The sequence below is a fragment of the Danaus plexippus genome, chromosome 6 (genome assembly GCF_018135715.1).
Source record: "Danaus plexippus chromosome 6, MEX_DaPlex, whole genome shotgun sequence".
Taxonomy (NCBI): Eukaryota; Metazoa; Arthropoda; class Insecta; order Lepidoptera; family Nymphalidae; genus Danaus; species Danaus plexippus.
In genome coordinates, this window is record NC_083540.1 from 4,524,563 (window position 1) to 4,660,280 (window position 135,718).

Sequence of the window (135,718 nt, forward strand, 5' to 3'; positions counted from 1 at the left end):
CCATTGTGTTATTAACTTTTCATTTTTTTAATACAAAACCGTTATTAGTAATACACTCATTATAATACGTATACTTTTTTTTATATAATTCGTATCTTTTTGAAGCTTGAGACGACACATAAAGTATATAAATTTGATTAGTTATTACTTATAAATGAAACCTGAATGAAAAATACTAATAGTAATATTTATACGAGCGTACCTGTCTTAAGTACATACAATTAATAGGCAAATGTAGACAATACTTCACTTTAATTTTATTACTTTGAAAAGCACATTATAAAGTTATATTCATAAACAAAGAAAATTAAAATAATCCATGAGAACTTAGGAGTTGAATCTGAGGTGTACTTGACTGGACAAAGGGTTAGCCCCCTTCAATCTAGACAGTGTCATGAGTTCGCAGCGACTGACGCTAGAGGACGCTAACCTTTGCATTTGACCTGCAAGTCTGGATTCGTCAATTTACTTCTAAAGGTGAATGACACCTGAAACATGACGTTATCAATAAAATCGATCAAACACATTTCAATTATTCAATTAATTCATCCATATTTGTTTAATACATTTATTTCTTATATTAAATTACTTTTATTTATTGAATCCAAAACATCATATCAAACATTTCTTTCCGTTAAATACAACGTATCAGAAACAGAAAGCCTGTATAATTGAAACCAATTATAATATCAATGCGAAAAATTTCACCGCGCCCATATTATGAAATGCTGTCAGATCAAATTAGTATATGTTTTAATGTATTGATTTGCCCTCATTTATTAGCTTGACCCGAATGGATGTTCGTTAGGAAAATTTATGCTTTAGATTTTATATCAATAGTCACTTGATTTTTGAAAAAAAAAATTGTTTAAAAAGAAATTTTACGAGAAAAAGAAATTCTAAATATTTATTATGTTTTATTTTTAATTAACATTTGTTACAATTGTACAAATTGTTACAAATCAGCTAGACCTTTCCATGTTAAAAACATTAAATATTTCTTTTGAGCTCTTAATTATAACGGAAGAGCAAGATTAAAAGCAAGGTTAAGTGTCATAGTCGGCTTCAATTTAATCATGCATCGTTAAACATATGTCAAGATCAAGACATTCGTTTACTTTTAATTTTTCTTTTATATTTTACTCTTTTGAGTCTAAGAGAACTCACACCGCTGTTTCAAATATCAAATATAACACTTTAAAAGACATTTTTTACTGTTTGGAAATATGATTACTAAATGTAGAACTATTTCAAAGATTCATTACAATACCTAATAGTGGAATATACAACTTAAAATATTCCTTTTATCTCACATTGAAAATATATTTGATTATAAATGTAATTAATTTCTCTGGATATATGTAGTAAAGTAAAGTAAAAAGTGCGTGTCACACGCCATCTACCCACATACTTTTACGTTCAAGTGGTTTCTTAACTGCGATTTATTTAATTTTTTAATATTCTCCATAATACAAATTTAATGGACGAATGTTGCCTCTTACATTTTTAATTATAATTAATTAGTTTCTGTAACAACATTTATGAAACATTAGATATGAGACATGAGTAAAAACTTCGTGAAATAATTTAATATAAGGAGAAAATAATTATACATATGTATATAACACTCAGTTGAAGTTCACTTATTACTACTTTGAATTACTTATGTTTATAATTAAGAGAAGAAGTATCATAATACATAATTTGATCAAGGTTCTAAATATATACATACACCTAGCTACACTTTTGCGATTTCAGATTTACATCTCGTATATTTCGTTATGTTAAACATTGTTACTTCGTTGAAAACTTGAACACCTCCTTCAAAGGTCAGCGACCATTTTGAAAAGAAAAAGAAAACGAAATCCAACATCTTACTGAAAATACCGTTACAAGTTAAAAGTTTTAAAGTAAGAAAGGAAAAGAACTTTTCACTGTAAACATATAGAAATATTGGATATGTAAAATCAAATATGTATATAACAAAGATACATCGTACATAAAAAGTTAAATTATTAAAATATTTAATAAATTTTATAAAATTATTATAAACGATTTGATAACAATTGCTCGCTTTAAAATGATTGTAAAAACATTTCATAGTATGAGAAATATTAATTGAAATTGCGATTGCAATCTAATTTGTATAGTCCTAGAGTATTTTTAAAGATCAAAATCGTTTTAGTTTAATCTTCACATGACGTTCGTAAGTTCTGATGTTTGTGATAAATAAAATATCAACAAATATTATGGAATAAATTTCAGACTTAACGTAATCTGTGTCAAATATGTAACTATGGTTAGCAACATTTACCTGTGGAACAAACTCTTGACTTAAGCTGTACAGCTAATAATAAAAGTGTTAAAGAACAATCCCAGAAAATATACATACATGCAAATTGTTAGACTTAGTATTAAGTAGCTTATATACTATACAATAAGTAGAACATTGTTTTTAATATAGGCATGCGAAATAGTTATAAACATTGTTACATTTTGTATGAAAATCCGATTTGAATCAGTTTCATTGATAGCGCACAGCGAATTCAGTTTGCGGGTGGGTTCAGATTACTTCAGATCATATTCAACCGCTAGTTTCCCCAGAGAAGGGTTGCGAGGGATGTATTTCTCGTGAGCATTATCTGAACCATGAAGGTATAATTATCCCGCTATTGAGCAAATACGCTAATTACCGATAAGTCACCTATGACAAAATGGTAAAATATAATATTTTCTTTAATTTAATGCGTTATTATAAAACTGTTTTCAAGTGCCGTTAATTTGTAACTCCTTAGAAATATCACACCAAATATCATCAAATACATGACCACTGTGTGTGTTAACATCGTTGTATCGTCGAATGTATTAACATATTAAATAAGTTCTAAATGGGTTCACAAGAATCTTATATTCAAACAGCGCTTGTGAATGATTGTACCTCGGTACAGCTATGCAAAGCGTAGTCGGTCTTTAGTGTGCTACGCATAAAACTTATAATACAACCTCAACAATGCACGAAAGCTGTACTAGGAAGGATGCCTAGCAGACCGTACATCGTACACCGCCACGCCGTCTACCCCCCAAACTCCCCAAATCCCCCCGCCAACTCCCCACTTAACTATCTTTCAGAATTTCATTTTCCGCTTAATACAGTGATGGCAGAGGCTGATTTTAATTTGTATTTTGCATGTTATTGTTGTTGCAAATATCATTTGTATCTATTTTCGTAACGACTTCCTAATGTTATAATTGAAAAGGGTTTGTTACAATTGTTTTGAACATCTATATCTGGTTGTGAAAATAGAGTAGGTAATAATATATTTCTTTAGTTATTAACTTCTGCAGTTTTTCTAATTAACGCGTTATAAGAATTAAAAAATAGGAATAAAGATATCTAACTAGAACTTTGATTATAGCTGGGGGCGCCTTGATTCTTTGTAGGGAACTGTGGAGGTTTTTCATTGACTCCACCGAGCCTTTTGAGGCGGTGGAAATTATTTTCCCAAGTCCAAACTGCGTCTCGCAAAGTACACACGACCACTATAGAACTCATCTGCAATCTGTGCTGCAAACACCATAAGGGCTGAATTTCAACTCGTTAGCCGCCAACTATATATACCTTACTTGTATGTATAGTCGGATGCGCCGCGCCACTAGTTTTGCGTGTTAAAACATTAATCATTTTTAAAACTCATTCTACATCACATTAATGTCTTTAAGGCAAGTTTTTAACGACATACATAATTTTGACAATTGAATATACTGATCTTTACAGAATTTAGAAATCTTATTCGTCGGAAGTGTTAATATTTTTTATTCATCACTTAAAAGTATTAATACAGAAAATGTTGTATAGAATAAACAAAAATTCAATTTGCAGATTGATACGAAATAAAAATACAGAAGACGTTTGTATTCATAAATATAACATACATTTTCCGGTAGACAGAAAATTGCTTGCAATGAATATGTATCGGGTCCTTGTTTCTTACAAAAGAGAGCAACATTTAAATAGAAAGGCATTAAAAGGGTGATTTTATGAGCTTTCTCCTGAAAGCGATACGAGACGCTGCAAAATTTTTAACAATGAAAGTTTCAGTGACCTTTATGTTGAAATGATTTTAGCTTGTAATTTATAATTGCTCTTCTCTAAACTAATAACTCGAGTTACAGTCAAGAAGGTAGTACTAGGCACAATGTGAGTAATTGGCGAAAGAGGTTCTAAAACTGTTCGTGCGCTATAAATCCGCTTAGTAGGATCCCTAATTGAGTTTAACTTGATCTTCAATTCATTTACACGTCGAATTCAGATAACGTTATCCAATGATGTATTTGCTAGTTAAGGATATTTCAGATTTAGTTCCCATTCTACATCATAAAGAATAATAATATCTTTAAAAGAAAACAACTTTAGAAAAATTAATAAGTTAAATTTGATTACATATAATTGATAATATTCTTTATATATTTCTTACGATGTTACTAATAGTCAATTAAGTAATTTAATTAGGCTTTGTCAGAACTTCCTAATTTATTCTACCGTTTGTTCACCATAACTTATCTACATACTACATTCATAGCTTCAAAGTTTCATTATTATTATAAAACAATAATAGTTTCCGTACTCCCATCAATTCGCAAGTCACGCGGCGCCGCACATTTCCGTTTCACGGATGATTTTCCTGTACTGCGCCCCTACCACGATTTCGAATCGTCGAATAAAACACACTTTCCAGTTTTTCATTCATAAATCTCATCAAAAGAGAGTATAAACTTAGGAATATGAGTGAATAACTTAAAACTCTCTATGTTTTGTTTGGTTTATGGTAACGCGTGGTAAGAGTACGGATATTGGACAGCTAACATAAAATAAATAGTTGTCAATTTGGAAACACGTCTTATACTTTTTGAGTGTCATATTAAAAATAGCCCATTTACAAAGAACAAGAGTTATATAGGTACCTACTTATATATTGTAAAATATGAAAAGCGATTTGTTAGAACTGTCTAATACTCACAATGGATAGTCAAGAAAAGTTATTCTAGTAGAAAAGATATAACAAAAGTCAATAAGTTTACAAGTACCGATCGTGGCTTTATAATAGACTATTGTATTTCAGGTCTGACTCAATCTCGTGAGAGGGATAATCTCTAAGGCAGACATCCTCGTCTATATTCCGAAGGAAATTATGGAATACGGTCCCATCCTTGTCGGGAAATAGTTTTGTCAGTTTTGCACATTTATTACTTTCGCTAAGAAAGGAAAAGTAAGTTGAAATTTTTATAACATTTTAAATTATTAAATAAGTATTATATTCAATATTCACTGCCATATTTCTTCTGTGTCTCTTGTACTTTAACGTAGGTATTCACAGTTGCAATTATTTTAAATACATTCGAAGAAACCAATCGATTGTAATAGGAGTTGCTTTCCTAATCCTGTACAATTTACCGACTCCGAAGACCTTCCCAAGTCTTCGCCAATCCCGACATTTGCAAGCTAAGTCCCTGCATTTTTGCGACTTCACTTTAACACAGATATTGTACTGGTTTCCTTGAAATGAATCAACGTAACTCAGAAAGTTTTTTATATATTATCCGTTCACATTTCTTTATACAAGCTAAAGAGTAAAATCAGATAATGTGCAAATTAATATTCTTCACTCTAAAAACACAGGTACAGCATAAAATAAGAGGAATATATCGTTACAGCTTTCACATACTTCAAGATTTCCTCCTAATTTATGAGTTAAAGAAGTTTACGTCAGATAAATGAGCTATGATTTTTATTTTATATATAACATACCATAAATCGTTTCTTTGTTGGCAGGTTCCGGTACAGCGCTGCAGCGCGGCGGCGGGCTCGAGACGGTCGGTCTCACAAATCAATGTAATGTTCTGTAAGCAATCTGAAAGAAAGGCACGTCTAGACGTCCTGCGTTCCAGCATCTGAAGAGTTATATTGATATATCAAAGCTACTGCAATTAAGTTTAACACCTTTCCTGAAGTCCTTTCCCTCTTGATTATCGATGTTTTTTGTACTAAACATTCAAACAAACAAAACCTTTGTTAACATGTCGTTGATATAAATATAGCTTAATATATATATTATTTCAAAATGATAGCTGAGGTTCATATTAATTTCTGTTTCGTTATTTCATTTGTATATGAGAGAGCGTTTCAGTCTACTTGATACAAAGTTTGTTTATTAACTCCCCCTTTATGAGGCAAAGGGGGGAGTTAAAAATCATGTTTATAACAAACTCCTCCGATGGAATGTTAAATTAAAGGATCTTAGAAGCCACAGATAAAAATGGTTTCTTTGTTAAAAAAAATATTTTCGTATATTAATAGATATGCATTATAAACTAAAACATAGAAAAACTTAAAACCAGAAAAAATCTTATTTGTATAGTATTAGCGGCAGTACAAGATTAATTGTCTACTATTTACATACCTGTGTACCTACAATAGAAAAATAAAACATACTAAAGTTACAAATCTTGCTTTGTCTTACCTTCATTTGTGTTACGTATTTTTTCTTGACTAATTTTATGATTTCTAACGGGAAATGGTCTATGATTTTTTTATATTTTAATACAGTCAATAATTCTGATTTCAACGGTTTAAATTATAAGTGATTGCGGTATTAATATGACATTATTCCTTTGTCTCCAGAGTACATCATATAACATAATAAACTTAAAAATTCTTTACCTTTTGTCTTTGATAAGGTTTAGAAAGTGAAGCCCTTCTCTAAGACCTTATTACGATTATTAAATAAACTATATTGCAATTAAGTTGATAATAATATTTTTAACAAAATAGCTTTTTAGTGACATCTAGTGTTACTAGTAAAGTGTTTTAGTAATACTAGGATTCTGAACGACAAGGAATGAAGAATCAATAAGAAATTAAATAACCACTTGAAATAATTACCTTACTTCAGTAACAGATTTTATTGTAGAGCCTTCTATAATAAAATATTTAATAAAATTTCTGACAGAGACCTCTAGCGGTCTCAATTACACCTATTGCGCTTCTTTTTTTTTTAACCGGAATTTGTTTGCTTCATTGTGTGATAGATGTCGCTTTGGAGAAAAGATCTTAGATTCTAAATATGTAAAATTAAGTACGCTGATTCAAACATTAGTCATATTTAGTTCAGACATGTTCAAAAATAATATAATCGTAACAATTATTCATAAATATATTCATAGCTGATGTTCAAGTATGTAATATTGCATTTAGATAAAAAAAGTTATGTCCTAATGTTTATCTCAAATTATTTTTAAATTGTTGCTTTCTATTTATATTAATGATAAGCATAATATAGAATATGATCCATTTAACTAGATGTTTAAACTATAAACATCTTATTGTTTCAAATTAACTAAATGTTCCTATCGTTTCAGACTCACTCCAAAATATAACATTAGAATCATTATTTTATAAATGTACATAAAACTCTTTTTATATTTAAGAAAATAATAAAAAATATAAGGTTATTCCTTAATGTAACTCACAAATTTGCGACTACGCATAAGCGACGAGGTGGCCGAGTGGTTAAGGCGTTGGACTGCTAATCCAATGTGCTCTGCACGCGTGGGTTCGAATCCCATCCTCGTCGATCCTTTTTGGAAATACTTATATCTAATTTAAAAACTAAATTCATTATTTTTTTGTAATTTATATTGCTGTTACACGTGCAGCTTTGACAGCGTCACCGAGCTAGATTAAATAATAATTATATTAATGTTGAAAAATTATACATAGAGTTTAAATAATAATCGACCTACAAGGTCAAGGTCATATACAAAATATATCATTTATTTGAGAACATGTAATTGAGAACAAGATGCTCTTTAATTTTATAAATAAATACATCATGTCTAAATAAGAACAATAACTCCAAAGAAATATATAAAACAATTATATTTCATACTTATAAAGCCGAAAATTAAACACAACCTGTTCAGAGTTTTACAATTCGTATTTAGAATGACTTTCTTTTTAAACTTTTATGCTTTTACGATTATGTCTTAAATATTTTATACATAAATTTTAAAACTACGTTCTTCCTACAAAAATTTTGGAAAATGTAATAACAATGCTTACAGATTTCGCCATAATCATCGCTATCTCTGTAATCGCCTGCGGAAAAACAGATACACCTACCTGCCTAGATAATAACAGCCAGTATGGCTATCAAACTTTACGAGTTTATCTAGACCTGCTTTTTATTATCTTATCGAGGAATACTGCCCTTTATTTTACAAGTCGTACCAAGGTATGCATTCGGTGATACAAGAGAACAATTGGTGAATATTTAATATCGGTTTTATAATTTTAATCCGTTTTCTAGATTTTTAATTCGAAATATGATACTGTAAGTGATAATATTGGTTCTACTGACTGTTTTTATACGATATTGTGTTTGTGATTGCGTAAATTTTAAAGGTAAATTTGATATTTTATTATTACTATTGTATATATGTCCATCACTTCTTGGTTTTGTAAAATATACACATTGTAACGTTAAGTAGATAGTTAAAAACTTTTTTGGACATCTTTTTTCATTATTTTTCAACCATTCACTCAATTTTCTTTAAGAGACTAGCATGTTGGTGCAGTGAAAGTGTTCTAATTTTATCTTGTATAGTCCACATGACCTACATTGAGACTTTTTCGTGTCCTATTAATCTAGTCAACAGTCATTTTTAGACAGGTTTAACAATTACATGTTTTTTTGTTTAGGTAATACCCACTCATGTTAAATGAAATATTTTTATTCAAAAACCTACCTGAAAGTATTCTTTAATTTAATTTGTATTTTTTTTTAGTTATAACTATCTTAAATGATAAGAAAACAGTTTCAAGGATAGTCGATTGTGTTACAAAAGAATAAAATAGGAATTCACAACATGTAAAAACTGTATGCTTATTCTAAGTATCAAGTATGTACAGGCATACATAAGAATTTTGAATCATAAATTGTCTCACTTTATCCCTAGTATTAACATAGGTTATTGATCGTGGGAAACGTGAAACTATTCGTATGTAGTGTGACGATATGAATCCTTAGAGAACTCACTATAAGTCAGAGTTTAACAAAGCCTAGATAACTATACAAATAAATATTTTTTTTACATGCCGAAACTAACGTCGTCTGTAAATAGATGTTGTAAGCATTTTTTAAAAAATATATAATCAGCCTGCCACTCCTTAACATTACTGATAATTAATTGTTAAATCGTTTACTTTTATCAAATGACACATGCACATACTATTCTAAATTCGTACGTGTAGTATGAATTTGTTGGATTTTTTTATCAATTGCGCTACTTAGCTCTTTTATTTCGAACAACAGATAGTGATGAATCGATAGATAATGTGCTTTGAGCTCTAACAACATTAAAATGCATAGTCACATTCCATAACAATATCAAAATTTTCATCTTTTCATCAATTTTATATTTTTATTTAAATATAATTTAAATAATAGTATGGTAACACATTTGATTTAAATATGTTTGATTTCCAATTAATTTAAATTGCTTCAACTGATTGAAATGTATATGAAAAATAAGATTTAATTTCTCCTCAGATTTTGCCAGCATGTTTTGGTTAACAGTCTTCGTGTTGGCTATTGCCGCTAAAGTGCAATGTCAGTTAACTGCACAATCGAGTGTTGCACCAGAGCTCAGAGAATGTTACACAGATCGTTTACTCATAGACAGAAATAATTTACCACCGATGACAATGCAAGTTTTAATAGATATTATACAACAAGTGGAGGACAATCCTAATGTGAACGTGGATTTAAGACAACTTGTTATTTTGCTGCTTCAAACGTAAGGCATTAGAAGGATATATAACATTATCAATACAATGAAAGTATATTCTAAAGATGTACATTTATGAGGAGTATGGTTATAGTTTTGATATGTAATAAAATTTATGTTAATTTAATTTTCCAATCGTCATTCTATGCTTTGAAATGCTTACAAATAAGAGTTAGCAGGAACATATAAAAGTAAACGACATAGTTTTGAGTACACAATACTGTAAAAAACAAGAACAGAGACCGTTAAATTACTAACAAACAATTTTTTTCACAGATATCGACAAGATGGTATTGAATATCATCAACCAGAGACGAACTTGGCGTCACCGGGCGTTTTGCCATTCTCCCCTACTTTCCATTCGTTTCATCGCCACCGGATTGTTCAATCCAGAATAATTCAGGGAAATCAACAAGTCCTAGCAAATAATACTCTAAATTCATATCTAAAGGTTGCATTAACATTACTTATATATAAAATTAATGACAGTTAAAATTGTTTCTCTTAAATTATATTTATTTATTTCTTTACAGTGTACTCTCCACCATATGTTTTCCACAGTTGTGGATGCTCGGCTACGTGGAAATGAGAATCAATGTAATCAGCTTTCTCAATATCGAGCTTTACGGACGAGCCGTGATTTAACACAACGTTTATTGAAAGATGACGTTGAAATCTTGGACTTGAAAGCTATGTTAGTAATTAAATGGAGTTTTTGTAACAAAACTTACAGATGATATCCACTAATACTCCTCGTCAGAGACTAATATAGACAAATATATACGATATTTTAGTATTGAAATGTAATAGTTTAATATTCTTAAACATTCAGGTCCTCTGTAGATACAAATGGACAAATGAGGCATTATAATCCAAAAGATGACGTAGAATACAGTGGCATGGATGGTTTAAAGTCTGAACGTCAGCTTCTGGGTGACAGCCAATGTCCACTTTTAGGCGGTGTGGTATATACAAAGTGGGGTGCAGTTTCCGCTGGAAATGTGCTCGCCGGTATAGCTGGTGGGGCCCAATTACAAAGAGTTCCAGTGAGGGAACTTGTAAAAGGATCTGTTCTTGAACACCCCAATGTACAAGAATTTGTTACATCTACATACCCAACTACACTCTCTGGTACATGAAATTGTATTATTTTAAGGTAAATATTTGACTGCTTGAGGCAGTTATAATTCAAAGTTATTTTTTTCTAGGCGACTTAGCGGAAGCTGTATTGATTCAAACAAGGAGAGGGAACCCTTCAGTTTCTATCGGCGCAGCTGGTAACTGGAACTCAACAGAGGCACCGAGATATTTTATGCTACACAGCAGAACAAACTTGGAGATGACTGACCCTGAAATTAGAGGAGACGTAGATGGATTTGTTTTGGGCTCTATTGTAACTTCAGCACTTGAGTCTTCCAGTTCTTTAAAATTGTCGCAACTTTTAGATATGTATTACAGTCCAAGGGTAAATATCTTTTCAATTTTTTTTAAAGGTATTTGTTTTCAAGGGACTAATACTGAATTTTATCATTAAGAACGGAGTGTTCGACCCATCGAGAAGGGCATGCAATCGTCGCGATTTAATTCAAGAATTTATAACTAACAGCAACTTACCCACTTTAATATCTGAGACGTACACATTTAGTGCTGTTTTGGATACCAATATGCTTTTACCTGGTACTATAATGAGGGGGCTGCAGGACCCGGTTGCTAGTGCAGTTAATAACTTCCAGACGTACACATGTTAGTAAGGTTTGATATATTTAACGCATGCTATTATTGTTTTGTTTATGATGGTCTCTGAAGTAAAAAATTGTTACAGCTAATAACCTCAATGACCTCAACTGCGTTGTGAGTGAAACCTCGACTGATTACAGACTTAAAACTAATCTCTACATCGTTCTTGATCTGTCCTGGCCATATCAATCGATATATCCTGCTATTTCACATCTATTAGACAGTATTGAAGTGGGAAAGTATGGATCAAGTGTAACTCTATTAAACGCCTTCGACGGTAGTGTTATCGTAAACACAACGTTCTCCTTGTCTGAATTCCATTCTAACTATACACAACAGATACATTGGTCATGTAAGTCTATATTTATTGGTCTATTTCTTTAACAAGATTTTTCTTTTAACAAAAGTAGTGTGTTCAAAATATGAATATATCTTTAATTGAGGTATCAAAATTAATTAAAAATATATTTCCTTTCTTTATAGAAATATCGAAATGAATGTAACTTGACTCTCATTAGTTACATATATATTTAATTCTTGTTTGTCATCTGTGCAAAATTTGCTAAATGAATGTAGGCACCTAACTGATTGTAATTCTTTTAACAATTTTTATATTTTATCCAGTACCCTCTGGTGTTAACCTTGAAAGTACATTAACAAGTATTCGTATATCAATGCACAGTCGGCTTGAAAATGAAAAAATAGCTAACTACGTCGGTGGAAATTCGACAGTGCTTTTATTCCTCATCAATACAGCTATAAACAATAATCAAGCTGTTTGGGAGCAAACTAGAATACTTAACGAAACGGTGCCTGGTAAGCATTACTTAAATTGATAGAAAGATTTCTGATACAACAATAGTGACAGTGAAAACTCTAAAACCCAAAATATAGTTTTATTTAAATTTATGGTCCTATTTCTAATTGCAATTAATACTTTCTGTTGATAAATATTTTGTTTATTACAGATCTTAGAATATTGTTTGCAACATCAACGAATCAATTCGATAGGATTTGGAATTTAGTACGCGATATGCATAATGATATCAGTGTCATCTCGTTAACTTCAGATGGGACGAATGTTGAAAATAATATGCATACAGTTCTGAGAAATATTAGAAAGGGTGAGTTATAGTTGTTTAAAAAATAAATACTATGAACAATCCATTATGTACGGTTTATTATGTCAGAAACAGCCTTCTATCGCTTGTTTGTAGCAAAAACAGAAGTGGCTTATTAATCTTCCTATTTTCCAATTACCAGTTGGACGAAGAGTGATAAATCCAGCCTGTGGATCTACTTATTCCGACACATCGTCTGGAACTAGACAATTTGACGACTACGTTGAACCAGGCTACGTTAACTTTTATTCAGTTTCTCCGAATTACTTCTTCCATAACAATGATAATAGAAGAATTCGCATTTCAAGAGCGGGAGCAGGAGTTGGCAATCTTGTAGTATGTTGGTCCAGAATTTATTCTCAGCCCAGGTAAGAAACTAATAATTGTATAATGTGGAAGAAAAGTGTCTATAAAGTTCAACAAATTCTGATAATGTTTAATTTGAATCGATGATGTATTTTAATGTCTTCTATTTAAGGCAAAATTCGTCGGTAGTTGTGGTCGAAGACAATGCGGTAACGTGTGAGTCATTGACGTCTGGTAACGTGGAAATTAGATTGCAACACCTGTGTAGTGGATTCTACACCATAAACTCCTGTCCATTCTTCTATTTCTCCGTACAGTCCGTTGTACCAACACCAGCGACATTATCTGCAGTTTGTACAGGTAAAATATATATTATTATATGTCACTTTATTACATTCAGCCAAACTAATTAGACTATATCACTATCTCTGTTTCAAATCATAAAGAAACCTATAAGTAATTTAAAAAAATGTTCTAAATCGTGTAATTCGGTATATAAATATTAAATACAAACCTAATTCTAAAATTCAAGCCGTCAGGGTCAAATTAAATAATTATCAAAAATGGTTAATACCTTCTCTTCTTTTCTAGAAAACGCGTGTAGATTCCCATACAACATCAGGTACCAAGTGCAATTGGAAGAATTTGGATGTTACAGTAGCGGAGTCTCTATTGGAGTCAGCATAAGCCTTCTTCTTCTTACAATTTTCTTTAATGTCCTTTAGTTTGTGTTAAGATTTTAGAGAATTTATATTTTATTGTGTGTATATTTGGATAATGTATAATTATAATAATACACAACTATCTTTAAACACTTATATCGAAGAGAAATAAAATTTTCATTAATTTATTTTTTAAGATTGATTTAATTTCGGTTGAAAATACGACAGCCCTTTAATTTATTCATATATGTATATGATATAATGTCATTCACAATACTTTACCTGGTAATTGCTTTTATTTATAGGTACCTATCGTTTTAAGCGCCGCCTTTGTAATCATTGTTATATTTTGAATGACACAGGGTACATAATTTAAAATTTAAAATTATGACTTACTTGTATAATTTTGTATTAAGTTTTATATGCTATAATTTAATTTTTATATAAGAATTATACAATGTTAACATTAAGTGTACTGTAATATGATTACTTGGAAATTAACGTTTACAGGTTTCTTAATAAAAATATTATTTATTAGGGTTTATAGCTTCTTGCGTAAAATTTCTATACCTAATAAATTTTATTGAAAAGTTTTCCAATTTCGTTTCTACAACCATATGTACAATGGCTACAGTCTTAAATGATTATATTAATCAGATGACCTTTAAAACATTTAATATTACAATGATTATTATAACAAAGAACTAGTTGAACGAAACGACTGTAATCCGAAATAGAGCCGATCCGAAATGTAGTAAATCCGAAATACATATATTTAGTTTAATTTTTTTTTTATTTTGAATTTCTTTCTTTGTATAGGAAATGACAAATACACATTTTTTTAGTGCATCAGTTTCAAAAATTTTAGAGTAAGTAATAAATGAAATTCAATTCCCCAATTCATATTGCAATGAATAATGATTCATATTACAAAAATATTTCATGGTAATTTGCTTAAACACACCGTTTGAAATTAAATTAATATTAGTCATACAAATCTTATTTATACACTCATTGCTGTAAATACCGATAAGCTACCGGTCAAATATTTTCAAATAATATTATTTTTCTAATAACTCTTAGTGTACTTAATTTGGTAACATTAATAAAATATCTCTATAAACGTTTAGTGTCAAATGCCATATAATTATAATTCGAGTACATTATTATATAAAATGTTTTTGGTTTTAACATTGTTTAAATCTACGCTTTATCAAGTACCTACCTAGATACCTTTACTTTCTAATGTTATCTTTATGTTTCAGTATTATAATTTTACAAAGTCATGAAAAGAATATGACATTTATAAAGTTCGTTATAAATTTACAAATATATAAAATAAATTATAAATTTTCAAGTAACTTGCGCAATTGCAGATAAATAGAAAATGCAGAAAATAAAACAATAATTTAAAATCCTAATCAAAAATTTTGTGATAGTATAGATATTGAAATAATTACTTCTGACATTTTGATAACTGACTCTGTAGACGTCGTGAAAATGCAAACGTCAAATTAACATTTGTTTACGAAAGGCAATTTTCCAAATAATTATAACAAAAGCAATGTCTGCCGAAGATTGTGACTCTTTTGATCGTGGTGATAATGATGGCCAAAAGTCTGATAAAATGTTTACTCTCAAAAAGTGGAATGCTGTAGCTATGTGGAGCTGGGATGTGGAATGCGACACTTGTGCAATTTGCCGCGTTCAAGTTATGGGTGAGTTTTAATAAATTGTTACTTTATTAAGCTCTAAAATATAGTCCCTGTCAAAACAAATATCTAATATAACAGGTGTTGTTGCGTTCAGCTGGAGTAGGTAGGATAAAAATCATTTAATTTTTAACAAAAGCAGCCATTATGATAATATCTTTCTAAATATGTTATTAATTGTTAATACAAATATGTGAGGATCAGAGAAGTTACAGACACTAAGACATTATAATAATACACATTTATAATTTTAATTGTAAAAAATGAGTGACTAGCTTTTTAAATATTACTTTTATTATTTAACTTATTATTACAGCGCTTTCAACCATCTCCAACAATAAAATTTTTGAAAAACTAGACAAAGTAAATATAAATAGGACTTATGTTCCAGTTCATACAGAACTACATTCACATTTTATTACTTTTAAAGAATAAGAAAGGCATAAACAACTATTCTTAAAAGTGACTTGAATTAAGGCTCATGTCTAATAATTGTTTTATAATGATATAATACAAATTTTCAGTGATACCGTCTTAATGTACCTATATATTTTTTTAAAGTTGTTTAGTTAGGCTTCATCAACTGCACATTAGTGACATACTCTTAATATTCAAGACTTCGACTATTAAGTAGTTAAGGAATATTTTTAAGGATTTTTTATATTCTATTTTGGTAATTATAAATTTTGTATTACATATAATAATAATAATAGGAGCTTTTTCAGTTAGCATGCATAGGTGAAATAAATTGGAAAATAGCTATAATACTTAATGCACACATTCACATATATTTACATATGTACCCATGATTACAGCATTATAGAATATACCATTTTAATGGCTGCTAGCCATACATAAAGCTCTTTTCAGCTCACACCTACTCATAAGTCTACTGCTAACACAACTCTATATGATATTAACTAGTTTTTGCCTGTGACTTCATCTGTGGTAGTTGTAGAATTAGAAATGTAGAGCTGACCGGGTGAACTCTGTTCCTCCTTGAAGGCAGAAAATGAGAACATTTTGGATTTTATCAACTTTTTCTTCTTTTTCATTCAGATGAAAAGTATCCTATGTACTTCTCCTGGTTCTAGGTTATCTCTCCATCAATTTTCAGCCAAAGCTGTATAGCCGTTCTTGATTTATAAATAGTGTAACTAATACGACTTTCTTTTATACATAAAGATGATAGAGTTAAGTAACTTGTAATGCACTTTATTTGCTCAATATAACTACATTCTTTGTTTACTAGAAGTTTGTAAGACAATTTCGACATATCTTTACTGCTCTAACATTAGGTGAATTGTTAGAAAAGTGCACTCCTTCAGAGTCAAACATGTTTCAACAAATGCAACATAATTTTTTTTTTGAGAAATGAATATGTAACTGTAACACATTGTCCACACACAAAAACCATATTATTAATTTATTATAATTATAATTAAAATTTATCAATTTGTGGTAAATTTTATGAGCTATTTGAAATAAAGATTAGTAACAATATATGTATATTAAGTAATGATTATATATGTTACTGTTAATTCATAAGTCTTAGTTGATTTAAATCTTGCATATTTTCAAGACAATAACAATTTGTAAACTTATCTCAATTTTATGGTCTCAGTGTGTTCGAAATATGTGTATGGTTACCTAAATGTCAATTAGTAGAAATACTAGTCGCAAGTAATCGGTAGAAGCAAAAGAGAAAATAACACAAATTCATTTATATTATTTGTACACCAAATTAAATAGACCGCTTAAGAAAAAAATTATAAATCTGTTTATAGGTCACAATTACTTAGTTTCTTGTACCGATATGATTATTTTTTTTGCCAGCACATTAACACACCTACATATGTATGTATATATAAAAATGGCTCTTTATGTCGGATATGTTTTGTACAGTATTTCTACAGTATAAATTTTTAATAAATTCTCATTTTTTTTGTTCGTTTAATTGTGAAATATGTTAATATATGTGTATAATTTTTTTAGAAATTACTTTACTTTTAAGTAATAGGGAAAAAAAATTAATAACTGTAAGATAGTTTTTAATTTGTTGTTTAATTTTATCCTTATCTTATAACATTTTTGGAAATTTTAATATTTAACTTATGAATATTCAATAATAAAACAATAATAATTTATTAACACAAACTAATTACAAGTCATTTTTTTTCCTACATATAAGTTTCTTTTTCTATCAAATAGGTTGTCAAATATCTCCCTTCTAATTTCGCGGCTATGTACAAAACGCTACAGAGCTCATATATGGCAATGTTATATATTATTTGAAAGGTCTTGACATAACCTAAAAAACGAAGCAATGCATGATTAGTTTGGATATTGCGTTCAACAATTATAGACGTGTAAACATGGATTTCACTAACCCAAAATTCGCGCTAATTTAAAGTTTTCCTTCGTTAAAGGCAAATCCGCTAAAGAAACGTTTCGTGAGACGTTCCTTACCTAACCTAACGACACCATGGATGAGCCAGCCGGCGGAAGACCGGTGACGACGAACAACGATCAAATCATGGAAAATATCGAGTTACACCGGTATGTGGCAACTCGTGACATCGCCCAGGAGATGGCAGTTAGTCACCAAACCATTTTAAACCATCTGCAGAAGGCTGGATACAAAAAAAAGCTTGATGTTTGGGTGCCGCATGATTTTACTCATAAAAACCATCTGGACCGTATCAAACAGTGGCCAACACTTGTCAATCCCGGACGGCCAGGAAGGTTTTGCTGTGTGTTTGGATTGGGATTGGGATCGGAAGGGAATCATCCACTATGAGCTGCTCCCATTTTGGCCAGACGCTTAATTCTACCATCTACTGCGAACAACTGGATCGCTTGAAGCAGGGGATCGACCAGTAGCGTCCAGAATTGGCCAACAGGAAGGGTGTAGCGTTCCTCGACGAAAACGCCAGCCCACACACTTCGTTGATGACTCGTCAGAAGCTACGGGAGTTCGGATGGGAGGTTTTATCGCATCCAACATCGAATCGCATGGAACAGCGTCAAGTGATTACCCCCTGTTCCTGTCCATGGCGAATGCCCACGGTGGTGTAAAGTTGAATTCAAAATAGGCTTGTGAAAAATGGCTGTCCGAGTTCTTCGCAAATAAGGAGGGGGCTTCTACGAGAGGGGTATTATGAAGTTGCCGTCTAGATGAAAACATTATTGAACAAAACGGCGTATATCTGAACTAAATACGACCACTGTGACACTTTTAGTAAAGCATTGAATAAAAAGCAAAAAAGCGGAAGGGAGATATTTGACAAACCATTATATAACTGAATATATGTAAATGTACATTATAATTTTAATCATCTATAAAAGATATGACTTGGTTATGGCTTTAATATATTTTCTAATAAAATATATCCTTACAATATTTCTCAAATGCTGAAAACTACTAAATTAAACTGCTTATATATTATTAAAAATATATCAAGTATCATAGTTTTTGTGTAACATATTTTCATACTAAATCATTTCTAAAAGTACATAAAATTATAGTCTTTAAAGGCCTAGCATCCATTTGGTAGGGGTTTTATGTTCGCAATTGAACTCATCCTACGTGACCTCGCTTTGGTTCCTGTCATTTTATTCTCTATTTGTTCAAGGCTTTTACCCCTGGTCTCGGGCACAAATACTATAACAAAGAATAGTCCAACAAAACAAATGCAACCAAATAACCAAAACGTACCAGCTGGCCCGATGGCTACTAAGATATTGTGAAATGTTTTTGTAACAGCAAAAGTGCATAACCAATTAAAAGCAGTAATCATAGACGCGGCGCCACCTCTAATTTTTGCTGGTAAAATTTCCCCCATCATTAACCAAGGTATCGGCCCGAAAGCCAAAGAAAATCCAAGTAAATAAAACATCACACTTGTCAGCGGAAGCCAACCTAAGTTGGTGACATTCATATGTAATGTGTCTCGAACGTAAAAGAACGTTCCTAGCACTATGAGCGTCACGGTCATTGTTACCGAAGAAATGTAAAGTAGTATTTTGCGTCCTGTTCTGTCTATGAGAGCAGTTGCTACGAATGTTGAGATGAAATTGACTAATCCGACAATAATTGTTGATAAATTACCATCTACGGAACTGCCTGACATGTTGAATATTTTGACTGTGTAGAATATCACGGCGTTAATCCCGGAGAGCTGTTGGAAAAGCATGAGACCCAGAGCTATCAATATAGATTTCAAATATTTCATTTTTAAAATGTCTTTAAATTTCAAATCGCTATCAACTTCAGCGTCTGAAAGAGCTATATCACGCATTTCATTATCTATTTTAGTATTTTTGCCCCTCAACCATTGAAGAGCTTTACGAGCTTCTTCATTTCTTCCTCGTAACATGTACCATCGCGGAGTTTCTGGGATCATAAACATAAGAATAAGGAATGGAATTGGCAGCGACGCCCCTAGGTATGCTAATTGTGACCAATCAAGGTATTTTCCAGCAATGTAGCAAATTAAAATACCAATATTGCCAATTGCTGTAGGAAACAGACCTAAAGTGCCTCTCACTTCGGGTTGAATTGTTTCTCCGAGGTATACCGGAAAGGCTAGTGATCCAATACCGACACATAATCCACATATAGCACGTCCTATAAGTACCAAATGAACAATTCTTGCAGTAGCTATTAAAATCCAACCGACGAAGAAGGGTACAGCTGTGAGTAGTATAGTTTTTCGCCGGCCAATATAGTCAACCAATGGACCGCCAAGCACACCACCGGCTAAAGCCGCTAATGGCATTAATCCACCAACCCAACTTGCCTGTTAATAAAGAAAATAAAATTTTATTTAATGTCCACTATATAAAGCATATATGAATATACAAAATATTAATTTATTATATTCATAATGTTTTGCAATTTTTGTGAATATACCAACGTTTTACTATAACAGTTAAAATAATTATTTTATTAAGATATTTTTGATAAATGATGTACGTAGAAAAATTCTTAATTCTTTCAACACTTAAGCTATTATCACCATTTATAGTCACTGCAACTTAGAAACATGAAGATTGGTAGATTGCGATGTTCTTTGTATTGTAGATTGCGAAGTATAAAGACTAACACAATTTCAATCAGTAACTTCAATAGTAGAAAAAGCGTACTTGTTCCTCAGTGACGGATATAGTTGTGCTATTTTCCATGGTGACGAGGGCAGGTGACGTGTAGGCAGTGGAATAACCAACGATCATGGAACCCATAGACACTGCGACGGCAGCTAACACCTGAAGTTGTTACCACAAGCTATAATTTTATTAATATTTATCTGTATATGTATATGTATATGAGAGTGTATAACTTTATAAACAGATGAAGCATAATGGCCTTGGAAGCAAAAATAAAAAGCCCTTTTTTGTTTGAGACCTATTGATATAAAATATATCAAGATTTAAGAGTCAATCACAAATACTATAGATTTTTATTGCACTAGAATGACATTGTATTAAAAATTAACTCTTAGAAATTTCATACAGTAAAAAACTTCAGCTATAATTAAAATTTGCCAGTAACTAATTAAAATGTTTGTAATACTATAAGTCATACGAGGAATATGACGTAAACGGCCAATTCTGTTGGAGGTGTGTACCAACAGCCTGACATCAATTCTAACAATCACAAACAATGATTGCTTCCAATTATTACAGACTGCATGCAAATGACACCACATTATTTACTTTTCCAACAGATTTATTGCCTCGGAGGGAATTTTTGCTATGATTATTTTCTTTTCCGAATTGATAACGTAACAAACCGTGTAAAATCGACGCGTGTATTCAAACAACAAGCATATTGTTGTGGTTTAAATTTAAAAAAAAAGAATTTTTATTTAGAATATATGAATATGAATGCTTCCATAAAACCGAATTTTACATTTTATTAATAAGGTTGTGATACATTAGATAATTTAGTATTCCGCTTCTATGTATCTCCTTTTATATAATATAATTAAAAAGTATAGTAATGTTATACATAATTATCGTAGATTAGAATGTTTCTTAGATTATATATAAAATTAAAAACTATATATAAAATCATCTCCCTTTATAGAATTATATACTTGACTAGATATAAATAATTCAAAATACAAATCTAGTGTAAGCTTTCAGCGTTAATGTACGTCGAAAGAAAATGTTCGCTAAAGAATAACTAGCATCGGGCATACATGTTCAAATAAAAAGTAACTAGATATGAGAACTTACCTGAGAAAATGTATATTTCGGCTTAACATATTCACTGCCACTTACAACTATGCTGTAATGAGTGTCGGCTCTCATTAAAATCTTCATTTTAAAAAATTGTTATGTTACTCATAAGAAATCACATGGGCAATTAATATAATCGTTAAATTCGAAAGATGTGAATCTCAGAAAGCGTAGTGTATAAATGAGCGGCTCTCGGCGCCCAAGCAATTTATATGGCCACAAATTGATTGACAAAACTGATTGTCTTTCGAGGCTACTGTTCAAAAGGTTTCTGCTTTTTACAGTTGAAATTCACAATATTCGTAACACATAAATTATGTATTACAACATAATGCATAAATAATTATACATTCAGTCGTGATGACCTAAGATAAATTGTGATGATATATTTCTTTTAATTATTCAACGTTATGTCTTAGAATATAATTTTAACATTTCATAGTTACATAATATTAATTCCTTAGAATTACTATTTTTGGAAACGACTTAATTTACGATCGCAATTACCTTAAATCAGTAACATATTCCTTGTTTTTGTAATAAATATCAAGCGATTGCCATTTAATACATGCTCTGGAGCAAAAAAGTCGGTCTCAGCATTATGAAAAGAAAATTCCAACTTAAACGTTGAATCACCATAAGTATTTATGATATAATTTCTGCCTCAATCGCGTTTCAGTAAGATTTTAATACGGGCAATATTTTCACTAAATTCTATATATAAATTTGTGTAAGCATCTATGTCTATATTAATTGTTCAAACTGAAATCACTGAACTATTTTTAATATAATTTTAATTTTATCCATCCAATAAGGGGGAATAATGTATGTATTTTCTATAAATACAATTCTGTTGGGAACTTAAGCTAGCGAAGTCGAATGAAAAATATAATGTCATATTTTCTTTTATTTTTCTAGTCAATGTAATTGGGAGTGACGAATTTGATTTGTGTGTTCGTCTTTTACTCTAGATAAGACCAAAAATAAAAACCGGTTTAAGTAAAATTTTACTTATGAAGCTGAAACACCTATTATTACGATTTTAACATTAAAACATACATAGGTACTTTTGATTTAATTTATTCTAAGGCATCCTTACTGAAGGACTGGTGAAAATTATTACTATACTCTTGAATCCGCAAAACATTTTGCATCAAATATTTTAATATAAGTATATTCAATTATTTTTTCTTTAAATGTAAGAATCTAGTACTATACGTTCCTATTTACTTTTATCGTCTTGTTGATATATCTCTATTCATGAACCCATAGTTATAAGTTACCAAGAATATGTTTCTTTATATACCGCTTTTTCTTACTAACATTAAAATAAAAAAGTCCCTAGCTTGGCTCTTACACCGGGATATACTCTATTTTTAAAAACTTTTATATGATTAATTTGCTCTTTGAATCTTCACTACTTGGGTCCTACGTATTTCATAGATTTTCATACAAAGACGTCACAGAACACATGTTGTTTGTAAGTTTTCTGACTGTACTATAAACAGGTTTTATGGTTGTAATCAATGTATGGCACATAACTTGACACATTTTATTATATACTAGATGATACCCGCGACTTTGTCAAGGTTGTTGTTACGTTTTTATTATTATATGAAATGAAGATATTGCTATATTTTTTTAGTTTAGTTAACTTACTAACACTTCTAAAACTAAAAAAAATTGTTCGTAATCTGTCCAGTATTTGTCCTGTGATGCACAACCGTAGACGTATCATTTCATTTATATGGACATACATGTTGAGTTTAAATTGCGGATAAAAGCATAGATGCAATACCTTTGTGTATTTGATCTTCAATACATTGAGATAATTTCAGAAGAAATAAGTCATCGTCTTGGTAGTATAACCGAACCGTTTGCAGCGTGTTTACGTCCACATCCACATGCTTATCAATTTTCAACTAAAGACTCAGTCATAAGTTACTTCATTTCAAATTCAAGTGTAAGATGTTCCTTGATCTCCATCCCCATATATTGCACAGATTTTTGCATTGGGTCTTTCAAACGTCGAATATTCCACAATGGTTTAATCACCTAATCCGTTAAGCAACGTATCCATTTTGCCATCTTGGGTATTAGTTATTGGTGTGCATCTTACGAACAGAAATAGAGGAAAGGATTTTTAAAGAAGTACAACTGTGACTCCCTATATACAAATAATGTGAAGAGAAATATATAAAAAAGTTTAGAATGTATATCATATAATAATATTAAAAGGTAACATTATTGGTGAAACTTGTTTAAACAAGTACGTTTATTATTTATTAGATGAATTTTATGATTATATCTTATATTCACTATTATGTCTACATATTAATATATGAATGTTTATAATCGCAATATGTAACGAATATTCTGCGTCATGTTTAACATTTAAAGCACATAATATTCTTAATGAAAATATTCTATTCAATAAAAACTGTTCCGCTACTTGTCATATTTTGTATTAATATTTTACTTAACAAATTTTGTCTAGACTAGTTCATAGGACCCAAAATATTGTTTGAGAATTATAGAAAATAATTATAATAAATTCAATTTTAAAAGACGATTGCATTGCATATTTTTTTTAACTATATACACGGAATACAAGGTACGCTAATCGGGTGGAAAATAAAACACAAGAGTTCGTGTTAGTAACATGTGTAATACAAGTAAAATAAATATTGACCCCCGTAATATACGAAGTCTCTAAAGTTCTTATCGTTAAATACGGCCTTTAACACAACGCACGTCGACTAACAATAAATCACTAAATGTATTTGTCATGATCGAAATAGAACTATGTTAAGACCATAATGATTGTTAAATTAACATTCGTATGTTTTATACAAAAATATTGTGCCTCAGATATTTTACTGGGTTACATTGATATAAAGAGAAAGCCAAATGCCTTAAGCGTTGTACACCAACATTAAACCTTATAATTGTTTTAACACTTATTTACAATATATAAGGAACTATTTTTTACTTAACTAAAATTTCTACGACTAAATCTATGAACTAGTCACACTCTAAACGATCCAAATCAGTCTTCATACACGCTTTTAAGGCGTCACATAAAACATTTCGCCCAGTATATATGTGTACAATATTACGTCAATAAACACAGGAGCTATAATTTACGTCCTGAATTGTTACGTATTTATCACAAAATTTTATAAATTTATATTAATGTGTTCTAACAGCCGCTATTCGGTTTGTTTGTCGCTGCTGTGCGTACTTTACGAGAGCCCCCTGTTAGTTTCTTCTCGATTTCTTCTAAACTCTTCCCTCGGGTTTCAGGTACGAAAAATATTACGAAAAGTAGACCAATTATACATAAGACAGCGAACATCCACACCGTACCGTACATTTTAATTATCAAAATTATGTTACTGAATGATTTGGTTACAATGAATGTGCATGTCCAGTTGAATCCGGTCGCTAATGAAGCAGCAGTACCGCGGATCCTGGAGGGTAGGATTTCTCCTAACATGAGCCATGGAATAGGTCCGAAACCGATAGAAAATCCAAGTACATATATAACAAGACTAGCTAGAGGCAGCCAGCCAACGCTGCTGACATCCGTACCAGAGTCTATCAAATAAAAGTATGCTCCCAGAATAACCAATGTCACGATCATTGCTGTAGATGAAATATAAAGCAACATTTTCCTTCCTAATCGATCGATAATGGCTGTTGCGATGAATGTTGACACAAAGTTGACAATTCCAATGATAATACTGCTAAGATTTTCATCAACAGTACTGCCAGCCATCTTGAAAATTTTTGATGCATAAAATATCACAGCATTAATTCCGCTTAGCTGTTGGAACAACATCAAGCCGAGAGTAATAAGAACTGCTGGTAAATATTTCCTAGAGAATAATTGGCCGAAGGTATTCGCTCCCCTTGTAAGATCAGATTCAGCTTGTGACCGTGTGAGTTCTCTCATTTCCTTGTCAGTGTTAGCATTTTTTCCTCTCAACCACAGGAGCGTTTTGCGCGCGTCTTCAACTCGGCCTCTTGCTATATACCATCTAGGTGTTTCTGGAGTGAGGATCATAAGTAAAAAGAATGGAACTGGCAAAGCCGCTCCGAGGAATGCAAGTTGTGACCAATCCAAATAAGTCCCAGCGAAGAAAGCCAAAAGTATTCCGGTGTTACCGAACGCTGTCGGTAGAAGTCCTAAAGCGCCACGAACTTCTGGTTGTATTGTTTCCCCCAGATATACAGGATAGGCGAGTGTCCCAACTCCCACGCATATACCGCAGAAAGCTCTTCCAGCAAGCACCATGTATACATTCACGGCGTTCGCAATCAGCATCCAACCAATGAAAAATGGTATAGCAGTGAACATTATAGTTATCTTTCTTCCAAAGTACTCTATGAAGAAACCTCCTGCGACACCGCCGACCAAGGCAGCCAGGGGCATTAAACCGCCAATCCAGGTCTCCTGTAGAATACAAGAAATGATAAGTATTTTGATATGACGAAGAATATTAAAGGATTCTTATCTTTAGATTATTACTTGATATTAAAAATCTATCGCTCTGATATGATTTGTACTGACCTCTTCGGTGCTGATTGTCATTGTTTTGTTCATAGTTTCAAAAGCCGGAGATGTGTAGCCTGACGAGAATCCCACAATCAGAGACCCCATTGATACAGCGAAAGCAGCTAATATCTGAAAATAATATAAATATTCAGCTATATTTTTAAACAATTCTTACATACATATTTATAAATCGTCATAAACCTCAAATAATGAGATATTCGACATTTAAAATGAATAAATTATACTCCGTAGAAATATGGACGTAGTTTCTAAGACTTAGAACTTGCATGTCTGGACTCATGCCTCGATTCAAGCTTATATGTAGCTTGCTAGCCTTCAAATACAGCTATAACATAAGTGTATTTTGCTAAGCAAACACCATAAAACGAAACAAGGTTTACTAAAGCCCTTAAAGTCACTATTACTTACACAGCGTAAAAAACTACTTTTATAAAACTTCCTTGAAATATAGTTAGTCATAAATAGTAAATAAATATACACACAGAATTTTATTCTACAAAAATTTTTATACTTTTGAGCAGTTTTCATTAAAAAAATAGTTGTTAATAAATACAAATAATTCTCTAAGTACGATTTTAATTGGATTCTTATCAATATGCAATCTTGATTAATTTACTACCTTCATAAAAAAGCGTTAAATGGAAAATTTTGTGGAATTTATATATGCACTATTACTACAAACGATCTCTGAACGTACAAGTATGTAATAAATTGTTAGTCTACCAACCTGTGTCCACAGATACAACCGCTGAGTGGTGACACCATACGGGGGTAGGTCGCCATTGATGGTGTGATCAGTTTTTACTTTATTGCTATCCAAACTTAATTGCTTCACGTATGGCTGAGAATTACGTAAGTTCTCCTCTTTGGTTTCCAATTCCATTTTGTATTTGAATTCGTTCCCGAGACTGATCTGTCTTAATTGCTGGAAGTGACGGCGTGTTTTCTCAAAGGCGTCCTGTTCGTCCTCGCTGCTGCTCTCCGTAGATTCAATCTCAGGGATCGTTGCGTAATTCGGCGCAAGCGTTCCCTGGGAACCGCATGAGGTCGCAAGAGAAGTGCAGGTAGTGGATGCTGAGAGACTCGGTCGTGTTGGTACCCTCGCGTACTTAGGCCCACGCGAACGGTACAGGCGCTCCTCGTCTTGTTGCCTTTGATGACCCTGCTCGCTTCCACCCTATACAGAATTATAACGTCAATTATACTGATAATAATACCGTAGAGCCCTAATACATTATAAAATATACTTTAGCTTTAATTTAGCCAACACTAACTTTTAAATGGTCAAACTCGATCACAACATAACAATCACTGATGTAGACATCCGCAAACAAGTCCCATTTATTTTATACACTATCTTATGTGCGTAAGACTGTCATAATGATAAAGTTTTGAACTTAGGCTAGGGTCAAATAAAGAAAACATTGCTTATTGACCACAATCAAGCATTTACCGAAAGCATGTTCCGATAACCTAATTAAAAATAATACCATGAACCTGTCACTTCCGAGCGAGATCAAAGGTTCTAACAATAATGTTTTTATCTACATAACAATGGTTTAAATAAAACTGAATGGAACGTACCACTGTTTGCGAATATTCAATTCAGTTTTAACGTTCATATCGATTTTGGATGTTATCAGGCAGCTGTCGAACGATGTAATGATGTTTATAAAATACAGTTCTTCGTTCTTAAACGAACCTGTCAGCTGTTATGTTATAAGAATAAACATCCATGCGTTCGCTTTGTTCACATTTAAAAAAATACAAACATTGCTATTTATTTTAACGTTTGTCTTCAATTAAATCGATTGGGCTTTTATGACAATGATAAAATATAATATCTTTGGAGAAATTACCTCTGATTCATCACTAAATGTCTTATAATTGTAAATTTTGTAATATTTTTATTTTATATTATTACATACACTAAAATTTCCGTTAACTTTGGTTTGTTGGTTGTTTTAAATGTGGCCTTTTCTTTTAACTTTCATAGCTAAAACTCTTCTATATTTTGGCATGATAAATATGTTGTTTAGTATCATTTGACTTTTATTATCTATAATGACATTTAAATATTTGGAAAAGGTTTGATGTGATATCTTTTTAAATTATTATTTGCGTAGTTCCTATAAGTCTCATACTATCTTTTTTTTATTTATATTGTTAGGTGCCTTATTTACCAAGAATTATTATGATGGCTTTGAACTTTCGTGTAAGGGTCAGTAAAAGTATCACGTGCCTGATCATGCATATTGCGATTGAAATGTGTTTTAAAAATATAAGAGATGTTTCCTGTATTCAGGATTTATAACAAATTATGGAATCAGCAATTTTGTTTTTCCAATAAAATCGTCTTTTGTTTTTTGATACAACCTAATATTAATTAAAATATACCCGGAAATATAATTCGTCGTAATGGATAACATTTAATTCCGCCGTGTCTCAACTTTTGGAAATGTAATTTCGTTTCGTATATTGGTGTATTCCTGTACAATGATTTTTATATATAGGCAGTTTCAATAGATTTAATCAATATAAAATAGGTCCGAATAAATAATGACAGCTGGTTTTATAAACAAACAAGCGATGGCCTATATTGATGTATTTTAATTATGTAAATTCTTTGTTTTCTTCCAACAATATAGTACATATTTAATTGTAATTTTAAAATATTCTATTATAAAATATTCAAATGGACCATGTAACACATTTTATTTAAATATATTGAACGGTAGAATAAAATATTAAAAAAGAGCCATCTAGTGAAAAATTCCAAAATTATCAAAACTAATTGCATAGCAGATGTCTACGTATTTATTCACACGATGGCGCTACTGTGGTACAAGGACACGTTGCGCAGGTACGCGATCTATTATCTCGAACCTGAAACGGCTGTACAATTTAATTGCAATTTAAGTGTAATTCGTGTTTAAGTAATAATGGTTTAATGATTAATAAAGTTTGTTTTACTAATACTTATATGATGTGTATAATATATGCTTTAAATCTGTGTAATCTATTTAAAAAATATTTTGTATTTCCTAACACGCTTCTCAAATTTTAGTATACTTATAACTTAGTTCTTAGAAAAAATACATTTTTTTTATTTGGAATCATGTGATGCTATTATTCTTGTTAATGCAACTTATGGTAAATTTATTTACACGCTAATATTAATAGCTAAAGCTGTCGAGTCTGAAGCTAACTATATTCCTTGCAAGTCAGAAATTTATGTTAATTTATACAATGTCATTACATTAACTCTACGTTCCAATTGCATTATAATATTTTTTTATTTAATTAAAATAAATTGCCGTTCTAGGTCGACTATATAGTTTTCTTTTTTAAAAAAAATTATACATTTTAACCTTTATTACGTGGAACATAAAAAACAATATTTTAAAGTGCAATGTTTTTAGTTTTATGCTTGTAGTCGCTAGGCAACGTTGAGTGAAGGTCCTGTTCTCCGACCTCTTGCAGTCTGAGTCTCGATTTTTCCAGAGCTTTCTGAACGATGGTGAAAGCTTATTGTAACCAAAATACCATGATACCTATTCATTTTCTTAGAGATAGTGTTGGCTAATAGCAGACATTTTTTCTTCTCTATGGTAGTAACTGTTTATGACTTACCATTTCAGTAGAGAGCTGTTTCAGGTATCCCATAATCTTCCCCATCGCCATCGGGTTATTATTCTTGTTGAAGCTCATGGTGATCACTTCACTATTTACAAAATTGTCCTAAATTATTATCAAGGTACGTGAAAATGATAGTGTCTTTGCGGTGTAACACTAATAGAAGCCAAATTTTTTCTTTTATACTCAAAAAGTTTTTTTAAATCCAGATTCAATAATTAACACAAATAAATAAAATCACTGCACTCGATAGTTACTGTGAAATGTCTAGAACGATGCAACTACTCGCTAAATTTGACACAGTTAAACGATGTTTAAAAATACGTCGTGTTTCGAATTCACGAGAGAAAAAATTGTTTTCATTCAATGAAATTTCTATTTCGCGCCTCTGTGCTGTAAGTATGCACAACATTCAGGTTTTTTAAAGGATGCTCAACAAACTAAAATGTTGGCAAAGCGTACCGTATGCCTTAGAAATCAAGTTATCTATTGAAACTTGCAGATGGCAGCGCAGTGTTTTATAGAAGGTTGGTAGCGCACGGCGCGGCGTCGAATGCCCGACACCCCCTCTCCCTCAGCCCCACCCCTCTCCCTCCGTTACATTGCATTAACGTTTACACTTTTGTATGTAGGCGTGCATTTTCAGAAGTGTGTGTGCACTCCCACCAAACTTACCTGATTGAATATATACAATATTTACTCTACCAATAAACGTAACACATCAAACAATTTTTTCATAATTTTTATAAGGTCAAATCGGATGGAGGCTAGTTATTTAAATACATGATTATAATTCAAACACCAATAAATGGATGAATGTTCAGCAGTTTTAACTGGTAACTAATTTAACCCAGTGTTTTAAGTAAGGAAAACGGGTTCTTCCATTATCAACGTGAAACAAGGTCAGCTTATGCATATTCATGGATAATTTTAGATGTAATTTCTTATAGTACAATTAGACTTAAGAATAAATATTATATATCAGTACCAATTTTTTTTATCTCTCTTGGCTCAAACCAAATTCCAGTTCCTATCATCAGGTAGAGTCATAGTTGTAGTTTAAGCAACAGATGTCTTACGTTTTCCTTTTAAAATGATCCGTATCGATAAAATATGTATCCCTTATCAGTTAAATGAAATTATTAAGTTCAATTAGAAATATGAAAGGAATGGAAATATAATCGAATCCGTCATGACTATTTTTGGCATGTTAAGTTTATTTGCATACCATTTAAATCATTAAACAATCAGACGTATGCTAATTTACAATTTTTCCATCTGATGCAACCGTAACATGACTTACCACATACTTTATTTCAAATTGCCCAGTTTTAGGAAATAGTGACGTATGTTTAATAATACATTATCTTCTTATTACATCTTCAACATTTAAAACAGTTAGACACACCTCTGTTTATTGAATCATCATTTTCTGTTTAAAATGTAAACGTGATAAAAATATATGCATTAGCTATATAAATATATCAGCAAAAACAAATCTAGACGTGCTATTTCTGCATGTTTTTGTTGCATTTTAAGATAAATAATTTAAAGAGGCGTGTCGTCTACGTCATTACACTGACCTAAGGAGTTGGCGAACCACTTAGAGTATGTTCTTGTTGGATCGCTTTAGATAAATAATATTATATTATAACTATACCTCTTTATACTACAGAAATTTTCACACATTTTACGATGAAATAGTTCTTTCAAAACATCTCAACAAACGACTCGGATTAGATCTTTAATGAGATTATGTTAAAGATTACAGGCTTTTCATTCCATTAATAAAAGAGACATGATATAATACGTTCATCTATTTCTGTGCTGGTTAAAATTCAAATGTTTCTTGCAATATATATCAGGAAGAAAACAGAAGTCGCAATTAACTGCAATTCTTAAGGTAACGAAATGCAAGAGTTTGTCTTCCTAGATAGTTCTTTTAATATTGACGTAATTCAAACACGGAAATTGCAAAATTTATAATGCAGAAATATAAAATCAATGGTAATGAGAATCACATGAAAAAATAACTTAATAACATAAAAGTTGAGGAAACTGATAATAAAAAATATAATTTAAAAATGTCTATTAAGTATTATTTGAGCTTCTATGTGAGAGTGTAAGATGCGTTGCACGTGTCCTATGTCACGTGCGCTCCCAGACATTGGATTAGTTGCATTGATGAAAGCTTCATGGGTGAGTGTGTGAGGATGTGTGGGTGAGCCGCGCCTCCACACAAACGGGTACGAGCTTTCGTCACATCAAACGTCAAAGCTTCGGTCACGCGTCTTAAAATAGAGTTACCGCGTGACTCTAGCAACGTTCACAATGCAATTTTGAAGATCAAGGTGCAACAAATATTTTTACTAGTATGTAATATAACTAACGATTGATTATTATCAGATCACAACCGGTCTTTATCGAGAGTTTTATACAAAATTGTATTATTGTTCGTTTGTGTCAATGAAGTTTTTTTTTCGCATATGCTTTGAATGATTTTACACTTTTTAATAATTAAATAAATCTCGTCAGTCCAATGGCCTCGAAGACTCGACTTCTTCAGATGGTTTGTAAATGTCACTAGAACTTGATAGAATAGACTCAGAGGTCTTTAAATAAAAATAAAAAAAATCCTTTTAAATGTCAATAAGGCTCCATTTATATATATATATATATATATATATATATATGTATACATAAAGCTCATTCGTATGCTGGTTTTTGGGATGTATATCGTCACATAAAATATGCGATTACAAAATCTTTGTAGAACAAACATCTACTGTCTCGATAACGTTATAATTTTATTTATACTTATTCCTCCGTTAGCTCCATTACTTGGTATTCGTCTTCGACGCAGTTGGTGTGGACGCACACATCCGACTTTTCTACACGTATTCAAACACACACAAGCATATAGAATAAACTCGAAAAGTTACTGGAATAATATTAATGTGAACGGCGGCCGAGACTGTGGGTTCCGTCGATTTTCTCCAGCAAGGTTTTTGCGGTTCGAGTGTTGAAAGCTGTTTTATAGTAGTTGAATGAGCGCGCTCTGCTGAATAAAACTTTCAAACTAGTATATAAATTAATCTACGTAATTTAAATTCGTTAATAAAATGATTCAATGTGCATATTGACCGGTGCAATAAATTAAAGGTTTTTACAGATAAATTTGCTCGTAGACATTTTAAATGTATAGTAACTAGCGAAGAGTTATGTTTATATGAAGCACTGATCGTATGGGGTTGGTTTTGCAACTTCACATGTTTGGTTACTTTCCGAGACGATATGATAAAAGATAATTTATCATCATATTAATATGCAGATGCATGTGTCACGCGTCTCGTTAAAACAGCAGTGTCTTATCTTATCAAATAATTCAGATAAAACACTGATTAAAAATTTCCATCACATTCTTAGGAAACGGAAGCTAAATTTCCACTTCAGTTTTGGATTTCATTAGAAAAGCTGAGAAAGTAAGCGAGTGTTCTCGTTGATTAAATGAACGATAATTTTTCTCCTTCCTTCTAAAAGTTAAAAGATATTATGTATTTGGAATACTCCTATTAAAATTATATCGTTCCTAAAGATAGTTACAGGCATCGGTGCGTTGTAAAACGTTTATGGTTTCTTCGTGAATATCAAACATCTTATTAGAATGCAACCGATGAATTCCGTATTCACCTCCTAGTTTTCCGACAATAGAAAATAGATGAATATATGTATAAGTTATTGTGGGTCTTATTATTTATGAGATCGAATATCGAGATTTGTTATATGCATGATAAATCTGGATGTATCTCTACAAACGAAACTTCGAGATAAATGCTATGTATTAAACACTGACTTACCAACACATGAGTCACGATGTAATTTTGTCGGATTTTTTGATTATTTCATAACATTAAATTTAAGCTCTACTGCCTTGTGATAAGAGTTAATGGTAAAAGACGCGTTCTTTAGGTACAGGTGGCGACGGCCGTCCTTGCATCAAGGTGCACTCTTGCGTAAAGAGTTACATACAGAGTTGGCCGAATGCGTAAGATATGAATAGGAAATTGATGAATGAAGTTTTTATATCATCGCTTTTATTATCTGTAATGATTGTACGAAACATCTAAAGCACTCATGGAAATAATAATAAAGTTATCAAAAAGTCCAAACATTATAACTATTGTTAATTTTGCAAATTTGTCGTTCGTGCTTGTATTGCACCGTTATTTGAACCTCTTTAGAATAACAAAGTTTAGTATTATTTGCCCGAATATTGATTTATTTATTTTTTGTTTCTTTCGTTTCCAGTATGCTTAGTACAAGTTTCCAACGTCACACTGAATACGGTAGTACTTTCCGTTTTTCATTATGTCATTCAATAATTTAATAACTTTCAATAACGAGTAAAGATTTATGAATAAAATAATAAAAAATAGTGGAGTCCCTCCGTGCAGCAGAACTGAAACATCGCAATGTAGAAATCAATTTTGAGTGAACTCATACTCCGTCTCTCTCTATTACTCTTCCGCAGGAGCGTTGAAAATTTAACGCAACCTCGTTTATAGTCGCATTAGAAGTTTCACTTCAAAAACTGTAAATGTTAAGCTCCGTATGTAGTGAGGCTTCCAACTTGGTATCGACGTACATCCTGTGACTTCTACTCTTACGAGGCAGGAGATCAGCTTCCTTTATTACCAATATCCATATCGAAATACAAGTCTTTTCTTGATACGTTGTCATCCTTAAAAAAAAATACATTAAATTTAGTTATTCATTTCTTTATTAAAATGTCTTAAAAATAAATAAACTATTGAATTTTGTATTATTTCTCAATACTTTTGATTTTGTTGTTATTTTTCATAGATTTTAGGACTTATATATTTTATCTTAGTGTATGCTCTTTTATCATCCCAGTGTTAAAGTGTTCACAGTTCAGTTCAGGAGTCCATACATCCTTATAGTGTCAGTTAAAAGTAGGAGTAAATACATAGTAAATTAATTTTTAATATTTCCGTGTATGTGCACAATTGTCTGACTTCTATTTATTAATATATATAACTTTACGATATCACAAAGATTCTAAGGTCAATATAGAATCGTGTTATAGAAAAGTTATCGGCATAGCTATAATAGACATTATACCTTTTATTTGCTAGTTACATACCTAAAAAAAACTAAGATGCTTTCCACTTTAGACATTACTAGTTATCTTACAGTCTGGATACAATTTAATATATATATTATTTGCTTAAATAAATATTTACAATTAAAGAACATGCTTTTTTGTTAATAATATCAATTTTACGAGATATTTTTACCATCTTTCGGGCCAAAGTTTATGAAAAATAAAATCAACTGTCACAATATAAACACGCTACAATGAATAATTTCCGTTTTCACTTTTTAAAACAATTGAGTTATTATTACATCGGTTTTTCCTTGTAATTGTTTTCGTTTATAACTTTATTAATTTAACTTTATCACATTAAAATTTTCCTATTACATTTAACACAAAAATTTTACAAATATTTTCTCGACACATTTGATGTAATCATGTAATCATTTACTAATGTTTACTTCATTGTATTATCCTTGTTTGTGTGTGTTTTCTTAAATATTTAGCAGTTAGAAGATTAATTAGTACCGCGATCAAAAATTACGTATAATGATATTATGTAAATGGCTGGTTATTTCATTGTTTGGACTTGGTAAACTAAAGGCCGAGTTGTTATTAATGAAAAAAATATTTTAATAAAATGTTCACATTTGTTCTTATAATCGATTTATGTTTTTTTTATTTAACTTAAATGCTCAAAATTATCATTTCTTTTATTTCTTTACTACTAGGAAGCATGAACTCTACTGTACTCTACTTCTGTTCTTATATATATTATATGATTTATAATATTATTGAAAAATATATTATGAAACGAAATAAGACGTTAATTTATTAGCTATTAAGAAAATAAACCTGCTAATGCAATCGTGTTTGCGATCACGCGATGTCTTGTAATGGCGCCATTGGCTGAAGCGCTTATTCAGTTTTGCTGACTGTCTTTGTACGCAAAAAAGTTTTTATATGTCATAGGATTTCTTTTTTATTTTAACTATTTGAAGTTTTTTCGACTCTTAACTAAATTGATACATGTTATATCAATTAATTATTTACGTTAAAACATTTTAATTTCGCCGTGTCTTTTCAAATCTTCGTTTAAATTAAACATAAATACTTAAGAGTTTTAAGAAAATTATACGAAAAGGAAAGAGTAAGTAACCATAATCTTATGATTTGTATATATTCCAATATATAATCTATATATTCATGTGAAGCAGGAATAGTAAGTATATATCCGTATATTGAATTATGAAAACGTAAATTCCCTTTTATAATGAGCTACATAAATACATATATTAGCATTTAAAACTATAATTTATAGTCATATATCGACACGCACACAAATGTTATACATGGACACGAACATATAGATTGTTTGTGTCAAAGTGTAAAACGAATCGTTCCAAATACTCCATTACGTATATCGGATTGCATTAGTGTGGATATGCAAGTACTATAGGACCTCTGCAATGGCTGTTTTCAATGAATTATTGAATATAAATTGCTGTTGATTTTCTGTACATAAACAATAAATAATTTCTAATAATTACACTACTCGCCCGTACTGTAATTAAAATAAATTGCTCAAAAATGAATTATGTTAAGAAATATGAGAATTGCAGCGACTCGGAATTAATAGCATTGATATGAATTAATTGTAAAAAAAATGCACTGTTAGCTTTTACAAGTATTTTTTAGATAGGAAAATTTTTGCTTTCAGGGAATTCCGACCTTGAATCCAAAAATAGTAGTCTCTAGTTGTTTAAAAGGCGAATCAGTTGTAAAATTTTTACGTGAGATTCATTTTTAATTTATAATAATGAAAACTATCTGCAAGAAAACAAGTTGTTTTATAAAAGAATCGTTAGTTTCAGCACGTATAATATCAAGGATTTTCAATTAAAGATCTTAGGGTATTAGGTTTTCGCTCTTAAAAGGATGTTCTGGGTGCTATTGCTTTTAAGGCTATGCTCATCGGCTATAGAAACACAGGGTTTTAAGAATACATTACAAATATGGCGCGGTTAGGACTAGGGGTGAAAACTCTTAAAATATACCACATAGGCCTTTGAGTGTAAAATTTAAGGCCGTAACCGTGGGGTATGATTCCGACAGGACAATTTGTCCGAGCTTTCGGGTTCCTTTTAATAGATGTTCTTATATTGGCCTGCCAGATAATCCCATAGAAGATCAGATAATCCAGCCTCAACTCAAAAGCTGTAACATACAACATTGGTTTCTTCAGAAAGAATTTGTCGCAAGAAAATGGCTACCACTTTTCGACACTGGCAACTATCCGACAAATATGTACTCACGCGATACTACCTAAGAACTAACGCATGTTACACAACGAGGCTAATAAACTTAACTATTCGACTTTCAAATACACCTGCCGTTAAAGACATAGCTTTATAGATATTCATCTAGCCTCACCTTACATAATTTTATCTATGCGAAACTTTTTATTCTAACAATAAGAAATATTTATGTAATTGAAGACTCTAAAAGAGTTACTTAAACTTAAGAGTTGCATGGCAGTTTATCCCACTTAGTGTCAATGGTGCTTTCAAATGAAATTTTCAGGTAGCGCCATGTTGATTCTTCTCCTCTTAATTCCTTCATTTTGAAAATCTTACTATAAATGGTAAAACTAATTCGAAAGCATTGTCTTATCTCCTTCCATTTAAATTTAATCGCGTGCTTACATACGCTTTTTGACTTTCTTTCATATAATAATAAGCCGTGACATTATAAAATATTAAGAACCAAGTATTATAGGTTTATAAAGGCGTATAAAAGTTACAACAATGTCAAGTTCAACAGCGATAATGAAAAGTAAAAAGTTTATGTAAAGGTATTTTATAAATTTTATCTACGTTGCAATCGATACTCGTCAATCATGATAATAATATATTGTTTAGTTTAGTATCCATATTTATACGTGCATTATTATAGCTCAATAAAAATCTCAAGTGTTCCACTTGATTGTAATTTGATCTGCCTCACTAATTATAACCTATTAATAAAAAAGGGAGCAACACCAGTCGAATTCTCGAATTGTGACCATCATTGAGACTTTTATTAGATATTCATTACGTTATAACCTAATGATATACCGTGTCTATTATTGAAATTGGCATCTCGCCAAATCAAATACCAAATTAATACTAAATATAAAACAATTCAGATCAATCACCCCAATGAATCAATGCATTTCTTGAACTAAGTTGAATGCGCTTTTAACAGCTGTAAGAAGATACACTTACGTATTACCAAATTATTTCATAAATAAAAACATGTCTATTACTACGGTGCTAATAAATATATTGCTAACAACAAATAAACCTTTAAGTTACAAGGCCATTATTTATATAAACAATACGCGCACACTTAAGAATAAATATTTACCACTTGGATAGTACTATTGAAGTTATTAACCGTACATGAACATACAGACAGAAGTGTAAAACTATAAAAACTAATATTGAAAGCGCCCGTATATTTAATAAAATTCATATATTTTTAACCAAAATTTCCTTTCTTCATGTAAATCAATAACATACCTTTTAAAATTTACCATACAAAATTTATGTAAATATGATTAGCGTCACACTAAGTGACATTTACTTACACATCTCAAATGACGCTCGTTACCAGTTTTCAGAAGGCAGGCATTATAAAAAAATAAAGATTTCGTGACAAGTAAATTATTACTTGTTTAGGCGATACATATAAATGCTGTCAGTTAAGACTTGGAAAAAAAATATATTTAAATAACAAATACGGGCATTATTTTTAAACAATCCGTAAAAATGTGAACGTTTTCTTTAAAATCCGTTCGAACATAAAAAAGTTCAACACCTTATATCTTATACAATGAAGAACGTACTTTAAAATTTTAAAAGATTAACGCTGTTATTACATGGCTATGGTTTAAAGTGCTGAGACTTAATAGTTAAAAAGAAATCTAAGAAAATTGTTAATAAATCCATGACGGACACTTAATTGTTTAATATGGAAAAGTTGGGACAAAATATGAACATAAAATGTTTAATAATATATAAATTTAATAAACCATTGACAGAAATACATTAATTTAAAAGGTGTATAATGCGTATGTAGATATAGCAATCACTATCTCATTATATACTCTCAGACACGAGCAAGATTTGCATATAAGACACCATTGTTGGTACAGAATATCTGAATAATACCATTCATATCAGACGGAAAGCAAATTTTAAGTTTTAGAACTATTTCAGTTTTATTAAATAAATTTCAACATTTTCGTAATGACGGGATGATGTTCGTAAAACATTTTGCGTTCTTCCTTCCCGTGTTGAAAGTAAACAGATTGGGACGTAAAAATAAAAATCATATAATTATTGCATCGAAATAAACTTTTTACATGTATGATATAACGTACGAAAGTTTCGTAATGATTACTTTGTTATTGTTATTCTTACCACAAGTCTATCGTCAAACGATGTAGTGTCATATGAGTTATGAAAGATAAGTCTGCGTTAATAACGATACAATCTAGTTGCAATGGTAGGGGAATACCAATACTGTGGCGTCACAACTTCTTATGAAATTAAATAAAAAATAAAGTATACCCGTAATCAAGGAAAACGAGTATACGAAATTACATTTAATCTAGCAACCTCAACCTTATTTGGCTAATTTCCGTTATTTCAAATTTAATGTATCAAGCTGTTAGCGAATCGAATATTTGTTAAAAAAACGTAGCAAAAGAAAATATTATGGAACAATATATATTAAGTATATACAATTTTACCATTAAAAATAATATATTACATTTGACGATTGCTGAATTCCATACCACCAAAGCCTTATCAATTATCTATTCTCTATATGATTTTAATTCAACCATTATATTATTAAAGTTTAAAATTAATATGCTTAATAAACTGCATTCCAAAGGAATTGCCTTGTTTACTGTTTGTAGATTGACGCCGTTTGTAAATAATAAAATTATAATCACAGAATACGCGTCTATAATCCTGTGTAAAATATTTGAAATGCTTCGTTATATTGCATGCTAACGTTGGCAATTATCTCTGACATATATATATATATATATATATAAATATATATAAATATATAATTATTATTATTATAATTAACACATTATACCTTACTCTCTCGCAAATCTGGTGTTCACGCAGACGGAGTCGCAGGCAATAACGAGTGTATATTATATATATTAGCTTACGTTACTGGATGAATATTTCATGTTTGATGATTTACATAATGTTAGAACTAAAAATGTATTTTATCTAATGTTCTTTTCATACACTAAAGTGTTGTGTGAATTATATGGAAAATGATCCATCTTCAAAAAAAAATAAAATGCCGAATGCTTATGATTATATTATAAAAATCACTTTAAAAAAAAAATATTAAATGTATTTTTTTTTCAGATGCCTGCCTGAGATGTCAGGGTGAAAGCAAGAAGGATTCATATGGCAAGCAAGACTGTGTGGTTGTGTGGGGAGAATGCAACCATAGTTTTCATTTCTGTTGCATGTCTCTGTGGGTGAAACAGAATAACCGATGTCCTCTCTGCCAGCAAGAGTGGTCGATACAACGCATGGGAAAGTAAAGATTCAGCTCGTTCCACAACCGCTCGAGAGACATATTTTTATAGGATTTGGCTAATCTCTAAAACAATTCAGTCCTATCTCATAGTTTTAATGTTTTAAATGTCTTAAAAACAATAAAGTGAAACTTATAAGCATTTTGTATGTTTAATTTTTATAACAAAATCCTTATAAATATTTGTTAATATTCGCTTCAATTTTACCGTCTATTGTGTTGCGATCCTGTTTACTGAGGGGTAAGCTTCGGATCTATATTTACAAAGAAGGGGATTGTCTCTGATATAGAGACGAAATGAATATATTTACATAAAATGGCCTAAAATAACGACGGTTCACTAGTATTCTGTATCAGTAATATGAGAAAATCTTATAATTTTTTACTTCCATGCAATTTCATCTATATGGGTTAGAAATACATACACATTTGCTAGAAGTATAACATTAGTATATGATAACAAAATAACAATTTAATTTGAAAATTTCTTAAAGTGAACAAAGAGTTTAATTATAAAAAAAAGTTTGCCGTAAAAAAATATTGCAACACTTCAAATATTTATCGACGCAGACGACAAACACGGTTATAGTCTGAGCTCAGACTAATTAATTGCGGTTGTCCAAGAAGTCTTACATCAAGATAAGTAAATACTGATTGACGTTACGCTGTTTGCTTAACTGTTATTGAAGATGTAGCAACATCATCTATCTTAAAAGTAGGTATATAACATACTATATACTCATGACATGACATATACTCTCATAACAGTCATGATCAATATATGCACTTTTGCGTTAAAATTTTGTAAATTTTTATGTTGTATTGATTAAATATTCACAGAAAAATATATTGGAATTCTTGCTTATAATTAAATTTATTATATAGCTTATATATAATCTATTACGATAATATAAAAGGTCATAATTTTAAGCTCATGAAAAAATCTCGTTCTGCAAACAGTGGGAGATGGCTATAATAAAAAAAAAAATGGCGTCAAAAAGACGAAACACAACCAACACTATTTTTCATCCATACACTTTTTACATTTATCCTTTAGTAATATCTTTTATAATAGTATTAAGAAAATTATAGTAAAGCTATATTAATATTAAAACATCAACATGCATATGAATGGTTTAAGACAACACCGCATTATACATTCAACAAGCTGCGACGTTTCGTTTTGCTGAGATCCTGCGCAATTGCATCTGCTTACATTGTCATATTTGCTGAAGTCAATGTGCATACATTATAAATATAATTAAATAACAATCTAATCAATTCAATAATCATAAATAAATGAAACAGATAGCATACTTATCTCTTGATCAAGAATTGTTAGTGTGCGTTTGTTTTACAGATTTAATAATATGTTTCAATTTCGTCTCCATTTACAAACCAAATACGAAATGTAGGGAATAAGGCCGATACGCGAAATAGAACGGCCTAGTGTTAAAATAAAACTGATTAAATTAAACTAGGTTATGAAAACATCTCATGTAGATAATGAGACCTAAGACTTTCGCGAGTTTTATTCATTTAAATGAAACTAATATTCACATCTCGTCTGCCCGTGATCACGGTTGCTGAAAAGTAAACGAAACGTCGGGAGTATGTAGATTTAACAAAAAAGCACGCGTAGTATATCCGAAAAATATTAGTTTCATATCATGTAGATGTTTTATAACTGAATAAGATGCTAACAAAATGAAATTTTAATTAAGGAAAAATTCAGATACTACTTTTATAAAATATTAAAACTGAAACGAGACACACAACAAGGAACAGAAACGTTTTGAATAGAAAGATTTTCAATAATCGATGTATGAAGAGCTTGTAATGATAACACATTTTTTAATTTATATTATTATTTAATTAATATTTAATGTCCTAACAATATCTCATTTACATCTTGTCATCAAGTTATGGAAAAACTGACTGAAATTTAATCTACGCTTATACATTAACTAGAGATTATTTAGAAGTAAACCTTTAAATAACATGTCAACTAATTGTTGTTTACGCTTTTACTAACGATCGGTTTTAAATTACTTGTATATGCGAGTCAAAATACTAGAGGAATTTATTAGTAAATCAATTTTTATTTTTTTCATATGATAAAAATCGTGAATTACCTTGAAAAAGGTTTCTTTTTAAAACTTTATTGTTTATTTATACTGAATAATACGAATTAAAATTGAGAATAAGAGAAATGGCTGTTATCAGTTTTCTCTGACCACTATTCATATAACTTACTATATAACAAATGATACATATGCTAATGATATCTACGATAAACACGGTCGCCTTGTGAGGTACTGAATTAGGTAACTAATGACAATACTCCCGATGCACATTACACGTGTATACATATATATATATATATATTGTCATGGTACAAGCGTTGTATATAATTACTTTACCAAACAAGCCTCTGAAACCAATATTTAACGCTTACGACATTGTTGGAACGGTCAATATTTGAAAATCGTTGATGTTTACAGAAATGTCTATGGGAAAATTAAATTAATAATAAATAGTGAAAAAAATATAATATATATATTTTTTTATATAAAGTGAAAATATGGCATTTTCTGAAAAATATTCCACAGCTTTATACCCAATAACCTTTGCATATCACAATATATTTGATAATAAAATTGCAGATTTATGACTGTGTTTATTATAATATGTTAATTGATTTAATGTTTTTTTCATTATACAGTCGGACTCGGAATATACATATATACCAATATATAAGTAGCGACATCTATAGTCCGTGTCACGTGATGTCATAAATTATATTCTACGTCTTAATCTGACGTCTAAACTATGTTGCTATAAAGTTTCATTAAAATCGATTTATTAGTTTTTGCGTAATTGAGCGTTAATCAACCACCGACTATACAACATCACAGACTTTTTCATTTCTAATATTACTAGTTTAATATACAAAAACATACTGAATATTTAGCTATCGTATACTGCATATAGTTAAAAATGTTATTCGTGACTACAACAGAGTACAGTTTTACAATATTTTATTCATAGAACAGTGCATGTTAACTTCTTACATCATGTGACTACTGACGTTTCACTTGACGTTGTATATTCTATAATCTATACAATTTCTTTATAAAATATTGTTTGTGTCTCATTGAAGTGAAACGTATTATGTGACTTCCGACGAGGTTGCGTTAAACGTCTCACGCCCCTGGCGTGGGGAGGTTATAAAAAGAGACAGAGTGTGACTTTACTTAGAACGTAGACTTAACTAAATAACTTTACTTAAATAACAACATTATTGTGTAGCAATAAATGTTATAATCAATAATTGACTTATTTACATGTGTAGGTATGTACTCAATGTTCCTTTTATAATCAGAAAATTATGAAACTCAGGCGTCATGAAAAATATTTTTTTTTTCTATCTATGCATTTGTAAAAACAAAACATATTTAATCGAAGTAGGTTGTACCAAAAATAATTCAATAAGAATCATAGTGGTCTCAATTCTCCTGAAAAAGTAACAACGAAGATCCGAGTTATTGGAAAAATAATTTTAATATAAATATTATTCCCCTTTCATACTTTATGGCATTACAAAAATTCTCAAATGGACTTGTATAAAAAAAACTCTAAGTTCTAACTGGCTTCTTGCTTTAGAACTTGTGATTTTATGCTTATGATCTTGACGAGAACAAATAGGGAAGTTTTAACCATTTCCACATTTTCATTTCTCTTAACACCTAATTAGCTATATCTAAATCGTATTAAATACTTATCAAATCCAATAAACAACTTTATTTATATATTTTCATTTTTTAACCAAAAACAGCAACGTCCTTGGGTACCTATCAAGATAAATAACAATTGACTTAAATCTTAACCCTTGCCATCATCTCACATGAACAGATTCAATCTTACGTTACAGCTACATAATTAATATGGTTACTCGTTTTAGGAAGAGTATAAAAATAATGTAATTGACAATTTCTTTAACTTTTAAAAAAACATAATAAAAAGTATTTTTACTGAAACAATAATATAAAACAAACATCATTAGACATTTTTTATTCAGTTTTAAAATTCACGGCATTAAAGTCTCAAAAATATTCAAGAAAGGAATGTCCTCTCTCAGTAAACAAAGTATCTGTCACATTTGTATCAATCAGACGCAATAATATTTTAAAACTTTTTACATGCGTTCCTTTGCAAACTTCTTGATTTTAATTATATCTCTAGTTAAAAAGTCGTTTCACAGATTGCAGGTTTTAAGACGGCATTCAAACTAAATGTCTTATAAATTATGAAAAATTCGTCCCCTATTTTCTTAATATAATGCTTAAATCGATTATAATGAAATAGGATCTTTATAACTTTACGATTTATATCGATTGATGTCAACCACAACAGGTGGAAAAAAGGCGTAATCAATAAAAACAATATGTAAATGCAAATGCGTGTCTGACCTGAATTTATTGGACTTATTCTGTAAATAACTTTTACGTAAAACAAAATATTCAACATTGCTTTCGCTTAAAGATAAAATTTGTGAGAGACAAACCCAAATTTCCAGTTTGAAAACCGACGAAATTAATTTATCAATTACAAATTCGTTATTATTTATACATTTATATTCTTTACGTCAATAGCAATGCTTCTGGATAAACATTATATCAGGTCAGCGGAAGTACCTACCGTCATAGGTTTTGGATCCCTTGCAAAATCATTGATTTAAATATATTTTTTCTACTACTCTTAAGTATATTTGTCGTGGCTAATTCAGTTGTTATTCTTTTTAAGATCCTCATCGACAACAAGGCCAAAAGGATCGATATATAAACGTAGTTTTAAATTTAATTGGTGTGCTAGTAACTAGTATGCGCCTTATATTTGCAATACTTGTAATTTCAAAACTACACAGGCTTGTTATAACTTTAAAATTACCAACGTATCTGCATTCCTGTCTCCGACAGCTAGCTGGTGATTTATAACAGACGACCTTCATTCTAGCTATAGCACAAAAAAACTAATATACAAACACGTGATATTTCCTTAACGAATATTATTAGTACCTCATACATAATTCATTCTCTACAAAAAAAAAATGAAACCAGACATATAAAAAACATTTTTCCTGTGCAAAAAAAGTTAACCTTGAAGCACTAGTACTTTGAATGACCGGTTCGCCACACCCGGCCAGGCCTTCTCAACGGACCAATCAGAAAGCTAGCCGCAAACTGTAATCAGTACTTTCAACGTGACTTAGACTTCGGTCAGCCTTGGAAATTATTGCATCAGTTACAAATCATGTTTGAATTTAAAATGTGCGTTCTATTGATGTAATGCATGTGACATGGAAAAATTATTTTGCGATAGTAAATGCAAAAATATACAAAAAGAATGTGTCGAAAAAAAAATTCATTTTCTTAGAGAAACTTCATGTTACTGGTCGTGGAGTCTTGCGAGATAATAAGTGTGTTGTATAGTTTGAGTTACGTCGAACATGTCTGTAGAACCACCATGATTTATATTTGACCGAGAAACATTACTGTTTGTCTGACATTCATTTTATTAAGATCTAAGTTATGGATTTTACCACCAGTATTATGACTTTGATATAATTAAAATACTTTTTGTTTGGTCCGTCTTAAAATAAATTCGCCTACAGTTAGTCACCTAACCTAACCAAAGGTTCAAACGGCGATAAAAATTGAAATATAAGCCTCATAATAAAAAGGATTCAAAAGGACATGGAACTCATCGTTTCCACTACTTACTGTTTTGCTCGAATAAAAGTAGTAATTATTCAATAGTCATGACAACTTGAAATATATATTATTATTACCATTATAAAGAAAACTATTCTTATTTAATAAAACTAGCAGTTCTTCTGAAAAATATGAATAAATATATCTTCATGCATATCTTTTTACATCTCAGTCTTTCATCTACGTCATTATGGTGTGCCTACAGTTATTTTCCGCTCGACCACTGCATAACAAATTGATGTTTATAAAACAATACGTATTTGATGGACAATTGCAATAAGAAACCTCCCAGTACGTTCGTCTTCTTAACGAATATGAGACCATATAATAAAATTTTTGCTATAGGTATAACATAAAGTACTAAATCCAAATTAATTTCTACAGCGTTTATAAAACATTATATTTTTTTCAAACGTACATAATTTTAAATATGCTAAAACTCAACTTTTGTGCTATTCGTTCTTTATGATTGTTTTAACTAACAAGGCTGAAACCTTGGTTTGAGTAATAGACAAATAACAAGTTAAAATTAATAAAAGATTAATTAAAATCAACTGACGTCGTTGCGTAACTGTTTGTGATCGTAATCCAAAGTTCATTGTTTCATTGTTTGTTGGACAATCAATATAACTTTTACAAGCAATACATATATACGTATACATATTTCCAATATAATACAATGCATATGTGTAAATGAATTTTATTTGATTATTACAAGAAATATTTCTAAATATTGCTTTATTTCAGTGTTTCCTTTTATATTTTAATGATGCATTATTATTTATTGCGCTATTAAGAAATTATTTAGGAGGATATTTTGTGTGCTCCAACGTAAAACATGCAGAACTATTAGTGTAAACTGTTTACGTACCTACAGTTATTTTATGAAATTACTCATGTATTACTAATAGAGATCTCGTTTACTTATCAATACAAGTATCATTAATACGTCAAGTATTTTACAATTCTAGACTCTCCCTTTGATCTAAACGCGATATCTTATCATTTATGTTAACCCATACGTAGCATTTATGAAAATTTTGAAGGAAATAAAAATAAACGTTGCTATTAATTTTTATCAGACATAATCAGTTACCCAATTTTAATCAGATAACAAACGTTGAAGTTTTTTCTGTTTATTAACGTTGGCATAAAAAACTTCTTGTAATTCCTGTTATTATTAATATCTTAGGGAAAAACGAAAATTACGTATTATGAATAAAAATTAGTGTGCAGTTAGTTGGCTGTCATTTGTTGCTTAAACCGATAAGGGCTTATTAACCACCAAAAAAGAGAATACAACACATCTTCCTCTGCAAAATCCACCAAAATATCTGATTTAGATGAAACCTAAACATCAGAAGAAGTCCCTATTACCCTGCTTGCTCGTCAAGTCGACCGAGATAAACTGATAAAACTCTTATTGAAGCTTGATAACTAATAACTAAATTGGTTATATTTTAGTTACCTATAATGGTATAAACAATACGGTATCTCCACATATATTAAGTGTAAGTAACAAGAACGTCCACAATCCATAGCGCGTGTCCAATGCATCTGCAAAATTTATTTGTTCCAGTTAGAACAATCGGAAAATTCCACTCTTAATCGGTGACAATTATATCAATCTAGATGATTTGGCGCCAGTCTCCAGAATTTATAATCATGACTTCATTAATAGTGCTTAGCTTTAATAACTCACTTGTTATAATTAAAACACTCTTTCCATTTTATTTTACTTCATAAAATTTTATATAATAATACAATTAACATCAAAATCCTACATAAAAACCATCTACTTTTAGATTTAAAAAACTGGACTAATCTAAAATGTAAAATATGTACATCATTAGAATAACCATGAAGGTGAATTGAAGGGGAATGTTCCAAGAAATTTAGAGGCCAATGACGTCAACGGTTTAGAAAGTGTTTAGTGCGCGCCTGCGCGGAGGTGTGTCTGAGACGCAACACGTAGTCGTAACATTTGCACATTATTCCGAGTAATTAGTTTGCAGACATATACAGTACCGTATAAAATTATTTTCATTTATTACGACACAACCGATGATGAAAATATCTTTACCCCAGCTTGTAAGACTACGAAGACAATACAATATCAATTCCGTTATTCCCACTACTCAAGTTTTACTTTATTTTGTCCTCATGGCTTATTGTTTAGGTAGAACAATACAAAATCATATATTCAGTCTGTGACGCAATGACACATGGCGGATTCTGATTGGCTAGAAACACCAAGCCTCCGCACGTCATACGATATTTTGTTTCAACTGACACATTCCTACCAACAGTGACAAACAAGTTTTTCATCGGAAATGAATAATATTTTAATGAAATATATCACACACCCTTATAACTAATATATATTCTTATCAATCAAAACGTTTAAAGTGGTTATCATCGCGAAAACAAATTTCATACTTTTGCATCAGAAGACCTTGTAAAGTAATTATGATCGTGATCTTTTTACAAATAAAATAATCTTTATATAATAAGTGATTATTTTATTCAGTCAAAAAACTTACATATTCAATTACATTTATCATATAATCGTGAATATTATTGCGTGTATAAAAAAAAGACATTATATATATATATAAATCGTTATAATGATAACGGTGGCGTCAAAACAATCTAAGTGCTAAAAGTCACCCAAAAACTAAAGTGAAAATGAAAATATAATTAACATATATAAGTTAAAAACTGTAACAATTCTAGTCTTGTGCAATTAATTTGTTGTAGATAATAATGTTCCTACTGGTTTATGCAAATTGACCTTCAAGACAAAAGACGACACCCACTATGTCATTGTAAATGAAGTAAAGACGAATAAATTGTAACGCTTTCAATAACGCACTATTATATCCTTAACAACCGAAACACTCGCATAATTTTACATGATGCACAATTTAAAAATAACAACCATTTTGAATAATACAAAAATAGATAAAATTGTATAATATAAACTTTAGAAAGTTAAAAAAAGTTCTTATGTATACAATTTAAACAATTCCTGTATATGGCACGTTAGATATTATTCCATCATTATTTATTTAAAATATACAAACTCAATTGCACACGGAAATTTATTCGCAATGTAAATGTTTACATGCAGATGTGGGTGTGACTGCGCTCACGCACGCCACTCACTTAAACGAGGGTCAATTGAACCGAAAAGTTCACCAAAAATTTAATTGACAGTAATAAAGAATTATTGAGGAACATGAGACGATCTGCGTCAACAGCTTTACGTCATTGTTTGACAACATTCAAAGTATCAGTTACCAAGGTTAAGTTATAAGAACCATACCCATCTATTGCTAAAACTATGCATTCGGTTGCTAATTTAATATAACCTTAAACTTTCATTAGATAAACATTGGGAGGAATAGTTTTTGTCAAGCCGAAACTTGTTCACTCAAGGACATAACCTTCCAGCGAGCTGTTTCTGCCTCATCTATCTTCACCAAACAGCCTCAAATCATTATTTAAAAAAAAATCTAATTATGTATAAAAATCTAGGCTACATTATTTAGAGTACCCTACAGGTTTCCGAGGAATATCTGAATCATACTAATAGCATTCTCATGTTAATTTTTTGGCTTAAACAATGACCACATCGCTGAAAATATGCTGATAAGTGATCACGTGTAATGTCCAAAACTGTTTGATTAGTGTTAAATAAAAGATCGTGTAACAACATTTAAAGTTAAAAACTGTTTATTATTATTTGTCCCGAGATTCCCGAAAACATACGATTACGGTTATGATGTAAGAATGTATCTGTTAATTCATTTAAAAGAAAGCTGAAAGGCATTTTAGACTAAGTATTATATCTATTTAACCATAAAATTGAATTAATATTTTTTTTAAATAATTTTATTAATTCAAAGATTAACGTTCTCATCATCACATTATACATTGTACAAAGATTCATGCAATAGATACTAAGGCAATGCGACGAAATTTATTAGTTTACCAAAGGCCGTACAGTTTATAATCCTGCTGCTGTGCCTCCTAGAAACAAGACGGTCATTTAAATTACTATAATATTACCGTTATTTTCACATTTTCTTATTATAGTAATAGAAAATAATAGATTTACACTCAATTATATCTGTCCTCGATTGTTATGCAATTTATATTTGGTTACAAACAGTAGGTACCTGTTAATTCAATTACATATATTATCCTACTTCTTTAGGTATTTTAGGTACCTACTTTTACCTATTACTTATAATGTGTATAACTGTGGTAATGATGGGAGAACTTCCATATTAATATTAACTAATATTAACCAATATTATTTTCTTATCCAAGGAAGATGGAACCAATGATAGACATTCTTTGTAACATCCTGTCTGCGTGTGTTGTTTGTTAATTAATACACGCATTAGAAAAATCATCTTATAACAATTGTCTATTTGCATTTATTATCGCGAGATTTATTTCGTCTTTAAAGCATTGGTTGGTTCTGATATTTGATATACAATCTGTATTTTTATAACTTACATGAACGAATAAGAAATAAATGCGAGTGATTGACGTCATGATATATTTTATTGATTGATTGTATACCGTTTAAACATAATTGCATATATTGTATTTATATGACAGTCAATCAATGTACATAGTTTCATTAAATATTTAATCAACAACGTCGCTTGCTGCGCAGAACACGCTACAATTATGGCATCTAAAAGTAATGTACGTAGGTAATAATTAGATACTTATAAAATAAAGTTTACGATATATTTTTTATGCTAAACGGGTTGTTAATGATTTGAATTAAAAATTCTCAGTAAAGTTTTTGAGAAAAAGTTTATTACTAATTACTGTTATATTATAATAATTGATTAATATCAACGATGTCACTGTTTTTATTATTTATGTTGCAAAATAATATTTATTACTACTTTGCATTTCGAAACAAAATAAATGGGGATAAAAAGGAAAAAAGACATATTTGACCCCGACGTGATTTGAACACGCAACCTTCTGATCTGGAGTCAGACGCGCTACCGTTGCGCCACGGAGTCCTTGTTGCAAGGGTGTAAATAATACAATATAAGAAAAACTATAATAGTCTTCTTTTTATTCTCTAATAACTATTAATCCTACAACAAAAACAGTATTGATATTATGATACGGTAATTCGTTACAGTACATTTTAAATTATTACACCGTATGCAGTGTGAGATCTTCGTGACTTTAACACTTTTATGAGTTTATTAATTTTGCTTAAAACATAAAACAATTCAGTGAAAACAATAAACTTTAGTTTATATAATAAATCAGTAAATTATAAAATTAATATCTCACAACCAGTTTTGTTAAAAAATCTACCTTTATGTAATATTGATAATTAATCGTATTATGTTTTCTAAAAACATTTAAAACACTTAATATTTAAGTCTGACCGTATTTTGAAATATTTTATTGAATCATTGTTATGCTTATGTTAAGACATTCTTCAGAAAGAAATTCTTTTTTTTGTTAAACGAGTCGGATATCCCAAATGTGGAAGATTAAATAAGATTTTTTATTTTTTTGTCATAATTATCAAATGTCTAATAAGTTTAGAATAAATAGTATATAATATATATTTAAAAATTTAAATTGGACTTTAAATTTAACTATTCGATAGTGTAATTTACGAGAAGAGGTATAAGCCCCTGTGGCCTAATGGATAAGGCATCGGCCTCCTAAGCCGGGGATTGTGGGTTCGAGTCCCACCAGGGGTAACCAATATTTTTTGTTATCCCCACTATTTTGTTATTTTATTTATGGACAATAATATTGTAAAAACATCAAAATATTCTCAATTTTCTATTATATACTTATTTTTTTTTCGAAGTAAAGAATCAAGCATAGATACAAATTTTATTATTAATAGCGATAGTATAGGAATGAGATCATGAGTGAAAGTATAATTTGAACTTTCAAAAACGGCTTGACATAGGCCGCGGCTCCCAAAAGAGGCAAACATCTAAAGCCAGAATGTTGGAAGTAATAACCAACTTGGTGCGGCAGGCGACAATCGCTATCTGAAAATGGAAAATTCCATTATATTTCAATACATAAAATACTTGTATATAATTTGGCCGATAAAAGCGAACTGTCTTGTAATTTGTAGCCTGAATTTTCGTATCATTATACCACCTAAATATTTAGTATTACCAAATACAAAGATAATTTTATAAATTATTTAGTATTTAAGAATGTTGTTATACTTCTGTGATTAGTGTAAAATTTTCACCACGGTATATTTTTAATTTTAAGAATTTACAAAGACAAATATAAACATATTTGTGATTTATATAAATATATATGTTAATATAAAAAGATATGAATTTTCGAATCGCCACTTGATGGCGCCGTGGCTTAGTTGGTTAAAGCGCCTGTCTAGTAAACAGGAGATCGGGGGTTCGAATCCCCCCGGGGCCTAAGTTGATATAATTTTCTCGTTTTCTACTATTTTTTTTTTATATTTGAATAAATAATTCGTACTTGCACATGAGTTTAATGTTGTTACAGCTTTTACTGAAAGATGAGCTGGAGGACAAAATTCGCGAGAAGGACAAGGATCCGTTAGATTAAATGTATAAACATCCCTCTCTTTTATCATTTGGCAGCTGCGGGAAACTTCAGCTCCGCGCCACAAGCACACCAGTATCTGCCCCTGCCCATCGTTCCGAAACTAGAAAAAATATGGTTATAAATAACAAAATAAAGAAAATATAGCCAACTCGTCATTATATTAACATAAAATAAACTTTGAAGTGATTTTATTCTTCGTAGTACCTTAACCTTTAGTAATATAATTTTGGTTTTTAAAACGTGTCCAAAATTAGGACGATGACAATTTTAAAGTAAAATATGTGAGTTTTACTGACCTACGCCACGTATATTATGTTTTTACGATGTCAAAGAACAAGCACTGCCATCTTGCATTTTAAGTTATAACTAATGTCTAACACTTACTCATAGATGTCGCGATTATGAAAACCTTTTTAATTTTTTAAAACATTTTTTTAGATCACATAACATGATATGAATTATGAAATAATGAAAATAGAGTATTGGGGACTATGTAAATACATTTTTTAAGAACATTATTCCAATTTCCTTCCTGTCATAACTAAAAATGAAGTCCTGCGACATTAATTATTAATAATAATGGTATCATAGATATTGCAGAAAAAGTATAATTATACAGTGATATTATGTTATTTCATTATACCTACTGTTGTTTTTACGTAACAACTAATCAGAATGTTTTTAGTACTTAAACATTTATATGATACCTACTTGATGGCTATTGAAAAAGCCATATCTAAAGTTAGATCTTTAAATTGTTTTAGACAATTCCATTTTATATAAACTTATATCGGAAATTATATAAATAGTTTTTACCTGTATATTAATAAGCGACTGTTGCCTTAAGTAAAACGGATGAATGCGGTAGAACTGTTCACGGTATGGTAGAACATAATTCTCATATGGTGTTTGAAAATAATTAGTGCCATTGACTGGACACTGAGGACCGATTATTCTAAATGGGATAATATTCTTTACTAGATGAATATCCACTGTCCTTATTACGTCAATGACTGAATTTGATTCTATCTGCAAAATACACAAAATATAGGTAAAAACAGTTCTCATTACTCATATTTAGTTACTTTGAAATTTTATTTTATTTTACATAATATTTCTCATCGTTTTCAAGAACAAGTTTATTTAAAAATATATCCTAAAATTAAGATACATGTCTTTGGTCGTCTTTAAAGTTATTTTCATCAATGATCTGTCATTATAGATAAGAACAGAAAGACATTTCGATCTTTCACTAAAAGCATTCTTTTGTAACTAAATTATGATCAGTGTACTGTATTAGAACCCTGAATAAATTACTACGAGTTTTACATCATCAAATTTCTTTTTATTTTCTAAACGAGGACAATGAGCATGCTGTGTTATTTTTGGAAACATACCTTTAAAAATAGCTCTGAATAATCCATGAACTGGTTGTTTATATTCTGATACTCTGTCATGTCTGTGGCTGCGTATGCAAAGTAAACGTCATAAAAGCTTTGCCTCAAGGATTGCATTAAGGACCTGGAGCGCTCCAACTCGTCATTTGAGGGTCGCTCTGAAGTAACGACGAGGACAACTGTGCTACGACCAGCACTCACCATATCAGATATCTCTTGAAGAGTTTGATCACGACTGTACTCGATTATTGTAGATATAACATTTGGGAGGTTGAGACGATTTGGCCCTGTTTGATAATTGAACCTTATGATATTATAATTCCTATATTCATACAAAATAAGTAATGCGACATTAACGTATTATATTGTTAACATATTCATAATCAGGATACGTACATTGTATTGACTCGTTGGTAAGCATTACAAAGAAATCTGTTAAATTAGTAGCACGAACTATCCATTCACCAGTATTTCCATTTACGAGGGATATAGAGCTACCCTGAGCTCCTACTTCTATAGCTTCACTAATCCACCTAGACGCAAAAAAAGTTTATTTACATCATTCATTTTAAGTAAAAAATTCTCAAAAATATGTTTAAGATAACTTTAATCAACTACTAGAAGAAATCTGTTCAAGAGACTTGGTTTCAATTCACTATTCGAACTCTTTTGATAATTCTTTTTTAATAATAGCATATTATGTGATAATTACAATGTGTTACTGTATACTTTAAATATTTTACGTTAGTACTTACGACATAAACTGTTCTACTTCATATCCCTTCCAACTGCCATCAGTTGCTACTATTAAGTCAACGTTCGCAACAACTGGCCTCCATTTACATTCTTGGTGAGACCGCCTTAAAAGATTTGCTAAAACGTTGACATTACTCAGAAATCATATCACGAAACATAGTTTAAACATAGAAAATTGACCTGTATTTTTCTATAATTGTTTTGTGAAATGATAAACCATAATCATTTATCGCTCTATCATTTACACTTACGGACATAATTCATGAACACTCCCACCGCGGTTGTTGTTATTCTCTCCATTTCCTCCTTGGGAATATAAACAGTTATTTGTTGGAGTGATAACATGTGAGCAAATCTAGATGTTTCTGTGAACAACTGGGAGCCGTTGACGATATTCGCAAACAAGGCTTGTCTGTTACAAGCTCGTACAGATGTATCGAAAGATACTCCTTCATTTGAGTAATACATCTCTATTATCTGAGATAGTCGTAAAGAACGTCGTTGTTCCACCCACTTTGGTAAGTAATTAGCTATGATAAGTCCTGAAAAGACAACCTTTATTATTTGAATGAAGAACAAACATTAAAGTTGAACAACGAATCGCTCAACTGTAACGGTCGGTATAAATCTTTCGTTACAATATATTTTACCGTCTATGCCAGCTAAAATTTCCGCATCAGTAAAATGCCAATCAGGAAGAGTAGCGTTTTGAGGAAATAAGTAATAAATTCTAGGAATAAATGTATCGTTCCAACGATTGCTGCTGCCTACCATCAACTTCTGTGCCGACGCTCCCACTCTAGCGCCTTGGTTAATAACAACCTCTGCTAAGTCACCTATAAAACCATTATTGTTTAATATAAATTTTAAAGTTATAAAAGTTACATAAATTAAATAAGATATCTATTTTAGAGAATATTGGTATTAAGAAAGACTTGTTTTATAGATTTTGAAAATCACTCTTTTTATTCTGTTAGGAAATACCTGCGAGAGTTGCTACCCACACATTGCTTATGTCCGTGTTTGTGTTAAGACTTTTAGATTTAACATCGAATTGTTCTAGTTCGTCGTACCAATCTTCTTTAGCAGATTCTACTAAGGATTGAGATACTTCATCCTTAAATATATCTGCTCCTAATATATCTGTTATATCAACTCTCTGTGCCTCTAGGGACGATGCAAGAGCAGCGACTAGAATGCCAGGTGAAATCGTTCCCCAGTCTGTTTTGATTACACCGTCTTCTATAGGACATCGGCTGTTTATTCTTAAATATAACAGTTAGTACCAATAAATGACAAAAAGCCGAAGTTATACCTATCAATAATAATAAATTTATATAATGTTAAGTAAAATGTGTCGCACATTATATCTGTTGACTTCATTTACCTATTGGCACTCTGTTCCATATGTTTACGTTCAGCTGACAAGGGACATACAACATTCTCATCGCCCCTTTCCCAACGTTGCACTGTGGAACTAAGCATTTTGTGAAGAGTGCATTTTTCTACAGTGCTCAAAGTCTCATTAACATTCAATAAGTCTTGACTTGGTAGAAATATCTCCATGAGCAGCTTATATCTATGAAATTGGAATGCTGACGCTCCGTATGGCAAATAGAGATCAGTTTCTACAGAATTGGCTGATTGCTCTATACCGTCAAGGCGAAGACTGTAAACAAAAATTAATGATAACTGTACAATGAGGTAAAAATGAAATAAGGGGCTGTTAAAGCTTAATACCTTCTTAGTAAAGCCGAACTTAACAATCTCATATCGAGACGAGAGTTCAGCTCCAACTTTCTTAGAAGTGATAAGAAAACGTCAAGTCGTCTTGGTGCACCTAAAATTGGGCCTCCGCCCTGGTAGCAGTCCAACAAGTGTGTTGGCACTCTTGATAATACCACTTCATTGGAACCTACATCAGAAATTAACAAAAATTACTGTAATATTTATCGATTAGTTTTAATTCAAAAAGTAAATTACACATGCTGCATTGTGCCAAGTTTATGTAGATTTCTAAAAAATAAATTAAAATAAGCAATATCAATATAAAACCATTAATTTAATTTTCAATACTAATGTCAAAGTATTATTAGATTTTTATTAGTACTCACTGTGAAATATTATGGAAATCAACACTAAATATAAAATTTCTTTCATGTTGGAACCTAATTTATGTAATGACAGTAAACAATTACTGATTCTTGTTCAACGTTAGGGCGTGCGAGATACGGCGATGGGCTGAGATAAGATAATTTCGTATATGGAGCGTAATGATTCATAAAAGTTAATGGAAAAATAAAATACGTTTTAATAACCAATTCTTTATTGACGATACTTTGAAATAAATCACATCCTTCGTGACACATTAAGATAAGTGTGTTGAAAGTGACTTTGGAACATAAGTTGTGTTTATTTCAGCGGAAAATGATGCTGATAATGTTATTAAGATTGCCAGTTACACTTTAAGTTTACGCAGTACTAAATTATAATCACAATCATAATTTTGCATTAAAAGTAAACTTTTAAGCGGAGACCAATTTTAGAAATAATCAAAAAATTATAAAAACAATTACATTTAAATTTTCTTCTAAGCAACAAATTGCAATCACAACACACATATTAAAACAGTTGATTAATATGGATTTTGAATTGAATAATACATGTTAAGTTTTTACATTTATACATCATTAATATTATCTTAAATAAATATCTTTAGTACAAGAACTAATCTCTTTAACTGCTGGAATGGCCTTCTCTATAATTAATTCATCCTTAATAATTACATTTGTTCTGTGATCCTAAATGCCATATTATCTTAATTTTTATATAATCATATAGATTATCGTAATACTAATTTGGCTGGTTTCCCGTCAATTTGCCTCGATGAACCGTGTTTGAGCGTGAATTCCCTTTTAATATATGCAAATAGTAGGTCTGTGATCAAAAATATTTGTGCAGTAGCAAAAGAAAGGGTTACTCCAAAGAAGAAGTTTGCATTTGCTGAACCAGAGTAGATCCAGAGGTGCCAGACAGTTGGTCCAAGAGCCGATGTGATGATAAAGGCGCATCCAACAATAAACTTTTGTTGCATAACTAAAAACAAGAAAAATATAAATTAATTATTACAAAAATTTAATGCATTAAAAGTTGGTCAAGTATAAATTTTTCTTACATGAGAACAGATGCTTCCATAATGGTAATAAAGCCAAGTAAAAGCCGACATCACCCACACATGGGTATGATCTGAATATTGTTGACAGAGCTATTAGGACTGTGGCTAGTAATACAGGCTCCTTGTGGAACCTAAGGGTCAATGGCACCACATAGAGAGCTAGTGCATTAATTTGAAATGCACACACAAATAGTAGTCTAAAGTGCTCAAACATTTCTGTAAAGAAGTACCAAAACAGACCAATATTTGGCTTGAGATCAGGAACACTTAATCTGCAATATAATAAGTATAATAATTATAAATTATGTTGAAAGAAATATTTTATTGAACATTATATTTTACTCACATGAATCCATAGGTATTATATACATAGTTATATGAACCATCCATAATAAATGCAGATATGAATATTAAGAAACCCCAACATAATACAAATACTAATAATGTTCTAATATACGAGCATTTGTTACAACCTTTGTTGACATTAGCAAGTAGTATTGATATAGGAACAATGAGTAGAATGGGGTAAAGGGCTTGATGAGTTGCAAGAGCTATGAAAGCACAAGCCAGGATTCTTTGTCCATTTGTTGCTCCCCACAGTGATAAAGCCAGTGTCAAATTCTGAATAACAGTTGTCGTCATCCCCACACAATTGAGGACTGAATAAGGATTAAACAAGTACAGCGCTAAGACATGTCCTGGAACTTCACTCAATTGTGATTCACTTAGAAGCATTGTTTTAGATTCCTCTGATACATCATCTTTATTTGCCTCTTGACTATCTTTAAAGATTCTTATAATTGCCTTTGACGTTTTGTATAACATATGAGCAGTAAAGATATCCAAAAATGTAAAAATTACCGGTAACAAGTAGGGAACTTTTTTCAATAAAATGTGAAAAACAAACAGCATTATTGGAGACTCATGAAAGGAGTCTCCTTCGTATGGATTTATGCCGTGGTCAAATAAATATACACCTTCAATTAAACGCTTCCATGAGTTTAGAGGCGTTGCAATCTCCACTCTATTAGATATTGTTTGCCAATAGTCTGTGTGTATTAACCAAAAACGAACCAAACCGGCCACTAGATATTTCAAAATTATAGCCATTGTATCCGATAAAGTAAAAAATTATAAACGATAGAGTCTCATGTTATTCTTATATTATTTTAAGCTTCTTAGTAAGTATTTGCTTATTTTAAAGTATTGTTAATTAGCTACTATAAGAAAACCAGTAATGTTTAGTTTAATCAAACTCTACTGTCAAATGTCAACGTCAAAATAAAAATTTAAACCTTTTTTTTTATGATATTCTTATGATTTATTTATTAATACTACTATATTGTTATAAATATTTCGACAATTTTTTTGTAATCAATAAACAACAAATTTGTTTTATTTTTGATAAGTACAAATAAAAAAAAATTGTTTGTGCCTTATAAGTCACAATAAATAGCAACTCTATAGTTTAACGATCCTATAAAGTATACTTATTAGTAAAGTAGTTAATTCTTTAATTGTGGCCTTCATCCGTGCAAAAACGTGTACAATTTATACTGATTTGCAGTATTTTAGTTCTGATAGCGTAGAAGGGAAAAGGCACAAGAACAAGGAAAAATTAGTAAATATAATAAAATTCAAGTGCTTCAACTGCAGTAATAGTCAGGAAATTTGATACTGGATTTAATAAATTACTCTTCATTGGAAAAATATAAGAGATGTAAAATAGAAAAAATTAAGCAAGTACTAGAAAATTCCAAAAATTAAGGAAATTTTACTACATAATTCTATTGATTTTAATACATTTGCGTATATATTTACAAAAAAAACTGAACACCAGTGACAATGAGTATGTTGTTGACATAACCTTATACGGAGAGTAAAAGAGTTTAGGACAGTTGAAGAGGAGATGAGACACGGTACCTTCATCAAGGCCACTTTCAGTGGAGTGGTCCCTGATCCTAATTGGTTGTGTATAAATTTATTAATAAAGAAGTTAACTGATTTTTTAAAATACTCTAATTATAAATAAATCTGGATCTTTCACTTCGGTTAGAGTTGACCCTCATGTATCCCATGGTGAACCATTAACTGGAAACTACCAGGAGTCCTTTGACATCGGAACATGAAGCGATCGACTTGGAAAGTTTAGCGGTCCTGTTAGAGCATCTAGTTATATATATATATATAACTAGATGCTCTAACAGGATCTATATATCTGTTAGAACTCGCTAGTAGAAACTTTCCAAAATACTATTTACGAGTACTTTAACTAGCAATATCCACCTCGAAATCGTTATGTTCGCAAAAACAAAGACAATTCTTTCAAGATGAAAATGAGGAGGAAAAAACGGGAATTAACAAAAAATTTACATTTAGCAAAAGCCCTAGGTGACAATCACCTTTGTCATCTGCTAGCTAGGGCGTTAAGGTCAATCCTAAAATTAATTCAAGGAATATCGTGTAATTTTGATCGGGCAAAACAGGAAGTAGATTTTAATAAAAACCCTTTTGAGTATTCGAAAACCATTTTTAAGAAAAAACGCGGACAGCTTCTCTTGACCAACAAACAAATTTACGATTATTTTAAGAGCACATACGAGGTGCCTAAAAGTGTAGGACTCTATACGTATCCCAACGAACATAAACCTGGTATTCCTCATATCGATTTCCACGGCACTCCACAAACGTTAGAGGAAATAGTTGTCAGGTAAAGAAAAAATCGTCTAAATTTGCACCTGGACCCGATGGTATCCCATGTCGTTAAAAACATGTCCTTCAGTTCATAAACATCTCATAAATATATACGATAAAATCTGGTTAAGGAAGCCAATCCCGCAGTGCTTCGGGAAAGCAATTTTAGTCCTCATTCCCAAAAAAGATCGAAATACTAATCCAAAAGATACTAGACCGATAGCCTTAACAAATACTATATCAGATTTTTTTCTCAGTTCTACAAACGAGAATGACGCGATTCATGCTCAGCAACAAGTATTTTAGGCCGAATCACCAGAAAGGGTTTTTACTCGGGATTTCTGGATGACTAGTTAGTGATATTTATTCGGGGATCGCAATAGTTTTGGGATGAGTCTAAAAAGGAGATTGAAGCTCTATAAACACCTAAGAGTTTAATAAAAACCCTTTTGAGAGATTCCATAAGCAGTTTATGATAGGAGTACAAAGTAAGAGAGTCGGGTTAGGATCAAGTAAGAAGGCCCAAGATACGGATATATATATATATATATATAAGTCTTTTATTCGTCAAGACGAGAATGATAAATATAAGATTCATGCAATGAGTTTAGAGATGCAGAACGAGTGGTTAGACATAGGAGATTTTTGCATCTCTTTAGCATTAAAATGGCACACCTTCATCCATGATTGTTCAGCAGCATTGCTTAAATTTTATCTCATTGCGTTCCAAATGACTCTCCCAGATCAGAGTAGTTTAGTAAGATGGGGTAAAGGTACCAAAAAAACTTGCTATATCCGTGGGAAGGCAGTTGGAACTACTAAGTATTTGCTGGTGGGATGTGAGGTACTCTTGGATAGCGGTCAATACTCGCATCGTCACGATAGGGTACTGGTAATCATACGTGAAGTGATTAGTCTTTCGGTAGCCAGAGCGCAAAGGGAAATAACCACAAACAATACCTTATAGCGGCTTCGTATTGGACTATAATGAATGATACGTATAAGAAACAATACAAAATCCCAGAGGATATTTGTGCGTCGTCCTCCAGACCAGACATTTTTATGTATTCGCGAATTTTAAAGCGCGTTGTGATAATAGAGCTTACAGTTCCTTGGGAAACCAACATCCCCAAAGATCATGCCATCAAGGTCAATATATATTACGAGCTCACAACGAACTCACTCGATATAGGTTCGTCGTGGATTTGTACGCGGTAGAAGTGGGAGAGAGAGGTATAACGGCTAAATCTCTCTACAACCTTCTAAAAGACCTGGGCCTGTCCAGAACTAATATCAATTCATTCTTGGAACGTACTTCGAAGGCAGCCCTAGTAGGTTCTTTTCAAATGTGGTTAAGTAGAGAGAGGAGCTTGGACGGTGCAGGTGAGCGTTTAACGCGCGTTAGATAGGGGCCCCTTAAACCTACACCTGGGTCGCAAGTCCCAGGCACTGTTGAAGCTCCTCTCCCTGCAACGCGATGGACCCGGCACCCGCACCGTGAATCCATTGAATGCTAAGAGGTTTCGTCTGTCAGAATTGAAGAGAAATAATTTAAATATTATAAATTGAGTAGTTAATCTAATAATAGCTAATTTTATACCCTTTTTATTTTATTAGAATATTATATATTTCTTTGAAGTATCGTAAAATAGATGGCCCATTTCAATAAAAATCTCTGATTGTGTTCATATTTTTTTATACTTAGCCTTACCAGTAACAATAGTACTGTGTTCTTAATAACTGTAGCAATTACAAGCTAGCAGTTACATGAGATTATTGTCACTTACCCACCTTTACGAAATTAGTATGTACTATACATGTATGAACATTACTAAAAATGATCCTACAAATAATTACTGTAAATTCTAAATTATTATTATATCTCATAGTAACAAGAACCAAAATGCTTAATACTAAAGTTTATTTGGTCTCGTGTGAAACTCGAATTTTTCAGAAACATTTGATACTTGGCTTCAAATTGAAACGATTGAAATAAACAATCAACTTTTATATTTGAAAATCCCGACCTGATATTTAACGCCTACTTGAAATGTACTTACACTTATAATAAAATATATTCATATTGTTGTACATTAATTATAAAACAGTAATTTATCAATATAATTTATTTATTACTAAAGCATAATTTTTTTAAATAAAATGAATATTATGATTGTCAAAATACTACCAATTTAAGAAAACTCACTCTATGTATCTTAATATCAATGATCATTTGATTAACAAAACTTAATAGTAAATAGCATGAAATAAAACAATAATCCATATCCGTGTAACAAAATTATTAAGTACCTAAGTAGTTATCACATAACACGCTTTTAAATTTATATAGGTAATATGTACATAGCGGCGTATGAACTAATTGTTAGGAAACAGTTTATTGTAAGGTACTTTCAGGAATATCTTGTTCGCAACCTTAATTCCAATTTTGTTCCAGTTACTTTGAGCAAATGGCAGTAACTCCTTGTACAATAACCTCCAATTCTCATTAACTAACTTCACTCCCAAGTCCGCTGCAAAAACCAATAATATTAAAGTACTATAATTGTTCAGTTTCGCTGTTCGTTTAATTGGAAATATTTTTAATATATCCATTGTTAAAAAAATTTACAATGAAAAAATATGATAAAAAATTCTTTTGTTATCTATTTCCTGATGAGTTGACCATTTTCAGTCTTAGTTTTAAATATTTGACTATAAAAAAAATAATCTCACTTATTATGAACTTTTATAATTTATTACTGTCTTGTAAATTTTTAATAAAATATTTTTATGAGTCTGCTGTATAAAATAAACAACATTTGTTAATACTCACTTAAATCCTTACTATTAGGAGAGTCATTGCTGAGGTAAACATGCATGTTACTAACGTCGGGTCTCATGTAGAAGGACGTAATTCTAACAAAAACATCGTCTCCAATAGTTTCGGGTTTTCCTTCCATTTTCCAAGTGTAAACGAGATCAGCTGTAATTGTGTGTTGAGATTTTAGAAGAATTAGCTCGCCGCTTATATCTTTAGACAGTGGCGTAACTACACTGTTCGAGGCTCGTGGCAAAATTCATCGGATGTCCCCCCCCTCCCAGTTATAAAAAAGGCGAACGTTTAATAATAGTATTTTTTATTTTATAATACTCATTTATACACTTTTATTTGGTAGACTTTAATCACTGAAGGAGGCCTTTAACTTTAGTTCTTACAGAATAACCACAATATCCAATAATTTTAGTATATAACACACACACACACACATATATATATATATTTAAAAACCCCACTCTCCCCCATTTTTTGTGATAAAAAGTAGCCTATGTTCTTTGGTTTATCATAAAGTGTCTAAATACAAAGTTTCACGGTTACAGCTTTAAAAATGACGAATTTCCATATGAACATTCATCCCCTCTTTTTACCCATTCTCCCCTATTTTTTCCAATAAAAGTAGACTATGTTATTTCTCAGGGTCTATTCTATCTCTGTACCAAATTTTATCAAAATCGGTTCACTGGTTTAGGCGTGAAAGCGTAACAGACAGTTAGACAGACAGAGTTACTTTCGCATTTATAATATTAGTATGGATGTGTTAATATAAATGTTGGGAATTTTCATCTGACCAGGGGCCCCATCCGGCTGGGGGCCCGTGGCATTTTGCCGACTTGCCACCCTGTAGTTACGCCACTGTCTTTAGATATGTTATTCGTAAAATATATCCTATGTAAGGCGGTTCAAAACTGGTTTAAATATAACAATTTTCTTGTATTTAAGGACAGAAAAAAAAATACTTCAAAAAACCAGAAACTAGAAAAATATTTTAAATAATTTTAGTTCGTGAATAGAGGAAATAGTACCATAGACAGACAAAAATTCTAATATAAAAAGAAATGCACAAAAGAGATTGTGAGAATACTTGCAAAACGAATATTTTTCTGTGTTGCAAATTAAGGGGGAGGAGTTCAGATTAAAGTTTGTATTTATTCAATTAAAACTTTCAACAGTAACAGGACTGCAAATTGCATGACTGAAAGAGCTTTTATTATTCTTATGTGAACTAATAGTAATAGATGTTGTAATGATATTTGAAAACTCGCTTTTTGGAAAAGATATTCATAATAATATATTTATACTACTGAAATAGTAAAAGGAATTCTTTAATAGTGTAATTAAAAATTTAATTCAATCAGAAAGCTAAAGTATGGATACTTTTTTTTGTCGGTAAATGTATTGTATATAATGTATAAACATTTCAAAATTTAAAGTGATTTATAATGTTATAAAAATTCAATATGAAAAATAAAACTAAAATTAAATTTTTATTCACACAAGGTCATCGTCTCAAAAAAAATTTAAAGCAAATATTTTATGAATATACATATTTAAAAAGTTATTTTAGGCAGAAGACGGTTTTCAAGGCAGTACTCGATATATTTCAAACTTACTCATATTCGTTACATAGTCTCCGTAGGCAGTAACGTTTAAATCATTGTAACTGCCCCCACCTTCGTACTTGCCGTCAACAGATATAGCTGGAGAGAACATATCTACTTCCATATAAAAACTGTCGTCATCCGCCCGCAACCTACAACATGTTGATTTTACTATTAACGTTCATAGAACACTTATAAAGCAAGCGTCTTATACCATAGCCTGATTGTAAACAGCAATAATAATTAATTAATTTTATTGGACATTATAGAATAGTTTATACCTCACGTCTTTAACCGTCGAGTCTTTCAGACCTCTAACCCACGAATTTTTTGCAGCCATCTTGGCCTTTATCTGGAAAAATTCATTTCTCCCGTTATGGTTTCTTATCTTACTTTTAAAGCCATTAAAACAAATAATTATAAGACAAAAATTTTAGAATTAATATTTGTAACACAATACTTAGGTGATTAGAGCGATTTGTACGACTACATTTTTTATATAGGGGCTAAGGTCTTGGACAAGCGGAAATTATTAATTAGGGGCCGACCTTCTTACGACGGGTAACCTTACCTATATTATTCTTGTTTGTAATTTTAATAAAATCTTCTTGTTTTAATTTAAATTTCAATAGAAAATGTAGACGTTATTATTCATCGACGCAAGGAGGATTTCAATGTACAAGCTCTGGAATATACGTTTCAGTTACTGTGCTAATGAGCCATTCGTGGGCTACTCAAGTCGATGAATTAAAACTATTATCCATAACCCTCATATTGGTAAGAATGTTTTTAATATTAGAGCATTGCTAAATAACACTTGACTTAAAATTGAAATAGTTTTTTTTGTCTTCTATTTAAATTATAGATGTCGTTATTTAAGGAACCGGTTATTATGTCATAGATTAACAGCCTTAAGAAAAACACTTAATAGTTTAACGTACAGCCGTTACTGGTTTCATGTAAGTGCCAACCTTATATAATTTTAAGTGGTTGGTACTTCATATCGTTTACGAGTTTTTATGAACATGTGAATGTTTACCGTATAATATCCAAATGACAAATACTTAGTGAAAATTAAACAAAAATCTATATGATATGAGATATTACAAACACGCTTGAGAGCGTTTTATATTTTAAGATATGTTTAAAAAATTGTTCCTATTAATATGAATCATTCAAATTAATTACAGTATTAACACATTAAAGAAGCTATAACACCGTAACATTATTTATAACTAATTAAAGTAAAAATATCAGGCGATTTAATAAGTTTGTCAGTGAGCTAGTAGAATTACTTTTTTTGTCGTAGAAAATTAAACTATTCTTAAAAATAAACAACTTAATCAGTGGTCTTAAGAAGAACTACAATAATACTGCATCCATACACAGTCTTATATTGGGAATAAGATTTTTTTTGTCAATGTCACCTTATCCAAGGTTATAATAATTATCAAGGAATGAGATATTCCAAGATTTGTAGAATACATAAGTAACATTGGCTGAGTGCATCAATCACACGACCTAGGTCATGGTGCTAAGATAATTTTATTGCTTTTGATGTTGTTAAGAATTATGAACCAAAACGAATATTATGAGAATAAAATAAATTTTAAGTAGTTTCTAGTATCCAAATTATTGAGAATTTTTAAATAAATTCAATACATACCAGATTATTTTTATAATCAAAACGGACTTCTTTTTGATAGAAAGGATCGATGGATGGTACCCCTATGTCTTTGATTCCACCGGCCATAGCGCTAATACCATTTTGAATAGCTTCAACGAGACAATCGTTGACATCCGGAGAATTACGTTCACATGTCTTTAGATATTTTCCTAAAAAGGAAAAAACATTACACAAAGACTACGTTTTAAATTTTGTTAGCAACAAGAAACAAGATTTGTAAGATAGATTAATGTAAAATATTCAAAACCCCGGCAGCCGGCTTATCTAAATCACTTAAAGCATATGTTTTGTTTTGTTTATTATTTTAAAGTTGGCGGGCGAGGCCGTGTAGGAGGTTAATTACAGGACACAAGAACTAATTAACTTTTTGAATATCAAAAAATATTAAATATAAATAATAACAATACAAAGGCTTCGGATTTTTTTTTTTAAATATGGCCTTTTCAATCATCTCATTTCATTATTTTCTATGAAATTAGCTATGGAAATCGGTAGAAATATATAAAAAAAATTTGCTTTTTAACGACATGTAAATATTTATTTTATATCAATGTTAATAATTCCTATAAGGTATAAGGTCAGCTCTAGGTTTATGTAGTTGTAGGTAGATAAATATTTAAGATATGAAAAGTGAGGTTCAGAATTATTACTTCTAAAACTCTACAGTCTGCACAAAACTCGATTATTATAATGAGCGTGGGTCACGAGAACGAACAAGGAAAGTTCATACTATTTAACAAAAATAAAAAAATGTAATGCTTTATAATTAATTTAAATATTTTGCAAAACAAGTTTAATCTAATATTTTTGTAGAGAAAATGAAATATTATATACCTAACGTATGACCTTGAAAATTATTTACGTCAAAAACATTAAAATGGGATACTAATATTTTTATTGTGAAACGACTTTATGTATGTAAATAAAAATGCTTTTACTTAAAACGAGGACATATATTTCGAAGCCGTTGCTTAATTGTTAAAAAAAAAATTTTACTTGATTGAACAAATTACTTTAACAAGATACTAAACCTGTATTTATATCGTGTATACTTCCATTGTGAATTTAATCTGTTTTTCTACTTATGCTATAAATAGTAGGTGTGAGTCCTAAAATTATCTGTTATTATACGATGCAACATCTTCATACTATTTAAAAATTCGAAACAAAAGGTATATATAGATATTTTTAATTTTTTCATATAAGAAACGCGAATGAATACAATATACAGTTTATTTTTATTATTATTATCTTCTTTTAAAGCAGTTTAATTGTACAGGCATCGACTCTGTATCTTTTTCTGGGCAAGAATTTAAACATATCAAGAAATTAAAAAAAAAGTACCTTCCATTAAATGTTTTAAATTCAATTGTAAACCATTAAAACGATGATTGCATTAATATGTTTCTTTGAAATCGCTCAAACTTTAAAGGATAAAAATATAAATTATAACTATTTAATAATCTGTAATTTTTAACATACCTATATCCACGGATCCACAACAATTGGAGATCATAAACAAGAAACTAACAATGTATAATTTCATTGTAATACTTAATATGTCAAAGTTAAACTAAACGAACGGGTTGCTTGCGGGTTAGCTGAATGTATTATGATTTACAAATTCCAAGATCTCAATAGCAAGCTGGTGGTAGACTGATTGCACAAACACAACCTGATCTCAATGTCATCAGACAGAATGTGGAATAAACGAATTCACAGAGATATATATATCATACACATTATCAGTTTACGAATGAATATAATGAAATACAAGAAAAGACGATACCTCTTCGACCAAACTATTAGTTATAGAATAAAATACCTTCTTCATATACATGAGGAAGTGTTACATAATATTTAAGGCGAAGATTGTGCTTTAATAAAGATAAGTTTATATTCAGATGTTTGTGAAAATATTTAAAAATAAATATTGAAATATATAAAACGAAACTCTACTGTTAGGATTTTTGCGTGTGATTTTAATTTTAGGGATTCTTTAAATCTAATCAATCTTTTACAATTTCAAGGAAAAATAAAGACAGTTTTACAAAAGAGATATATTATTGAGGGCGAAATTTATATATCATTTGTATATTTATAATGTAATAAAATTAACTCATTTACCGTCAATGGGTTATCTTTAAATAAAAAAAAGAATAGATGATGCGTCTTAATCTAACTTTGTCACGAGCGAACAAAAAGATAGAAATAAAATTACACACAATTATTAGAAATAGGACTACAATTAAATGTTACTTTTAAATGTTTCCTTTAGTAATTTTTAAGTTGTATTTTTGTTTGCATACACAGAGTTAGATGGATGATATAATACTTTAATTAAAATATAATTTTCAATGTTGTACTTTATATCCATGTTTTTAACTTTTAAAGATAAATGGCAAAGGCATTCAGTCTATTTCAATTGCCATTAAAATGTCACCGTATGACGCTTTGGATACAAAATAGTTTAAAAATAGCCTCGCCATTTTGTTTTCCAAGCAAATTTTATTATATTTTAATGTATCTTATATAACTACAACAACCACAGTCACAGCGTCTACGTCATAGTCAAAAGCTTTAATGATTTCTCAATACTTACGGGATTTCATAATATAGATATACATATAAGATATCTAATACAAAATAGGCCAATAAATACAAGTCTTTTTCTGCTAAACACTCGGTTATAAGACAGATAGATCAAAATTATTTTACACACGCATGAATGATGGAGCACAATAAATGGAAAATACTGAGCAAACTACCCAAAGGTTTTCACAATTACATAGCAAATTCCTAGTCTATAAAAGATGAAGTTTCATGGGAATTTAGTAATTTATAATACTTATTGGATACGTATTAATATTATAAAATATTTCAAAACCTTATTTAAAGAAATAAAAAGGAGTTTAAAAAAAGTATTAGAACGGTAAGTGGAACATTTATTTCATCTCATAGCATTCATAAAGTATTGTGAACTCAATATAGTATGGCTTCTTTAGAAAGCTTAATTTACTTATATAATTTGTTCTCTTGCTCGTCTCTAACTTCGAGGCTAACTAGTAAACTTATGAGTCAGAAAATTATGGAATAACCTTAAAATCATTCAATAAAATGATTAGACATAATAATATAGATATAAAATATATTTGTGGTAGTATCGCGCTATAGAAACACCATGGCTTTTCGGGCACACAATTTTTATTCTAGAAGTAATAAATTGTTAAAATCTAGCCACAGTGTGATCCTAATATGATAAAGGAAGTCGTCTGTTAAAAGTAGAATTTTGTATGGCTAACGTGAAGTTTAAAAAATTATATGATATAAGGCAATGTTCGCCTTGAAACAAGTATTGTAAACAGACACCTTAACCGCCATTCAATGCATCTTGAATGACCGAAAGACCTCTCAAGTTATGTAATAGATTAATAATTTAATAATAATTAATAGCTTTTATAGTTTGCTTAAATAAAATGATCCTAATAGTATACGTAGCTGACGGTTAAAATAAGAATTATTTTTAAAATTCATTACTTAAATTATAGCTTTAACATAAATAAAAATATAAAAGAAATATTCATCAAAAAAAGCATATAAAGTCCCTGATTTAAATAGAATAAGGGCTTATAATAAACACGAAGATCTGACATATTATTTCTTAGGGATCTACCTCGTACTGTTCTGTAGACTAGATTTTATAGCAAAGCAAATAGTAATTATCTATATTTTATAAGGTATTTATAGCGGATAATAACTTGAGATATATATAACATATTCAAGTAAGTTTCACAAAGTAACTAAAATATTATATAAACAACTTCATATTCAGTTGCTTGTTAAATATATTATTATATTTGCATCTGTGTTATTTGGTTTGCGGAATATGTTAATTGAATTCTAAAATGAAACATCTGATATTTTTGCGAACCTTTTTTATATTTATATACGCCTGAAAAATATAATTAGCAATATCTCTTAAAGATTACTTTAAACATTATTTTCTCATGGCGTTTATTATGAGATAGACATCTTCATAGATAGAGCGTTACTATTACTGTGATTCATATTTGAAAATTTTATGAAACTGCAGTCACCAATGGGGGTTCAAGTTTAAACGTTAAATAAGAACTAAATCATAGGCCCTATATTTACATGTACATATTTACATGTTCTTTATTATACTCATAGAATGTTGCCGTAACGACACTCACAGGCCATATATTTTAAGAACTTTAATATATGCATATACGGTGGATATAGGTGTATGCAATGGGGTTTAGCCTCGTCCCTATCAGAATAAAGCGAAAAACCTTGCGTAATTTAGTGTTATAGGAAAACAAATTGGATTTATAATGAGATCTAAGATTTTCGCGGGTTTTATTCATTTAAATGAAACTAATATTTTTCGGAAAGAATAGGAAACCAAGCTTAAAGAGCAGACAGAACTTCAAACAACAAAAACGAAAGAATCCTATCTTAGCGAAAAAACTATAATGCTTATTGAAGAAAGAAGGAACTTAATTTATAAGAAGAATAAGAAAGAAAACCAAAAAGAAATTTCAGACCTTAGTTAACAGATTCGCGAAAATATGAGAAGGGATCGGATAAATAGATAAACCAAAACTATAGAGAAGCACAAAGACAAGACAGGAGGTACATGAAAAGCACTTAAAGAACTTCGTGAGAGAGGAAAAGAATGGATATCAAAACTAAAAGGTAAAGAACAATCAATCACGTCCCGCAGCAAGATCCAAAATATAGCAACAAACTATTATAGGTCAAAAACACAGTCCAAATCAAACAGAAATATATATATCGGCGCAAGCAGCTTCAACGACGGATGCAACATGGAAATAACTTGAGGCTGGCATCAATTACTATAACAACTTATTGGTCGTCGTTACTATTGTTAAAAGTAAAACGAAATCAAAGAGAATAGAACTATGTTTGAATTCTGGTATAAATATGACGTCTGGACGCACGACAGCGGACTGCAGAGTTCAGCGAGTGCGGAGCATAAAGAACCTTCGAGAAATACAAGAACATTTAGAAGAATTGAAGTTTCATTTTAAAATATCTGGAACTTACTGAAACAAGTGACATTAGAGACGTCAGCGAGGCTGGTGTCCTGTCTTTAAAATAATGAATTTGTAATAAAATCCGATATATACTTGCCCGATACAGAATATAAAACAGAAAATTATAGCATCCAAGGCACTGAGGACATACCAGAAATAATACAATCGGAAGTAGAAAAAGCTATAAAAAGTCAGAGGATGGAAAAAGTTCCAGGACCCGATAGAATCACTAATTAGAGGTCCCATTGAAGAAAAAAGTCCAATTCTTACACAGATGTTCAAGGAGATAGTACATACAGGCATAATTCCAAGTAAATGGGCAGAATCACATATTAGTTACATAAGAAAGGTTCAAAAGATGACATCGGAAACTACAGACCTATATCTCATTTCAAATGTATATAAGATTTTTGCAAAAAAATTCTAGACAGAATATCTCTCAGACTTGACAAAAACTAACCAGTGGAACAGGCAGGGTTCAGAAAAAATTTCAGTACAATTGACCACATACACACCATCTAACAACTTATACAAAAGTACAATGAATATAACAAACCTATATACCTAGTCTTTATTGATTACTCCAAAGCTTTCGACAGCCTTAAGCACGAATACGTTTGAAAAAGACTAGAAGAACAGGGGTACATAAAGCCTATGTAAACATCAATAAAAACATTTATAGACGAAGTAAAGCACATATCCGACTAGAATCTATAGGAAATGTCTTTAAAATTGAAAAGGGAGTCATACGGGGTGACCCGCTGTCACCAAAGCTGTTTACAGCAGTACTTGAACAAATGTCCAGACAACTGGATTGGGAACATCTGGGTCTAAACATAAACGAGGTACGTTAATATCTCCAAGTGATCAAATGTCAAAGGAAATAGACAAAAGAATTGCGATTGGGTGGAAAAAATATTGGGCTTTGAAAGAAAGCATGAAAAGCAAGGAACTGAGAGTGGAGATCAAAATGAAGCTTTCGATGTCTGTCTTCTGTCTTGCATCACATATGGCTGTGAAACATGGGCCCTGACGAAAAAACATAGGGACAAATTGGAGAAATGTCAAAGAAGCATGGAAAGGAGTATGTTGGGTATAAAATTAAAAGATAAAGAAAGAAGTGCAAATATAAGGCGTAAAACGAAGCTACTCTCACGAATTGATCAACTTAAATGGAGATGGACTGGACATATGCTTCGCTGCAAAATAGAAAAATGTAGCAAACAGGTAACAGTTTGGTACCCAAGAGATAGAGTTAGGAGTAGAGGTCGCAAAGTAAGAAAATGGGAAGATGAAATAAAATTGCCCCCAGGACCCTTTTGAATCAGAGTAGCAGCAGATAGGCAGCAGTAGAAAGAACTGGAGGAGGCCTTTGCCGTAAAGCACACCGAAATAAGAGACATTATTTAGTAGAAAAATATATTTACTTTCAACGTAATTTCTGTGCAAACTTTTGTAAATTGTAAGTTTTCGGAAATAATTATTTATTATTAATATTATTATTAATATTTTTCAGATAATATTCTTTACAAAAATAAATCACGCGTAGTTTATCCGAAAAATATTAGTTTCATTTAAATTGAATTTATCGTTTCTGTTACCTCCCTTCCGTAAGGTCTGTATGCTTAGCACAAGTTTGCAGCGTCACCCCACATACGAAGCGTTTCCCGTTTCTCATTTAATAACTTTCGTTAATACTATTTATATGTATGCTAAGATTTATTAATGAAAACTGTTTGAGTTCCATAAGTAGTGTGAGGAAACAAAAGGAAGAAATGAAAATATATCCCTTTAAATTAAATATCACTAACACACTCATGTAGTATGTATGTATGTAGTATTTTTAGCTGAACAAGTTTTTTGTGCATGTGGTAATGATAAAAGCTTTTCGGACGACATAACTAATCAAAGTTTCTCTCAAATCTTTGGCTTAACCTTTTAACTTTAATTTTGTTTATTACCATTTTTTGTTTTGTCAAACTTCTTTATCCAACACATAACTGCTAACAGTTCCACTTGTATCTACGAATATCCTGTTTATAATTTTTAAAATATACTTAAAGATACTACTTAAACAAAAAATATATAGTTGCATAATCAACAATGGTTAGAAATCCCGCATTTTATAATGTTTTTAATACATTATGCAAATCAGCAAAAGAATTGTCAAAGGTTATTATTATTCGTAATAGTGTCGCCCTAAACCTTTTCATTTCTCTTTTAAGTATATAAATTCAAAGGGTAAAGTTGACGTATGTAAATGATGCAAGATGCTTCAATATGGAAGTTCAAGGTTCAATTCTTGATGCATTCTTCTTCCTTGTTTTACAGGACATCCCTGTCTTTGTTGAGGACAATAATAGTCGTAATATATAGTTTGGTTACATGATTCAAGTTTTTAAGCCATAAATCACAAATTCAAAACTTACAGCATTTGATAAACTTTAATATTTATATGTGACTGAGTAGAAGATGAACTTAATTTTTTTCTTACATGTTAGTGATTTCTAAACAGCTTGACTTACTTACCTTACTTAGACTTAATAAGGTTCAAGGTCATTCTTAATAACGCAATGTTAAATAAAAATTCAAAAATTATGAATTCGTTATTTTAAAACGATAAATAAGAATTATGAATGTAAACTTATGTTATTTCCTTAAATTTTGTAATAAAATTTGATTCAGATTCATGTTTATACATTTTATTTTTAACATTAAAGCATGCTAGATAATACTACTTATAAAAGTCAAATCTATACTGCTCGTGTTGAAGAATTTTACGCTCTATATTTTCTATTCAAGTTTTAATTTGTTTTAAGAATCATACGAAATATAATTGAATATACTGATTAATATGGACAACAACCTGAAATATAATTTTACCTAAGTATAAAAACATAATAGTAGGAGGACATAAAAATAATATTAAATTAAGATTGTTAATGGAATATTGCATGGTGAGATTTGTTTTCATTTTGAAGAAATTTAGTAAATGGAAAATAGATTTAGTAGTGTAAAAATTGTAAATTAAATTTAGTATTTAATGTTGTTTTTATACAATAATACTGGTTCCATCTTTAAAGCTGAAAATGTCCCATCTACAGTCTAGAGTTTGCTACAAATTTTACAATAATCTTTCTACATACACAATAATCTACATTTGAATGGTGATGAATTAATTCGTTTTGAAGCCCAGCGCAGATACCGTAACATGTTTCAATAGATCTGCCCAAATAATTGACGTAACGGAACCGTTGACTTTTGAGATTAATGAAAGCTTGTTGAGACTAATCTCATTCTTTGTCAATTTTTTTGTAGTACATACCTAAAAATGTCTTAAGCTGACTTTGATTCGGATCAAAGTCAACACACGACAAAAAATATATATAAATTGAATTTTAGTTTTAATTTAAATGCGACCTTTTTTATATTGTTTTAAATAGCATGGATATTGTAGAAAAATTATAAAATTTTGTATCGAGATAACATTGAAATGATTCCAACAACACAGTAGTCAAGGCACCGGAATGTTTAACGCTGTTTTTAAGGCTGTCAGTAAGAATGTATCAATCTTATGTCAACAGAGCTGGTCCCGCAGAATTAATGGAACTATGTTTATATTGTAAAGGTCATTGACGTTACATGAGTGCCTTTTGTGTATTAGTTTCGAGATTTAGATAACGGTACTTATTGAATTACTTGTTACCATTTGCAAATACTATATATTTTCGGATCCAATGTTGAATATATAAGTCTTAAATGTCCAATTTTAAACGAATACGTAAAGTTTTTGCGAAGGGCTACAACCAAATCTGTAGATCATGACTATACAAAAAGGAAAATCAATAAAGCTTTTAGCGTTTGGAGATGTTTGCATTTAGCTGACCATCAAGTTGATTATAAATACTTACTAAACCGATTAAAGATTGATTAATATCTGAGTTTCAAACAGTTAAGTTATTCTTAGAAGTCATTAAATTTTGGGTACAGGAAAAAATACTTACCGATTGTAAGCATTGTATGAATCATCAACAAAATGTCTCATATAAAATTTGGTATAAAAGGTTTATACAAATTATGTTTAAGAATACTGATTTTGAATTGTCATTGCAAGTTTTTTCAAAGATATTTTTAATTGTACACATAAAGATAAAATAAAATGAAGGTGAGGCAAAATTTAATTTGGCATACTTCATTAATCTTCATTAAAATCAAAGTTTTTGACTTCCAACTTCGAATATATGATATAAACAATATTATTTTTAAATATTGATGATGCTATAAAAATAAACGTAATAACCCATTTAATCACATTACGAAAGTTAATCATCTTTAAAAGCTATTTGTATTGGACCGCAAATGTCAGCTTAATACAAAAGGAAAAAAGCTTTGTTATCTTTTCAACCAAATGTAGAGCGACATTGTAAAAATATTATAAAGCCGCGATGTCAAGTTCGTAAGCATTTTGCAAAGTGACTCCTCGCCGTCGAGACATCCAACGACGCGGACACTTTTTGTATCTTTTGTAACAAGTGAATGTAATAATTATTACTGAAACAATGAAACTAAAAAATAAACTCATTATTTTGTTCATACATTTTTTAACTGACGTCTCAAGAAGTGATTTGACACACGACGATAAGACACTTGGATTTTCTGCTCATGATGGCGCCCTTTACACCGAAGATGCAGTTTTTATTAGTGGTAAGAACGATTACCTATAACTTTTTCCTTTATACTAATATTTGACAAAAACAATATTTATTATTAACCTTTTTGTAAAGCTGTACCAGTTTATTTATATATTTTTTATTCCAATTTATTTCACAATATGTTTCAATACCGTTAATCTTTTGTTTACATTTAAATTTCAAAAGAAAGAGTGGGTATCCGCTTATCTTGTATTCTTATGGTATAGTCTCAAACAATGCCTGGCTTAGTACGGGGTTTTGAGGCTAGAGAAAGTTAAAATTTGCACATACACATGTACATCCGTCACAAGTGATAGTACTATAAGAAATGTACGAAATATTAAACGATCATGAAATTATTATTTTAAATGAGCGAAGAATATGGTTGTACACAAAACATGACTAGATGTATGAGCATTGTTTTTAATCGAGTGTGACTAAATCACGTAAGTCATAATTTGGAAGATACCCTGATTTCAATTCAATGCAAATGTCCTTACGCCCACACTCGCTAAGATCACCGACCACATCAATCACTCATTGTCCTCAAGCTTAACTCGCTTCTTAGCAAGCTTGCTACATTTTTTGTTAGGGGTAATAATTAGAACCGCCAAGTACTGTCGAGTAGACAAGCTGACATTTCGTAGCTCAATAACTGAACCCGGAATTTTAGCAATAAAAAATGGGCGAGACAAATTGGAAGCGATATTTTTAAATGCTAATAATAATCTTGATGTACATGAACAAATACTCTGATGTGACATTTAAAAACTAATACTTCACTGCCCTTTAATAGAGCAATCACATTCATAGACAGTATTGCACAACTACTGTATTGAATTAAGGATTGAATTTTGATATCTTACTTAAATTCATGAAGCCATAACTAAAGTTTATGCAACCGTGTATAAGATAGGAAAAAATATATAAATTTTATACGTACCTAATGCTGTTAAGCTACAAAATCTTTAGCAAATAATTTTAGAATGATAACAAATGCGTGAACCACCTAATGATATTATTTTTGAAAAATGCTTTCTAAAAAGATTAAACGATTTTTACATCGTGTATTGTTTAATTACTATGTTGTGTACATGAAAAATTCAAGGTGTGGTTTGCCACAAACATATAGAAAGAGATCAAGTAAATCTTTGTTTTCTATTGATAGTGTCGATTTCATTTTAACTTTTTTGTTCGACAGGCTGTTATAATTAATTTATAACAATGAACAAGTGCTTATATTAGTACAAATACCAACTAATTAAAAGAATATAAATTCATAGATTTCAATCTTTACGTTGTCAAAGACTTTACACTAAAATGTTAGTAAGTTGTTTAATGTTTTTCATTTATGTTTTAAACCTATTTTAACGTATTGTACCCGCTACCTGTATATCAATGGCTCTCATCGACTTCTTTTATGTGTCATTCAAGAATCTGCTCCCGCAAGCTGTGCTTTTCAATTCTGTATTCAATATTTCATCTTATATGGTTTTTATAAAGCTCATTCTTGTATGGTAGAATTGTATATTCATCCGTTATAGATCTGAATGAAGAACACGTTAAAGGCTTGTATATAATAATTAGTGTCGTAGAAAATGAGGCTTAATAATGGAGGTATTTCAGGTGCATTTTGTTGATAGTCCTAGTCCTGATATAGTCAAGGTCGGTCATTTTACTGGACAAGTTCTGTTTGTTTCTTTTCTTTATTTTTGTTCGAGATGAGTTATTAGTTCTATTAATGCCTATCTCGATGTTAAGAATGTAACTGTATGGTACACGGCCTGGTTGGTATGCGTAATTAATATGGCTCGTACTATTTTCCTTTGTTTTTATGTTTATATTAAGGTGTTTTTGGATTGTTTATACATTATTTAAAAACGTCTTATTATACTAAAAGTCATACCAAAAACATCACTATTTTAGATATAAAAATTTATTAAAAATTTGAAATAAATAATAAATTAAAATGTATATATGTTTTGCGTGTTTAGATTGGTGTATTCGAAATGTTATTTGGAAACTGGAGTCCAAAATAAATAGATGTGTATAATGGATGAAATTTCTTAACGAAGGGCTTGTTTTTTAAATAATCAACGAAATATGGTCTTAATTTTTTATTACTCCGCTCTTTATTTTAAAAGAAGTAAATAAGTCAAATTTATTGATGTATGTAGTTGGATTATTTAGTTTCTTATGTGATTTTATTTTTGCATAATATTTAAATCCTTTCTAGGGATGGAGATAGATATTAATTTTCTCGTAACCGACAAAGAAGTACCATATTCTATTAAATATTTAAAATATGAATGTGTTCATTCCCTTAAAAATTTTGCGGGTAAAGTTTAGAAAAACACAAAAAAAATACTTTTCCTAGATCATACAGGGTGACTTCACATTAGGTATAATTTATATTAATAATAATTAATACGAATAACAAGTGTATAAAACAATATGTATCTTTAAGTAATTAGGACCCGGAAGTCGAACAATTTTAAATATATGAAGAATGTTTGAAATCTTTTGTTTTTTTTTTTCTAAAATATGTACCAGTTCGAAAACAACAAAGTTTGCCTCAATATAATTGAAGATATTGTAAATTAAAATTAAGAATCTTGTCCTTTCGTTTTGTTAAATGATTTATTATTTATTAAAATCGATAACGTTACTTAAAATTTCATGATTAACAGCGGTTTCGACGTTGTTACTTGTCACAGTTTTTCTAAATAATTTAAATTAATATTATATTATGTACATATATTAACAAACGCAGTACTTTTAACAGGTTTCTTATAAAAAAATTACTAAATTAGATTCAGTTCAACCTTGAGACGATTATTGTATATCAAATTCAGATCAGTTTAAGCTAATCGTGCACCGTTATTTATGGATTTAAATAACATGTTTGCACGTTGGGACCAATGCTTTTTGGACGCCCACTGCATTACAAATTAGAAACATCGACAACTCACTACATTGATATTTGCGATAAAACGGGTGACTTATTCATTTGTTGCAAAAATAAAAGAGTTAACGAACTTCTGGAATAGTGTATGAATTTTTGATAATTGTTATATAACTAAATAATGGACTTATACATATGTCGATATTTTTAATAATATCTTTATTCTGATGGTTCTTCCTGTATAGTTAATACTTTTTTAGTTGCTTTTTAACGAACTGTCCCACGACTACATATTTGGTAATCTGTATGTTTATCTTCTACGTGTAAACGTGTATTGACCCTTGTACGTATTGCGTTGTTTATCGCGTCATTTATGAATCTTTTCATATCCTCGTCGATATCCTTTGAAAAGAAAACAAAAATATCCATTAACAAAATTAATTGCTTCATTTAATTTTTTTTCCTTTTGAATAATGTAGTTAATTATTATTAAATAATCCAATTATAAAACATTGTTTTTATTAAATACTTGTTATAGGCCAGATTTAGGCTAACATTTTCGTGATTGTGTTTTTTACTAGGATTTAACTAAGCTTTTCTTATAATTGTAACCTTGTATCTTAAGCCTAAAAAAATATGTTTATAATTGAGTAAACCTACGGTATGTAGGAATGCCTGTATTGGGATCAGTTCAACTTTACTTGAACACTCGTCTCCTCGAAAAATATTAGTACACTTTTCATGTCGCTTGAAGCTTTGAAGAACAACAACCTAGACAGCCGTTTTCAGTCTCCATTAACAATATCTATCGTTTTAGTGATGGCTAAGTTTTATATTAAATTTATTAAAAATCCGTTTTTATTACAGCTGAACCGAATCGTATGAAACGTGAATCAAACAGAACAAGGGATGACAAACAACTATTATTTTTGCAAGCTAGACAAGTAAGTTTGTATGACCTCGAGGTTCTCATTTTCTTTTTAAGATCAGCCGGCACCCTGAAGTAAGTAATGTTATTAAGTTTTTTCTACATAATATTCATTTCTAAACATTTACTCACTTTTGGGTTTGTTGAGATCTTTGCATGTTATGATATTGTTATGCTTCACAAAATAATATAAGTAATAAAAAAATCCTGCACTTTGCATGTTTTGCTGCAATATTTCTGCTCATTTGAGCAAAAGTGAATGTTCGCTTGTTTCTTAGGCAAATGATGAAACCTTTGGAAGAGATTGTGAAACAACTATAGGGAAAAAGGGAATTTGCAAGAGCTTTCGCGACTGCTACCCATTATTTAAGATTGTGGATTTATCCGGTTACGATGGTTGGGTCATGGGTCACTATGACACATGTAGTTTTGTAAACAGGGAAAATTCAGAGGTGAGCAGACCAAATTAAGCTTTTGCGATATCAAGTTAATATGTTAGGTTCTGAATAGGTAGGGACTATACGGGTATGTATTTCGGCTTTTCCTACATTCAAATTATCTTTGTACCTTACGAAGCACTAAATCACTTTAAAAAAAGATGAAATTGGATTACAAGTTAATAAAATTGCAATTAATCTCAAGATGTTTGCCTTGAAAATATGATAATATAAACAGAACGCCATTTAAGTGACGTGCTGGGATCAAACAATAAAAGTTTAATCTTAATGTTAGCAATAAATCATAAGTGGACTTATTTTGTACGTTGTTAATTATTTAAGACGTAAAATATTAATGCAGCTATTCGGAGTGTGTTGTACTGAGCCCGTTGGCACACCGCCGCAGCAGGAACCAGACGTGCAACGACTTGGTCTTTTTAGACCTCCTTATCCAATTTCAATGAACAAGTATGTTTAATGTTTAAGTAATAAACCTTCAAACACAAGTTTTATCATATTTTACGACATTTTATTTTAATAAAACTTCGATTTTCTCAAACTTTTTCTTCTCTATAGTTACCAACATCCAACACCTCTCTTACCTAAATGGATGAACATGAACGAGCCTCTTCATCGCCAGTTCTTTTCTCAATGGCCGCCAACTATACCACCACTACCCACACATCCACCGGACCACACAGCTCCAACACATCCGCCATCTATCGGTATATATCAGACACATTCAATAGTCCTCGTCACTGAAAATCTGTGTTGGAAAAACCTTGGATAACATTACAAGGGTTCCGGTTTTGTTAAAGGCTTAGTGAACGCAATTTGGATTCTGGTACAAAACTGTAGATATTTATTTTGTCCTTTTTTTAAAGTTCATATTAACATTTAAAGTTTATTGTCTTAATTAAGACTCTAGTGGTCAGCATTTATAAAGTTATTTGCAAATGTATATTTTTTATAGGTAAGTTAAAACATTAAAAACTTCTATTTTCTAAGATGCGAAAGTTTCAGAAGGATAAGTAATATTTGCATCATCATACCTAATATAGCATTAGTTGTTTAATTTGAACCTGCTAACTTCTATTTATTGAAATAATACGTGGTTTATGTAGTTTAAGATCACGTAATGAAATATTGTTGTTAGTTGCCGGTATTCCGACGACAACTAAACCGTCAAACGGCTTACCATCTACAACTTGGGGTACGAAACCTCCAGCAACGACAAAACAGGTTAGAATATAATATATATACAAATATGTAATATACACAGAACATTTGGGTAACTAACGAATGATAATTCTTTAGACCTGGTCTCCTGCATATCCAACACAGCCAACAAAGCCAACCGGCCAACCGGGCGTGGATTCGTCGTGTGGAATTAAGAACGGACCACAGGTATGAGTTTGACAATGACGAGTTTTTAATTAATCTCATATTTGCATCTTTCAAGAACAAAATATTATGAATAAATTTCCCACTCAGACCTACGGAAGTACGTATGAATCTCTTGACGAGGAGCGTATAGTGGGGGGTCATAACGCGGAGCTAAACGAGTGGCCATGGATAGTAGCACTGTTCAATAATGGAAGACAATTCTGCGGAGGATCCCTCATAGACGATAGACATGTTTTAACAGCAGCTCACTGTGTAGCTCAGTGAGTATTGTAACTTAGTTGTTTCCATCATTAGTGTTGATGATATATTTTATCCTACGTGTCTTTGCTTTACTTTTTATCTATCGAATTAAGTTCACGTAAATCTATACGTAGACGACATTGAAAAATACGTTCACATATTGCTGCCTTTAAATGTTTCTTATTTCAAATTTTTATGCGAGTCGATAATCAAAAGATGTAAGGAACATATCGTCGTATAAAGTTAGGAACGTAAAATTTATATCGACAGTATGACATCGTTGGATGTCGCTCGACTCACGGCGAGACTGGGAGACTACAACATACGGACGAACACAGAGACCCAACACGTTGAAAGAAGAATCAAGAGAGTTGTCAGACATCGCGGTTTCGACATGAGGACATTAGTAAGCCATAGACAATCTATGACTAAAAATCACATTAAAATTAATTCTATTCCGTATAAAAATAATATATAACATTATGGAAGCCTTTTAGAAACTCTATTAATTCTAATATTTTTTTCTATAGTACAACGACGTAGCTGTTCTAACTTTAGACCAACCTGTGACTTTCACAAAAAACATTCGACCGGTTTGTCTTCCCGGAGGAGCCAGAGCTTATTCAGGACTAATAGCGACCGTCATAGGATGGGGAAGCTTGAGAGAAAGTATGGATATCAATCAACAATTTAATATATCCTTAGGACAGGTTAGGTGACTAATTTCGAGTTATTTCTAGGTGGTCCTCAACCGTCTATTCTACAAGAAGTGTCAATACCAATTTGGTCTAACAACGAGTGTCGTCTCAAGTACGGCTCCGCGGCCCCTGGTGGGATCGTTGACCACATGCTGTGCGCTGGTAAAGCCAGTATGGATTCATGCAGTGTAAGTATTGTACTTAGTTCAATCTTGTGTATAATCAAGAAGAAGGAAATTTTGAAAGTGTTCTTTGTGTATATATTAAATTATTAGGTGCGGCGACCCAAACTTCTACCATTTTTTAAGGATTTTAGTCTCTACTTCACCATCATAAAAAAAAAACAAACTAATTAACTAACAGTGACATTTAATTATTATCAATTATTTAAATTATGCATCTTAAATTGCTGTAATGGGAGTTGAAATCGATAAAGTATTTTATTGATAATTTTAAAGCGGATGGTCACGGCATTTGTTTCCGTATTATGTATGTACGTGTAATATGTCGTTTACAGGGCGACAGCGGTGGACCTTTGATGGTGAATGAAGGCAGTCGTTGGACCCAAGTCGGCGTCGTGTCATGGGGTATCGGATGTGGTAAGGGTCAGTACCCTGGGGTCTACACACGAATCACCTCTTTCCTCCCCTGGATACAAAAGAACGCTAAGTGAAAAGCCTTCCTGAACTCCTATCATAAAATATTTTTGAATCAATAAAAATTCTATCAATTTTTTTGAGAAAGACAACATAACTCTTGTCTTTCTTAATGAATTGTCAATGTATAATAATCACATGTGCCAATAATTAGGAAAAGAAATAAAACAACGTTTTTCATATATTCTTATTTTTATTTATTATAAACGAGATTCATGCTATAACGGCATAATATTGACATTACAGGAATAGGAATAATATGAATATAATTGCACATTAGCTCATTCAATGTGACCTTGAGATATACAAAAATACATGACCAATATATTTACACAAAAATATATATACTGACATAATTATAAAGGACATCATAACAAGTTAAACTAACTAAAAACATCTAACTTACATATCGAAGTTGGATACATGTAGGTGTTGGAGAATGTTGCGGGCTGGAACAAACGTTGTAAATAGTTTGGAGACACCATATAAATATTGATATTCAAGTGTTGAAAGAGTCCTTATTAACACGATTCTTATCAATAATGATAAGCCTCTATAGTGTTTAGAAATTGTCCAATAGACAAATGCAATTATATATATTATATATAGGTATATGATGTGAATCTGATCAACAGTAACGGCTTACCTTGAAAATAGCCCGTATCGTATATATCATCGAGGGTCGGTACGAAGGGCGGCTCAGCTTGCAACTGGTTGTCCCAGTCAACGTTTCTGAACACAGGCATTTTTTTGACCTCGGTAGCCGCGGGTCGTACCTGCGGATCCATTGTAAGCAAGGCTTCTATCGCTGTCACAGCCTCCTTGGATAGAGCCTCGTCATCTTCAGGCCATTCTATATCTGATATGAAGAGGTCTCATTTTAAATAACATCGAAACGATCGTCAGATTTGATATAATAAGTAAAGCAGTTGGAAAATGTACTATTATTTTTAATCTGTTATCAGAGAAATACTTTACATGTGAATATACGTAGACTTCTGTGTATAATCTTTTTACGCATTCAAAAAGAAATTACTAAACGGACTTGAATGAAATTTTACAGTAATAAATATCGTACATCAGAATACTATACAGGCTATAGATTACCCTTAAATTCGGTGTGGATTCAGTCGAGAATATAAATGTATTTTGTTAGAAGTCACGTGACTCATTACATTGGTTACTTATTATTATTAAGGAGAAATCTAATAATTTTTCTCCAAATCCAAATACGAACTACGCGCGAGAAAAAACTGGTGTTAATCAAAATCACAAAAACTGGTTTTTCCATGGTTCACATCTATTTTCATGTTTTCACGTACTTATGTGACATCGCTTGATTCACTCAGCTTTGAATACGCTATCATTTTTTTATTGTATGTGAAAGTCTACCAAGGTGCTTACTTCTTGAGAGGATGTTGTGAAATACAGCCTGCGGTGTTTCATCATTGAAGGGCGGTACTCCTGTCATGAATTCATACAAACACACTCCCAAAGCCCACCAGTCGACCGCGGGACCGTGACCTTTTCTGGAAAATATTTCAATAATTAATTTTAACAATTCATGTTATGTTTTACAAAAAGAAGACTGTACAATTAAAAAAGTAAAATTTTTCAATAATTCAAACCTTCAAAATCTTAATATTACTAAGATGAGCTTAGATGATGATACAGACAAATTGTTATTTAAAAATATAGAAAAGCTTTTAAAATCTATAAAAGCGAGTTTTAATTAAACTTTATGAGAAAAATGGACTTTAGTTTAAAAAAACCAGTGCAAGCTCTAATATTTATTACATGCCGGGGTGTGGAAAACTTTATTCGGTATAAGTAAAATGCACATAAATCTCTCTATTACTTTAAGTGAGGTGAAAGAGGTCTCAGCACTCGACCACTTTATTGATGCCCATGTCTAAGGTTTCAAAATTGATAGTGTAGTAGGCTCTCCGTGTGGAATTTAAAAATAAAATTGGAAAAAATTATTTATAACATAATAAATAAGTAATATCTGCGGATTTTTAGATTAATTTTGATGATAGTGTTTATATAAACTAAACCCAGCACCTTTTATATAGTAATCAACAAATACACCATCATTGTAGTGTTTTTATTGCTATTCTATTAGACAAACTAATCCATCATCTCAAAGAAGATTGATGATGAACATTGGAACAGGAGGAAAGGTTTGGAAATATCTTTTCCTCATACAAGGCCATAGAAGGAAACAGGGCTTCGGAATTTGGTCACCCCTACAAGACGAGAATATACGTAATTTATACACATGTGTCCATTTACAAATCACACAGAACTGACCTACGCTGATGGTTTACGACGCGGACTACGGTCAAGGGTATCGTTTGTTTGACTAGTTTTCTACACGTACTTGAGCAACAGTTCAGGCGCGAGGTAATCTGGTGTACCGAGTATCCTCTGGTCGGAGACGTTGCCACGTCGCACACTCTTCGGTGTTCGGTACGGGGTGTGGACACTCGCTAGAGGAGTCTTACATACTTCAGTGGGAGATCTGCTGCCCTCACCCTGGAAATTATATATTATATAGGTATTATTTACAAAATAAGGAATTTTAGATGAAAACTACGATTTTACTGATGTTTTAACGGTTTCTAAGTTTTATACATTAAGAAAATGTTTATTTGGAATGTGAAGCTACTATTATTACTATATTAATTGATCAAAATGTATATAAAAACACGTCAACCATAGGTCGTATGTATTAGTAACAGTGAAGTTGGAGAAAAGTCTATAAGAAAATAAGCAATAAGCGTTTTGAACAGATTTGATGAATGTATTATCACGGCAACCTTAGTGACATCATTTTTAACTTTTTAGAGTATGTTTTCGAAGCGTAATGATTGGTCTATACACTTAATTCGCAAGTTTTGAAGCAACTAGTGTATACCAGCTTATAAATTCGGCCTAATTTAGGTGATATTTCTAAACCTTCCGACTTTTCATGCTTACCTTACTTAGTCTTCTTGTAGGGAAGATTTCTAAGCTAGTAGATATATGTTTCCCAAAAGTGATTGACCTTTCTTTCTCACTGGACACTGTGTCGTTAAAGGGCAAGTTGAATCTGGTTGCCTTCTTTTTTGTCTCTGGTGATTTGTTCTTGGATACAGGAGTGGAAAATATTACGCCTACATTAAAATGGTGGCTATCATTTTGTGAAACCCATCTGAAATTATCAAATATAAGGAGTATACAGATTATTGTAGACCTTTTATTTGTTTTATATAAATTATTTTACAAAAAAAATTTATAACAAACCTCTTTTTTAATACTCCTTTGAGCGGATTCTTACGTCTCTCAGGAGTTGGCTGAATTGACATTCTCTTTGGCGTATTTTGACTGACTTCCAATTCTAAAGCCATTATTTCCTGTGTGAGCCCGCTGTGGTTTTCTTTAGATTCTGCCAGACTAGTAACACCTGTCGGTGTATCTTCATCACAGTCTAAAATTCTTTTTCTTTTCTTTGCTCTGAAACTATAATCAGATTTTCATAGTTAAAATTTTTGTAATCCTTTTACAAGAAAATGGCAGAACTATAGCTATTAAAATAGCTGTAAATTAAAAAATAATTATATGTTACATAGAAAACATGTGATTTGATAATAATTAATTTATTTATCTTAGTAAATGTTATCTAACAACCTCGGTATTCTTTTCAATGATTGTCCTCTACATAGAGGGGATGTGGATTGATCGTGTTGAGAATTTGTGAATATATTTGAATCTAATGAAGAACCGTTTGCACTACTGACATCAGTAGATTTATTGCTCTTCGAGTTTGTACTATTCTTTGAACTCTCACATGTGTGGTATGAACTTAGGGATTCCGAACCCGAATCTTGGCTCTGGAAAAATAAATACATAAGTTGAAAATGAAATTGCTCTATATTTTTAATGTGACCACTAACTTACAACAATGTCATCCAAATTGATGCTCTCAGCACTCATGAAAGGATGAATCCCCGATAACTGTGAGTGATCTAGTAAAGGCGAGTTTTCTAAGGCGCTAAATATACTCTTTAATTTAGCTGAAATAAATATGATAGTAAAAAATTAATTTATAATATATATTTACAAGTATTTCATAGCAAATCCATACTGGTCTCTTTAAGCTCATCAAGAAGGTTCTCACAGGTTTCAGTCGAGTTGTGTGTGCTGTCACCTCCCGAGCCGAATGATAAATGTGATGTTAGTGATAATAGCTGTCCCGGTGTGCGCATATTGAGACTTGGTGTTCGATTAACGAAATCTGATATTTCCAAATCTGAAAAATGAATAATTTTATTAAAAACAATTGAATAACTGATGTCAATATATAAAAAATAGATAGATAGAAATAGAAAAAAGAAGAATGTAGTAATGATCCCATAGTTCAGCACAATTAGCTATATTAATCAGCAACAGATAAAAACAAATCAATTGTTCATGACAGATTAGTGATTATTTCATGAACAGTGTCCAAAGTACAGGGAACCTACATACTCAATCTACACAATAAAACAGAAACTCCTTACTGGAACTGTTGTCTCTTTGATAAGCAATTCTTTTTAATTAAATAACAAAAAAGTGGCAACTGCAGTCTTGATAGGGAATGCTTTAATTATTATAGTTTTTACACATTTTTATTATAAACCAAAATACAGAAAAAAAAATAGAAACAAAAAATTAAACAATTTATAAAAATAAGTGAAACAAGAGATTGTCTCAATAGCAAGTTCCACTTTCCTCCAAGCACCTTTAAGACTTAACATTTATATTGTTAAAGTAAACACCAGTAGGGGGTGAAATTAAAAGAAAAAAATGATCACTCTCAAATACATGAATGTGATCCATATATAATAAAACAAAATATATATAAGGAAATAAACTTAACCATACTCATTACAATAAAACTAATATTTTTCAGATTTACTACACAAATTTTATTATTTTAAAAACTACATAACCCCCACGTTTTGGGTTACTTTTCAGCAATCATGATCATGGGCAGACAAGATGAGAGTATCTTGCTAGTTTCATTTAAATGTGTACATGCGAAAATCTTAGATATCATTAACAGATTAAATTAATAATTGAATTTCTTGAGCAAATGCAAGGATTTTATATTCCTAGTGATAAAAGGGTAGTCTAGAATCAAATAACACACAGTATAGAGAGAAATGACTTGTAAATCTACACTGTGGCTTAGAAAGTCACTTGAACTTATCACAAAATTCAGAGATGTGGTCTTATCTGTATCTGTTAAAATTTTTTCAATTTGTCCGCAATGAAATATAATTTATTTAGCTTTTCTCAGCATATTGATTACAGAAATGATGAGATAATCGCTACTTCAGCCACTAATGAAAGCAAAATCATTGTTAACTCTGAGATGTTTGGGGCTAGATTTTCATTTGAGAATTTCTAAGACTGTATATGGTAAAACACCACAATAGTTAATAATGAAAATATAATTATATTTAGTTATAATATAGTAACTTACCTCTGTGTATTTCTATTTTAGATAATCCAAAATCTGTTAGTTTCACATGACCACTTTTAGATATTAACATATTATCTGGCTTCAAATCCCTATGGACAATGTTATGTTTATGTAAATATTCAAGTGCCAAAGTAACTTCTGCTATATAAAAAACAGCCATTGGCTCCTCCAGAAATCCATAAACACCTAGAAGTGACTTCATATCTCCACCTACCATATATTCCATGACCTGAGATAAAGATTACACTTATATCAATTCCACTAAATGAAGTTTATGGCAAAAAAAAAAATTATGATTCTTAAGCAATGAACGCTCTATACCAGGTAGACAGAAGATGCTGACTGTAGTGAATAAAACAAATGTACACAAAACGGACTTCTTGATAAAGCTAGTGCATTTCTCTCTGTCACAACTTGAGTCACCATATTCTTATTTATCATATCTGACTTTTTCATAACCTTGATAGCATACAGTTGTTCTTCATTACTTTTCTTGTGGGCAAGGAATACTTTACCGAAGGCACCACGACTAATTGGTTTAATAATAGTAAAATCATTTATATCTGGAACCTGAGAGCAAAAACCTAAATAATAAGTCGGCAATAGATCATATTTATGACATTAAATGATTAGAAGTGTTTATTTCAAGTTTTTACCTTATTGATACTTGTATCTGAGTTATTTGCATTAATTTTGTCTAATATCGTATGACTCGCAGATTGATCGCTTAATTTAGAATCGTTAGAAGTCATGGTTTTACTTTTATTATTAGAAAATTACAGATGTTAACTTTTCAAAAGTGGATATTTTTCTCAATCATATCGTAAATATTCTTATGGACAAATGTTAAATTTACTTATTTACTTAACATTTTTGAATTAAATTGAACAGTTACAAAAATGACATTGACATTTTTTTCCTTCAAACCGTCCTTTTAGACAGGCTAAGATCTTAGACCATGCCGCTTTAATATTTTTTATAATAGTTTATTTCTATTTATAGATTAAGAATTTAAAAATTCATCTTTATGAACATTAATATGATGTCCAAGTAATTTAAGATTTTTACGGATTTTAATATTTTAAATATGTTAAAAAACAAACGATCTGAATAAATAAAATATATTTGTTTACAACTTTAACTAAATTAAAAAACAATAGAGGTTTTCTGCCTTGATTTCTTTACCGCGCTACTTTAAATTCTTATTCAATCAAAAATTTTATTCTTTACTCCTTAATAGCGGATGTTGTTTAATAATACCTAATAAAAATAAATAAATAAACGTGTTATATGGTCTGGTCTAAGAAAATCGGCTCCACTTCAGCTTTTTTTTCTTCTTTAATAATTTATTAATGAAATTTAACACAATTCACTAAATTCAAGTGCAACTTTAATTCTATACATTTTTAATATTTTTTTATAAACAATTTGTTGTTTTAATATGCCACAACTTCCTGATACTATTTATTACACCAATAAAATACAAAATGTGTCATTTTTAATATACCATATCAAAAATTTTAAATAAAATGTTAAAAGTTTCAATTTCAATTTTGTTTAGTCCTCAAGACGACACGAGGCTACACAGTTGCTGAATGCCTGAACAATAGATGAACACATTAAGGGTTGGTGAGGGTAATCTTCATAGCACTTCAACATCTGCAGAATTTATATAATACTTATTTTTTTTATTATTTTTAACACGAGTTTATGCTTTCTTTTCATCATTTTTGGTTACTTTGTAGTATTACGACTCGATTTTTCTCATTACAAAATGATCTAATATGATTTCTTAAAGATATATGACTACAGTCACTCATACAGATATTTAAGGTCATGGTTAACATTTCACTTTCATGCTTTTTAATATTTCCTTATCATAGAGTAAGCGTATATAGTAAAAAGGTAAAATTTAAAAAGAATTGAATTATTTACCTTATCGCGCCAAGTAGAGCATTTTTTTATTCTATTAATTTTACCTTCAGTTACTTTAGGTATGTTAAACAATTGTCTGGTTTTTTCAATAGTTTTTTGATATTCTGTTTCAACAATTTTATTAATAATTTGATGCTCATTTTTTAAATAGTCAATTCTGTGAGACCAATAATCCTGTTCCTCATCTTGCAATTTAATACAATTATTGCGATCTCTAAGCGCTAACTCAGTAGATGATTGCTATTAAAAGAAAACTTAAATTAATTTTAGTCAAAATAGGCAGTCAAAAATCAATAACGTAAAGCCTACACATTTATTATGAGTGTTGATTTGAGAGCGGCTATATATTTTTTTTTAATAAGACAAACAAAAAAAAGAGGTTTTTAATGTTCATATTCATAAATTTTAAACCATCTTCATAATAGTTAATACATTTATACTAGAATGGTCGTATATACGCTATATATTCAACCATCATCATATGTAATCATGTAAACTGATATATGAAAAATGTAAAATCTATCGAAAATATATAGACATACAAAATAGTGTATTTACAACATTTCTTTACTAACCACTTCCAAATCGCTTAATTCGTCTTCGTCCTCCATAGGTTTTGGAATATTTAAAGCAGTGTTCATAGTAAATGTATTATTAAAACTAATACGTCTTGTGTCTTTGCTTGATATAGTACCCATTTCAGCTAAAATTTTCTCTTTATTTAAATAATTAATTAAATGTAGACGACATAAAAATGTAATTTTGTGTTTTGATAGATTTAATTTTAATTACCCAAGTAAATCATTTAAAGAAGTCTAGTTGCCAGATACTTTTAAAAAATATTAAGAACGAAGTTAATCAAATACGTAAACTCTTCGAATATAGTTTTTCGTTGGCTTAAGAACTTTAAATTTACTCACAACATTTTGCTATAAAAAGTTTCGTAACGAAACCTTGTCTTAATGTACCTTTTTTGTAATGGAAAGTTGAGAAAAAATCATTCTGTTATTTTTTTTTTTTGTTTTGTCTGTATTAAAACAAAGAATCCAGTCTGAACTTTATTGATATCATATTTGATGTTCACTAATCAGTAAGCAAATGTCAAGAGTGACACGACTTGCCTAGTACTATGAAAATAATGTCGTAATAACAATATATTAAATTATATATAGGTACTTCACTATCGAAAGTGTTAATTTTAAACAAGAGTCTAGTTATTTTTGCAAATTACATGAAAGTTTGAATACTGATAACAAAAAAAAAATTAAAGGTATTCGAATGTTATGAACAATATTTCGTTGAGTGATCATACTTGCTATTTATGCACATTACCTACTTGCATTTTTTTTCTAAAAATGTATAACTTCTACTTTACTTTATTACTATTATTACTATAGGTTAAAACAATAACAAAGTGAAAAATGTCGTTATATGATGATCTTGATACTATAAAAGCCCGTACGTCTGATAAAGTCGCAGGATGGTCTTCGGGAATAAAACTTTTGCAATCTCAATTACAATTAAAAAAGGCTGCTGTAACACAACCAAAGAGAGAAGCTTTGCGAAGATCTAATCAGGTAATATCTAGTGACAAAATATGCTTTTTTTACTTAACTTATACTCGTGACTTCATCAACGTTATTGTACATAAAAATGTTTTCGTATGTGCAAGAAACTACATATCACTGAACATAGAGATAATGTTCATGTTTCTTTGAACGTTATGTGAAAATAATATTCAGTTTTTTTCAAGGGTTGAGTATATAAGAAATAAAATTTAGAAATAATATGATTATTAAACAATTTTTTTTATAGGTACTAACTCCTGTAATAGACTTGAAAAGTAAGTCTAAGGATGATGACGAGCCTAACACGAATAGCCCAAAAATTCAACCAAAAACAATTACAGCTACTTTGAATGTTCGTGATTTTGATTGGAATGTTGCAAATGAATATGATCCTATGTGGCCTAATGATTATGAAAAAGTAGCCAAAGGTGAGAGATTTAGTATATGGATTCATGTTATTCTGCCACCCCTTGTATCTGACGTGGTCTATGGTTTATTATTGAAATTTTTTTTTACAATTTTATAACCTCTATCAATATTGTGCTCGATGCAAAGGGTCTTGATTCTGATTGTCTAGCTTGAATTTGACTCGATATGGTAAAATTTGTGGTATAATTTGTCTTGCAAAGTACTTATATGTACCACATAGAATCTCATCATATTTAAGGGTATTCTTTTATACAAAAATCTTAATTATATGGCGTCTTAGGATCAAGATAAATTTCCCTTAAAATATGGTGGTATTTATATAACAAATTAAAGGAAGTCTACATGACATTTGATCCCCTATATATGACTTTGAATCAAATGTGACTTTGTATTTTCATGTGTTTAGGTTGAGTATTCATAAATAGTCTTTTGTTTTTGCCGAAATAAAAAAATATTCATTTATTATGAGTGTCAGTTTATAGGTAAAATAGGAGATTCCTTATTGTTATTCTTCATTAACATTATTTATAGAGAGATAATTACAGTAATACAATTTAATATAACATTTTTACAATTAGAAATGCAAGCTAAAAGGCTCAACCTAGATGGAAGCAATGAAAGAACTGAAAGGAGTGAGAGATCAGAAAGGAAACGTAAAACAAGATTTAATGATGAAGAAGATGTTATACCAGAAAAAACATTAGTGCCAATGGTTGTGTACTCAATTATAATGTGCAGGTTGAATACAAAATGTATATATACATAAACATAATTTTCTTTTCAATTAAACTTACAACAGCAACCTGAAGAGGAAGAAGTGGAAGAGAAAACCAAACGGACGGCAGGAGTTGCTATTGCACCGCCACCTTCTTTGACTATAGAGAGTCTCTCACCCCCACCCGTCATACCCACTCCAACTGCAAGCCAAGGTTTCTCACTTGGTGGCTATGGTGCTAGTTCGGTTGCAGCAAAAATTATGGCAAAATATGGTTTTAAAGTACGATTTTACATCTTACCATGAAAATCATATCATAATGTGAAAGGAAATAAACTTTTTTACATTGTATCCTCTTTATACACAATTTGTAATGCATCAAATTCTGTATGATTGAAAATTTCTAGGAGGGTCAAGGTTTAGGCAAGAAAGAACAAGGAATGTCAGTAGCATTGCAGGTCGAGAAAACCTCCAAGCGTGGCGGTCGCATTATTCACGAAAAGGACAGCACAAACATGATGCCACCTAGTTTTGCCATGACATCATATTCAGGACCAGGTATGTAGTTATAACTGTCCCCTTGTTACATAGAAAGTATACATATATCAATCAATTCAAATTAAATCAACATTTTTTTCAAATACTTTTTGTTTGATATAAACTACGTCTTATTATGAGAAGATACGATAAGTATTACTGTATTACTTGTTTTCTGTTTTAGACTCACCAAATGCTTCAAATTCACCACATTCAAGACAGGAACCGTCTATTACAGAAATAATGAAAACACCAAGTAAAGTGGTTTTATTAAGGGTAAGATATGATTTTACTTAAGTTACTAGTCATGAAGTATGTGTAGTAACTGAGGCTAAATTATACAGTTGGTGCTTGATATAATAAATTGCTTTGTATACTTTGTCAGAATATGGTTGGACCAGGTGATGTTGATGAAGAACTTGAGCCAGAGGTCAAAGATGAGTGCAACACCAAGTATGGTGAGGTAGTAAAAGTCCTGATCTTTGAAATGCCCAACGCACCAAGTGATGAAGCTGTCAGAATATTTGTGGAATTCAAAAGGATTGAAAGTGCTATTAAAGCAGTTGTTGATTTGAATGGGCGATTTTTTGGCGGAAGACAGGTCAAGGCTGGCTTTTATGATGTAGAAAAGTTTGCATCTTTGCAATTAAATGAATGAGAAGATTGTAAAATAAATAATATTATTCCCATTATGTATTATTAATATAACCATTCATAGTGAAACCTTGTTTTTATTAATATTATTATTTATTAATTGATTAAAGTAGATTTGCTATAATTAACTAAAATTAGAATAAATATGTGAGCTAAAAACAATGATATTACTTGAAAACCCTTTCTTTTCGAATCTAAATATTAACATTATTTCTAATAACGAATAGTTTTAATTAAAATCATTCCAAAAAAATAATAGTTTGTTTATCTTGGTAATTTGGTTTGATTAATAATAAATCTTAAATAAAAAAAGTTGTTGAATATGTGATTAGAAAAATGTTTCATTTGATTTCTTGTCATACAATAACTTAAAGGCCGATAATTTAAATAAAGACTATATTTATCAGAATTAATACTGAAGGTTAGTATTAGTATAGTTAAAATATATATTTTTCAAAAGTTATAGGTGGTAATGAACACAACAATTTTTTAAAATTTATATCTGAAAACAATCCCGAGTCAAGAATCTGGCTGACTATCTTAATAGAATTCGTATTAAATTACTACAAACTATGATAAAACTTTAAAGCCGTATGCGCCATGCCTCCCACTCGCGCGTTATAATTTCGGGATGGTCATTCGGGATCTTGAAATTAAGTATCCTAAGTTACTTTTTATTACATCAGCTACCTGCCAATAAGTCCCGTTAAATGCGGTTCAGCCATTTTAGATATTAGCCGAAACAAACATACACTCGTATTGGGTTTACATATATATAAAAAAGTAAGGGTTTATTATTAATTTAGGGTTGTATTTATTTTTTGATGCCACATTTAAAAAAAATAAAAACAAAAAATTTCGTTCAAAAATTAAAAAAAAAAGTTTAAGGGTAAACAACCCTTATCACTAAGGGGCATGAAAAATAGATGTTGGCAGATTCTTAGACCTACTCAATATGCTTACAAAATGTCATGAGAATCGGTCAAGCCGTTTCGGAGGAGTACGGAAACGAACATTGTGACATGAGAATTTTATATATAAGATGAATACTGCCGAAGAGGTTTTTAAAAGATTAAAATTTCAAAAAGGATGATTTACAGCAAATATTTGATAGATATGTTAAGAGTTGAACTTTTAATCCCTAATCGTTCTCTATCATTAACACATTATTTTAATGAAAAAATAACTTTCCGTATGGACGTCGGAATGACGTTTAAAGAGAAATTAATATACTAAACTTAAAAATAAAGATATGGTCATCAATCCCTAGGGATAAATTAATTTCCATGTTAAAAAAAGATGTAAAAACATCCATTCACAGAAATTTCGGATTTAAAATATTAGTATGTATACTAATATATATGTTTAATATAAATATAATTTAAGACTGGTTAGAACAGATAGTGTAAAATATCTTCCTGACGTTAAGATCGTGTGTTAACTTTATCCAGAGAAAAAACGTATATACATTCCAATAATTATTTTGAATATCTAATTTATTTCTTTGACATACATTATTTCGTATTGTTTTTATTATATTATAGGACACCAGATTTTATTATATTATAAGATAAGAATCGGTAACCTGTTTGGCAAAGAGCGCATGTTTTATTCTTTCCAACTATATATTTTGAACTTCAAAATATCGGTTTGCAAGAGGTAAATATTACCAAAATTAACGCAGCAATAGACCAAAATGTTGACTCCGGTTTAAGAATGTATTGAGAAAAGTAATAATCAATTCTATTGATAGGCTAATTTTGTTTGTATTATGTCTTATTGTGTACCCATAAGAAAGATTCTGTACTCTCCCTGGCTTTAACGGGACGTAATTTTACAGATTATAACAAAAACTGTCATTTGGCTTTTTTTTATGTCAATAATGAAGTTATTCTTATCAGCTCTTTTTTACATTTTATAACTTATTAGAAATGGTGTGTGAATTTAATCGTGTAACTTGTATTAGAATAAACAAGTAGCTGTAATCGATACTAATCTTTATGGCTTAATGATATATTCGTTAACAAAATATACAAGTGAAGTGTCAATTCTGTAAGCTCAATACCAAAGCTAATGGTAATAAGTTTATGAAAATATGGCTTTTTACACCTGTAACCGATATAGATTGATAGTTTTAATAATGTTGGCACTGATTATGTGGCAAGGCTTCAGGTTGTTTTTAGTAGATAAACCAAAACCTCATGTAATAGAGGATACCTCACTGGTATGTAAATTGTTGGTATTAAAATATAATAATTCTTACTATATATAAAAAATTAACATATTGAGTGACTTTCAGAATATATTACGGTTAGAAGATGACAAATACAACATACACAAACAAGACAAGATTAAAATAAGAGTTTATTATGAAGCCCTGTGCCCAGACTCAAAACATTTCTTCATAAGGCATTTGTGGCCAGTAACAGAAAAGTTATCAGATTTTATAGAAGTTTTTTTGGTGCCATATGGCAAAGCTAGTGTGAGTTTTATTTTTAATTATGGTTGAAACTTATTAATATTAGTGTTGTTCTGTAAAATGATAATATTTAAAAAAAAAATTGTTTTAGTTACATTATTATATAATTTATGATTTTATGTTCCATCATGTTTTTTTTGATTTCTTGTGCATAAATCTTATATTTCAATATGTACATTTCAATATAACCATGTTTGTCTTTATAACTTTTAGCATAATACTCAATATGTAATCTTAAAATAAAACTACACCATAACTTTTTTGCTATTTCCAGACCAAAGAAGAAAATGGCCACTACTTTTTCCAATGTCAGCACGGCGAACAAGAGTGCTATGCTAACAAGGTTCATGCATGTGCAATTGATGTACTTAATAATCCCATGATGGCTGTCAAACTTGCCCAGTGTATGATAACTGACAATATGGATGCTGATGAGGCTTTAGCTAGGGTAAATATTAATATATTTATTTTTTGTCTAGCAAAGATCGTTTTACAGCTATAAGATCAATTAATACAGTTTACAACAGACAGACAAAAATTGTAGAAAATTTTATTTTGATGAATGTACCATGTATATATATTCATATGGATTTAGTAAAAAAACAGCTCTTTCAATATTACAAACAGGTGTTGCAATTTTATTTATATGTATAGTATTAATAAAACTATTCCATTTGATGAATTAAGGATTATAAAAATAGAAACAAAAATACTCTGGAAATTATCGATACAGGTGCTTTGGATAGTTTGCTAATAGGAGTGTAGGTAGTAAATATGTTTCGTGTTTTTAGTGTGCAAAACCGATGAATGTAGATCCGGAGCCAATCACAAATTGCGCTTTGAGTGCTCACGGTTCAGCTCTCCTGAAGAAGCATGGTGACGACACAGATATGATCAAACCAACATTTATACCGACCATTACTATGAATGGCTCAAAAGACAACCAGCCGGCTATTCTTAAGAATTTTCTTCTTGAAGTGTGCAAGAAGATAGATATACCGTTGCCGCCTCCTTGTTTGTGACAAACCAAACATCAACAACAGAGTTTAAGACATCTCCTACTATAAGCTTATTCTCTTCAATAATTATACACTGTAGACAACCTGCTCGGACTCACATTATGTACTGCTAAGATTTTGAATTTTTTTTATCCTTTCGTTTTATAGAATTTTTATAATTAATCTTTAATAATTAAATAATATAGATGTAATGAAGTCACAAATTTCACATTTCCAGAGATGCTCAACTACAGATTTAGTATCATGTTTGAATGTACAAATAAGTACATATATATTTATTAATAAAAAAAAAAAAATTAAAATTGGTTCCTCTCAAAGTATTAATATATTGTATAGGTATATAGGCTAGCCTTTAGCTTAAACAAATTATGTAGCCAATTTTATATAACTTATTTTATTATTACCAATATTTATATTATATTTTGGTTGTGTTTTCGCATTTAAATCAAGCACTTTTTTTTTGGTGCTGATACTTTTTTTATAATTGAAGTTTTTTTTTATAAATAAAATTAAGGTTGGTTGTGATTTTTTTATTTCTTCATATACTTGTATTTTTTTTTTAATTCCGTAATATTTTATTATAGCTTAATAATATTTATATAATAATTAACGAAATAATACGAAAATTCATAGTGCTTAAGAAAGATCTCTGTAACCTCTTTATAATAAATAGATATTGTAACTGGTATGATTTGTAAATGATGTAATAATTATTCGTTCCAATCATTACTACAGTATTTTATTTATATTCCCCAAACTCATGGACGTGACACATAAAAGGCCACTGAATGTTCCTTAATGTTGAAATATTTTACATATCTTCGCTATTCCTGATATTTGAATAATTAGTAATTAAGTGTAGTTAAAATTGTCAGGTGTCACCTGTGTAGCCACCGGAGCAAGTGCCGTGACAATAATGAGTGTTGGTTGGTATAAAGTACAAATAGAGGCGAGGGTACAGATTAAAAAGTAAAAACATTCTCGCGCGAAGCGTTGCAGGGATCGGAACTCTTCGAAATAAAGCATTCCTCAAACCGTCTACGAGTAAACCTTGAATAGCCTGAGAGCCTGGCGATTATCAAGAACAAAGGCATTCGTGACGTCAGTAATTCTGACGTCATGCTTTTTAAAAAACACAATGTGCACATAAATTTTACATGTATTTATTCGTTCATAGATAAAGAGATATGATGCAATAAAAAAACCAGACAGGAATTTCCATATTGAATGTTTCATAAAATTTACAAAATAAAATAATAATTATTACATTTAAATGAAAGTAATATTTTTATTTTCATAGTGTCAGACACTTTTATCTCATTTTTCAATAATTACTGTCGGTAATCTAAAAGGATTAAAAATAAAACTGATAATTTCGCGAGTCAAACTCAATATTTAGTCTTACACCTAACCGATTGACCTGATATTAAGAATAAAATCAGAAAAAAAATATTTTATACCAAGGAACTTATAAAAGTCAGCATATATACCAATAGGCTGTGGATTAAAAGCGATAGCAATGATAATATAGAAAGGAAACTACAATTAGGTAACTCAGAAATTTCATTTTTAAAAGAAACGTTTCGAAATTGTGTTAATTTTAATAACAATAACTATGTCCTTTGGGCGTAGCCATAACAATAATGTCGAATATACAAAAAGATCTACTACAAAGTGGTCATTTGGATTGAGCTTTATATATCAGATTGGTTGGACCAATAATTAATGAGCTTTCTTGTTTTCATAGACTAACATAACTCAGGTTATATGGATCAGGATATATCGATAAGGAAGAAATAACCCATAAATATCTAAACTGAACATCCGAACGATATGAAAACTGCATAATCTTTACACCTAAATACTCATGACTCGATTATTCGAAATGACTAAACAAACCTAACAAAATAGACCAAATATTTTATGTGCTAAATTTTTTTTTGTTCATGAAGTCATCAATACTTTGCATTTGTTTTTATTAAAAAATATATTTTGTCCTAGTTACCACGACAACTATACATTATAATTAATCAACACTGTTTATAGTCAGTGATCATGTAAGAAGGACCGATTCCTTGAACAAAAAAAAAATTGACCATTCATAAAGTCCATTGAATCTTTCGGTGTTTTATTTTTTTGTTTTATTTTATTGATTATTCTAAGTAGGAATTATTAATACTTTTGTATTTTTTTTATTACATTGACACAGGATTATATTAAATAACAATCTGAATTTTATCGACTGATTTTAGTAAGGGTAACTCCATCAAGTTATAAAAAACTTGAAGACAAAATTATCGACAGTTAGAAACCAATATTGCAAAAGGGGTTAAATAAAAGCTGAAGTAAATTGAGTATGATATCAAAGAACCTAAAATAGTGTAAAAGTGAAAAAAAAAAAAATACGAGATCATTTGAGTGGTATATTATAAAAGTTTAATAGTAATCACTTGTGCACAGAAAATATCATAGTAACTGTATCTGACTTTCGAAATTTTTATCAAGCTTGTCTCATAGGATTTAAATATATTCGTCTTCAATTTCACGTTTATAAAAATAGCCTGGTATAAAGACGCTTATCTGTTGGATGTTTGAATGTTAATATTTCTTTTTTTAATAATATTTCTTACGTGTGTGTTTTTATGATACATCATATTGGGTATTTAGTAGATATACTAATTAAATTAGAGGAAGGTTATTAATTAATTTTAATGTTGGATTTGATTCAGACCAAATTTAAAATTTAAGGGTTCTAGTTTGTCCTCTTTGGGCATTATAAGCTCACATTAAGCTATAAGTTTTCTTAAAGTACAGACAACCAAAGAAGTTTTAAGCAATAATGAGTGTTATTATATGTAGGTATTTAATTAATTTCTTTTTTAAGATTTTCATAATGTTTGTTTAAGACCAAACAAGTTTATGTATCTATTTTTAGTATTAATAAAGTTGTTCTTAAAATTCTTTACATTTTTCTTGATAATAACGAGCGTCTTTAGTCATTTCAGATTAAAACTCAGATGGAGTTATGTCAGCATCAATTTGCTACCGTCTAAATGGCAGACTACCTTTGCTCCAAAAACCATTTCAAACTCAACAATAAATCTTCACTGAAATCACGGTCTAATTTCGTAAAAGCCCCGTTTCGCTTTGCTAATTAATATGAATGGCATTTGCATCCGGCTTTTTCTCGCGTAGACCATTTCCAACTATTGTTTCGCAAAGATCCTCACAATTTATTCCTATTTTTATCAGACTGCATCGCGGCGGAGAAAGCCATTGAGAACAATAAAACATCTTTTGGGTTACGATGAAATGAAAAGCTTTTGTTCCCTCTAGACAAATCAGTGTTATTTATTCTAAATGATTAGTGACGAAGAGCTGAAATGTATAACATTTATTAACAAAACGTTTTAATTATCGGCCTGAAATACTACCAAAAATTGCTGAGAAATTTATTTTTATAACAAAATAGTTCCTAAAATTGTCCTAATCAAATCAATTCATATTTAAAGATTTGAAATTTAATTATTAGTGGGGTTTGCTGTAATTAGAACTTATTGAATAAGTTTTAAGTAATTCAAATAATTCTTCAACTATTATTGTGAAACATTCTGAGAATATATAGAAGTGTTTACTATTTAGTAAATTAAGTGTATTTCAGCTGGGAACATTTATTTGTCCTTCCGTGCCAATTTGTTTCCGGCAGTATTAAATGTTAAAAATTGTCAAAAAAAAAAAAACGCCTTACTACAAAAAACGTAGTTAGTAATATAAATTGTTTGTTAGTCCAAGAAACAACAGGTAATCTTCAAATTAAATCATATAAGAGTTTGTTTTATATGTGATGTATCTTATTAATATGAATAGGCAAGTTACTTTATTTGAAAGATATCGAAAATAAATGCAGTTCTATTTTATCAGAAAATATTTTTATTATATTATATTGTTGTTAGTAAATTTTAAGTTGATTTAATGTTTTAATTGTAGCACGTAACTTATAGAAAGTAGTTTTAACGCTCTTGTCAATTTAATATAAATTTTTTTCTTTGATATTTTTCTGCTAGTAGAATAAGTTCGGTTTTAAATTTACAAATCGCATAAAAGGACGAAGCTTAACGGAGCAATAAACTTAAACAAGTTAAATATTGTTTATAATGTTTTTATCTGGAGGTATCACAATATAGACAGATCGAAAAGTTATGCAAAAATATTAAATGTCAGCTTTAAATAAGCAATTTTGAATATGCAATAAACATAGCTGTATAATACCTGTCGGTACATGTTAATATAATAGCTGCCGGTGGAGCGCAAGTCGTGTAGTCTCATTAAAACTTTCCTCAGACTGGGCTTGCACGTGTTTTTAATTTTTATCGAGAGCACTCGTTAGCGGGCGCGGGGTACATGCTGCGGCTTCCTGCTTTGATTGCGGTAATGATGTCTCTTCAGTCCCAACTCCACTCATCTCTCTTCACTATCTTCAAATTATTTCTTTACAAATTGATGCATTTTTTTAATTAAGAGACTTTATGTCCATAAAGAGATGTAACATAAAATGTCTAGAGCGCCAACATATGGTGCCTGCGTCCGCTCGCTTTTCATACCGTGACCGTCAAAGTAATACTTCTCTTGGAAACTTACTGAGTTAAGACTTAGACGTTAATTGTAATAAATTGTCTAGAGTAAGAAATAAATGTATTTAAAATAATAATTACATATTCAATATTACATTCATATTCTTAAAATTATTTTGTTTTAAGTTTCATTCATATAAATCAAAGTAAACTCACGAATTTTTAAATGACTTTTGATTAATTCTAAAGGAGTGTTGTTGGTATAGGATGGAATCTTTTTGTGTGATCTTGTGTGATCTTGTGTGATTTTAAATATAATCTACATATCGAGATAAGATTATTTCTACTACTGAAATTTTGGACAATCATACATTTAACAAAGATTGGTAACAAATAGATCATTGATTTTAATAGTGACAATTTAACACACTACAGGACTAAGTATGAAATGAATTCTAAAAAGATCTATATTTTTGTACCTACAAAATAATATTCCTTTTATAATGTTACGATTAATCATTATTATTATGTATCGATAAAAAAATATTTCAATGCTAAACCGGATTATTGATTTTTTGAAAGATTGTGTATATTTTATATTGGAATTGGTGTCTTGGAAATCATTTGTAAATTTTTTAATATCATATAAAAATAATAACCATCAAAACAATACATAACATCTAAATTCTATCGTGAACAATTCAATTCATGTAAAACAAGAATTTTAATCGAGCATAACTTAATATACATTGAGGTGTTTGTTTGTTGTTATCTTTACCTATGAACAATTATTTATAAATATATTTAAATTTTAAAACAATAGTGATAATGTCAACATCTTAGTACAGAATTATGATGCAGAGCTATCAATGGCTTCTGGTTATTAATTGTATGTCTATTTATTGTCATTCAAACTTTTAATACGTACTTAATACAAAAAGTAAGTGCTACATATAAATCACTGTACAGTCGCAGACGTGTTTAGAGGTCATGGAGTTTGTACGTGCCTTTCGGTAACGAACTCAAGAAGTCTTTATGTACGGTCAAGCCAGGTCATAATATAAGATCATCCGCAGTATATAAAGGAAGCGATGATGCATAAGCGTGTTCATCTGCATAGAGAATGGATGCAGCCGACAGGGGCCAACAAATCCGCTTATCACGGTCACTGGCGTTTCCTACGCCGGCCTGTACCGATGCAAAACGGCCTTAATGGATTTTTCATGTCGATTGCACTCTGCATAAGTGTGCGTGCGAGATTATGTATAGGTTGAAATTGAAGTTTTATTGTAAAATATATTTTAAAAATTTTGAATCTAAAAATCAAGATAAAACATGATGACACCGCTTTTTCGAATCAATTGATTTATATTCATTATACGCATTATCCATAATCATATACATACACATATATATGCTTTAATCAAGGCGTGTAAAAGAAAAGGACATTCTAAAACAACTTAAGGGAGAAGAATATAAAATATAATTTATATTCTTTTATGTGTTTTTAGGTTACCTATGGGTTTCGACTTGACTATAGCTGTTACCCCGATTGGCTTTGACATTGTCGTCTGCGAGGGAAAGCGGGAAGGAATACAAAACTCTTTTATACTCATTTCAATTTAATATTTTTTTGACGGAAGTTTCATCTCATCAATATACTCAGTAGCAATTTCTGTGTTGTATCACATAAATAGACTATTATAGGATTGAGTATTGAAAATGCTTTATAATTTTGACTTGTCTGTATAGCGTCGGAAGTAAGCACAGCATAATTTTCCAAGCCATCTTCAGACCATTAATAATCATTAGGACTGATATCCTTTGGCTTATTGTGGCGACGCTTTAGGGCGAACAACGTGCATTTTGACATTAATTTTATAATGTTGGCGCGGAATACAATAGAGTCCTCTTTGATGAAAATTAGTCCTGTTCAATTTTCCTGTGCAAAGTTGTTAATGACATTAGGTATCTATACAAATAAAGATTAACTATGTCGTATTATAATTACCATATGCATAATATCTTAAATAATTTTAAATTAAAAAAATGACAATCAAATGTGAAACTATTAACAAGTAACTATTCCCATAATAACAGGATGGCTGCCCAATCATTTATGCAACGGAAAGTTTACGCCTCTTAATTACAGCTTTGTGATATAATTGCTGTTAATATGCTAATTAAAGCCTTTGCACAAGCGGTTATACTTTATAATTTGTTCGCGATGTTGCTGCATTTACTGTATAAGAAGGACATGTTTTTTTATTTCGCGGTAATGGCGCGATGCCTTCCCTTTCGCTGCTTCTATACCTTGCGATGCTCACACTATGTTATGGAGCAAAAGAAAAACCTGTAAGTATATTTTTAATTAATTTGATTTTTTTTTTGTTTCAATTACTATTTGTAGAGTATTCGATTTAAAATTGAAACTATTTGCAGTAATTTTTTTTATATAAATTTATTTTGTATGGTAGAATTTCGTCTAAATCCATCATAATTACTGTCACATATTTCATACTTTAAATGTCATAAACCCCGTCATATCTCGTTTATGAGTGTAATAATTGTTGAAGACAGATCAAGAGTGAGACAGTCAAAGCTCAAAGAGCAATTCCCTAAGCGTTTTGTAGCATTTTTACTAAATTAATCTTTTACAACCGACCTTCTTATTTTCTCTACAAAAGTTAAGATATGTGGAGGAATGGATGTGTTCATAAGTTTTCTTGTTCATAATTCTTTCAGTAAATGACAGCCAGTTATGTATTATCTTTTCTAATTCTCAGAGAGTTATGATTGTTTGAAGCAATTATATCTAACAATCGGTTACGATTATTACTGTTAATATTTTACATTAAATGAATTCATCTATTTTGCTTTGTTTTAATAAAGAAACATTATTCTGGGATATCCTTTTATTAACATAAGCTCTTTGATACTAAAAAAAATATCAAAAAAATTTATATGTCAAAACGTAATATAAAGACAAGGGAAACGATTCTATGTCGTTTAAATTAATATTTAACGTTGTGATACAACTTGATGTGCACTGGGTTGGTCCCCGCGGAATTCCGACTTAATAATATTCTTTGAGAATGTTATGTCATTTTTAATATTGGAGTGACTTCTTTGCTTATGTTGTTCACAAAAGGAAATGTATGTGAATCAGAAAAGTCTAAGGGACTTGATAATGAAACGTAGGTAACATTCAAAAAGCTTCCAACGGGTGTAGGTATAAATATTTATAGTTTTATGCCATTGGTTTTGTTTTCACAAGTTCCTGCATAGTAATAACTTATGGAATATTTTGCGGGATTGATTAACTTTTTGTATTTTTTTTTTATATAAAGATATTTCTTTTTTCTATTAATTTTTATTTATAAATCTTAATTATAAAAATTTTCTTTAATCACCGTTTCATAATTTCTAATGACATAAAAATATTTTACTGATATTTAATATAAATAGCTTCGTAAATAGAAAAGATTCGGGAATGATATTTGGCAGATTAATTTCGTTTCGGTCCGACGTTAACTGTTTTTAGCCCCTTTTCAATATAAAGCTTCCCGTTCAAACGTTTTTTTTGTATCAAACAAAGATCTGGAAGGGAAACTGAAAATTGATTTTACGTAACTAAATTGTATTTTCAGGAACTAAGTGAGGAAATCAAAGAAATAATACAACATGTTCACAACGAGTGCGTCGGTAAGACCGGGGTGGCGGAAGGTAAGTTGCTAAAGGAACATTTTATTTCCGTTCACCTTTGTTCTTTATTCATAGACGTGGTATTTGATTCTTTGAAATATAAATGCATGATAATATTAAAACTTGTTTTAAAAATCTCACCCAGTGTAAAGACGACTGAGTGTTTTAACAAAATAACCAGGAAAAATATTTTTAATTTAAATAAAGCTGTTCAATACATTGTGTCGTATTAGAATCGTAATCGTAATGAAATGTAACCAAGATAAATCCGGAAATATGGTTTGATTTAAATGCTTACAACTCGTTCAAATAATATAAACCTCCTACAGTACACGGGCTATATGCAAAATTAAACCAGTATTCTTATTTTCGTTACATAAACGAATGTAATTCTTTTTTAAACTGAACTCAGCATTAAAGATTGCATCTTTAAAAATTGTTAACATCGTCTAACTATATTTTTTTAAATCCGTTTTAAAATTACCTCTTTATTTATAGTTTTAGACTGATAGTGACTAAATTGTATATTCTATGTGAGTTTAATTAATTAAATTTAAGCACATTAGAGACGCGTAACGCTATAATTTAAGTGGTTTTATTACGATCAAGTGAATTATTAATTTATGGGACAACATTACAATATCCTTAAGTGTTGTCCTATATTTTGTGATGGTAATTTTTGTTTAGTATGATATTACTGTAAACGATATGTCTTTTGTTTGTGTTTATAACAGTATTTATCTTCACTTGCCCCCAGAGGATATAGCGAATTGCGAAAACGGCATTTTTAAGGAGGACATGAAACTGAAGTGCTACATGTTTTGTTTACTGGAAGAAGGGAGTCTTGTGAGTTATTTGATTTTAACTAAATGTTTGTTACTTTTTATAATATTATTAGTCAAAAGTAAGGGTATAAGTTAGCATAAGATAATAAGAATGCTCGAATGAAAGCAATTCGATACGGGTAGCAGTTTTTCAAGAGTAATTTATGTTTATATATACATCTATATATGTAAATATATAAAACAAATAGTTTCCTTTTAAGAATTTATATATATTATTGAAAACAAACCCACGAAAGAAAAATAAAAAGAGAAACATGAACAGGATACAAAAAAAATTAAACAATACAACAGAAACCGGATTTATCTTAGATTGTTTCAGTGAGTAGCTGTAGCCTGTAGGTGGTGAAAGATTTACACGAAAAAATAGAATAAATAAATATAAAATAAAAGACACATATTATTTGATAAAGTCTCGAAATATTAGCTATTAGTACATTTAAAATTACTTAATGTATTATTTTGTTTTCAGGTCGACGACGACGGTAACGTTGATTACGATATGATGGTCAGTTTGATACCAGACCAATACACAGACAGAGTCCTGAACATGATAAACGGTTGCAAACATTTGGGTATGATAAATTTATAGCAAATACATCATATACTTCAGTATAAGCTGTCCTAATAAGATTGTTTTAAGAAATATATTCCTATCATTCTAATTGCACTTTAATCTATAGAAATTGTGACTTAGAAACTGTTCCAATTCTTTTTGTCATTACATTTTGAAAGGTCTTATAGTATGGATGCTCATGTTATTTAAATGAATACGCTACAGATTTATTATTTACTTTTTTCTCTAGACACTCCTGATAAAGACAAATGCCAACGAGCATTTGATGTTCACAAATGTTCATACTCCAAAGATCCCGATGTAAGTTTAAATATACCTTTTACAGAATTTAGAGATTGTATGTATAAAAATTAGAATATTTTCTATAATAACACAAAAATGTATTAAAGGTACATTTTTCACTTTATTAATACATGTAATATATTTAAGAAAAGTATATAAATTATGACTTTTTTTATTGACAAAAATAAAAGTTATTAAATTAAGTTAATCGGTGCATTTTTTAAATTTTGTTTGCGGTCGACCGCTAGAATGATATGTAATATTTTATTTCAATATTTTTAATAATTTTTAAATGAGCAAAGCAGGTTACTTATACGTTTAAATAAAAATGTATTAGTAAAGACTTAAAATAAATTACTAACAAAAATACTCAATATGAATGTCAAGAGATTACATATTTCATTTGTTTTATTTGTGGGTTTAGCCCTTGAATATTACAATTATTTAAGTAAACCAAACATTAGCGTCTTTTTTTAAATATAGGTATAAAGAAACCTAAAATTTTGTTACGTTTCTTCCATTTAATTAGTGTGTAAAAATTAATGGTCACCTTTAATTGATTAAGTGCTATCCTAATTACTATTTTTAATTACTTTGCACCTTAAAAGTATATTCTTTTTTATCATAAAAAAGAGATGCGGTAGTAGTGTGTGTGTGTGCTGGAATGCATGTGTGTAGTGCGTGTGTGTATTTGTTTGTAGCGTCGTAGCTCTAAAATAGAAGGACGGTTTTTGGTGCATTGGTGCTTAGCTAAGCTTAATATTAGCAGTGTGTCTTTTCAAAAATGATATAAGGCATTTTTGGCATAAGATTAAGTGCTAAAAGACTTTCAGTATAATGACGAAATGAAAGATAATACATGGTTATTTTTTTAATTTGATAAAATTTTATTATAATGGAAATTCGCTACATACATACAGGCGAAATAAGAAACGTTTTTGTACATGTAACATTTTAGATTAATTTATTTGGATATTATTTTATGTGAATTTTGTTCTTTTCAGTTTTATTTCCTATTTTAAGGACGTGTGACTGCGGGAAAAGCGTTTAATAAATCACTTCTATTTATGTAAATTTGTTTGATTTAATATTTTTGAATATATGTCACGGTAATTTTGTAATTTTACATCTTTAGCAATATCAGAATAGAAGAACAAACTTTTACTGTTTGAAATAAAGTAGTAGGTGCATCCTCAATATGTGATTATTTATGAAATGTTGTTTTATATTGGATTGAAAACTTGTTAGACTGCTCTGTGACCTCGATCACAATGATGATTTATTCCATGTCTAACGCTTTGTTATTTGATGATATAAAACTAGCATCACGTTTCGGGGTTTTAACGCATCCCTAATTAGTTTGAGTTATAAATTGAAAGCTGCAAATATCACACGTGTTGCACGTATGTGCAGTCATGGTCGACTATTGAATAACAAAACAAAGAGATGAAAATGAATACTCGCGGAGTGTTAGCACTGCGGTTACGTGGTTAATAGTTTAGTTGTAATTTTTTTTTATGCGGGATACTTCAACCATTTTTTTTATATGTAAAAACAAATAGAGTTCCTTAATAATAACAAAAGACGATAATTTTATTCTTAATTCAGATATTAATGTAATCCATACTTAAATTATAAATTCGAAAGTAACTCTGTCTGTCCGTCTGTCTGTTACTCAATTAAATTCAACTACTGAAACAATTTGCACGAAATTTCGAATAGAGATATTTTGATACCCGAGGAAGGACATAGGCTTACCCCGGGAAAATGACGCATTTTCATGGAAAAATTCAGGTGGGCCGATCGCTTTTACTCCTAAACTACTGAACAGATTTAAATGTAATTTAGTAAGGAGATAGTTTGAGACTTAAGAAAGGACATGAGTTACTTTTGACCGTTGGAAAACAATGACCATGGGAAAAAATTTTTTGACCATGGGAAAAATTACTTTTCTGGCCAAGGACAAAAAACAAAAAACATCGTATATAAAAATGTATTGCAGTAACCTATCTTCCTCTTAAAATGTGTTAATTTAACTTAACCTATGACAATCACACTTAGTATGGCCTCATCCCATCTCGGCACAATTCAAACATACGTACAAAAAAGTACAGCTCAGGTTTTTTCATACTACTATACAAAAAAACTATCCAATGCGGACGAAGTCACGGGTAGAAACTAGTATCAATATATGTCTTACATCCTTAAGTAAATGCTGACAAAGTATTGATTTGCAAATTATGCATATTAGAAAAATATCGTACCAGCTTTATGGTAAATTGATTTGAAATGTGCAATCGCATACAATGCTGTTTCACAAATCTGAAAACGGATAATTTTCTTACGGAATAAAGAATAAATTTAATGTTACATCTTCGCATACCATTTTGTATTGAAAAGAAAGAAAGTATATTGACGTATATTACTTAAAATTTTAAGTCCCGTTTTCTACAGGTATCTGTATGATTGTTGTTTAGTTTGAGTTCTGGTTGAGCAAATAGATATATTTTACTAGATCTGGTAGGTTAAAGGAACTGTCAGGAAACATAAATGTATGTGTTGAGAGGGAGGTTAAGCTCCAAACAGTTTCCATACTTAGATCAAAGATCTGTACTGAGCAGAGCTATTTAAGACGCTTCTTGATCTGTAGAGAAAAATTAATTATAAGTTTCAGTAATTATCGTGGTTTTGAGTAAACTAAAACATGTAAGTTTTAAAGATTTGGTAACCCGATTGAGGTTTTAGATACGTATGAGTGAACAGTATTTCGATTTTTCCATTTATTTAAAATTATTTAAGGTTTATTTTGAACCTTAATTGACATCGTCGATTTTGTGTTCCGATAAGGCTGGAATAACATTTCTGAGACCCGACATGAAGTAATGATTGTTTTCTTCTTTAAAATTTAGTGATAGCTGATATTTTTTTCCAACAAAATCGCAAACATGTGAAATTAAGGATTAAACTCTTAATTTGTGTATAGGATTAAGCACGTTCAGTAATATGTGTAATGTAGAGAGTGTGAAAGAAACAGTCCACCAAAGTTTTTACACTGTAAAAACATAGTATTGTAGGTAAAAAATATTCTTAATGAAAAACAAATACATTAATATATATATATATATATATACCAATAATTTTTCGAATGGGTTTTTGTTAATGGATTCGCAAACATCTCGACGGATTCAGTGAATCAATATATTTTTACAGACAAATAAATAACCTTATTTATATAGCACATTGCATTTAAACTTGGAGTTTTTTGTCATAAATTGCTGAAATTCTGTTGGATTACTGTTTAAATAACTAATGGTAATATGTGTTATTCATCTGCATTATTATATAAATAAATAAATCATTTGTTATATTACCGTTCTCCATATTGTACAAAAGCTCTTAGAAACTCACTATAATAAATAATAAAAAAGGCTCACACATCACTCATATATTAAAATTAGAATTTTGAAATGTCTGTGAAAAATAATTTCATGAAACAATTGTGTGTGTATGTGTGTTATAAAATTATCATAAAATTCTTTTTTTGTTTAAATTTGTGATAACTTTTGACGTTTTCATATAATTTGACATTCCAATTTAAATTATTAAGTTTTTTTTTATTATCTTATTAGAGGAATCCGACAGTCCAAAATCGACTGTCTCATTTTCAGTCCTTCACTTAATATTAGGCGCATTGGCTGTCCATATAATTTCTGTTTTTTAATTAAAGAAATTTGATGGTATCATGTTGTGTCAACAGTCTGTATGTAGGTTAGGTGCTGGAAAAGAAAAAAGAAGAATGCTTTTTGTAGTGAAAATTATATTAATATAAATATTTAATAAAAAAATATTTTTAAAGTTTCGATTTTCGATTTATTGTTTTACATATATGAAACTCAGGATAAAACGGAAATAATTTAATTTACCTCATAATAAAACCATGAACACTTGTAAAAGCAACAGTTTTTATAAAACCGATGATATATCGCGTGCAGACATTATCCCTTTTCCGGTAAGATGAAAATACTTGTAAATAACGACGTAATTTGGCGGTAGCCGCGGGCCTTCGGTTCGTATATTTTTTCGCGAAATCTTTTCCAAGTTTATTCAGATTTTAAAATAAGTATAAGGCTCAACAATTAATTTGTTTCACGAAAAATTATTTTCGTAAGGAAAATAAATGAGTTCGAATCTTGTAAGACGTATAATTGTGGTCTTTAGCGAAAACGAATTCAAAGAAATATTCTCGTTAGGAGTTAATTCCAAAAATTGGGGTTCTCGTTCTAAAAGGTTAGGGAATACAATAAGATTCTTATAATTACTTCATTCAAGGTTAAGGATGAAAAATAACAAATAGTAGGTACTTATTCAAATGAATATTTTCTGAGCATCTGCGCTTCAGATGATTGTATAGAGACCGCAGACAACTTGGTACAGTGATTCCTAACATGCCGAAATAAAACATACAATATTCAAATTACAATAATAGACTACGTTATTTAACAGCAAACGACATTCAAAAGACGGAAAAACCGAGGGTCGGAACATCTGCACATAAAGAGGCAATTTGGAGATTGCCGGGGGCGCGCTACTGCCACAGAGGATTGTACTCAAATGTATTCAAAATTAAAAAACGAGGAAAATATTTCTAGAAAATTCATTGCGGTAAAATAAACAGCAGTGGCTTGTTACTGTGGACGGAGTAGCGAACAACGCCGTGGGACCGTCGTGGAGGGTTGTCGCTATGTCGGCTGCCTTTGGCCAAAAGCCTATCCGGTCTTTAGTTCAACCAGAACTTGTATTTCTTAACAATAAACAAATAACAAGAACAATATAAACCTGGCAAAATCGTTTCCGGTCATATTAATAGCATGAAATTCACCAAAATTTCTAAGGTTAAATTGTAGTTACTTTATTGAAATATAATTGAAGCTCAAAGATATTGCTTGGTACATAGGTACGTACCTATTGTTTGCATTAATTATCTTTAAATAAAAAAGTATTTTATATTTTTTATTACAGTTTAAACATTTATTAATTTGATAGAATATGAAGCTGCGGAACAGAAAGTATTTAAACATTAAACACATGATTGTCTTTTAAACTTACTCTTTTCTATTTTCTATTTACTTATACAATACTTGTACTTTACTCTTTTTTATTTACTTATACAGTAACATATGTACCAATAAGAGGTACTAGAGTACATGTACAATTTATCAAAGTAAACCTGTTTCTCATTAAGAAGTGAAATTTTAAACACTCGTATGTATTGACAAATAAATAATAATATAGTATTGATAAAAAATATATTAAATTTTTCTTAGTATAATTTTTTTCTTTTCTTGGCATTTCTCTGAATTATGGTATGAATAATTAATCATATTATATAATGTTATTTAAAAAGTATCAAAGTTGTAATTTTTTGCAATTTTACAAAAGTACATAGAGATATGTAAGAACATAGTTTTCCGTTTGTGCGTCCACCGCAGTCAAGGAGAATTAAAGAATTTAATATTGAAAGTGATGTATAAATATAATATTAGGTGATATATAATATATTACAATATTTGTATGAAAAAGAATTAAATTTTTATAAAAAATATAAAAAAAAGACTGAATTATGTTTCTTGCGATACAAAATTCCAAATGAAACCATAATTTATCAAGCTAAGCCTTGCACGTTATAATGGAAAAGCATTTATTATAATGACACTGGTCAGAATTCGTCGGTTAGCGCAGAGTGCAGCGTCTAAAGGCTGCGGATGTCGCAATTTGGCGCGGAGCCTTCGTAATGACGGCCGGTCGCGTACGTGCGCTGGCTAAACCAATCCGACAGTGCCTTCGTTTCAATAATCATTTTATCAATAGAGCTTTGCCAACGTCGTCCACCTTATTTTGGGGGATGATAAGTTTTATCTGATAAAAGAATTTTGGAAATCAAGTACTTTTTGTTTGAGGCCATATTTTATTAAGTTTTGATTGAAGTTATATGTTGCCCTTAAACAATAACATCAAAAATTTAAAATGTTAACGTTAAAAAGAGAATTTCTGGATACTCTTATTAAAATTGAAGAATGATCGATTTGAAAATGTATGGTGATCCGTATGGCGATTAGGAACATTATAATGGACCGAGGTTTCTTTTGGCGATGGATTCTATGAGTAGGCGAAAAGCCCAGTAATATATGTAGCCCACTAATATTCATAGTTATATTTAGTAAAAGATTTCCTGTAAGATTTTTTATTATAATTATGTATATTGATAACAATGCGTGATAAACATAAGCAATGATTATATAAAAGGTCATTAGCTGATTTTCAATGTTAGGAACATAAAAAAATATAAAAAGAGTTCATGGCTAGTCATCGCGAAATGGCAAAAAAAACATTCATTATTCCGTGAACTTTACAAAGCATTCACGAAAGTGTAAAAGTGGACCAATGGTAAGTAACAAAGAGACTTTATATATGATTCGTACAAAATAATGAATTATAAAAATTAAATAGAAATACAAAAAAAAAAAATCTTATTTGATCCTTTTGGCATGCCAGGGTATTCTTATGTAAAGCACAATTTTTCCATAATTATCAATCGTTGCTACAGTAATATATTTAAATTTAATAATTTTTTATCTTAATAAATAAAGAAAATATAAATAAAAAAACTTTTATGTTATTCTTATCAATATTTATTATTCCTTTAAATTACTGGCAATAATTAAAATTTACCATGATATGACGAACAGTAACTCTATTTAAAATATTGTTTTTCTTTGATGGTTTGTTTATAATTGATCTACTTCTAACATTCATAACCTCGTTGACGTGATGGATGTGCCTACATATCAGATTACAGCTAATTTATAATGGGATGAATCGTTTTTACATAATTCCATTATCAAATAAAAATGTATATGTAATTTATTAATGAGTTGTACTTATTTAAAATATATATGTTACTTGTATAACTTTTAAAAGTTAACTCCATTAAGGATTTATATTACGGGGAGACAGCCAAAACTTTTAAAATGTCCTAAAAGTCTGAGAATAAAATACATACACATATTTGTGTGATCGAGTTTCGCCAGCCTATGCGAGTCTCAAGCCATAAAACAAGATATCCGATGTTTTTTTAAATTTTTTTATTGATCTTCTTGTATTACTTAATTAACTGCTTTAATTGTAAGTGGAACTGAGAACGATTGCACAAAATCTTCAGAAATTAGTGAATTCAAAGTGTTTCAGACAGTTTTTCAAGTTTATATAATATGATAATTATAATTTCTCACAAGATGCATATTAATATCGAAACAAGTTTATGTCTAATGATCTATTGAAGTAGTGGGGGATGTAATACCAAGCAATTATCTATACAAGTTGAGTTAGGCCCTTTCGCCGGCGACCCAACATCTACGTCATAGTTGCTTGTGTTCCCTTCAAAGGTATGATGTTTCGCTACTTTAGGAGGTGTTTGTTTTGGAGGCGCGCCCCTAAATGAATATTGATGGCTTCATGCGGTCGGAGATGATTTGCTGAAAAATTAGTTTCTTTCCATCGTTTTATTGTTGCCGCTACGGGACGGTCTGATGAAGACTAATATAGACGTTAATTTGACTTAGTAATCATAAAATATGTATTCATCCTGGTCATCGTTTAATATTTTAGATTTAAATGAAGCAATTAATATAAATTACATAATTTTTAGGGCGAAGTTTATAAAATATTCATACATTAAGTTGGGGATTGGTAAAGTTATGCAAACGAATATGCAATTTGGTTGATATTATAAAGTTTTGGTCGGGGATACATCAAGGACGTGTGTCTTGGCGGGGTGTCTGACCGGAAGACACAATTTATATGCAAATTGAACACAAGATACAAGCCGCAGATATGCCGGGAGTCGAGAGTCGAGTGCAGCCTTCGTACCAACTATCCTTGGATTAACACTTCAACAATTACTCTTACTTTACTTGTTAATATAGATGTTATATTAATTAAAATTACTTGTAATTTTTTTTTTGTAAATTATTCTTCTTGTGTTATTCAAACAAGTACACCGAATGTATACAGTCATAATAAATGCCGCACATTAATAAGAATATTTGCTTTTATTTCAAGCTCATTTCGTCGCGGTAAACTTGAGTGTGTTTATTTAAATTTTCCTTTACTGTGTTCATTCAAAGTGTGTACCTAGTTTAACGATTGCCTCGGGGCAAATACCAAAATTACCTAGCTTATAAAAGTATAATATACAACTTCTTTTTGTACAAATGTCAATTATAATAATATTTCCTTAAAAAAAAAAACTAAAATCAGATAAGACCAATAAGTAACTGGACACAAAAAGTTAAATGTCTTAAATAAATAGTGTTCGAGTTACAGTGATTGCATTCTTATTCAGAAGTATTCGTGACTCAGTTTTTGTTTTACAAAGAAATATTATGGATATGGTAAAATAAAGACATATCTAACGTATTATGAATAATTATATAAATATGAATAATATAACCTCACCCAACAATATTCATGAACACATGAATAAAATAAAGAAACGCTATCAACGTCTTGATCCTTTTTAAAGAATTTGTATAACAAATTTCTTTATTTTTCTTTCCACCTTTATTGCACAAAATACAAAGAGTAGATTTGATCAGATTTGATCAGATTAGGTTTAGGTATTAGATACACCGAAAATATAAAAATGATATAATTTTTTAAGAAACCGTAAAATAGGACACACCCTTGGCAACAATACTCACAATGAAGGCGATCAAAACAGATATGCAAATGTTTCATACGAAAGTGCGAAAAAATTGTAAAAATACCGTATCTATTCATGTGCTAAGCTTAGATTGTTTTGTTTTGAGTACGGCGGCGGCCACTGGCTAAGCCAATTAGTGTCCACTTGGGTAAACACCGGCTCGTTAGCGGACTTGTGTGTTTTATTCAATTCAATTCGCTAACTCCACTGCCACTTATTTGATGGGACCTGTTTTTCTTTGGGTTCTCTTATTAATCTTATTACATTTGCTGTCTAGTAGTTTATATTGTGTGTAGGAACGTTCGCGGAGTCTTTGAAAATAATACCTTTGTAGGTTCTGCACATGATTAAGGAACCACGTGTATCTGACGTGGTTAAAGTCGAGCTTTTCTCCTCTCTAAATTTATCATAAATTCACTTGTAAGATATTTTTATGAAAACTAATCTTAGCTTCTTTATTGTAATCCAATCAAAAATAATTTGTTCTTCTACTACAAGGTTAATTTATCACGTTATTATATAATTTTAATATAAATTTGCATTAGTAATATTTACGTACTAGTTTTCGAGGAAAATAATAGTCAAATTAAAAGCTGCGACTGATTTTATAAATATTAATTTATTTTGTATAGTTTGGCAAACTATATTTATAACATTATGTTACCTTCTATATACAAGCTGCCTTTTATTAGAAAATTAAATAAGTATCAAACAACTGTCTTCTAGATCGAAAGTGCGACGTCTCATGGTAATCTAGTCCGTGACTTGCAACTAAATATAACTTGTTTTATCACAGATCCATTCAATACTATATTTTTTTGTTTTTGAATATCGATTCATCATTCATCTATAATGACTAATACTGACAACATAATTTACAAGAACAAAATATAAATTCATCAATTTCAATTTGTACTTGTATATCGATAAGGATGCTTGTAGATTTTATTATTATTAGGTTGACTTGAATTTCAGTTTCATTCATACTTCAGACGCATAATAAACGTAGCGTTTATTGAGTAGAAAATTATATGCAAAATCACGGCGGCAGTCACGGCATACCGCGCTGGCGGGGTTGAAATAATTAATGTTGTAGACTCGGAAATTCAGAAATTCACTTTTATAAAACTGAGCGTATTTTTTCCGAAATAGATTATTCTAATTTTATGAAACAATATTGTAGTAAGGGATTAATTTGGATCAGGGGTCATGCGCTATGGAAAGTCGTTTTAAAAACATGGCGCCAGCATAATGATTGCTTGATGAGCGCCATACTGTCCGTCTTGGTTTTAGCTAAGTATATGCATTTCTTGTAAGTTGGTAGAAATGTAATAGTTTCTATGTGTAAGAACATTTTTATTGAAAATAGGTGGTTGCACAACCAATCCATATTTATGACTTGATCTCATTATGCCGGTAATAGATTGATTTATTTACACCGGCCATTAGCAGTAATGCAAATTAAATTATTACATGCTCTGTATCATACCACATCGCTACAATAATATATACTAGTGAGATTATATAAGAAAACTATGCATTTGAGATTTCAGGCTAACAGCCAATTTCACTATATATTAATAGGTTCCGAATAGCTTATTAGCATTGAATTCTCAAGTTTGCAATATTGATATGTAAAAGACATATTTTTCATGAATAATTGACTTTTTAAATTTTTACATATGTATATCTGTATCATTGAAAGATCGAATTAAAGTCCTAGGAGTAGTTATGTCTTATAAGCATGAGTTTTCCTTGAAAGATTGCTTTAAAAATTTTAGCTTTTTGAAAGAAAAAATAAAGAAAAATCATAAATATAATTAAAAAATTACAAATCTGATAGATATATCATATCTAACAGGACTAAGAAGAAACTATGAAGAATAACAAAAAAATATATAAATAATGAAAAGAAAGTATTTTTCAAAACTAAAACGGTTTTTAAACAATGATTTTTCAGGAATGTTAACATTTTACAATAATTATATTGTTACTGTAAACATCTTTTGTTACTTGTTCATGAAGCTTGCTTTATATGAATAAAAGTAAATATATAAATATATATTATATGTTTGAGAATAAACAAAATATTCATCAATATATATATGAGTGTAAATATAACAATATAATAGAGTATTAATTATTTTGAAATCATCAAAGTTCTTAGTTAGTGTTTGGTTAACAGGATACTCGACTAACTCGTTCGTATATGTGAAAACTTTGTCTCGGCGTTAAATTAGAGGGTAAACTAACGAATACTTAACACTTCAGTCATAGGCACTAGAGAGTGGGATGAGTTGACAATGCCCTAACAAGTAAACTGTCGGACCCGCGACGAATAATAATGCACAAAACGACAACTCTACAACCTTTACAAACCATAACTACACTCGGAACTTGCTCGGATATCTTTGAGCACTTCGCGTTCACGTAATACGACGAATTTCGGCTAACTTTACAGCATTGCACTTCCTCCTTTTGTGTATTATGAAAAAGATTATTGTCGTACTTGAGTCTTATACTTAAGTATACAATTATGACAAGATCGTCTGTATTGTTACTGTTCAGAGCATAATTCCTTTTCTTGTTTATTTAGAGTTTTAAGGATAATCGTGATTGCATAATTTTTTATATATAAGTCCACTATAAATGCAAAATATCCTAAAGTTTCTATAAATAATACATTTTTATACTGAAATGATATCAAAATTTATTTTATAATTTTCAGTTAGAATTTTTAGGATACTGTTCCTTTAGGGATCCAATTTTTTATTTAAAATTTCACCAAACCTTTCATTATATTTATTTTATATATTTTGAACTTAAATGTTGTCCATTTTTAACATTTTCTGAAGATTTATTACTTTCATCTGATTATGTATATTTTATTGCAATAAATTAATTATATTACAACAGTTTTATAAAGGTATCTAAATTATTGAAGAAAAGGTATTATTCTTCATAAAATAAAATTGTAAATAAAAACTTTTAAGGAAAAGGGTCATCGTATACATTCACAATGCATATTTATTGTAGTTTGTCTAGCTACATTAATACATACAGCAGAACAAGTTGAGCTGAGTTTTTCGAAAGTTTTCTTCTTTACTTATTTGAGGACGGTCGGAGGGAGCTTCCAACTCCCTAACTTGTGTTATTGAATTTAATTTACCCTAGCTCGCAGCTAGTTCCATTCCGTGTCGATAAAATCACTTTGAGTGCTTAGAATGATCTTTAGCACCATATACTTATGTCTAAGTCATGAAAACACGAAATCATTTATCTTTATATTATATATTACACCATTTACATTTACATTCAAATACCATTAAGCGCAATAACAAAAAAAAATATGAATCACAAAAATTTTACATTAAATTATAAAAATTATATCCAGAATTAATATCTTGTGTGACACTAAGACAATCAACGCACCACTATTTTATTGATAAAACCAATAAAATCTAGTAAAAATAAATAAAAATCTTTGTTTACTCGTTATTAGGCTACGATAAATAAACGTCAAATAGCGCCAACGCGTAAATTTTTCCCGGTTTTGCAGCAAAAGGTTTTCTAAGGCTAACATTTACATTTGGCACCGCCGCCTTGACGACTACTGTTTGCAAGAAAAGCCGTTTAATCACCGAAACAGGTGGAGTAAGCCCTCAGCAATATTCATATTGAAAATTCTGTTCAAATACCGAAATTTACACAAATAAATAGCATTAGAGACTTTACTTATATAATAAATATCGTTCCCTTAATTTTCTTAAAGTAAGAGTTTGCTAAAAGTCTGGTCCATTAATTTTTACACATCCCTAACTTAAAGTAACGTTTTCGTGATAATACTAATAAAAGTCCAGGACATACGAAAATAGTGAAACATCCAAGGGACACTGAAGTAACTGTGAATACCTGCACGTTTTCAATTTTCCCGACAATATTTCACCCTACTGACATTCGACGCGTTTTACGTGGTCCCACAAGAATTTCACAAACATGTTTATGGTAGGGAAATGAAGTGACGTCTTCGAGTAATCTCACAAAGAAATCCGGGGAAAAAATGATTAAAATGCCTTGCGGCGGTACTTGTTTCGTATCAATATCCGGATTAGGGCGAATCAAATTTGGTTTGTACGATGGATTTATGCAGTGCTCTCAATTTCCTGTGACGACAGCGAAACATCCGGTATGCAGGTCCCCCTAGAAGCCCCCAAACCCTCCTCCTCCCCCTCAGCCCCGCACCCGCGACGTGGTCTCGATTCAGATATCGGTCCAGTGGAAAATACACCGCGAATATTTGCATAACAGCAAATTATATTAACGTTTCGATAATTCATTCGACTGTTATGTTTATATTTTATTTGCAAGTTCATTTTGCTGTGGAAAATAAATAATTGACATATTCATATTTGTATTGTACATTAAATTCATTTCTTTATCTTAAACGTGTATAGTTTCGTTAGAAGCTCACGTTCTCAATGTGGTTCGTTACTACCTATCCTTATTTAGGGTTGTCTATTGTTTAAATTTTATACAAAAAAAAATGATTTCCTTCGATGTAAAATAATGAATGTAATGTTTGGATATAAATTATATTTTTTTTTATTATATACTATCTTGAAAATAATAAGAAAAAAAAACCGTCATTGACAACCCTACAAAATTAAAAGTAGCTTCTGTTCGAAAGCACGGGGTCGATTTCGGTTCGTTTAAGTTTGACATCCATAACGTGTATGTTTGTGTAGCAGCTCCTCAGCATATGTAGCACGATGGCAGAATTTGCAATGAAAATTTCCCTAGTCAATGTGCATCGCGACTGCGAACCGACATGTGGCCTTTCATTGGTTTATATTAACGAATTCGTATTACATCCGACGGTATAATCAATGGCACTTATAATTTCAAATGTTTTCCTCGTTTCTTTTCAATGTACACGCTGCGGAATGGTAATTATTTTTAAATGGTTCGGATTCGTCGTTATGAAAGTGTAATAATGTTGTCGGATACATATTTTGATTGCTGACGAAAATTGCTTTTGTCAGTTCATAAAAAGCGCTTGTTTGTTGTCATAAACGTGGCAAACCAAAACTCCTTAAATATTTAAAGCGTAAAATCTGTTATAGCGACGGAGTGAAGGTGTGTTTGAACTCTGATCCTAAACAAATAACAAGAATTTAATGAGACCGGCACATGAAAATTATTCAAATGCTCTGTTAAGAAATTTTTGCTATACCATTTAGCAATTTAGACGATGATTAATGGACTGATTAAAATTATATATTACTATATATATGTCAAAAAAATGTTTAGTAAACACTATTAATATAACTCTCTAGTAAACTAGAGAGTTTCTTATTGATATGAAACTATTTAACTAAATACATCTTTTTTCATATATCAATTAAATGGTGTATTTGATAAAGATGATAGGCAATTTATAATGAAATATCGGAAGCACAAATAATTAGGGCCAGGGCGGGCGTTAGCCGCAGAAGAAGCACTTAAGAAACCAGCTGTTGCGACTGCTGCGATCTTTAGGATTTTAAGCGATCGAGATTTACTTGTGCGGATAAAGTTATTATATTTTATATCTTCCTCGTGGCTATCGGTATAGAGCACTTTTAATACTCAAATATATTCATATTTAATATTAGGAAACAAAATTATTGGCGGTATTTGTTTTATTTAATGGAAATTGTATATTTTATAAGAATCGTAATTTGAATAAAATTAATAATAATAAAATTAAAACAAGAAATTTTCTTCTTACAATAAAAAAAAGGTTCGTAACACGCATACGTCTGAAAATTTTGACAAATATAAAAAAATTTTTGGGAAAAATAGATCAGTGAAAAATATCTTTTCGATTGTAATTCTACACGATAATTATCAGCTGCGTAAATTTTTATCTTATTTCTAAAACAATAATCACATAAGAAGTTGTAACAGCTCTGTACATATCTAGAAATGGCAAGCTTTCATTAAAATCTTTCGTTTTCCCCTTATATGAATGTAGACTCTGAATACCAATGCACATAAGATTGCACAACTTTATATTAATTTTCTTGAAAACTTTACTTATTGCTCTTTTTGATTTATTAGTATTCATTACTGTGAAATACTCTACATCCTACGTTGGTATAAAGGTTGCGGTCAGTCGATAGGGACCCGCTTTCCATATAAATAGGTTTCCTGACAACAGTATTGCATAAATATACATGATTTACTATCTCCCAAAAAATACTCAAGCAACCCCTTTTGCTTGATCTGATAAATATGATCGGGTGACGAATGTAGGAACATATTTGTATGAATTTAATACATAAATATACATTGATTTTAGTATAAACATTTATTTATGCATTAAGTTATATATTTTTATCTTTGTTACATTATTTTATAAAGTCTACTTAAATTTTCTCAAATTATCTTATACAGACTCATTAATATAATATGTAACAATTACATGGTACTTGAAAGTATAATTAATTCTAAGTACTCTTCCATTTTTTTCATTAATTATCGATTGAATTATTAATAGTCTGATATTAAGAGGGCTTAATTGACATTTTTAATTAGCTACAACAGTGTTGAGGTTGTTCATTTTTGTGGCGGAATCACGAGACAAATCGTGAGGAGCGGCGCGAACCCAATTAAAAGCAACGGAGTCGACTACGTATTGAAAAGTCGCTGCAAGTGCACTTCGTTGCTGGCACACTGGCGGCATAATATATCTTTAGGGTTGCCAGTTATAATTAACAGCAATATATATAATACATTACGCAATTAATTCATTAGATCAAATTATCTTTGGTAACACCGACATCTCTTTGAAAACTTTTTATATTTGATTTACTAACATTTGCATCAAATATTGACTCTGAAAAGTAATTCCATCAAGATGAAACGATTTTAATCATAATAATACTTAAAGTGAGAAATAACGTCGTGTTCTTACAATTATAATATATGAATTTATATATTGGAATATTAATTTCAATATAAAATAATCATATTTTCAAATCGTATAATTATAAATTTTGTTTTATAACCATCAGTCATATAAAGTTTTAAATGAGCGTACATCGTTGATAATGGTGCGTAAATAATTAATTATTATAATAACACATGAATGATTCTTCTCTAAATTTACTGGTTAAATATTAATGCTGTTGAAGCGTTATTTTGTCTGTTTCGTTCATGGGAGAACCATGTTTCGCTAATTATCAATTGATTATGTTAATTTATTGTACTGTCTTTAAGTTGCAGCCCTGACTTCATTTGCCTCGCATTGCATACATTTTTAATTCGACCCAGTCAAAGTTTGGCACGAGACGCGTGCGCCTGCGACGTGCTGGGAATAGTCGACTCCGTTCTTTATTTAGTGAAAATCTTACTTACTTCTATATAAATGAATAAGTTATTATGAATTTAAAAACATTTTTTCAGGCATTTAAGTACATATTACTTTTCAAAATTGCTTTTTTCCAAAGTCATAACAAATTAAATATGTACATATTTTCATTGAATTAAAATAAAGAAAGACAAAAATACTTTGATACATTTATACTTAGTGGCTATTTAAAACATATGTCGTGTAACGTTATAGACACGTCAATATTGTAAGAGGGTGAGTTATTTCATTTCAATTGACTATCGTATGTTAGCCACATAAAGCGTTTTAGTACAAATTTCTTTAGAAGCAATTCCCCCGAGTGTAGGTTTCCAATCGGCATTGGGAGGTCAGTCGGGAGTCAATGAAAAGCGGTAAAGTGGAGCCGCGGCGCTGATTAAAGCCTGGAGCAATCGCCCTGGAAACTATTTATAGGTACACCTGTTCGTTAGCAGCGCAAGTCTCGGCCAACTCCTTGATTAGGCGCCGACGGGCGTTACTTCTTTTCTACAACAAATAAAAGTATTTTCCTTTTTACAGCTAACTAAAGAAATCATGCTGGATTAAAGAGTGAACTTAACTTCTGAAGTTTACATGTCTACTTTGAATTTAAACAGTCGGTTAGTTACTAAGTTAGTCCACTAAGGCTTTGAAATGAATCTTTAAAAGTTTAAATACTACAAAATTTACATACCGCCTGAAGTTTCGCTTGAATGAGGGGAGCCTTTATTGGGTTTGAATAAATAATCTAGGTAATATTATTAATTGGAAACTCTACTTATTTGGATGGATATGTTTTTCTTCACTTCGCATTAACAGATTTTGATAGTTCTTTACACTTATATAGACTATTTTTTAGAATAACACAGACTAGTATATACGAATAAGATCTAAGACTGTCTCTAGTATTCATTTAAATAAAATTAATATTTTCTGATTTACTACGCGTTTTTTATTATTTTAACTATGTACTCTCGACGTTTTGGTAACTTTGCAACAACCGTGATCACAAGATTTTTAATCTCGTTTGCTCGTATTTTAGTTGTAGTAAATAAGTAATAATTTGTTATATTTCTTTTTGTTCAATTATGGTTCAGTAAGAGTTAAGCGACAGTTCTAAGTAATTGTAGTAGTTTAATTTATAGTTACATATATTAAATTGTCAATCGTATGACGATATCGGGGCACAGTAAATCTCGAGAGAGTTGATGATGAGCACCTTTAATAATGTGTTATTGTTGTTTAGATGTATCCGTTTTTTAAGTAAATAAAAAAATAAATCGTAACATCCAAAGCCTCAAAAAAAAGTTTTGTCTAAAAGATATATTGAGGTTGATATTACTCTTGGTTTATGAGATCTTATGGACAAAAATAACTTTTGTGTTAGAATATCCCTATAATTAGTACATCAGAACATTTTGGTCTTATTCACGGCTGGTCTAAATAAACATTCTTTTTTTATGTCCCAAATGGGCAAATAAAACGGCCTACCTGATGAGAAGTACCTACTGTAGCTAATGGACATCTGCAACATAAGAGGTGTTGTAGATGCGTCGCTGAGCTTGTTAAACTATCTTTCAATTTATAATTAAGTAGAATTAGTATTGACTTATTGCAGAATAAAAAATGCTTAAAACATATTACCGACTACTGCAACAGACGACATAATTTTAATACTACTAGATGTGTTATTTAAAATATATATAAATAAATTGTGCATTAAATATTTCAACTTTTAGTTATAATGAGTCACATTTATAGGCACTGTCTTTAATTATTATCTGTCTGCTGAAAGAAATAAATCATTCTCGTGACTTTTTCATAAATAAAAAATTTGAGGAAAATTTATGCTATAGATCCATATTAACAATGTGACAAATTAAATTAATTTTCGTTAATAAGAATCTACGTTTATAATGATTTAGATAAAACATTTCACATATTTCCTAGTAATTAAAAATTACATATATCGCAGCTTAAAATTAACAACATGCATTGCTCAGCGGGTGTCACATGAAATTTACGATGGTTTTGCATGTGAATGGATTAGTTTTAGAGTGTGCGTGAGTTCCGCGTTCGTAACTCTGGTCACGGAAATCCTTAATAACATCACGTTTGATGCGCCTCTATTATTATATTTTCATCTCAGATGGTCCCATGACTGGGAGTTGTGCCGTCTCAGTTATATAAGGTGCGTAGTATCTTTGATTTTTTTTTATTTTAAAGTCTTCTTTACAAACTTGAGTAAATAAATATTTTTTTACTGTTTTGTTTATTCAAATTCTTTATATATTGCGAAAACATTAACGACAATGATGCCGTAAGTTATTCGGAATAGACTTTGAATTTTTATCGTATAAAGTGTATATATCTGAAGGACTATCTTAGTAAGTTTCATAGGAAAGAGGTACTTTGATCAGTAGGCCGCTCACGTTCTAAGAAGACGCTTACCTGAAACTTTTTCCACTTCTTAGCACATTAACCAGCCAATGCTTTAACCGTCGGTGTCCAACTCAACATAACCTATTTTATGCTATATTTTTACATCACGTCTGTGAATAAAGTGTGAAGTTTTAATAGTTAATCTTTTAACAAATTTAATGAATGTGTATTAAGAATAAGGAAAATGTTTTTAAAATTTAACAAATATTATTCAGATATTATTAATGTTTTAGAACATTGTTAGAAAATTTTATAAAACAACGATTAAAAGTACCAAAAAGGAAAGTCAATATATACCTTTAAATTTTTTATATATATATATATTAATATTGTAAAATAAATGCTAAATATTTTTATATGGAGGCGTATTGCAAAATATCTATAAGCCAGTAGAGCCCCTCGGAGCCCCTCGTAGCGCAGACAGTTCGTTAGACGCGCTCCGGTGATTCCGCGAGTGACACCGAATCACTCCACGACCAGATCTCACCCGCAAATATTAAATATAAAAAACACCTTTTCAACTTTCTCAACGAGTTCAAGTGAGGGAACATCGTTATAATGTCGGTAGTTAGTATAGTCAGGTAGAGTATATTGGAAATGTTACAATTTTTGTTTTGGCTTCATTTCAATGTTGTTTCATATGACAGAAGTATGTTATTGCTTGAAGTGTCGATTGAAGATAATTTTTCAGATCTTCAACTGGCTTTGTAGTGGACAGATGAGATGTCTATCGATATTAAGCCTTCAGTTAGACACGTCAGCTAATTCTTATTTTTCAACAAAAACTCCCGGAAATTAGATATAAGGATCTGCGCGTTCGGATCCGGCTACGTGACGTTTGTTGAACACGTCACTTCACTATGTGGTAATTTCCGCTCTGTACTCGTGGAAAATTACTTTAGCCGCATTAAATTTCCGATCGCATAAAAATAATATCAAATTTAGAAATTAAAAAATGTTACATAAAAAAAAACTATTGACTGTTACAATCGTCATGGCTTTCTTAATTCTGAAACGTGAACATATACAATCTTTTTAACATTTATATACAAACAGTATGAATAACAGACTTTTTGGTTTATATGCGTTACTCTGTCATTTTTGGTATTCAAAAAGTTAATATGTAAGTATACTTCTGCCATACTACCCCTCAACAGGTAAGTGCTGTTGAAGGGCCACAAGTGCGTACTCTAATGAGAACCTTCCATAAATACTTATGTATTTAGTAGTGCCACGTCAAGCGATTTACCAAACAGGATTACACTGCCTTTTTCATTTAAGTTATTTTTTATACAATTTATGTTCAGAATTGTAATAAATAATAAAGTTTAAATGTTATTAAAAGATATCAAATTCAATTCAAAAGATAGAAAAAATGTATAAAACATAAAATGATATTAATTACATTTCATTTACTAAAAAATATAAATTTTAATGTCTGATGTAAAAGCGTTAAGTTGCTCTCGAATTATGTATGTTTTTCGTAAATTCATCTGTCACTGTGTCAGCGGTGGCACGCCACGGGCGTTTAACACGGCACGTCGATAAATAAGTCACCGTGACTTGACAGGAGGAAATAGTTTTTCTTTATTAAATATCCCCCGTTATGCAGTTCATGTATATGTATTGTGCGCGAAATGGACTTTCATTATGAATACTGATGATCAAAAATAATGATTAAGTATTGATTCAAAAACAATTAAAGTCAAAAAATTTATATATATATATATATATCAAAATTGTAATAATTATATTCAATGTCTATCAACCACAGATTGTATTACCATTTATAATATAAAACGTATCATATCGTTGACGAATACCGTTATCAAAGTTTGTATATTAATATTACTGAAACAGAACAGGTTTCACAGATTACCATAATTTGCTTCGATGCATTTGAATAATGAGAACGTGTTTCACCCCGTCCCTCACTATAGAGCTATATCTAGCATACGTCAACAAATCTACCAAGTTTACTGAAATGTAAAACACGGCTATTACTATCCAAACTATTAGTGGATGAAAAGCTTATTCGGTAATACTAATGAACAACGTTATTACCAGCGAACCTATTCGACGGCGGAATCGAAATCGCTAATTTATATAGACATGAACAGATATAAATCTATATATTTTATGGCAGTAAAAAATAAAACTGCTATTTTTTTAATGCAAATATGCTTATTTTGTAAAAAAAAGTATGGCGCTAGTGCGATTTCTTTTGGTCACTGAATAAATTATTGTCGTCTGTTGAAGTTTTCCAAGTAAGGGACTATTCGTTATTAATTGACTTCAAGCATAACAAACATATCGTCGTGTGATTACTCTACAATATTCTTATCATATTTCTAGTTTCATTAAAAAATAAAATCAAGTTAATAATATTAATATATCTTAACCGCTAATCATTTTAATTTTTAAATGTATTAAATGTCATACAATTCTTTTTAGTTATTTTACTTTTAAAATTTGGTTGTAACTAGCAAATTTTAAAACGATACTGTGAGATCATTCTAAAATTTAAAAAACACAGGAAACTCAAAACTAATGTTACTATTTCAATAAATTTGGTACACTGTAAGTTCTTGGAGCGTAACAAAAATTAGGAACCGAGCTCCGTTACGTTGGACAACGTGCTGTTATACCGACAGCAGCGCCGCCAACTTTCGCGAATGTATAATTCTAAATCCTAATCAAAATTCTATGTAACTTTATACATTTGCAAAACATAAAATCAGTAATAAGTTAGGAAACTTAACCGATAACATTGAAAACTTTCAGCTTAAACAGCGAGCTACTGTATTGAAATTAAATTTTTTTAAACTTTTTATTATCTATATCGGTGCATTAAAAATGTAAATGGTCGAAGTTGTAAACTTGGCAATGGTATGTATTGCAGTTCTAAAAAATAAAACTGTTGTAAAATCCTTCAAAATTAAGATACTAATTCCGTTCTAATTTAATACAATACATATAAAATAAATATTTTTATAAAAATTAAAGTTTCAATGACGTTATGGTGTTTTTTAATAGCTTAAATCCAAATAATTAATATAAGTTAGGTTGCCATTTAAAAAAAAACATGGTTTTAGACGATGGTTGTGGTAATCAATAGATTTATACACTTATGTATGTAATATTTTGGAGTTTTAATAAAAATCATGATGAATAATATACAATGAAAAATGTTTAATTTATCAACTAAATTTACTTGAATTAATTAACCGATTCCTGTTGGGAAATCACAAAAGTTGGCAGAACGATTTTGACAAAAGCACCATGAAGTATCATGTTCAAATCTATTGTAAAGTTATTTACATTGCAATTAAAGTGACATTGGATAAATAGGAAAATACTCAATCTGTCATCGTCTATTAAAAAATGTGTTAATGAAAATTATTACGGTATAAAAGAAATATATATTAATTTATGACATACCACCACGAAGTGGAGAATTTTATCGTGACTTGAGATGTGTGTATTTTGTTCGTAACTTGAGATTCAACTTGTGCTAAGTTGATAAGCAAAATATAAAACGGAATGCAGAGCAATATCGACCTCCGAATAAAAGTTTAATTGCAAAAGTTGTTTATAGTATTCAGACTGCTAGGCGACTCCTATGAAGCATATCTTAAGTCTAAATATGTTTTGAGTTATCATCTGCTTTGATTTATAACATTTTTAGACAAGTGGGAATATTTTCGATATTTTAAAATAAATAATTCACTCTTTGTAATGTATAGATTAGGGTTTTACCGAATGTTGTTTTGGTATTGAAAACGTAATATGTCACTTATATTAGTTTGCATACAAAATAGTATAATCGATTTCATTTGTCACGAGTCTTAAGACTATTATTAAAAAAATAACTTTACATATAGACGAGACGAAACCTCTTAGCATTCAATGGATTCACCGTGCGGATGCGGGGTCCATTAGGAATAATAATACGTCAATGAGAAAAGAAAAAAGGTTAATTTCATTTTATATCTTTCAAAATATATAGATATGTATATTTGTGCATGAATATATCTTCGTAGAACGTTGTAAAGATTATGCTCACAGTGAAATCGGTGCAGATACGTGCATTTCGTGTTCCGGGCGAGGTGACCAGCTTTATCTTGTTTACTACGCCGGGCGTCGCGGCGTCTCCACCTGCAATAAGGTGACTGTCACAGATATATTGCTATGTGAATTGTTTTGCTCTAAAAAGGCTAAAATGTTTATGTTACACTTATTATATTACATTGATTCAAAGAAAATTTACGACAGTGTCATGAGTTAGTCTCTGTTAAAAAAATCATAGAATTCTTTTAAAATTTTAATTAACTTAATAAAAATCAATAGTTTACAATACAATTTAAATTAATTATAATGACACAAACCTAACAAACGAAATGATGTAACATTAACGTTGCGAACACTTAAACAGTACAACATGAATATACAAACAGTCCCAGATTCATAATAATTGCGTAAATGGTCACACTAAATTAATTTTTATTTGCGGAAGCTTATCTATTCTTCTCAAACGGTAGAGAATTGGTGGTAGCAAGGTAGTTAACCCTTGCGGGCGACGGGGTGTGGGTAAGCCTCGCAATAGATAAAACAGTGATAGAACATGCACCGTCCCGTTGTCATGAATAATTCATTAGTTTCAGTTGCCACTTTTGTCGGTATCGGTGGCTTTTCAGCGCTTCACACCGACGAAAATATGCGTCCCGTGCCCTTGTTATCGAATGATTACACTTTTTGTTATAACGTACATTTCATTATATTGCTCTTGTATATTGTAACGATACCTATTCGTCGACGTTTCAAGTTTATGAATAGATTGACAAACAATAATTATAAATTTATCATTTATGCAATTATATATTATAATCAACAAATAATATGTTTATATATTTTAAATATAATCCTTGAAGACAATATCCTTTTCACAGTGGATGTAATGGTATGTCGAGAAAGCCAACACTTTAGGCGTCAGAGCTGTTAGCACGCGGGGCGCCTCGCTGTTTCCCTCATAATTTACGATCATCCCAAAATCCGGGATTATTTTTATTCGATAACAATAAAGGTGCTGTAGAGGGTTACCTTTATTATCACTCAGTTTGAGATGAGATTTTTAGAACGTAACATACATAATATGTTACAATGTCATGTTTGTTAATATTTTCCAAGTGTTTTATATCAGAAAATGCTATTTAGTAGTTCGAAATTCAACACGGAATGAATATAATATTATTGGATGAAGTACATCAATTCTGTTTAATATTATTAACTTGTAATGAAAACTACCTATCCTTCACTTGAAATTCATATAGCACATCATAAATATTCTTTACAATAAGGAATTTAACATAATGTATGAAGAAATATGTTCATAATGCTGGAATTTTATTTAACTTCCTTATTACAAATGTATCGATAAATTCATAATTTTAAATACGAAATTAAATTTGATATGTTTTTCTTTTTGAGAATAAAAACAAATGAAAATGGAAAATTAGTAAATAGAAAAAAAGTATGATAAATAACTTCATATTGTCTAAATCAAATAAAGAAAGAATAGAATGAAGGTACAATGTTATGGAACCGAAACGTGAGTTTTAATTTTAAGCAACGGATGACACAGAGCCTCTAGCTTAGGAAAACTGAGTTATGGTCAATTTATTTGCTAGAACGTCAGTTAAAAGAGTCTTGAACAGTCGTAAAACTATTAGTGAGTATGAGATACAAAGTAGTTTAAAATTCTTACATTTCCTTAACAAATACTTCACCCGCTATTCTCAGACATTTTATAACAATAATAATTTTTCAATATTATAAAAAAATATATACGAATAAATGTATTTCGATTTCTTACTACTGCTTCTTCTTTTATAAATGCAATATAAATACATTTTTGCAATTTTTATGGCTGCAAAGCAGGATAGACATTTTAGTATGACATATATGGGCTTCGTTTACGCAATATAACAACCAATTAAATTAGTTTAAAAGGGAAACGTGAGTGATAGCGCCTTGATCGGGGTATACGGATTAGAAGCGGTCGAAAGTGATCCGTTATAATTTGGAGAGTGGACAGTAACGGCTGGTACGCAGAGATTACCCCTTCGATAAACAATAGCATTAGTATGCGAGGAGGCTATGACCGGCGCCGATGAGGCCCGTGCCCGGATTAATTTACCTCCTGGATATTATGTCAGTTTCTGTGTGCAGCATGAGACGATGACAATACTCTATTATAATGTTACAGTGTTGTGCTCGCGGAATTACTTAATTCGATATGGAAATTATAGCGTGTTTTATTGATGTTAGTACCTGAGTGGTTAGATTGATAGGGACCCCACTATTTTAAAGCTTACTATGCATGTCATTGACAAAAAAATGTTAATTTATTGTAAAAAAACAGTAACCGGTTGAAAAATAAATATATAATATATAAATTATTTAAATGGTACTGTACCATTTAAATCTACCGTGTACTATAGAAAACCTTATTGGAATAGAAATATGTGTATAAATTATTTATACTAATACAAATGTTTGTTTGGTTGGACACGTTAATTTTGAGATCCTGGTTCATGTGTCGGATGGTCAATTTATAGCGGACTAGGTAACACAACATCATACTTTATCCTTGGAGGTAGCAAATCAATATGAAAAATGTAGAACAGCGTATTTAACTGCTTTTGAAAGCTTTTATTTCGTGTATTGGGAAAATAGTAGCATTTTAAAGGATCAATATTTTTTTAATGGAAATCACATTTTTCTGCTAGAAATAAATTATTTGCAAAAACATTTTTCTTTACTACTAATGTTTCTATTTCCTTTAGCACCCAATTCTAAAGTTAACGCGGATAATGTAACATAAAGAAGGTTTTGTTAATATATAACGATTTTTTTATCCTTTCATCTATCAAGCTTTAGATTTGCCATGTGTATGCCTCAACCAGAACTAAAAAGTTTTGGGTCCATAGATTGATCCTTTTATAATGTAGTTATGGATTTTATATTTCTTATGTAATATAAAAAAAAGTGAGGATAAAATCATATACGTTATTTTTTTACTAGCAACAGTTTTTTTTTTATTTTCGCAATGTTTTCTTTATTGAGCTCAACATTCCTATTGGTTCCGTAAGAATCTATTTAAATACTCCTTTACACAAAATTGTGGAAATGTACTTAGTCTTCTCGAATGTTCCGACAAATACCTAACTGTCTTAGATTTCCGCACAGCTTCCCTCAGCGTTACTTTACTTTTCACTGCTTAAATGCTTATATCTTAGGAAAAGTTTTATACCATGTGCAATTTACAAAAGCAAGTTGTATTACTTTAATCCAACATAAATTGGGTGTCTGTATTTCTTATCTTGCATGTAGTGTTTGATACGAATTGCATAATATATTTATATGACCTTAATACTACTTTTTAGAGGGTCTTCATTACTATATACGAACCCAAATGATGAGCAATTAATAATGATGAATATTAAGTACACAATCACCTCTTCTCCTTCGACTTTTACAATTTAAATTAGATCTATCGCAGCTTAAGTTCTTATTTTCAGCGAATTTATATTTTATACATAAAAAGTATTAAAATCTGTCTATAAGAATATCAATTTCATCTTTAATAACCAGTATAGAGTGCTATCATTTTATAACTTAACAATGAACTTTGAGTCTGTTTGTTCGTATCATATCCGGTTGCAATGGAGTCTCGAACACGCCTTCCGCATTCCCCTCTAAGTAATGACATTGCAATTACACGTATTGCCTTTCATGATAGGAATGGTTTCAATAACATTGTTACAGTTGTATTCACATTTAATTAATCGTGCTAAAATGCCAAACGAACCGGCTGGTCTGTTTTTGTTTATTTCACAAATTTTTTTTTTGATTATATGCAATGTCTTTGAAATAAAATAATTGTAGTCAGAAACTAATATTTCTATGTTATTTCTTCCTATTGAATTAAAATTCATTTTTATGTATTTATTTATTTTTTTATTTAACTTATTGTGCTAGTCGACAGGCAACACTTTAAAATTGAGTTCCTTTGAAAATTATGATTTAATTTGAAAATAAGAAAAAATTAATTAAAAGTGAATTATCTTAATC

General features: G+C 30.4%; 13 protein-coding genes and 4 non-coding genes across 21 annotated transcripts; 9 read left to right on the forward strand and 8 right to left on the reverse strand.

Annotated features, from left to right (window-relative positions):
• Window positions 1-7,549: 7,549 nt before the first annotated feature.
• On the forward strand, window positions 7,550-7,631 carry Trnas-gcu (transfer RNA serine (anticodon GCU)). The gene has a single exon. It is a non-coding gene; the product is annotated as a tRNA-Ser (tRNA).
• Window positions 7,632-8,266: 635 nt separating this feature from the next.
• LOC116779210 (uncharacterized) lies at window positions 8,267-13,868 on the forward strand. The gene is made up of 13 exons (XM_032673414.2): window positions 8,267-8,461; window positions 9,609-9,855; window positions 10,123-10,297; window positions 10,380-10,540; window positions 10,679-10,977; window positions 11,055-11,311; window positions 11,382-11,589; window positions 11,669-11,935; window positions 12,208-12,399; window positions 12,552-12,707; window positions 12,847-13,072; window positions 13,183-13,370; window positions 13,602-13,868. Exons 2-13 carry the CDS (start codon window positions 9,620-9,622, stop codon window positions 13,733-13,735), a joined length of 2,499 nt encoding a protein of 832 aa, XP_032529305.2. The 5' UTR covers window positions 8,267-8,461; window positions 9,609-9,619; the 3' UTR covers window positions 13,736-13,868.
• Window positions 13,869-15,153: 1,285 nt separating this feature from the next.
• LOC116779092 (RING-box protein 2) lies at window positions 15,154-40,725 on the forward strand. Its single transcript, XM_032673258.2, has 2 exons — window positions 15,154-15,390; window positions 40,409-40,725. The coding sequence occupies exons 1-2, from the start codon at window positions 15,237-15,239 to the stop codon at window positions 40,588-40,590; spliced, it is 336 nt and encodes a 111-aa protein (XP_032529149.1). The 5' UTR covers window positions 15,154-15,236; the 3' UTR covers window positions 40,591-40,725.
• On the reverse strand, window positions 17,430-21,817 carry LOC116779090 (facilitated trehalose transporter Tret1-like). Of its 2 annotated transcripts, none has more exons than XM_032673255.2 (3): window positions 21,628-21,817; window positions 20,533-20,652; window positions 17,430-20,186 (listed from the first exon to the last, which is right to left on the reverse strand). In XM_032673255.2, the coding sequence occupies exons 1-3, from the start codon at window positions 21,712-21,714 to the stop codon at window positions 18,924-18,926; spliced, it is 1,470 nt and encodes a 489-aa protein (XP_032529146.2). In that variant the 5' UTR covers window positions 21,715-21,817; the 3' UTR covers window positions 17,430-18,923. The 2 variants fall into 2 exon arrangements, with proteins under 2 accessions (XP_032529146.2, XP_032529147.2); XM_032673256.2 differs by having other exon boundaries at window positions 20,533-20,671; window positions 21,628-21,774.
• LOC116779089 (facilitated trehalose transporter Tret1-like) lies at window positions 24,279-30,339 on the reverse strand. Its single transcript, XM_032673254.2, has 4 exons — window positions 29,846-30,339; window positions 26,940-27,389; window positions 26,207-26,320; window positions 24,279-26,089 (listed from the first exon to the last, which is right to left on the reverse strand). Exons 1-4 carry the CDS (start codon window positions 29,921-29,923, stop codon window positions 24,833-24,835), a joined length of 1,899 nt encoding a protein of 632 aa, XP_032529145.2. The 5' UTR covers window positions 29,924-30,339; the 3' UTR covers window positions 24,279-24,832.
• Window positions 40,726-51,342: 10,617 nt separating the features above from the next.
• Trnaw-cca (transfer RNA tryptophan (anticodon CCA)) lies at window positions 51,343-51,414 on the reverse strand. Its single transcript has one exon. It is a non-coding gene; the product is annotated as a tRNA-Trp (tRNA).
• Window positions 51,415-51,477: 63 nt separating this feature from the next.
• On the reverse strand, window positions 51,478-57,312 carry LOC116779252 (uncharacterized). Its single transcript, XM_032673497.2, has 12 exons — window positions 57,243-57,312; window positions 56,869-57,043; window positions 56,516-56,797; window positions 56,113-56,393; window positions 55,779-55,964; window positions 55,380-55,670; window positions 55,128-55,245; window positions 54,769-54,905; window positions 54,373-54,659; window positions 53,792-54,004; window positions 52,886-53,075; window positions 51,478-52,422 (listed from the first exon to the last, which is right to left on the reverse strand). Exons 1-12 carry the CDS (start codon window positions 57,286-57,288, stop codon window positions 52,265-52,267), a joined length of 2,364 nt encoding a protein of 787 aa, XP_032529388.2. The 5' UTR covers window positions 57,289-57,312; the 3' UTR covers window positions 51,478-52,264.
• Window positions 52,047-52,119, forward strand: Trnar-ccu (transfer RNA arginine (anticodon CCU)). Its single transcript has one exon. It is a non-coding gene; the product is annotated as a tRNA-Arg (tRNA).
• On the forward strand, window positions 52,749-52,822 carry Trnat-agu (transfer RNA threonine (anticodon AGU)). Its single transcript has one exon. It is a non-coding gene; the product is annotated as a tRNA-Thr (tRNA).
• Window positions 57,313-57,436: 124 nt separating the features above from the next.
• On the reverse strand, window positions 57,437-59,563 carry LOC116779107 (phosphatidylinositol glycan anchor biosynthesis class U protein). Its single transcript, XM_032673280.2, has 3 exons — window positions 58,650-59,563; window positions 58,304-58,575; window positions 57,437-58,224 (listed from the first exon to the last, which is right to left on the reverse strand). The coding sequence occupies exons 1-3, from the start codon at window positions 59,411-59,413 to the stop codon at window positions 57,971-57,973; spliced, it is 1,290 nt and encodes a 429-aa protein (XP_032529171.2). The 5' UTR covers window positions 59,414-59,563; the 3' UTR covers window positions 57,437-57,970.
• Window positions 59,564-62,676: 3,113 nt separating this feature from the next.
• LOC116779218 (circadian clock-controlled protein daywake) lies at window positions 62,677-68,915 on the reverse strand. Its single transcript, XM_032673424.2, has 6 exons — window positions 68,604-68,915; window positions 67,101-67,270; window positions 65,716-65,786; window positions 65,447-65,586; window positions 63,831-63,980; window positions 62,677-63,528 (listed from the first exon to the last, which is right to left on the reverse strand). The coding sequence occupies exons 1-6, from the start codon at window positions 68,665-68,667 to the stop codon at window positions 63,374-63,376; spliced, it is 750 nt and encodes a 249-aa protein (XP_032529315.2). The 5' UTR covers window positions 68,668-68,915; the 3' UTR covers window positions 62,677-63,373.
• A 7,756-nt stretch (window positions 68,916-76,671) lies between these two features.
• LOC116778014 (proclotting enzyme) lies at window positions 76,672-84,348 on the forward strand. Its single transcript, XM_032671858.2, has 12 exons — window positions 76,672-76,906; window positions 80,666-80,742; window positions 81,005-81,178; window positions 81,525-81,631; window positions 81,740-81,888; window positions 82,320-82,405; window positions 82,481-82,570; window positions 82,658-82,830; window positions 83,081-83,216; window positions 83,341-83,479; window positions 83,551-83,696; window positions 84,026-84,348. Exons 1-12 carry the CDS (start codon window positions 76,762-76,764, stop codon window positions 84,179-84,181), a joined length of 1,578 nt encoding a protein of 525 aa, XP_032527749.2. The 5' UTR covers window positions 76,672-76,761; the 3' UTR covers window positions 84,182-84,348.
• A 3-nt stretch (window positions 84,349-84,351) lies between these two features.
• On the reverse strand, window positions 84,352-90,669 carry LOC116777986 (serine/threonine-protein kinase greatwall). Of its 3 annotated transcripts, none has more exons than XM_032671823.2 (12): window positions 90,333-90,669; window positions 89,998-90,246; window positions 89,677-89,905; window positions 88,294-88,458; window positions 88,107-88,222; window positions 87,837-88,039; window positions 87,453-87,668; window positions 87,147-87,360; window positions 86,548-86,702; window positions 85,569-85,693; window positions 84,811-85,023; window positions 84,352-84,613 (listed from the first exon to the last, which is right to left on the reverse strand). In XM_032671823.2, exons 1-12 carry the CDS (start codon window positions 90,426-90,428, stop codon window positions 84,567-84,569), a joined length of 2,028 nt encoding a protein of 675 aa, XP_032527714.1. In that variant the 5' UTR covers window positions 90,429-90,669; the 3' UTR covers window positions 84,352-84,566. The 3 variants fall into 3 exon arrangements, with proteins under 3 accessions (XP_032527714.1, XP_032527721.1, XP_032527729.1); XM_032671830.2 differs by having other exon boundaries at window positions 84,353-84,613; window positions 88,327-88,458; window positions 90,333-90,666; XM_032671838.2 differs by having other exon boundaries at window positions 84,353-84,613; window positions 89,998-90,260; window positions 90,333-90,463.
• Window positions 90,670-90,781: 112 nt separating this feature from the next.
• LOC116778042 (uncharacterized) lies at window positions 90,782-92,417 on the reverse strand. Of its 2 annotated transcripts, none has more exons than XM_032671900.2 (3): window positions 92,187-92,417; window positions 91,612-91,851; window positions 90,782-91,275 (listed from the first exon to the last, which is right to left on the reverse strand). In XM_032671900.2, the coding sequence occupies exons 1-3, from the start codon at window positions 92,307-92,309 to the stop codon at window positions 91,234-91,236; spliced, it is 405 nt and encodes a 134-aa protein (XP_032527791.1). In that variant the 5' UTR covers window positions 92,310-92,417; the 3' UTR covers window positions 90,782-91,233. The 2 variants fall into 2 exon arrangements, with proteins under 2 accessions (XP_032527791.1, XP_032527782.1); XM_032671891.2 differs by having other exon boundaries at window positions 90,782-91,335; window positions 92,187-92,415.
• A 293-nt stretch (window positions 92,418-92,710) lies between these two features.
• On the forward strand, window positions 92,711-95,583 carry LOC116778023 (splicing factor 45). The gene is made up of 8 exons (XM_032671868.2): window positions 92,711-92,881; window positions 93,009-93,188; window positions 93,427-93,607; window positions 94,187-94,320; window positions 94,408-94,605; window positions 94,731-94,881; window positions 95,045-95,136; window positions 95,246-95,583. Exons 2-8 carry the CDS (start codon window positions 93,033-93,035, stop codon window positions 95,516-95,518), a joined length of 1,185 nt encoding a protein of 394 aa, XP_032527759.1. The 5' UTR covers window positions 92,711-92,881; window positions 93,009-93,032; the 3' UTR covers window positions 95,519-95,583.
• Window positions 95,584-97,385: 1,802 nt separating this feature from the next.
• Window positions 97,386-99,741, forward strand: LOC116778032 (GILT-like protein 1). The gene is made up of 4 exons (XM_032671879.2): window positions 97,386-97,738; window positions 97,814-97,996; window positions 98,268-98,441; window positions 98,785-99,741. Exons 1-4 carry the CDS (start codon window positions 97,610-97,612, stop codon window positions 99,013-99,015), a joined length of 717 nt encoding a protein of 238 aa, XP_032527770.2. The 5' UTR covers window positions 97,386-97,609; the 3' UTR covers window positions 99,016-99,741.
• Window positions 99,742-105,779: 6,038 nt separating this feature from the next.
• Window positions 105,780-110,057, forward strand: LOC116779039 (general odorant-binding protein 83a-like). Its single transcript, XM_032673184.2, has 6 exons — window positions 105,780-105,938; window positions 107,234-107,309; window positions 108,046-108,134; window positions 108,603-108,705; window positions 108,937-109,007; window positions 109,994-110,057. The coding sequence occupies exons 1-6, from the start codon at window positions 105,870-105,872 to the stop codon at window positions 110,009-110,011; spliced, it is 426 nt and encodes a 141-aa protein (XP_032529075.2). The 5' UTR covers window positions 105,780-105,869; the 3' UTR covers window positions 110,012-110,057.
• The last annotated feature ends 25,661 nt before the right edge of the window (window positions 110,058-135,718 follow it).

What these genes read in the sequence shown, in the direction of transcription:
- LOC116779210 (XM_032673414.2), top strand. Translation starts at nt 9,620, where the DNA reads ATGTTTTGGTTAACAGTCTTCGTGTTGGCTATTGCCGCTAAAGTGCAA. An exon ending in GTTATTTTGCTGCTTCAAAC is followed by an intron (nt 9,856 to 10,122) that starts GTAAGGCATTAG and finishes TTTTTTTCACAG; the next exon opens with ATATCGACAAGATGGTATTG. An exon ending in ACTTAACGAAACGGTGCCTG is followed by an intron (nt 12,400 to 12,551) that starts GTAAGCATTACT and finishes TGTTTATTACAG; the next exon opens with ATCTTAGAATATTGTTTGCA.
- LOC116779092 (XM_032673258.2), top strand. Translation starts at nt 15,237, where the DNA reads ATGTCTGCCGAAGATTGTGACTCTTTTGATCGTGGTGATAATGATGGC. An exon ending in TTGCCGCGTTCAAGTTATGG is followed by an intron (nt 15,391 to 40,408) that starts GTGAGTTTTAAT and finishes TTTTTTTTTCAG; the next exon opens with ATGCCTGCCTGAGATGTCAG.
- LOC116779090 (XM_032673255.2), bottom strand. Translation starts at nt 21,714, where the DNA reads ATGAAGATTTTAATGAGAGCCGACACTCATTACAGCATAGTTGTAAGT. An exon ending in CGAAATATACATTTTCTCAG is followed by an intron (nt 20,653 to 21,627) that starts GTAAGTTCTCAT and finishes TAACAACTTCAG; the next exon opens with GTGTTAGCTGCCGTCGCAGT. An exon ending in TATCCGTCACTGAGGAACAA is followed by an intron (nt 20,187 to 20,532) that starts GTACGCTTTTTC and finishes CTTTATTAACAG; the next exon opens with GCAAGTTGGGTTGGTGGATT.
- LOC116779089 (XM_032673254.2), bottom strand. Translation starts at nt 29,923, where the DNA reads ATGAGCTTCAACAAGAATAATAACCCGATGGCGATGGGGAAGATTATG. An exon ending in GGTTGTATCTGTGGACACAG is followed by an intron (nt 26,321 to 26,939) that starts GTTGGTAGACTA and finishes TATTATTTTCAG; the next exon opens with ATATTAGCTGCTTTCGCTGT. An exon ending in TGACAATCAGCACCGAAGAG is followed by an intron (nt 26,090 to 26,206) that starts GTCAGTACAAAT and finishes TGTATTCTACAG; the next exon opens with GAGACCTGGATTGGCGGTTT.
- LOC116779252 (XM_032673497.2), bottom strand. Translation starts at nt 57,288, where the DNA reads ATGAAAGAAATTTTATATTTAGTGTTGATTTCCATAATATTTCACA. An exon ending in GATTTCCATAATATTTCACA is followed by an intron (nt 57,044 to 57,242) that starts GTGAGTACTAAT and finishes TTTCTGATGTAG; the next exon opens with GTTCCAATGAAGTGGTATTA. An exon ending in AGTTCGGCTTTACTAAGAAG is followed by an intron (nt 56,798 to 56,868) that starts GTATTAAGCTTT and finishes TTTTGTTTACAG; the next exon opens with TCTTCGCCTTGACGGTATAG.
- LOC116779107 (XM_032673280.2), bottom strand. Translation starts at nt 59,413, where the DNA reads ATGGCTATAATTTTGAAATATCTAGTGGCCGGTTTGGTTCGTTTTTGG. An exon ending in TATAATACCTATGGATTCAT is followed by an intron (nt 58,576 to 58,649) that starts GTGAGTAAAATA and finishes ATTATATTGCAG; the next exon opens with ATTAAGTGTTCCTGATCTCA. An exon ending in ATGGAAGCATCTGTTCTCAT is followed by an intron (nt 58,225 to 58,303) that starts GTAAGAAAAATT and finishes TCTTGTTTTTAG; the next exon opens with TTATGCAACAAAAGTTTATT.
- LOC116779218 (XM_032673424.2), bottom strand. Translation starts at nt 68,667, where the DNA reads ATGAAATTATACATTGTTAGTTTCTTGTTTATGATCTCCAATTGTTGT. An exon ending in TTGTGGATCCGTGGATATAG is followed by an intron (nt 67,271 to 68,603) that starts GTATGTTAAAAA and finishes TTTCCTTTTTAG; the next exon opens with GAAAATATCTAAAGACATGT. An exon ending in TCGACGGTTAAAGACGTGAG is followed by an intron (nt 65,587 to 65,715) that starts GTATAAACTATT and finishes AACATGTTGTAG; the next exon opens with GTTGCGGGCGGATGACGACA.
- LOC116778014 (XM_032671858.2), top strand. Translation starts at nt 76,762, where the DNA reads ATGAAACTAAAAAATAAACTCATTATTTTGTTCATACATTTTTTAACT. An exon ending in AACACATCCGCCATCTATCG is followed by an intron (nt 81,889 to 82,319) that starts GTATATATCAGA and finishes TATTGTTGTTAG; the next exon opens with TTGCCGGTATTCCGACGACA. An exon ending in GTTTCGACATGAGGACATTA is followed by an intron (nt 83,217 to 83,340) that starts GTAAGCCATAGA and finishes TTTTTTCTATAG; the next exon opens with TACAACGACGTAGCTGTTCT.
- LOC116777986 (XM_032671823.2), bottom strand. Translation starts at nt 90,428, where the DNA reads ATGACTTCTAACGATTCTAAATTAAGCGATCAATCTGCGAGTCATACG. An exon ending in CAGATACAAGTATCAATAAG is followed by an intron (nt 90,247 to 90,332) that starts GTAAAAACTTGA and finishes TTTTGCTCTCAG; the next exon opens with GTTCCAGATATAAATGATTT. An exon ending in CTACAAGAAGACTAAGTAAG is followed by an intron (nt 86,703 to 87,146) that starts GTAAGCATGAAA and finishes TATAATTTCCAG; the next exon opens with GGTGAGGGCAGCAGATCTCC.
- LOC116778042 (XM_032671891.2), bottom strand. Translation starts at nt 92,309, where the DNA reads ATGGGTACTATATCAAGCAAAGACACAAGACGTATTAGTTTTAATAAT. An exon ending in AATTAAGCGATTTGGAAGTG is followed by an intron (nt 91,852 to 92,186) that starts GTTAGTAAAGAA and finishes TTCTTTTAATAG; the next exon opens with CAATCATCTACTGAGTTAGC. An exon ending in GCTCTACTTGGCGCGATAAG is followed by an intron (nt 91,336 to 91,611) that starts GTAAATAATTCA and finishes TAAATTCTGCAG; the next exon opens with ATGTTGAAGTGCTATGAAGA.
- LOC116778023 (XM_032671868.2), top strand. Translation starts at nt 93,033, where the DNA reads ATGTCGTTATATGATGATCTTGATACTATAAAAGCCCGTACGTCTGAT. An exon ending in TTATGAAAAAGTAGCCAAAG is followed by an intron (nt 93,608 to 94,186) that starts GTGAGAGATTTA and finishes TTTTACAATTAG; the next exon opens with AAATGCAAGCTAAAAGGCTC. An exon ending in GACATCATATTCAGGACCAG is followed by an intron (nt 94,882 to 95,044) that starts GTATGTAGTTAT and finishes TTTCTGTTTTAG; the next exon opens with ACTCACCAAATGCTTCAAAT.
- LOC116778032 (XM_032671879.2), top strand. Translation starts at nt 97,610, where the DNA reads ATGGCTTTTTACACCTGTAACCGATATAGATTGATAGTTTTAATAATG. An exon ending in TGCCATATGGCAAAGCTAGT is followed by an intron (nt 97,997 to 98,267) that starts GTGAGTTTTATT and finishes TGCTATTTCCAG; the next exon opens with ACCAAAGAAGAAAATGGCCA. An exon ending in CTGATGAGGCTTTAGCTAGG is followed by an intron (nt 98,442 to 98,784) that starts GTAAATATTAAT and finishes TCGTGTTTTTAG; the next exon opens with TGTGCAAAACCGATGAATGT.
- LOC116779039 (XM_032673184.2), top strand. Translation starts at nt 105,870, where the DNA reads ATGCCTTCCCTTTCGCTGCTTCTATACCTTGCGATGCTCACACTATGT. An exon ending in TACTGGAAGAAGGGAGTCTT is followed by an intron (nt 108,135 to 108,602) that starts GTGAGTTATTTG and finishes TTTTGTTTTCAG; the next exon opens with GTCGACGACGACGGTAACGT. An exon ending in AAACGGTTGCAAACATTTGG is followed by an intron (nt 108,706 to 108,936) that starts GTATGATAAATT and finishes TTTTTTCTCTAG; the next exon opens with ACACTCCTGATAAAGACAAA.